This window comes from Lotus japonicus, chromosome 3 (genome assembly GCF_012489685.1).
Source record: "Lotus japonicus ecotype B-129 chromosome 3, LjGifu_v1.2".
Taxonomy (NCBI): Eukaryota; Viridiplantae; Streptophyta; class Magnoliopsida; order Fabales; family Fabaceae; genus Lotus; species Lotus japonicus.
The window spans coordinates 64,504,795-64,647,758 of NC_080043.1; the positions used below are offsets into that span (position 1 = coordinate 64,504,795).

General features: G+C 40.7%; 2 protein-coding genes across 3 annotated transcripts; both read left to right on the forward strand.

The window, feature by feature from the left end:
• Positions 1–52,679: 52,679 nt before the first annotated feature.
• Positions 52,680–119,565, forward strand: LOC130745277 (uncharacterized). The gene is made up of 12 exons (XM_057597447.1): positions 52,680–52,686; positions 57,695–57,779; positions 63,747–63,831; positions 94,439–94,744; positions 104,277–104,345; positions 104,529–104,834; positions 104,960–105,028; positions 118,124–118,429; positions 118,555–118,623; positions 118,807–119,112; positions 119,221–119,260; positions 119,355–119,565. Exons 4-11 carry the CDS (start codon positions 94,681–94,683, stop codon positions 119,250–119,252), a joined length of 1,221 nt encoding a protein of 406 aa, XP_057453430.1. The 5' UTR covers positions 52,680–52,686; positions 57,695–57,779; positions 63,747–63,831; positions 94,439–94,680; the 3' UTR covers positions 119,253–119,260; positions 119,355–119,565.
• LOC130745278 (uncharacterized) lies at positions 91,641–94,249 on the forward strand. 2 transcript variants are annotated; one of them, XM_057597449.1, is made up of 4 exons: positions 91,641–93,430; positions 93,526–93,612; positions 93,782–94,061; positions 94,187–94,249. In XM_057597449.1, exons 1-4 carry the CDS (start codon positions 93,367–93,369, stop codon positions 94,188–94,190), a joined length of 435 nt encoding a protein of 144 aa, XP_057453432.1. In that variant the 5' UTR covers positions 91,641–93,366; the 3' UTR covers positions 94,191–94,249. The 2 variants fall into 2 exon arrangements, with proteins under 2 accessions (XP_057453432.1, XP_057453431.1); XM_057597448.1 differs by having other exon boundaries at positions 91,668–93,430; positions 93,779–94,061.
• Positions 119,566–142,964: the final 23,399 nt, after the last annotated feature.

The following is a 142,964-nucleotide window of genomic DNA, read 5'->3' on the forward strand; positions in this document are numbered from 1 at the left end:
ATTGTTTCATAACTTATGATATTGATGATGTGTTGAATTGAGCGTTTTGACGCAACTTCGGAGTGGAGGTTCATTGATCCGGTGATCTTTGACATTTCGGGTTGGATGAACAAACCTAGGCAAGTCCAAATGTGGGGTTTGAGACTTAGCCATTTGTTGGGATTCGTTGGAATTCCTAGACTTTCCCCGGGAAATGTATTTTGGGTGGTTGATTTTTGGAAACTTAGAATGATAGAGCTTTCGAAAAATAAAGACTTGGGAAACTTAGACTTTGAGAAATAAACTCATAATTTGACTAATTTGAATTGAAATCATTTTTATTAACGTTTAAGCATAGGAGAACTGAAGGGGAAAAATATTTACGAAAGGCGGGGGAAAAGTCGACCTTTGTTGTGGGTTTGGAGAGTTATCGGAATTGGGAAAGCCACTAAGGTGAGCTATAGTGATGATTGAAAGTCACCGAGTACGTTAGTACTCTTGGGGAAGTGTTATGGAGTTGTGTTGTATTGACCGACACTAACTCTTGGGTTGTTTTGAGTTTGGGTCGGAGCAGTTTGTTGTTTGGCTATCTAAAGGATAAGCCGGGGGAACTATAAGTTTCCAAGTACATTGGTACTCCTTCGCTCGTTGAGTAGTTTATTTAGCCATCCAAAGGATGAGCCGGGAAGCTTCACTGAGGCGTGAGACTTCGTGAAAGCATGGAACTTCACTGAAGCGTGAGACTTCGTGAAAGCAGAAACTTCACTGAGGCGGGAGACCTCGTGGAGACGGGAGACTTTGCGGAGGCGTACACCTTTGCTGAAGCGGGAGACTTTGCGGAGGCGTGCAACTTCACTGAAGCGTGAGACTTCGTGAAGGAGCGAAACTTCACTGAAGCGTGAGACTTCGTGAATGTGTGAGATTTCACTGAAGCGTGAGACTTCGTGAAAGCGTAAGACCCCATTGAAGCGTGAGACTTCATGGAAGCGTGAGATTTCATCGTCGTTTACCCTAGGGCAACGACAGGGAACATTGGTTTAGTTGGATACGTGTGTGTTGGGAGGACGATACATTGTTTGACTAACCTTATCACCTGACTTCATATGTTGAGATTATGATGATTTGATGTTGATGAACATCGTTAGGTACTAATGATTGAACTGTGTAGGAGATTCGAGAACATGCTATGTATATACCTTAGAGTAGGCAATACATAACTTATATGTATATATATACAACATATGTATATATCCCCTTTATCACAAGTTGATTGTATATCTATTGTATTCTGTAAGTTGACCCTAGCGCCTTGGCTTTGTTTGTATGTTTGTGTTTGGGCGGTCGGCCTGCTGCCAGGCGTCTGTCAGCCGGTTCGTGATGATTCGTTGTGCGGGAAAGACCTGGAGCGGAACGACTATTACTGAAGCTTTCGACGAGGACCCGGACTTCATGCCTGATCGAGGGAGGGTCGATGATAGTAGTGTGGGGTATGGGTGGTTAGAGTCTTTTGGAGTTGGTTGTTACTGTAATAGCTCTGATTCGTTTTGCTTTTGGGACAGGGTAGGTTCCCGATGCATGGCTTTTTGTGTGGTTCTCTTACGGAGGGATCACAGTGAGTCAGTCGGACCATAGGGGTCTTTGCTTAGGCCATTTTGAGGCCGACTTTCTCCTAGTGGTTTGTAATTATACTTTTTCTCACTCACACTTCTGGATCTGTAAATATTTGCCTACGGGCACACTACTTTGGAGTCACTGCGAGTGTGTGTGACGTGGAAGTGCAGCTGAGGCTGTACATGTTTATATTTGATGTATATTGGTTAGTTTAGTGGTTGGGTTATGTCTTTATCTCCTTATCGCTTTATTTACAAAGGAATCAATCAAAAAAAAATTTATTACCTGTTTTTCCGCGAAGGTTTATTTTTGGTTACTAAAGTGACACCTGGAAATCGGGGTGTTACATTGTGGTATCAGAGCTTAGTCGAGTCTTTTGGGAGTCTTTGGGGAATAGGTCTTCTGTGCTAGGTTGTGTGACTCTGTAAAGAGTGAAAATTGATTGTCTGCAGAGCGATTTCCGCTCTAATTGTTTGCACTACTACTTAATCGGATTGAGTGGTTTGTCTAGTGCTACCGTATGGTTAGTACTAATCGGACGTTCGATGGGATATAGGATGGAGGATCTTAACCGGATGGCGGAGGCTACACGTGAGCATCATCAACGACTGATGGCGACAGCAATGTATCAACAAAGAGGAATGAACCGAACAGAAGTGGGGACCGTATCAGCGTCCCGAGGGAAGACATCTTATCTCGAGAGCGTACAAACCAACGACTGCTGATACTGGGGGGAAGCCAGTGGGTGACAAAGGTGTGACATGTTTTCGTTGCAGAAAGTTTGGGCATTTTGCTAACAAGTGCTCAGTGATTGGACGGAGATGCTTCAAGTGTAACCGAGAGGGGCATCTAGCTGTGAACTGCAAGACCAAAGAGAGTCTATGCTTCAATTGCAACCAACCGGGACATTTCTTCAGAGATTGTAAGGCACCCAAGGGCGAATCATTAGGGAATGTTGGGAAAGGAAAACAACTTGCTCCAGAGGAAAGGATTCATGCCAAGGAGGGCAAGAGCTGAGGAGTTGAACGAGGAAGAACGTGGGAACGATGTAGGACCTTATTCGAAGTTGCTCGTGTTTTAACTATAGAAGTTACACGAGGTTTAGAATGACACACTAAGTCTAGAAAGTAGTCTTCCACCAATGCGATTATGAGGAAGCTAGTAGCTGAAGAACGAATCTTAGGGATATTCCGTATGGGCAGTATACGTGTTATGTTGAGGGTGTGTAGTTCCGTAGCGGGATCATTAGAAGATTTAGTATCGGGATATTTGTGGTTACTGGATGTTAGGAACTCATTGACTGTTCCAGTGGGTTTTTCTAAATTTCGACCTTCGATGTATTAGGCTTGATCAACCTAATATTGAGGGGGTGATATTCGGAATCACAGCTGGTAATGGACCTTGATAGAAGGATGTGTAAGATGAATTTGAATTGATTAAGGATTAGTCGGATTTGGGAGGAAAGATTTAAATCTGTGGAAGTCGATGAGTGTCGTATAGACATTAATTGGTTAGTTCGTGTGATTACTCCAAGTAGAGGTAGACCAAGTCAAGAGATTTAATGCTGGAAAAGTATTAAGTAGTTTCTCGGAAGTTATGAAGTCATAGGTTATATGATTTCTGACGTGGGATTGTTAGAGATTAGATAGGTTGGATTTAATATCAGGTTATAGATGATTGCTTGATGGTAGCAAGATTGAGAAGAATTAACTCTGAACTAGATAGTTGTAGTCGAGTTCGAGGAATAAGTTTTTCTAAGCGCTTGATTTCTGTGTGGAGATGTTATAGTCTTAAGAGATGAACTTTCACTTGAAAAGTGTTGAAGTGTTAAAGGAATTATCGGTGCAAACTAGGTAAAGGTTTAGATTTAAGCCTATGAATTTTATCTTGAATGTGTAAGACCTGGAGAATTGCCAGGTGTTTGCTTGAGTGACTACTGACTAAGCGTTGAATTGATTTGGGAATGATTAAGTTAGAGAAAGAAAGTTTGAGCATAAGTTGAATACTTGAGATTGTTGATATGGACTTCAGACAATTGTGCTTAGATTACTAAGTGAGATTCACTAAGCTAGATTAAAACCTTGAGGTTAAGATTGACCTTGAGAGTTGAGAATCACATACGAGTAAGAGATCTTACGGTTGTAGCTATGACAATAGGAGTTGAATCTTAGAAGAATGAAGACCTGAAGATGAGTTTCGAGTTAAGAACATTGAGGTATAATATAAGAGTGATCTTGAAGTAAAGGAATTCTGGGTTGTGTAGGGTGTTAAGGTTGGTCATAAGTTGGTGATCGATTGATGTTGATTAGGAGGTTGCGGACATAATGACCATGTGATAAAATTTGAATGATGTTAGCATAATAAGTTATGATTATGGATAGCAGGATCAAGTGGTGAGTGTGGAAGCATGACGACATTTATCAGGTCGTTTGGGTAAGTGAAGGAGTTATAGTTTTAAGGAACGGATATTCATTTAAGAGGTATTGAAGGATTAAAGGTCGTTAGAGGACCAAACTTGGTGAAGGTTTAGGTTTTAAATCTATGAATGTCTGTCTAAGGTCTGTAAGACTCGAAGGTTGTCAGAATTTGATTGAGAGATTAAGAAGTTGAGTGACGAGATGGTGATTGAGTCACAAAAAGGAAGGTGTTAGTATTAAGATGAATACCTGAGGTTGTTATATTTTGACGAGTTTCGTAGAGTATAAGAGTCAACGGGACTTTGTTATGGATTTTGATGATGCATATTACGGGTAACAAGTGAATTTTACTAAAGTTGAATGAGAATCCTAGGGCTAAGGTTGACCTAGTGAGCTGAGATTCATGTACACATAAGAGATTTAGTGGTGTTAGCGGTTACGATAATAGTTAAATCTCAGAATGTTGAAGGATCGGATGATAAAATGGCTAGTTAAGTCTCTTGAGATATAGTTATGATTTAATCTTCTAGAGGATAAGTCTCGATTTGTGCGAAGTGTTAGGAATTTCAGTAAGTGTAAATAGGTTTGAGTGAGGGAAGTTTTGAGGAAGAAGACGATAATAATGGATTGTTAGATATTAAGAGGATTATTATCTTATAAGTTGTTGATAGATTGATGTTGAAGGGGATAAGATTATTGAAGGACAAGAAATAAGGACATAGGTCGAGGTTTAATTCAAGTAGTGATTAAGTAGAAGTTTGATTTCTGGGTGTTTGTAAAGATAGTTACGAAGTTGGAGGTATGTTAATGGACTAGCGGTTTCCAAGGGGATGTTTCGTCTAAGAGTTATCGAACGGACAAGTGGAGTTTTGGACTGTAGATGAAGATCACGAGGACAAGTTGAGTATCTACTTTGAGATGACAGAGAGGCACTGAGTTTAAGAAGAATTCCGGACGACCGAAAGTAAAGAAGTAAGTGGCTAAGGTTGTGCGACTGCACGGAGTGCCAACCGGTATCATTTCAAGAAGAGATCCGACGCAAGTGATCGAGCCAGACGACATGAAGTTGAATGATGGTTTGTCTTTTGAGACACCGACAGTTAGCAGTGGGGATAGAAGAGTGAAACAGTTAAGGGGAAAACAACTTGCTTAAGTAAAGGTTATGAGGAACAATGACACGGGCAATACTACAGGGGAATTGGAAGACCAGATCAAGGAACTGTATTCCGGACTTTTCTCAGAACTCTGAGTTTCGAGGACGAAACTTTCTTTTTGGAGGGGAGTACCCGGATTTTCGGAACAAGTTAATTTCCGACTCACGCGTGGAATCAGTGTAAGCGTGACAGGAGTTTGATATTTGAGAAAGATTAATGAAGAAGAAAGTTCAGGAATTGCTCGAGGAATGTGGCGTTGTTTCTTTCGGAGCTAGTGCGAGTCGTCTGCACATCTGCCTTATGGCGAGCATGTCCAGAATAGGCTATTTCGCTCTTAAAGCAACGTTTTAAGTGAGATTTCGAACTCTTGGAAAATTTAAAGTTTCTCTTTATTTTTCCATCGACCAGCGTTTCATTTCGGAACTCTGGACTGTACGCACGATGGGTTTAACTTTTCGGATGTCCGCCGACGCTAATTTCTTTGCTTCGAAACCTTAGTTTTGAGCGAAGGATGAAGACTTTTTCTATTCGGGACATCTAACGAAGATTCCGTCCACGTTGCCAGACTTGTTTCGACATTTCCAATCTTTCTTCTGTTGGAAGTTTTGTCGTCTGAGCATCACAGCAAAAAGTAGTTTTTCGGGACAGACTAACTTACACCGCTTTTGGCGTTTTGGATATCGTTTTTCCCAAATCTTAGATATTTGTTTTGAGTTCTAGAATTCTGACGCCAGAATCTCTCTTAGAATTCCACGGTGATCGTGCTGCAAAAATCGGAATCGCGAAATTTTCATTTTCCCGCGATTTCGCCTGCCTATAAATAGCTCAAAAAGCAAAAATTCCTTCATTTTCTTCCTTTTGTGGCTGAATTTCGTGGAGAGCAAGGGGGGAGGAGATTTTCACGAAAACTTGACCAATCTTCGTGCAGTTCGTCCCTACTTCTAGGTATCGAGGTAACTAACACGATTCCTACCTCTGATTGTTGTTTCTGTTGCGTTTCTGAAGTCGTTTCTGTGCTCACAGTTTTGAGCTTTTTCTAAAATGGTCCGATTTCTTCGATTTCTTGGTTGGGTTATGTTCCTTACGTTCCCCTGAGTCTAAAACCTCTGTCAGTAAACGCTGATTGTGATCCAGTTGTCCAGGATCTGAAAAACTGTTTCAAAACCCTTTTTGTCTCACATTTCGAAACTTTATTGTCGAAAAGACTTAATCTGACTTCGTGCCTTTAGGATTTGTTGTCACGGATGTCATGAGGATCATTGCTGTCAAATTTGTTTTCAGAACTGATAACTTTGAAGTTTTGAGCCTTTATTTTGGACCAAAATGCCCCTGGATAGTCGTATTTCGGCCCGATTGTCCGAAAATTGTTCTGACAGTTTCTTTGCCTTAGTTTTACCCTAAAACTACCTTGTGAATTGATTTGGTCAAAGAAAAAGAGCCGAAGCCCTTTTTCCTTTGTGGCCGTGACCTTGTAGTGTTGGGGAGGGAGTTTTCGTTTTCGAAAACTTGTCTTTTCGTACCCGATTGTCGTCTTCTGAAGCTTTAATGCTTTGTCTATCGTTTATGTGTTGTTTTGTGATCGAACTAATCGATATTGTTCGGATTCTGCTTTGTTTTCTCCGAGGTTCAGTTGAAGGAACTTTGGAAGGTTCGGAGCACTTGAGTGAAGGAGCTTGTGATTTCGAAGCTGGATCAGCTCGAGGTTAGGGCAACTTGCTATATTTAGCTATGATTGCATGATAGGCGTCGATAAACTCGACCTATGCTTTATCTGATGTTGTATATGATGATGATTTCTTGTTATGATTGTTTCATAACTTATGATATTGATGATGTGTTGAATTGAGCGTTTTGACGCAACTTCGGAGTGGAGGTTCATTGATCCGGTGATCTTTGACATTTCGGGTTGGATGAACAAACCTAGGCAAGTCCAAATGTGGGGTTTGAGACTTAGCCATTTGTTGGGATTCGTTGGAATTCCTAGACTTTCCCCGGGAAATGTATTTTGGGTGGTTGATTTTTGGAAACTTAGAATGATAGAGCTTTCGAAAAATAAAGACTTGGGAAACTTAGACTTTGAGAAATAAACTCATAATTTGACTAATTTGAATTGAAATCATTTTTATTAACGTTTAAGCATAGGAGAACTGAAGGGGAAAAATATTTACGAAAGGCGGGGGAAAAGTCGACCTTTGTTGTGGGTTTGGAGAGTTATCGGAATTGGGAAAGCCACTAAGGTGAGCTATGGTGATGATTGAAAGTCACCGAGTACGTTAGTACTCTTGGGGAAGTGTTATGGAGTTGTGTTGTATTGACCGACACTAACTCTTGGGTTGTTTTGAGTTTGGGTCGGAGCAGTTTGTTGTTTGGCTATCTAAAGGATAAGCCGGGGGAACTATAAGTTTCCAAGTACATTGGTACTCCTTCGCTCGTTGAGCAGTTTATTTAGCCATCCAAAGGATGAGCCGGGATGTAACACCCCGATTTCCAGGTGTCACTTTAGTAACCAAAAATAATCTTTACGCGGAAAACAGGTAATTTTTTTTTTCGTTTTCTTTCCTTTAAATCAAAACGATAAGGAAGTAAAGACAAAACCCGACTACTAAACTAACTGATATACAACATATACAAAGGTACAGCCTCTGCTGCACTATCCCGTCACGCGCACACGCAGTGACTCCAAGGTAACATGCTCGTAGGCGAATATATACAGACCCAGAAGTGTAAGTGAGAAAATTATAATTACAAACCACTAGGAGAAAGTCGGCCTCAAAATGGCCTAAGCAAAGACCCCTATGGTCCGACTGACTCACTGTGATCCCTCCGTAAGAGAATCACACAAAAGCCATGCATCGGGAACCTACCCTGTCCCAAAAGCAAAACGAATCAGAGCTATTACAGTAACAACCAACTCCAAAAGACTCTAACCACCCATACCCCACACTACTATCATCGACCCTCCCTCGATCAGGCATGAAGTCCGGGTCCTCGTCGAAAGCGTCAGTAATAGTCGTTCCGCTCCGGGTCTTTCCCGCACAACGAATCATCACGAACCGGCTGACAGACGCCTGGCAGCAGGCCGACCGCCCAAACACAAACATACAAACAAAGCCAAGGCGCTAGGGTCAACTTACAGAATACAATAGATATACAATCAACTTGTGATAAAGGGGATATATACATATGTTGTATATATATACATATAAGTTATGTATTGCCTACTCTAAGGTATATACATAGCATGTTCTCGAATCTCCTACACAGTTCAATCATTAATACCTAACGATGTTCATCAACATCAAATCATCATAATCTCAACATATGAAGTTAGGTGATAAGGTTAGTCAAACAATGTATCGTCCTCCCAACACACACGTATCCAACTAAACCAATGTTCCCTGTCGTTGTCCTAGGGTAAACGACGATGAAATCTCACGCTTCCATGAAGTCTCACGCTTCAATGGGGTCTTACGCTTTCACGAAGTCTCACGCTTCAGTGAAACCTCACACATTCACGAAGTCTCACGCTTCAGTGAAGTTTCGCGCCTTCACGAAGTCTCACGCTTCAGTGAAGTTGCACGCCTCCGCAAAGTCTCCCGCTTCAGCGAAGGTTCCCGTCTCCACGAGGTCTCCCGCCTCAGTGAAGTTTCTGCTTTCACGAAGTCTCACGCTTCAGTGAAGCTCCGAAGGTATATACTGTACCCGAAGGTATATAGATATACTGTACCCGAAGGTATATACTGTACCCGAAGGTATATAGATATACTGTACCCGAAGGTATATACTGTACCCGAAGGTATATAGATATACTGTACCCGAAGGTATATACTGTACCCGAAGGTATATAGATATACTGTACCCGAAGGTATATACTGTACCCGAAGGTATATGTCGATTCGGCGACAAAAGATAATTAATTATGAAAGGAGTGCGATCACCCTTGATGACTTCTTGAGTCATCTGACTCATCAAATCTCGATGGTCAAAAACTGCTCCGACCCAAACTCAAAACAACCCAAGAGTTAGTGTCGGTCAATACAACACAACTCCACCAACAAGAATACACGAGGGTCTAGTGTCGGTCAATACAACACAGCCCAAACAAAACCCAGAGTCTGTGCCGGTCAATACAACACGACTCGAACAACACTACCAGGAGTACTAGAGTACTCGGTGACTTTCAATCATCACCATAGCCCACCTTGATGGCTTTCCCAACTCCAAACTCTCCAAACCCACAACATAAGTCGACTTTTCCCCGCCTTTCATAGATATTTTTCCCCTTCAGTTCTCCTATGCTTAAACGTTAATAAAAAATGATTTCAATTCAAATTATTCAAATTATGAGTTTATTTCTCAAAGTCTAAGTTTCCCAAGTCTTTATTTTTCGAAAGCTCTATCATTCTAAGTTTCCAAAAAATCAACCACCCAAAATACATTTCCCGGGGAAAGTCTAGGAATTCCAACGAATCCCAACAAATGGCTAAGTCTCAAACCCCACATTCGGACTTGCCTAGGGTTGTTCATCCAACCCGAAATGTCAAAGATCACCAGATCAATGAACCTCCACTCCGAAGTTGCGTCGAAACGCTCAATTCAACACATCATCAATATCATAAGTTATGAAAACAATCATAACAACAAATCATCATCATAAACAACATCAGATAAAGCATAAGTCGAATTTATCGACGCCTATCATGCAATCATAGCTAAATATAGCAAGTTGCCCTAACCTCGAGCTGTTCCAGCTTCGCAAACAAAGTTCTCCTCAAACAATTGCTCTGAGTCTTCCAAAGTTCCCTCAACTGAACCTCGGAGAAAAACAAAGCAGAAACCAAACAAAATCGATTAGTTCGATCGCAAAACAATACATAAACGATAGACAAAGCATTAAAGCTTCAGAATAGGACAATCAGGTACGAAAAGACAAGTTTTCGAAACCGAAAAACTCCCCCCTAAAGGAAATAGTCCACGGCCTCAAAGGAAAAAGGGCTTCGGCTCTTTTTCTTTGATCAAATCAATTCACAAGGTAGTTTTAGGGTAAAACTAATGCAAAGAAACTGTCAGAACAATTTTCGGACAATCGGGCCGAAATACGACTACGCAGGGGCATTTTGGTCCAAAATAAAGGCTCAAAATTTCAAAGTTATCAGTTCTGAAAACAAATTTGACAGCAATGATCCTCATGACATCCGTGACAACAAATCCTAAAGGCACGAAGTCAGATTAAGTCTTTTTGACAATAAAGTTTCGAAATGTGAGACAAAAAGAGTTTTGAGTCAATTTTTCAGATCCTGGACAACTGAATCGCAATCAGAGTTTACTGACAGAGGTTTTAGACTCAGGGGAACATAAGGAACATAACCCAAGCGAGAAATCAGAGAAATCGGACAATTTTAGAAAAAGCTCAAAACTTAGAGCACAGAAACGACTTCAGAAACTCCGCAGAAACAGAAATCAGAGGCAGGATTCATGATAGTTACCTCAATACCTAGAAGTAGGGACGAACTGCACGAAGATTGGTCAAGTTTTCGCGGAAATCCCCTCCCCCTTGCTCTCCACGAAATCAGCCACAAATGGAGGAAAAATGGAAGATATTTTGCTTTTTCGCCTATTTATAGGCGGGCGAAATCGCGGGAAAATGAAAATTTCGCGATTCCGATTTTTGCAGCACGTTCACCGAGGAATTCTAAGAGAGATTCTAGCGTCAGAATTCCAGAACTCAAAACAAATATCTATGATATGGGAAAAACGATATCGAAAATCTCAAAAGCGGTGTAAGTTAAATCTGTCCCGAAAAACTACTTTTTGCTGTGATCGCCGGACGACAAAACTTCCTTCTGAAGAAAGATTGGAAACGTCGAAACAAATCTGGCAACGCGGACGGAATCTTCGTTAGAAGTCCCGAATAGAAAAAGTCTTCATCCATTGCTCGAAAATAGGGTTTCGAAGCAAAGAAATTAGCGTCGGCGGACATCCGAAAAGTGAAACCTATCGTGCGTACAGTCCAGAGTTCCGAAATGAAACGCTGGTCGATGGAAAAATAAAGAGAAACTTTAAATTTTCCGAGAGTTCGAAATCTCACTCAAAACGTTGCTTTAAGAGCGAAATAGCCTATTCTGGACACGCTCGCCCTAAGGCAAGTGTGCAGACGACTCGCACTAACTCCGAAAACAACTACGCAACATTCCTCAAGCAATTCCTGAACTTTCTTCTTCATTAATCTTTCTCAAATACCAAACTCCTGTCACGCTTACACTGATTCAACGCGTGAGTCGGAAACTTAACTTGTTCTGAAAATCCAGGTCTTACAATACTCCCCTCCAAAAAGAAAGTTTCGTCCTCGAAACTCAGAGTTCAGCAAAAAGTCCGGAGTATAGTTCCTTGATCTTATCTTCCAATTCCCATGTAGTATTGCCTGTGTCATTGTTCCTCATAACCTTTACTTAAGCAATCTGTTCTCCCCTTAATTGTTTCACTCTTCTATCCCCACTGCTAACTGTCGGCGTCTCAAAAGACAAAACATCATTCAACCTCATGTCGTCTGACTCGATTACTTGCGTCGGATCTCTGCTTGAAATGATATCGGTTGGCACTCCGTGCAGTCGCTCAATCTTAGCCACTTACTTCTTTACTTTCGGTCGTCCGAAATTCCTCTTAAACTCGGTGCCTCTCTGTCATCTTAAGGTAAATACTCAACTTATCCTCGTGATCTTCATCTACAGTCCAAAACTCCACTTGTTCGTTCGATAACTTCTAGACGAAATATTGCGTTGGAATCTAATAGTCCATTAAATCACCTCCAACTTCGTAACTATCTTTACAAACACCAAGTAATCAAACTTCTACTTAGTCACTATTCGAATTAAAACTCGACTTATGTCCTTATTCCTTGTCCTTCACTAATCTTATCCCCCTTCAACATCAATCTATCAACAACTTATAAGATAATCCTCCTCTTAATATCTAACAATCCATTATTATCGTCTTCTTCCTCAAAACTTCCCTCACTCAAACCTATTTACACTTACTGAAATTCCTAACACTTCGCACAAATCGAGACTTATCCTCTAGAAGATTAAATCATAACTATACCTCAAGGGACTTAACTAGCCATTTTATCATCCGATCCTTCAACATTCTGAGATTTAACTGTTATCGTAGCCGCTAACACCACTAAATCTCTTATGTGTACATGAATCTCAGCTCACTAGGTCAACCTTAGCCCTAGGATTCTCATTCAACTTTAGTAAAATTCACTTGTTACCCGTAATATGCATCATCAAAATCCATAACAAAGTCCCATTGACTCTTATACTCTACGAAACTCGTCAAAATATAACAACCTCAGGTATTCATCTTAATACTAACACCTTCCTTTTTGTGACTCAATCACCATCTCGTCAATCAACTTCTTAATCTCTCAATCAAATTCTGACAACCTTCGAGTCTTACACACCTTAGACAGACATTCATAGATTTAAAACCTAAACCTTCACCAAGTTTGGTCCTCTAGTGACCTTTAATCCTTCAATACTTCTTAAATGAATATCCGTTTCTTAAAAACTATAACTCCTTCACTTACCCAAACGACCTGACCAGTGTCGTCATGCTTTCACATTCACAACTTATTATGCCAACATCATTCAAATCTTATCACATGGTCATTATGTCCGCAACCTCATAATCAACATCAATCGATCACCAACCTTAACACTCCACACAACCCAGAATTCCTTTACTTCAAGATCTCTCTTATATTATACCTCAATGGTCTTAACCCGAAACTCATCTTCAGGTCTTCATCTTCTAAGATTCAACTCCTATTGTCACACCTACAACCATAAGATCTCCTACTCGTATGTGATTCTCAACTCTCAAGATTCAATCTTAACCCTAAGATTTCAATCCAACTTAGTAAGTCTCACTTAGTAATCTTAGCATATTTCCTTGGAATCCATATCACCAACCTCAAGTATTCAACTTATGCTAAAACTTTCTTTCTCCAACTTAATCATTAATTCAACACTTTTCAAATGAAAATTCATCTCTTAAGACTATAATGTCTCCACATATTAATCAAACGCTTAGCGAAACTTATTGCTCGAACTCGACTATAACAATCTAGTTCAGAGCTAATTCTTCTCAATCTCGCTACCATCAAGGTATCATCTAAAACATGATTAAATCCAACTTATTTAGTCTCTAACAACTCCCCTCAGCAATCACATAACCTATGACTTCATAACTTCCGAGAAACTACTTAATACTTTTCCAGCACTAAATCTCTTGACTTGGTCTACCTCTACTTGGAGTAATCACACGAACTAACCAACCAATGTCTATACGACACTCATCGACTTCCACAGCTTAATCTTTTACAATCAAATGCTTAACACGAACTTTCCTCCCAAATCCGACTAATCCTCATTCAATTCAAATTCATCTTACCCGTCCTTCTATCAAAGTCCATAACCAGCTGTGATTCCGAATATCACCCCCTCAATATTAGGTTGATCAGGCCTAATACATCGAAGGTGGAAATTTAGAAAAACCCACTGGAACAGTCAATGAGTTCCTATCCTCCAGTAGTCACAAATATCCTGATACTAAATCCTTTAATGATCCCGCTACGGAACTACACACCCTCAACATGACACGTATACTACCCATACGGAATCTCCCTAAGATTCGTTCTTCAACTACTAGCTTCCTCATAATCGCATCGGTGGAAGACTACTTTCTAGACTTAGTGTGCTATTCCCAACCTCGTGTAACTTCTATAGTTAAAACACGAGCAACTTCGAATAAGGTCCTACATCGTTCCCACGTTTTTCCTCGTTCAACTCCTCAGCTCTTGCCCTCCTTGGCATGAATCCTTTCCTCTGGAGCAAGTTGTTTTCCTTTCCCAACATTCCCTGATGATTCGCCCCTGAGTGCCTTGCAATCTTGGGAGAAATGTCCCGGCTGGTTGCAATTGAAGCATAGACTTTCTTTGGTCTTGCAGTTCACAGCTAGATGCCCCTCTCGGTTACACTTGAAGCATCTCCGTCCAATCACTGAGCATTTGTTAGCAAAATGCCCAAACTTTCTGCAACGAAAACATGTCACTCCTTTGTCACCAACTGGCTTCCCCCCCAGTATTAGCAGTCGTCGGTTTGTACTCTCTTGAGATAAGATTTCTTCCCTCGGAACGCTGATATGGTCCCCACTTATGGTAGCTCTTCCTTCCGTTGTAGCCTTGGGAACCTGACCTCATTGGTCCCCCAGCTCCAGTTCGGTTCATTCCTCTTTGTTGATACATTGCTGTCGCCATCAGTCGTTGATGATGCTCACGTGTAGCCTCCGCCATCCGGTTAAGATCCACCATCCTCTATCCCATCGAACGTCCGATTAGTACTAACCATACGGTAGCACTAGACAAACCACTCAATCCGATTGAGTAGTAACGCAAGCAATTAGAGCGAAAATCGCTCCGCAGACAATCAATTTTCACTCTTTGCAGAGTCACACAACCTAGCACAGAAGACCTATTCCCCAAAGACTCCCAAAAGACTCGACTAAGCTCTGATACCACAATGTAACACCCCGATTTCCAGGTGTCACTTTAGTAACCAAAAATAATCTTTACGCGGAAAACAGGTAATTTTTTTTTTCGTTTTCTTTCCTTTAAATCAAAACGATAAGGAAGTAAAGACAAAACCCGACTACTAAACTAACTGATATACAACATATACAAAGGTACAGCCTCTGCTGCACTATCCCGTCACGCGCACACGCAGTGACTCCAAGGTAACATGCTCGTAGGCGAATATATACAGACCCAGAAGTGTAAGTGAGAAAATTATAATTACAAACCACTAGGAGAAAGTCGGCCTCAAAATGGCCTAAGCAAAGACCCCTATGGTCCGACTGACTCACTGTGATCCCTCCGTAAGAGAATCACACAAAAGCCATGCATCGGGAACCTACCCTGTCCCAAAAGCAAAACGAATCAGAGCTATTACAGTAACAACCAACTCCAAAAGACTCTAACCACCCATACCCCACACTACTATCATCGACCCTCCCTCGATCAGGCATGAAGTCCGGGTCCTCGTCGAAAGCGTCAGTAATAGTCGTTCCGCTCCGGGTCTTTCCCGCACAACGAATCATCACGAACCGGCTGACAGACGCCTGGCAGCAGGCCGACCGCCCAAACACAAACATACAAACAAAGCCAAGGCGCTAGGGTCAACTTACAGAATACAATAGATATACAATCAACTTGTGATAAAGGGGATATATACATATGTTGTATATATATACATATAAGTTATGTATTGCCTACTCTAAGGTATATACATAGCATGTTCTCGAATCTCCTACACAGTTCAATCATTAATACCTAACGATGTTCATCAACATCAAATCATCATAATCTCAACATATGAAGTTAGGTGATAAGGTTAGTCAAACAATGTATCGTCCTCCCAACACACACGTATCCAACTAAACCAATGTTCCCTGTCGTTGTCCTAGGGTAAACGACGATGAAATCTCACGCTTCCATGAAGTCTCACGCTTCAATGGGGTCTTACGCTTTCACGAAGTCTCACGCTTCAGTGAAACCTCACACATTCACGAAGTCTCACGCTTCAGTGAAGTTTCGCGCCTTCACGAAGTCTCACGCTTCAGTGAAGTTGCACGCCTCCGCAAAGTCTCCCGCTTCAGCGAAGGTTCCCGTCTCCACGAGGTCTCCCGCCTCAGTGAAGTTTCTGCTTTCACGAAGTCTCACGCTTCAGTGAAGCTCCGAAGGTATATACTGTACCCGAAGGTATATAGATATACTGTACCCGAAGGTATATACTGTACCCGAAGGTATATAGATATACTGTACCCGAAGGTATATACTGTACCCGAAGGTATATAGATATACTGTACCCGAAGGTATATACTGTACCCGAAGGTATATAGATATACTGTACCCGAAGGTATATACTGTACCCGAAGGTATATGTCGATTCGGCGACAAAAGATAATTAATTATGAAAGGAGTGCGATCACCCTTGATGACTTCTTGAGTCATCTGACTCATCAAATCTCGATGGTCAAAAACTGCTCCGACCCAAACTCAAAACAACCCAAGAGTTAGTGTCGGTCAATACAACACAACTCCACCAACAAGAATACACGAGGGTCTAGTGTCGGTCAATACAACACAGCCCAAACAAAACCCAGAGTCTGTGCCGGTCAATACAACACGACTCGAACAACACTACCAGGAGTACTAGAGTACTCGGTGACTTTCAATCATCACCATAGCCCACCTTGATGGCTTTCCCAACTCCAAACTCTCCAAACCCACAACATAAGTCGACTTTTCCCCGCCTTTCATAGATATTTTTCCCCTTCAGTTCTCCTATGCTTAAACGTTAATAAAAAATGATTTCAATTCAAATTATTCAAATTATGAGTTTATTTCTCAAAGTCTAAGTTTCCCAAGTCTTTATTTTTCGAAAGCTCTATCATTCTAAGTTTCCAAAAAATCAACCACCCAAAATACATTTCCCGGGGAAAGTCTAGGAATTCCAACGAATCCCAACAAATGGCTAAGTCTCAAACCCCACATTCGGACTTGCCTAGGGTTGTTCATCCAACCCGAAATGTCAAAGATCACCAGATCAATGAACCTCCACTCCGAAGTTGCGTCGAAACGCTCAATTCAACACATCATCAATATCATAAGTTATGAAAACAATCATAACAACAAATCATCATCATAAACAACATCAGATAAAGCATAAGTCGAATTTATCGACGCCTATCATGCAATCATAGCTAAATATAGCAAGTTGCCCTAACCTCGAGCTGTTCCAGCTTCGCAAACAAAGTTCTCCTCAAACAATTGCTCTGAGTCTTCCAAAGTTCCCTCAACTGAACCTCGGAGAAAAACAAAGCAGAAACCAAACAAAATCGATTAGTTCGATCGCAAAACAATACATAAACGATAGACAAAGCATTAAAGCTTCAGAATAGGACAATCAGGTACGAAAAGACAAGTTTTCGAAACCGAAAAACTCCCCCCTAAAGGAAATAGTCCACGGCCTCAAAGGAAAAAGGGCTTCGGCTCTTTTTCTTTGATCAAATCAATTCACAAGGTAGTTTTAGGGTAAAACTAATGCAAAGAAACTGTCAGAACAATTTTCGGACAATCGGGCCGAAATACGACTACGCAGGGGCATTTTGGTCCAAAATAAAGGCTCAAAATTTCAAAGTTATCAGTTCTGAAAACAAATTTGACAGCAATGATCCTCATGACATCCGTGACAACAAATCCTAAAGGCACGAAGTCAGATTAAGTCTTTTTGACAATAAAGTTTCGAAATGTGAGACAAAAAGAGTTTTGAGTCAATTTTTCAGATCCTGGACAACTGAATCGCAATCAGAGTTTACTGACAGAGGTTTTAGACTCAGGGGAACATAAGGAACATAACCCAAGCGAGAAATCAGAGAAATCGGACAATTTTAGAAAAAGCTCAAAACTTAGAGCACAGAAACGACTTCAGAAACTCCGCAGAAACAGAAATCAGAGGCAGGATTCATGATAGTTACCTCAATACCTAGAAGTAGGGACGAACTGCACGAAGATTGGTCAAGTTTTCGCGGAAATCCCCTCCCCCTTGCTCTCCACGAAATCAGCCACAAATGGAGGAAAAATGGAAGATATTTTGCTTTTTCGCCTATTTATAGGCGGGCGAAATCGCGGGAAAATGAAAATTTCGCGATTCCGATTTTTGCAGCACGTTCACCGAGGAATTCTAAGAGAGATTCTAGCGTCAGAATTCCAGAACTCAAAACAAATATCTATGATATGGGAAAAACGATATCGAAAATCTCAAAAGCGGTGTAAGTTAAATCTGTCCCGAAAAACTACTTTTTGCTGTGATCGCCGGACGACAAAACTTCCTTCTGAAGAAAGATTGGAAACGTCGAAACAAATCTGGCAACGCGGACGGAATCTTCGTTAGAAGTCCCGAATAGAAAAAGTCTTCATCCATTGCTCGAAAATAGGGTTTCGAAGCAAAGAAATTAGCGTCGGCGGACATCCGAAAAGTGAAACCTATCGTGCGTACAGTCCAGAGTTCCGAAATGAAACGCTGGTCGATGGAAAAATAAAGAGAAACTTTAAATTTTCCGAGAGTTCGAAATCTCACTCAAAACGTTGCTTTAAGAGCGAAATAGCCTATTCTGGACACGCTCGCCCTAAGGCAAGTGTGCAGACGACTCGCACTAACTCCGAAAACAACTACGCAACATTCCTCAAGCAATTCCTGAACTTTCTTCTTCATTAATCTTTCTCAAATACCAAACTCCTGTCACGCTTACACTGATTCAACGCGTGAGTCGGAAACTTAACTTGTTCTGAAAATCCAGGTCTTACACGGGAAGCTTCACTGAGGCGTGAGACTTCGTGAAAGCATGGAACTTCACTGAAGCGTGAGACTTCGTGAAAGCAGAAACTTCACTGAGGCGGGAGACCTCGTGGAGACGGGAACCTTCGCTGAAACGGGAGACTTTGCGGAGGCGTACACCTTTGCTGAAGCGGGAGACTTTGCGGAGGCGTGCAACTTCACTTAAGCGTGAGACTTCGTGAAGGCGCGAAACTTCACTGAAGCGTGAGACTTCGTGAATGTGTGAGATTTCACTGAAGCGTGAGACTTCGTGAAAGCGTAAGACCCCATTGAAGCGTGAGACTTCATGGAAGCGTGAGATTTCATCGTCGTTTACCCTAGGGCAACGACAGGGAACATTGGTTTAGTTGGATACGTGTGTGTTGGGAGGACGATACATTGTTTGACTAACCTTATCACCTGACTTCATATGTTGAGATTATGATGATTTGATGTTGATGAACATCGTTAGGTATTAATGATTGAACTGTGTAGGAGATTCGAGAACATGTTATGTATATACCTTAGAGTAGGCAATACATAACTTATATGTATATATCCCCTTTATCACAAGTTGATTGTATATCTATTGTATTCTGTAAGTTGACCCTAGCGCCTTGGCTTTGTTTGTATGTTTGTGTTTGGGCGGTCGGCCTGCTGCCAGGCGTCTGTCAGCCGGTTCGTGATGATTTGTTGTGCGGGAAAGACCCGGAGCGGAACGACTAATACTGAAGCTTTCGACGAGGACCCGGACTTCATGCCTGATCGAGGGAGGGTCGATGATAGTAGTGTGGGGTATGGGTGGTTAGAGTCTTTTGGAGTTGGTTGTTACTGTAATAGCTCTGATTCGTTTTGCTTTTGGGACAGGGTAGGTTCCCGATGCATGGCTTTTTGTGTGGTTCTCTTACGGAGGGATCACAGTGAGTCAGTCAGACCATAGGGGTCTTTGCTTAGGCCATTTTGAGGCCGACTTTCTCCTAGTGGTTTGTAATTATACTTTTTCTCACTCACACTTCTGGATCTGTAAATATTTGCCTACGGGCACACTACTTTGGAGTCACTGCGAGTGTGTGTGACGTGGAAGTGTAGCTGAGGCTGTACATGTTTATATTTGATGTATATTGGTTAGTTTAGTGGTTGGGTTATGTCTTTATCTCCTTATCGCTTTATTTACAAAGGAATCAATCAAAAAAAATTTATTACCTGTTTTTCCGCGAAGGTTTATTTTTGGTTACTAAAGTGACACCTGGAAATCGGGGTGTTACAAGTGACGTTCCGAAGTTGACAGGCTCTGTGTAGCCAATGAGCCCAGCATACATATGTGATGTGTATTGGATGTTGCCGGGGCATGCATTGTATAATTGCATCTAATTTGTGATTGATTATATGTTGACTGATTGAATGATGATTTTTGTGTGATCGTGGAATAACTAATAGGCTAGTAGTCCAAATGGGACTCATGGTATAAGCCTATTTATCACCCATGTTGGTAGCTCACTCTCTCCCGCTTATTTTTTCAGATACAGGCTAGGATTGGGAAGAGTCAAGTTCAAGTCATGCCAAAGCTATTAAGCCATGGTAGTTGTCGGTGAGTAGAAAAGCACGGAGTGAAGACATTAGAGATTAGTGTATGGTATAATCATGTGATCCATATAATGTAAAGTAGATTGACAAACAAAAGGTGAATGTTTGTAATGTGAAAGGAAGCAGAACTGAGTGTATAGAAGTGCACGAGAGAGAGAGACTTGATGTATGTAAGCGTTGAAAAGAAAAAGTTTTAAAAAGTTGGCTTAAATATAGTTGAGGTCCCTAGCATTGTAAGAGGAATCAGTCTAGGTCCCTAGAAAAATTTTCTTTTAAATGTCATCCCTCCAAAAAAATTTTGCATCACATTGAGTCTAGAGTGTTTTTAAGTCTTATGTGACACAAATTTTGTCTGCCATTTTGCTTAAGAAAATTTTGAGGTTATGCGTGGTGCCTTGGTTTTTTGGTTGATTATGTAAACATTTAATTATTGATGTTCGTGCTGTTTGATTATAGGATTTATGCTTACTTGCTCATGTTGTATGTTCTTCTATACTAATTTGATTCGTACACAAAAACCACATCTTTCCTTCTCTGTTTTTATTTGTATTTTTTTACAGCTTCTTTTTCTTTTCCACTCCGTCTTTACCTCAATCTGGCTCTCATTGTCATCCATCTTCCACTTACTCATCATCCTTTTTACTCATCCATTACTGAGTTTTTATCTCAGTTAGAAGCAGAAAAATAAATCATTAATAATTATTAAGTAATTAAAATAAATAGGAATGTCATGTGGTAATGATGAGTGAGCAAAATCGTGCCACATAAGGCTTAAAAACACTATGGACCCAATTTGATGCAAATTTTTTTTGGAGGGATGACATGTAAGATCAAGATTTGGTCATGTGGTACAACTCTATGTTTTGATGATAACAAGTATTTATTTGTGGATGAACAACTATGATACTCTAATGTTTGTCTTGAGTGTTTTGACAAACAGGTTCTGATTCTGACACCAGAAGATATATTCGTCAGAAGATCTGAAGATCAGAGGATCTGAAGATCAGAGGATCTGAAGATCAGAGGATCAGAGGATCAGAAGATCTGAAGACCAGAAGCTCTGAGGGACCAGAGGCTCTGAAGGTTCAGAAGCTCTGAAGGTCCAGAAGCAGAAGTTACGAAGGTCAGAGGATCCAAGCATCCCTCTGACTCTGATCACCAAGCTTCACAAGTTTCAACACGAAGCATAACTCTGATCAGAAGTCTCCTAGGTTAAAAGGTCAAGTCGCTATCCAAGTACAAAAGCAAGTGTACCTTCCTGACGACCTACCTAACGTTCTCAGCCACAGCAGATTCTGGAAGTTCCAGAAATGCCCTCCAACGGTCATATTCTCTCAACAGAAATATCCTTTGCACCTTGGACTATAAAAGGCTGAAGAAAAGAAGAAAGACTAAGAGTGAGAGAAATCAAGAGCTGCAATACAAGAAAAGATTCAAGCCTCTACTTTCTTCATCTATTCTTATTTGGTTTACACTCAGCTTATTTAGAAGCAAACCTTTGTAAACACCAACCTCAAACAGTTGTTTGATTTTCCTTAAGGGACCGGGTAGGTCAGTATCCTTAAGAAGACTAAGAGAGTGAATCTTAGTGGTGATTCCTTTAGGAGATCAAGGTTGATCGGATCCTAGAGAAGACTAAGAGAGTGAATCTTAGTGATAGCTAAGTCAGTGTATTGTTAGTCACTTGTAGGTTTCAAGTGCAGTTGTAACAATTATCTGATTAGTGGATTGCCTTCATTCTAAGAAGGAAGAAATCACCTTAACGGGTGGACTGGATTAGCTTGAGGGATTTATCAAGTGAACCAGGATAAAATACTTGTGTGCTTTTCTCTCTCTATCTTTATCCGCTGCACCATCTATCTTAGAGAAACCGAAAAGATTTACTTTAAATCTTAAGGGGAAAGTTTTTATATTGAAAACGCTATTCAACCCCCCCCCCCTTTTAGTCGTTTTTCACACCTTCAATTGGTATCAGAGCGCAAGTTCTGATTACCACACTTAACAGTGTTCAGTAGATCCGGGCCAGTGTGAAAAACTCATGGATTCCACCACTACTACAAGCAAATATCAATACAGTGCAAGACCACCTATCTTTGATGGTCAGAGATTTGATTTTTGGAAAGATAGAATCAAAAGCTTCTTTCTTGGCTTTGATCCTGATCTTTGGGATTTTGTTGTTTATGGCTACACCCCTCCTGTTGATGAACATGGTGTAAAAATCCCAAGGGAGAAGATGAGTGAAGATCAAAAGAAGGAGTTCAGAGATCATCACCGATCAAGAGCTATTCTACAAAGTGCCATTTCATATGAAGAATATGAGAAAATTACTGATCGTGATTCCGCCAAGGGCATATTTGATTCCTTAAAGATGACACATGAAGGAAACAAAAAGGTGAAAGAGACAAAGGCGTTGTCTCTAATCAAGCAGTATGAATCCTTCCAAATGGAACCTGACGAATCCATTGAGGATATGTTTTCCAGACTTCAGTTGCTCGTAGCTGGAATAAGACCTCTTAACAAAAGCTACACTACAAAAGATCATGTCATAAGGGTCATCAGAAGTCTTCCTGAAAGCTGGATGCCTTTAGTGACTTCAATAGAGCTTACAAGAGATGTTGAGCATATGAGTTTAGAAGAACTCATCAGCATACTGAAGTGTCATGAACTAAAGCGTGCTGAACATCAAGATCACAAGAAGAAGTCTATTGCCTTGAAATCCAAATCTGAAAAGGCTAAGGTTGAGAAGTCAAAGACTCTTCAAGCTGAAGAAGAAGAATCTGAAGAAGCATCAGAAGATTCTGATGAAGATGAGCTGACTCTGATCTCCAAGAGACTCAACCGCATCTGGAAGCACAGGCAAAGCAAGTTCAAAGGCTCTGGAAAGGCAAGAGGAAAGTCTGAATCCTCAGGTCAGAAGAAGTCATCAATCAAGGAAGTCACTTGCTTTGAGTGCAAAGAATCAGGGCACTACAAAAGTGACTGTCCAAAATTGAAGAAGGACAAGAAGCCAAAGAAGCACTTCAAGACCAAGAAGAGTCTGATGGTGACATTCGATGAATCAGAGTCAGAGGATGTTGACTCTGATGGTGAAGTCCAAGGACTCATGGCTATTGTCAAAGACAAAGGAACAGAGTCAAAGGAAGCTGTTGACTCTGACTCAGAATCAGAAGGAGATCCAGACTCTGACGATGAAAATGAGGTATTTGATTCTTTCTCAACTTCTGAACTTAAAGATGCTTTGTCTGAAATTATGGATAAATATAACTCTCTCTTGACTAAGCATAAAAGGTTGAAAAAGAATTTCTCTGCTGCCTCTGAAACTTCTGTTGAACATGAGAAAATTATTTCTGATTTAAAAAATGATAATCATGCTTTGATTAATTCTAACTCTGTGCTTAAGAATCAAATTGCAAAGTTAGAAGAAGTTATTGCCTGCGATGCCTCTGATAGTAAGCATGAATCTAAGTATGAAAAATCTTTTCAAAGATTCCTGGCTAAAAGCGTAGATAGAAGCTTGATGGCTTCATTGATCTATGGCGTGAGCAGAAATGGAATGCATGGCATTGGCTATTCTAAACCAATTAGAAATGAGCCCTCTGTGCCTAAAGCTAAATCTTTGTATGAATGCTTTGTTCCCTCTGGTACCATATTGCCTGACCCTGTACCTGCTGAAGCTGCTAAACCTCCTCTTATAAAGGGATCTTTCTCCATGTCTAAATATCATGCAAAAATTCCTGTATATTATCCTGTTGAAAGACCCAAAGTTGTCAGAACTTCTGGGCTAACTAACAAGAAAGGACCCAGAAAGTGGGTACCTAGGGATAAGATTATATATGTTGCAGATATCTTCAATAGGTCCATCGAAACTCCAACCATGGAACCTGGACAGTGGATGCAAGCAACACATGACGGGAGAAAGGCATATGTCCCAAGATCCAAAACTTGAACCTGAAGGTGAAGTTGATCTTGGAGGCATCAGTAGAGTAAGATTTGGTCAAGTCAAAGCTAGCTGAAAAAGCTTGCAGAGATGAGCATGACTGTTTCAGATAGAAACAAAGACTCAGAACTTGACGAACCAGAAGCAACAACATCAGAAGATGCTACTACAACTTCTGACTTGCGTCATCAGAAGAAGAGTAGGTTCCTAGCTTCTCATTCTGAAGTATCTGAAGATGAAATTTTTGTCCAGAACGGAGATGTCACCAGAACCACACTTCTGCTCTCATCAGAAGATACACTAATCAGAAGCCAAGTATCCCTTGGTATTACTTCTGAGGGGGAGTATTTCGTCTTTTGCTCTTACTTTTTTTTCCACCTTCATTCTTTTTGCTTATGACAAAAAGGGGGAGAACTTATAGTATCTTGACAACTCCTATATTATTTAGCTCAGAATCTAGATATTACTAACGTTGATATTAAGTACTAGATTCAGGGGGAGCTTAGCTCAGAATCAAGCACGAGTCTTGGATTCAGAAGGAGCAAGATAAACTATACACATCAGGATAAGTTTTAACTCTGATACCTTATACTCTGAGTGTATTCAGTTTATTTGTTTAGAGTTGTTCATCAAAATACATGGTTTTGTCATCATCAAAAAGGGGGAGATTGTAAGATCAAGATTTGGTCATGTGGTACAACTCTATGTTTTGATGATAACAAGTATTTATTTGTGGATGAACAACTATGATACTCTAATGTTTGTCTTGAGTGTTTTGACAAACAGGTTCTGATTCTGACACCAGAAGATATATTCGTCAGAAGATCTGAAGATCAGAGGATCTGAAGATCAGAGGATCTGAAGATCAGAGGATCAGAGGATCAGAAGATCTGAAGACCAGAAGCTCTGAGGGACCAGAGGCTCTGAAGGTTCAGAAGCTCTGAAGGTCCAGAAGCAGAAGTTACGAAGGTCAGAGGATCCAAGCATCCCTCTGACTCTGATCACCAAGCTTCACAAGTTTCAACACGAAGCATAACTCTGATCAGAAGTCTCCTAGGTTAAAAGGTCAAGTCGCTATCCAAGTACAAAAGCAAGTGTACCTTCCTGACGACCTACCTAACGTTCTCAGCCACAGCAGATTCTGGAAGTTCCAGAAATGCCCTCCAACGGTCATATTCTCTCAACAGAAATATCCTTTGCACCTTGGACTATAAAAGGCTGAAGAAAAGAAGAAAGACTAAGAGTGAGAGAAATCAAGAGCTGCAATACAAGAAAAGATTCAAGCCTCTACTTTCTTCATCTATTCTTATTTGGTTTACACTCAGCTTATTTAGAAGCAAACCTTTGTAAACACCAACCTCAAACAGTTGTTTGATTTTCCTTAAGGGACCGGGTAGGTCAGTATCCTTAAGAAGACTAAGAGAGTGAATCTTAGTGGTGATTCCTTTAGGAGATCAAGGTTGATCGGATCCTAGAGAAGACTAAGAGAGTGAATCTTAGTGATAGCTAAGTCAGTGTATTGTTAGTCACTTGTAGGTTTCAAGTGCAGTTGTAACAATTATCTGATTAGTGGATTGCCTTCATTCTAAGAAGGAAGAAATCACCTTAACGGGTGGACTGGATTAGCTTGAGGGATTTATCAAGTGAACCAGGATAAAATACTTGTGTGCTTTTCTCTCTCTATCTTTATCCGCTGCACCATCTATCTTAGAGAAACCGAAAAGATTTACTTTAAATCTTAAGGGGAAAGTTTTTATATTGAAAACGCTATTCAACCCCCCCCCCCTTTTAGTCGTTTTTCACACCTTCATGACATTTAAAAGAAAAAATTTCCAAGGACCAAGACTGATTCCTCTTATAATGTTAGGGACCTCAACCATATTTAAGCCTAAAAAGTTTGTGTTTGAAGTGGTCACCACACTTCTCAATGAAAAATTATCATGAAAATAGGAAATGAAAATTAAAGTTACAAATGAAGGTGTTTTTTTAAGTAATTTGTTGATCTTCTAAATCTGTCATAGAGATAATGTGAAACACATTAAAATAAAGGTGTTGAAGGATTTTTAAATCTACATGTTCCTGATATAAACCCTAAGATCTAAATAGATGACCAAAAGACTTAGAGTGTTATTCCAGTGTGTAAAAGATAATCTACATAGAAGGGGGGAAGTCTTCCTTTTATAGCAGGTCGACCTCTGAACCCTAATCGACGTACTTATTACAATTGACCAATCATGCCCGTTAATGGGGCGTAATCACTACCGTGTCGGTTGACTTGCGGATCAATCCCGTCCATCAAGGAAGCCCTTCATCACCTGGTCGACTGACTTTGTGCCAGGATGTGTTGGTCAGCAACAGTCATGACCTTTGACCAAGCGCGTGATCAACGGTCGATTTGCTTCCTCATCAACGGTTGGATGTTTTCGTAGTGGAGTGAACTTTTACATTAGTCTTCTAGCATGTAAGCCCAGACTGCACCTATCCAGCCCAAACTTCGGAGAGCAGCCTGGGCTTCTAGTAGGGACCTGACCATCCAGTACAAATTCCATGGCAGTACACAGCCCCCCAAGGCTTGTGGCTAAATGCTTTAGCCGTAAAAGCCTTAAGAGAGCTTCTGTGTGCCACAGTTAAATGTCTTGTGACCTCTTCCGTTGCGTCCTCTTACGGTGTAGCTTCTCGTGGTCATCCTTACTGTCTGCTTTAGCGGTCAGCTACCTCCCTTCACAGTCAGTCTTTTATCTCCTAGTGTATGCATAGTGTGAGACCCAGAATTTCAGACTTGGATTAAATAATTATTTTTCCAATTCACGCATAGGAACAGTGTGCGCGTGAAAGGACCCTGTGCAGGATTTTTGGGATAACTTATTGAAGAAGAAAGTTGAGGATAAGACTAAGAATAGTACTAAAGTCTCTATAGGTTATAGTGCGAGCCCTATTCACTTCTGCCTTAGAGCGAAAGCGTTAGTAAAGGGTTAATCTGCTCTTAAAGCATTGTAGAAACGAAATTCAAAAATCTTCAGAGGAATATAAGAATTTCTCTTATTCCTTTCCATGACAAGTGTTTCGACACGAAACCCTGGAATGTACGAACGATCGATTCCAATTCTCGGAAGTTTCCCGATAGCTCAAGAACCTTAAAATAAACTGTCGATGAAGAATTTTTCTATTCGGAGCTTCAAACGAAGATTCCACATGTGCGTTTCGATTTCTTTCGATGTTTCCAATCTTTCTTCAGAAGGAAGTTTCTCCATCTGACGACAATTGCAAAAAGTAGTTCTGCGGCATTTTTGAAGCACTCTGCGTCCAAGCCATTTTCTCATTTAAAATGAACCCGGAGCAAGTATCAACCTTTTTGTGGAATGATACTTAGCTTAGTTGCATAATATGACAACGTCATATTTGTTCTAATGATCTAACAATTATTCTTTAGCTTAATTCTTACTCATTTCTTGGTTCATGGATTATTTTAATTTGCTTAAAGTGATCAAAATTTATATTTTACTATTTCATTAAACTCCTCATAATTTTTAGGATAATAATATATCACCTTCATATTTTTCTCTTGACTCTTAGAGCTAAAATCTTCAGTGTCTAAATTAATTCATACCCTTTTCAAAAATAATTCGTACCCGGTTTGTAAAATATCTTCTCCAACCTTATCCCTCCATGTCACTCTTACTCACCATCCTTATCCCCCAACCTCGACATCTCTCTCCCAATCTTTTCCTTCACACCTTTTTTTTCCTTCTTCTGCAGCAGAGTCACCACTCACGCTCACTCTTTCATTCTCTATATTTTGTTTTTTTTCGTTTCTTTCTCTCATACATCAGCATCTTCTTCTTTTCATTTCCTGTTCTTTCCCGTTGCTTTCCTTTCTTCTTCAGCACAGTACCTCACCAACATCACCTATGTTTCCTCCTTGTGCAGCACCCACGCACACCACTCTTCTCCCATCATCACCAATATCTTCTTCTTCTTTTCTCCTCCTCCTTATTTCTCCCAAGTTGCAGTACCCACACCAACACCTACACCATGTTCATGCTTCTTCTTCCCTATGAACCATGAAACCACCACCTTCACTTCCTTCTCCCATGAGCAAGCCGTCACCACTCTTCTCTCCATGGACCTGAATCACGAGCTCCTCTCCTTGGCTGCGGCACCATCATGTCTTCTTCTTTCTTCCTCACGAAGCCACCACCGATGGCCACCCACAACACCATCATGGACGCACGACATGAACCACCACCATGGATCATTTTCTCCACCTAAAACAGAGCAGCAGCCATCACCACAAGCTTCTTTCTCCATGGCCACAAACGAGAACGTCGCGACCACCACCTCACCATCACGCAAGCCACACCGCCACGTACCTCCTGATCAGTGCATTTTGGCACATACTTTCTTGCTTTGTAAGATAACATGTTGAAAGCTTTTCTCACCTAAGATTAACTTTTTATCATGTTTCTTAACATTGGTTCATAGTTGAACTTTAAAGTAATTCTTTGCCTACACTACTTGTTCTTGCAGAATAAATTAAGAAGCCAATGGTCTCCATGAATTTTCTGTCTGGAACCAGCCCATAAACCAAGACAAGCCAAACAAGTCCTTCATCAACTAATAGCAAAAACACTTGAAGGGAGTTTGGACAATAAAGAAGGACAAGATGATCATTCAAGCCCGAAATAATAGGAAATGCCACACCTAGGGGCTGCCATGGTGTTTGTTTCATTAAATAAAAATACATAAACAATTCAGATTGCAAAGTTGAGAGTTTGTAATATTATAAGTTTGTGTTGGTGTGTTTTTAAAGTTGTATGGGCGCAGCACTTGATGGGAGTTGTCTTTCCATTATTCTAATTCATGTTGATTGTTTAATTAAGCACTAAAAGGCTGCCAAGAAGATGCTTATGGAAAGCTGACTAGATTTCAGCTAAGAGGCAAGTGACTTGTTAGGTTCTTGTGGCTAAAAGGAAGACAATTGGAATAAAGAAGAATGGGCACAAGTTCATGGTAGGTCCTGGACAATTCAAGCAGTTTTTCCAGCAAACATGGCACAAACTTGGCTGCACTTTTCCACTAAACTTGGCTGGACAATCAATTGAAATTCGGTTGGGACTTAATGGAGACATGGAGTGGAATCCTTGGCTGGAAAAGCACTACACTTGGCTGGATATTCAATGGAAATTCGGTTGGACTTTGGAGTGGATTTTTGGAGCCTATAAATAGCTTATCTTTGTATCAAATAAGCATATCATATTTTCCTTCATTCTGAACCAGCTCCTTTCTCTCTTTGTACCATATTATGTTTATGTTCTTAGAACTCTTAAGAGTTAGGATGGAAGCCATGAAGAACTAAATTTCATAGATTGATCTGCTGTATTCAGGTTCCATCACAACTTTGAAATTGTTAATGTTCAGTTTAAATTCATTTCCTTTGCAATCTTTCGTATGTTTCTCATTTGCTTAATCTGAGTTGTTATAGGAAAGATTGTATTTATTTCAATTGATGCATGTTCTTAATACTTGGATTGCATTTAACTTAGCTTATTTGTTAAATCGCATAAGCTATAATCAGATAAGTTTTGAGCCGCTTAGGTTTTCCAATTCAATACTTATCTGACAAACAAGAACATGAATCAGTTAGTGTTGAGCCACTTAGGTTGTTAAAATCAATGCTAGAGTTGAAAAGGGATTGAACCTGCTTAGGGAATTGTCATGTTAACAATCAATGATAAGTTGGAACCGAATCAGTAGATTGATCTATTTTCCATAACTGTTTATAATCTGTTATACTGTTTTCTGTTTTATATTTTATGCTCTCTGAACAAATCATAAACCCCCCCCCCCCCAAATTTGTTGTAACTCTTGATTCTAATAATAGTAAACATTGATAAGAGTCCTTGTGATACGATAACTGAGTGTCGCTTCCCTGAACTACAGTTTTTACTCGTTTTGACCCGTGTGCGACAGCGGATCAAATTGGCGCCGTTGCCGGGGACTCTTGTGATTGTTAACTAAGTAGAGTCATAGGTTTAATGTCCCTAGCTTAGGCCATAGTTTCCTTCTGCAAGTCAGTTTGCTGTCAGATTTTTGCTATTTTTAGGTTAGCCGGTTTTTGAAAAAAATTGTGTCCGATTGGAGATCTGTCTTAACCATCTCATGTGAATAACTACGGGATTTTGATCCCCATTTTCCAAATTCCATCGTTTACTATTTTTAAAGAATTTTTTACTGTTTTCATGGTCTCCAAAAACCTTCAAAAAATTCTCAAAAATCACATTTCCTCTCATTAGATCAAAATTTGGGTTTTTAGATTTTTCTGATTTTTTTTTTGAACCGTTTTCCCTCATTGTGTTTGTCTCTGCGTTGTTACTGATTGTTTCTGTATTATTGTTGTAGTGCTGCTGAATTGTTGCTATACTTCTGTACATTAATCCTGGCTACTAGGTCTTCTTGTTCTAGACTCTTTGATTTTGATCCTGAGATAGAAAGAACATTGCACAAACAACATACAACAGTCCAGGGTAGCAATAGTTCACCACACTTAATTGATTCTGATTCTGAAAATTTGATTGATATGGCTGAGCAAACTTTAAGGCAACTTGCATCCCCTGATGTGGACTATAATGGCTTATGCATTGAATATCCTGGTACTGAGGCACCTTTTGAACTAAAATCTGGGTTGATACACTTGTTGCCAAAGTTTAATGGTCTTGCAGGAGAGGATCCTCATAAGCATCTGAAGGAATTCCAGGTCGTGTGCTCTACACCATCAAGGCCTGAAGGAATCACTGAAGACCACATCAAGCTCAGAGCCTTTCCATTCTCATTACAAGGTGCAGCAAAAGACTGGATATATTACCTTGAGCCAAACTCCATCACAAGCTGGAATGCCCTCAAAAAAGTGTTCCTTGAAAGATATTTCCCTGCCTCCAGAGTATCCTCAATCAGAAAAGATATATGTGGTATTAGGCAGGAAAATGAGTCATTAGCTGAATACTGGGAGAGATTTAAGAGGCTAGTTACAAGCTGCCCTCAACACCAGATCAGTGAACAATTACTCATCCAGTACTTTTATGAGGGATTGTTACCAATGGATAGAAACATTCTTGATGCTTCTAGTGGTGGAGCACTTGTTGATAAAACCCCAGCTGCTGCCAGGGCCTTGATTGAAACACTGTCTCTAAACTCCCAGCAGTTCACCACTCGACGCACTCCTGTCCAAACCAAGGGTGTGAATGAAATTCAGGTTTCTTCCAACAAAGCTGTAGAAACCAGAATTGATGAGCTTACCTCTCTGGTGAAAAAACTGATAGCAGGCACATCTCAGCCAGCTAGAACAGCTCAGACAAAACAGGTGTGTGGTATTTGTACTTCTCACGAGCATCCAACTGACATTTGTCCTGTCCTGCAAGATGAATCAGGTGCTGAGGTGCCCCAGGCCTATGCAGCAAACCTTTACAACAATCCTGACCTCTCATAAAAAAAATACCATCCCAGTTGGAGAAACCATTCAAACCTGAGATATGGAAACCAACAGTCCAACCAACAACAGAATCCACAACAAGTGGCTGCTCCTGTACCCTCTAGACCTTCCTTACAGGACATTGTCAAACAAATGGCTGTCAACAATCTCCAGTTCCAACAGAGAATTGACTCTAGCATCCAGATCATCAATACACAGATTGGACAGCTTGCTACTCAAATAAATACCATGCAGTCCCGAGGATCAAGCCAACTTCCTGCACAAACAGTTGTCAATCCAACTGGTCCTGCTAATGTGAGTGCAATTACCCTGAGATCAGGTAAAGTTGCAGAAACAACCACCAAAAAAATTCCTGAGGTAACATCTGAACCTTTTTCATCCGTGGTAGAAACTGAAAATGTTCCTGAAAAATATGCACCACCAGTTCCCTTTCCAAACAGAATTCAGAAAAATAAAAGGTTTGATGAAGGGGATAAAGAAAAAGAAATTCTAGATGTATTCAATAAAGTTGCAGTTAACATTCCGCTTCTTGATATCATTAAGCAGATTCCAAAGTATGCAAAGTTCCTGAAGGATTTGTGTACAAACAAGAGGAAATTGAAGGGAAGTGATAGAGTAAGTTTGGGAAGAAATATCTCTGCCTTTATTCAGCCCAAACCTTCATCTGAAAAGGTTACAGGCGAGCAGAATGTTTCATCCCTCACTCAGGTCCTGCCACAGAAACAGAAAGATCCAGGAACTTTTGCTATCCCTTGTACCATCGGGGATAATAAATATGAGAACTGCATGCTTGATTTAGGAGCTGGCATTAATGTTATGCCTACTTCTATTTATAACATCCTTAATCCTGGCCCTTTGCAGCATACAGGTTTAATTGTCCAGCTGGCAAACAGGAGTAATGCTCGGCCTAAAGGAGTGGTGGAAGATGTTCTTGTTCAAGTTAATGAATTAATCTTTCCTGCAGATTTTTACATTCTGGACATGGAAGGAGAAACTAAATCCAGCAGGGCTCCCATCATTTTAGGCAGACCATTCATGAAAACAGCAAAAACAAAAATTGATGTTGACAATGGAACCATGTCCATGGAGTTTGGTGACATTATTGCAAAATTCAACATTGAAGATGCCATGAAACATCCCTTGGAAGATCATTCTGTATTTCATATTGGAGTGATCTCTGAGTTGGTTGATGACACTTTTTCTGAATTATTTTCACCTGAATGGCCATCCTTATCTGGTTTTGATGATACTTACTCATGTATTCATTGTACTGACACTAACCTTTGTGTTGTTTGTGCTGAGATTGATACTGCTTTGCAGGGTGATATGTTAGCTACAGGTGAAGTTCTTGTTAGTGAAGATGTTTATGCAGCTGAAGCTCTTGACATCCCAGCTTCCCCAAACACTCCCTCCATCGAGCAGCCCCCATCCTTAGAGCTGAAGCAGCTCCCGGATAATCTGAAATATGCTTATTTGGAGAGTGATGAGAAACTCCCTGTTATTATTTCTTCTAACCTTGATTTAGAGCAGGAAAATAAACTTTTGCAGGTTTTGAAGAAACACAGAAAGGCAATTGGTTGGACATTAGCTGACATCCCAGGAATTAGCCCTTCCATGTGCATGCATCGGATTTTACTTGAAGATGGTGCGAAAACAGTGAGGCAGCCCCAAAGGAGGCTTAATCCTTTGATTCTTGATGTTGTGAAGAAAGAGGTAACCAAACTGTTGCAAGCAGGTATCATTTACCCTATCTCTGACAGCAAATGGGTAAGCCCAATACAGGTTGTACCTAAGAAATCTGGACTCACAGTGGTGAAAAATGAAAATAATGAACTTGTTCCCACTAGAGTTCAGAACAGTTGGAGAGTTTGTATTGATTACAGGAGATTGAACCAGGCTACTAGAAAGGATCACTTTCCTTTACCATTCATTGACCAAATGCTTGAAAGACTTGCAGGGAAATCACATTACTGTTTTCTTGACGGTTTCTCAGGTTACTTTCAGATTCATATTGCACCGGAAGATCAAGAGAAGACCACTTTTACTTGTCCATTTGGTACTTTTGCTTACAGGAGGATGCCGTTTGGTCTCTGCAATGCTCCTGGCACCTTCCAGAGGTGCATGATTAGCATTTTTGCTGATTTTATTGAAAAGTGCATGGAAGTTTTTATGGATGATTTCACTGTTTATGGTTCTTCTTTTGATGATTGTTTGAAGAGTCTGAGCTTGGTTTTACAGAGATGCATCGAAACTGACCTTGTTTTAAATTATGAAAAATGCCATTTTATGGTTGAGCAGGGAATTGTTCTTGGTCACATTATTTCAGAAAAAGGAATTTCTGTTGATCCTGCTAAGCTTGATGTGATTTCTACACTACCTTACCCTTCTTGCATTCGCGAGATTCGTTCTTTTCTTGGTCATGCAGGTTTTTACAGGCGTTTCATTAAGGATTTCAGCAAGATAGCCCTTCCGCTGTCAAACTTGTTGAAAAATGACGTCCCCTTCAACTTTGATGACAAATGCAAGCAAGCGTTTGACTTCTTAAAGAAAGCATTGACCTCCACTCCCATCATCCAGCCCCCTGACTGGACCCTACCCTTTGAGCTCATGTGCGATGCTTCTAATTATGCTGTTGGGGCTATCCTTGCACAAAGAATTGACAAATCTGCCCATGTTATTTCCTATGCTTCTAGGACTTTGGATTCTGCACAGTCAAATTACACCACCACTGAAAAGGAACTTCTAGCCATTGTTTTTGCTCTTGATAAATTCAGATCATATTTGCTAGGTTCCAAGGTTGTTGTTTTTACTGACCATGCAGCATTAAAATACTTGTTGAAGAAGCCTGATGCTAAACCGAGATTGATTCGGTGGATGTTGTTGCTCCAAGAGTTCAATGTCGAGATTAAAGACAAAAGTGGAACTGAGAACTTAGTAGCTGATCATTTAAGCAGGATAGAGAAAGATGAAGATCATTTTCCTATTCAGGATGACTTTCCTGATGAACAGCTTTTACTTGTGCATGGAATTACTCCCTGGTTTGCTGACATTGTTAATTATCTTGTTGCTGGTGTTTTTCCCACAGGTGCATCTAGGTCACAGATTAACAAACTCAAGAGTGACTCCAAGTACTATGTTTGGGATGATCCATATCTTTGGAAATTTGGTAGTGATCAGGTGATAAGGAGATGTGTCCCTGACTATGAGATTGGATCTATTTTGAATTTTTCTCATGCATCTGAAGTGGGGGGACACTTTGGTCCTCAAAGGACTGCCAGGAAAGTCCTAGATTCTGGTTTCTATTGGCCTACTGTTTTTAAAGATGCTTATGAGACCTACCGCACTTGTAAAGAGTGCCAAATAGCAGGTACAGCCATCACTCGTAAGAGTGAAATGCCTCAGCAACCTATGCTCTTTTGTGAGGTCTTTGATGTATGGGGAATTGACTTCATGGGTCCCTTTCCTGTGTCCTTTGGGTTTCTCTACATTTTACTTGCTGTTGATTATGTGTCAAAGTGGGTGGAAGCTATTCCCACTAGGACTAATGATTCTAGAGTTGTTGCAGATTTTGTCCGGTCTAATATCTTTTGCAGGTTTGGAATACCGCGAGCTATCATAAGTGACCAAGGCACTCATTTCTGTAACCGCACCATGGAATCTTTGCTCCGGAAGTATGGAGTTGTGCACCGAATCTCTACTGCATATCACCCCCAAAGTAATGGGCAAGCTGAGATCTCAAATAGAGAGATCAAACAGGTGTTAGAGAAAATGGTGCAACCAAACAGGAAGGACTGGAGTCGCCGTCTAGAAGATGCACTTTGGGCTCAAAGAACAGCTTTCAAGACACCCATTGGGATGTCTCCTTATCGACTTGTTTTTGGTAAAGCTTGTCACCTTCCTGTAGAGATAGAACACCGTGCTTATTGGGCGGTGAAAAGTTGTAATTTGGAGATGCAACAAGCAGGTATTGAAAGAAAACTCCAATTACAGCAGCTTGAAGAATTGAGACTAGAGGCTTATGAAAGCTCTAGGATTTATAAAGAGAAAACTAAGCACTTCCATGATAAAATGATTTCTAGGAAGGAATTCTCTGTGGGCCAACAAGTTTTACTGTTTAATTCCCGCCTTAAGCTTATGGCGGGGAAACTTCGATCCAAATGGATTGGCCCTTTTGTTGTTACTAATGTTTTCCCTCATGGTGCAGTAGAAATTAAAAGTGCAGGTACTGACAAAGTTTTTAAGGTCAATGGACAGCGGCTGAAGCTGTTTCATGCAAATCTACCACCAGAAGTGGAAACTGTTGAAGAGCTCTCCCTGGAAGAGCCTTCCTATCATCAAGCTGCTACGCCTTGTGTAACACCCCGATTTCGGTGGCGTCACTTTAGTAACCAAAAGTAAACTTAATGCGGAAATACGTGAATATTTTTTTTTTCGATATAATAACTAAGACAAGACTGAATTAAATAAAACCCAAATGCGAAAAGCAATAAAACTATTATACAATATATATATTTACAACCCCCGCTGTAAGTACCCAACCTCGTCACGAGTAACCTCCAGTGACGGAAAGTAGTAGAAAAGAACGCCCGTAGGCAAAAGGTATAATCCAAAAGAAAGGTCAGGTGTCTGCAACACTGTCCCTCAAAATAAGAATAAGTCAGCCCAGATGGCCTAAAACAAGACCTCTTAAGTCCAACCAACTCTCTGTGATTCCCGTAAAGGAACCACACAAAAAGCTATAGGTGGGAAACTACCCTGTCCCCAAAGAAAACAAATGATGTTCAGAGCTAAGACTCTACTCCTACACTAATCCCATCTCGAGGAGCTCACACCAGCACTAAAACCTACATGCTAGCATGATCGTCGTCCGAATTCGAAATCCAGAACGACCTAGTCTATGTACACCATCCGTCCTCCGCTCGCTATCGCGATGCGCTCCTGTTCCAGCATCCCAACTCTAGTTTCCCCCGAAGGGTGAACCGTCGTGAACCAGTCCGCCAAAGACATCTGACAAAGGGCGTTTGTCCGCCAAAGCACACACAGAAGACGCGAGGGTCAACTCCAAAGAATTACATAAATAATAGCACCAATAGATATAGATAAGAGAATAGCCACTTAGGCTTATAGCTAGGGATAACATCCTAGGGTTGCATATTCCATAATGAACTTAACAGCAATAATAACAATTAACATGTTCCAAATAGGATTAACAAATAACAATCACACTCGACAACTAAATCAGTATGCATGAATGCAGGATGATTAGTCAAACAACGTCTCCGACTCTCACTCGACACGTCGCCACGTGTTCTAGGTAAATTAAAGTCTCTAAAAGCTTACCCTAAGGTAAAGTCGATTCTGCGACAAAAGACACTTCTTCACATCAACATAGTAACTCATGATGATCTCCGGATCATCCGACTCATCTCAATCCGATGGTCACAACTGCTCAACAAGCAAAGAGTATCACATACTCGGAAACTACCGGTTTCCCGGACTTATCCCCAGGATAGCCCAACAATTAGGCATGTCAAGTCGATCCAACCCCTTGGGTTGAACATACGGACTCGCACACACAACTCCCACAATTAGGCATGTCGAGTCGATCCAACCCATCGGGATGGACATACGGACTCGCACACGCAACAAATGACAACGCCAAGTTGATTCACTCAAAGGAGTCGAACATACAGACGTTGCGCGTGTCCAATGACTATCGCCGAATCGATCCAATCCATCGGATTGAACATACGGATCCGCGCGTGTCGAAAAGTTGTCGCTGAATCGATCCAATCCCTCGGATTGAACATACGGATTCACGCGAGGTAAAATGGCAATCGCTGAATCGATCCAATCCCTCTGATTGAACATACGGACTCACGCGTGCCTGAGTGACTACCGCCGAATCGATCCAATCCATCGGATTGAATATACGGATTCGCGCGTGTCAACAATTATTGCCGAATCGGCCCAACCCGTCGGGTTTGGACATACGGATTCGCGCCGCAAAGTCGAAGATACACCCAACAACATAGCTACTCCAACAGCACAACAACAATAGCTGCTCCAACAGCACAACAACAAACGCTGCTCCAACAGCACCACAACATCTACATACTCGAAGCCTCTCAACTTTCTCAATGCTGGGATCCGACGACACTTCTCGTTTTCCAAAACTATGATTTGCATCCAAAGCTTCCTTCCGAGATTATTACCATTACTTAAAGATTTAGAGGTTGTTAATGTCTTATGAGTTTTCTTTACAAAATAATTATCCTTTTAGTCTTATCGCAAATCCTATAAGTTCTCGGGATCTCCTAATCCCCAAATGACTCCAGAGAATGTCTCGATCCATAAACATCATAACAAGGCCCGAATCTCATTCGTCCTTTCAAGCTTCCTCAAAACTCTCAAAATAAAATCGGCATGACCTGCCCGCTTTTCTCACCGTTCAGAAACTCAGATTCCAGTACAGAGCATATTCAATTCATCACAATCAACAACATGTCATATATCGATAAATCGCATCATAAACACTTAGCACTTAGCATATAAAGCATGCACCACACATCCTAGATTACCCACATAACACATAGCATGTAAGTCAATCTCAAAAACATTCAGTAGATGAATCATCTACATTGTCAGCCGAAGCCTCAGAAAACATTTTCCAATCACACACAATTCCAGTGCATAAACAGTAAACAATGTCGAAACATCGACCCTAAGCATTAACTAGAGATTCAGTGAGAAGCCCTCACCTGAAAGTTCTCCAGTATGAGCGTCAAACGCTTCCTCACACTCAAAGTGTTGCTCCTCAGGAAATTCCTCAAAAGTTCCTTTAAAACAAAATCACAGAAATACTATCAGAATCTATCGAAAACTAAGTTATCGATACTTACTAAGGTTACTCGAAGTAATCTATACTCTAAGGTACGATAATCTAGCGCGAAAGACAAGTTTTCGGAAAAATGAAATTTCCTCCTCCCCCCCTAATAGGGCTCGGCCACTTTTCACAATTATGGGGCTCGATTTTTCTTCGATCAAACTTGGTTCCTATGCTATTATAAGCCGTAACTAAGGGTATTCTGAACTCAGAAAAATTATCGGATCAAAAACTGTCGCAGGGGTATTTTGGTCATGATTTTTAACTTAGAATTTTCAAAACTGAAATCCCAAAAATAAAATTTTGCAGGGACGTCACCAACGAAGTTTATGACAACTAATCCTACTAGCACTAAGCTAAGGCGATAGTTTTCAGCCTAAAGGTTGAAGCTTTACACCAAAAACTCCAAAAATGGGTATTTTAGGTTCAAATTGGTTCCGGCGGAATTCCGGCGACATAACGGAAAATCTAACCCGGCAGAAGTGATCTTGGGCGCATAAGGAAGAGGTTTAGAATCAGAAATGAAAGATTCAGGATAGTTTTGCAAAAACCCATAAACTATCCGCTCAGAAAACTCGACAGAAAAGCTATGGAAAAAGCGATCAGAGGTAAGGATTAGCGACTATACCTCGAAGCCTTGAAGTAGCAACTAACGGATCAACGATCAAGCAAACGATGAAGAAAAACTCTTCTTCCTTCTTCCTTGTTCTTGGCCGCGGTTTTGGGAGAGAAAATGGAGGAGAATTTGTGTTTTTCTTCCTTTCTTTGCTATATATAAAGGTTGGAAATTCGCGGGAAAATGAAAGTTTCGCGAATCTGATTTTTCCGGCTTCATTCTCCATGAATTAATAGATATGTTTTGGCCAAAGAATTCCAAAACTATAAAGAGGTCTCCTTGTATTTTTGGCAACTAAAGCATAGTCGGTATAAAACTATTTTACCCGATAAGTTGCTTTTTGCATCGAATGTCGGAATAGAAAACTTCCTTCTGAAGAAAGATTTAAATCATCAAGAGAAATGGGTGTACGCGGGTAGAATATTCATTTGAAGCTCTGAATAGAAAAAGTCTTCATTGTCGAGAAATTCTAGGGTTTTGAAATACCAGGGATTCGGTTTCGGCAAACTTCCGATGATTGGAATCGGACGTTCGTAGATTCTAGAGTTTCGCCTCGAAACAATTGTGATATATGGAAAAAGAGAAGTTCTAACATTTCTCTGAAGATTTTTGGAATTAACTTCCGTCGTGCCTAAAAGTGAAAATTAGCTATATACTAGGGTTTCTGACCTAGGTTTAAGCGTAAAACGATCGTGCTATAACTTTTATCGATCATAATGCAATCCTTGAACTTTCTCCTTCATAAATATATTTCATTTAATAAACTTTCGTTCAGGTTTCCCTTCACATTACATCAACCCTAATCGTGAATAGGAAGTTTATTCACTTAGCATAAGCTTAAAAACTTGGGCCTTACACCTTGAACCCTCGGGTGTGCTCCTTCCTTATTCTCACTTTATGCTTATTGATCCATTGCGGACAATGTCTGATTTAAGTGTGGGGGGGAGAACATGCTGACCTTGTTTGTTTTGATTTATTTTGTTGTTTGTTTTTGTTTTGGTATGCATGCAACTGTTATGAGTAGTTTTTTTTTTTTTGTGTTCTAAGTCTAGAGATGTATGGCATATTTTTGACAACTTGTTGTTCCTTTTTAAAGAGTATTGTGATAAGTTGGCTTGATACTGGATGGATTGTGCATCTTTATGATTGAACATGAAACCCTGTGAGCTTTTGAACCTTCAACAAATTCATTGTTTCTTGTGTGATTCACTCATCTTGTTGGTTACTTCTAGAACTTGACTTGACTCTTGAAGCACTTGTTCACATGCATGTACATGAAATGATCTAGGCATTTGTTTTTTTTAAGCTACTTTTAGCCAAATGAGCCTACCATGATGATTTAACCTTTGATAAGCCCCTTTGAGCCTATTTACCCCATTCTTTGTTTATAAACTCATTACAAGCCTACTAAGCCTTTGTTTTATCCAGCCTTTGAATGAGCTTGAATTATAAATTTTGGATAAGTGTGGGGGTGCTCAATTGAATGATCTGTGAAAGGGAATTTCTGGTTATGTTACTATTTCCAAAAAAAAAAAAAAAAAAAAAAAAAGAAAAAGAAAAAAAATGAAGAGAACAAAAAAAAAGAAAAAAAAAATGTTGTTCTGTGTGAAGATTTGTTGAGCAAATTTAACCCTCATGCTTATCTTAACATGAATTTCATGCTTCCTTCCCTCTCTCTTTTTTTTTAGCCTAGTACCCTTAGGATCATCCCACCTACACCTTGGCCCCATCACAACCTTAATAAAGACCTTTTGATCTGTGCGTGCATGTGCTTCGTTGTGTTGAATTCCTCTATCTTTGTGGATGTTAGAGTCTTGTCAAGCCTATGGCAGTGCTAATTTGATGATGTGCTTTGAGTGCAAACACAAACCCTCATGAGTGATTGAGTGTACCTTATATATATATTTTCCGTGAGGTTCTGTCACTTTTGATGCACTTTTCAGTCGGATTACCATCTTGTCCATTACAATTTTTATTAGATGTTGTCCATAATTGCTATACTCCTTGAATCTTAGAATATGTAAAAATTGCTTGTGACTTTGCATCATGCTTTGTTTCCTTATATCAATCTTTGATTCTGGGTTTTGCTCGGAGTGCAAAAGTTCAAGTGTGGGGGAATTTGATCAGTGCATTTTGGCACATACTTTCTTGCTTTGTAAGATAACATGTTGAAAGCTTTTCTCACCTAAGATTAACTTTTTATCATGTTTCTTAACATTGGTTCATAGTTGAGCTTTAAAGTAATTCTTTGCCTACACTACTTGTTCTTGCAGAATAAATTAAGAAGCCAATGGTCTCCATGAATTTTCTGTCTGGAACCAGCCCATAAACCAAGACAAGCCAAACAAGTCCTTCATCAACTAATAGCAAAAACACTTGAAGGGAGTTTGGACAATAAAGAAGGACAAGATGATCATTCAAGCCCGAAATAATAGGAAATGCCACACCTAGGGGCTGCCATGTTGTTTGTTTCATTAAATAAAAATACATAAACAATTCAGATTGCAAAGTTGAGAGTTTGTAATATTATAAGTTTGTGTTGGTGTGTTTTTAAAGTTGTATGGGCGCAGCACTTGATGGGAGTTGTCTTTCCATTATTCTAATTCATGTTGATTGTTTAATTAAGCACTAAAAGGCTGCCAAGAAGATGCTTATGGAAAGCTGACTAGATTTCAGCTAAGAGGCAAGTGACTTGTTAGGTTCTTGTGGCTAAAAGGAAGACAATTGGAATAAAGAAGAATGGGCACAAGTTCATGGTAGGTCCTGGACAATTCAAGCAGTTTTTCCAGCAAACATGGCACAAACTTGGCTGCACTTTTCCACTAAACTTGGCTGGACAATCAATTGAAATTCGGTTGGGACTTAATGGAGACATGGAGTGGAATCCTTGGCTGGAAAAGCACTACACTTGGCTGGATATTCAATGGAAATTCGGTTGGACTTTGGAGTGGATTTTTGGAGCCTATAAATAGCTTATCTTTGTATCAAATAAGCATATCATATTTTCCTTCATTCTGAACCAGCTCCTTTCTCTCTTTGTACCATATTATGTTTATGTTCTTAGAACTCTTAAGAGTTAGGATGGAAGCCATGAAGAACTAAATTTCATAGATTGATCTGCTGTATTCAGGTTCCATCACAACTTTGAGATTGTTAATGTTCAGTTTAAATTCATTTCCTTTGCAATCTTTCGTATGTTTCTCATTTGCTTAATCTGAGTTGTTATAGGAAAGATTGTATTTATTTCAATTGATGCATGTTCTTAATACTTGGATTGCATTTAACTTAGCTTATTTGTTAAATCGCATAAGCTATAATCAGATAAGTTTTGAGCCGCTTAGGTTTTCCAATTCAATACTTATCTGACAAACAAGAACATGAATCAGTTAGTGTTGAGCCACTTAGGTTGTTAAAATCAATGCTAGAGTTGAAAAGGGATTGAACCTGCTTAGGGAATTGTCATGTTAACAATCAATGATAAGTTGGAACCGAATCAGTAGATTGATCTATTTTCCATAACTGTTTATAATCTGTTATACTGTTTTCTGTTTTATATTTTATGCTCTCTGAACAAATCATAAACCCCCCCCCCCAAATTTGTTGTAACTCTTGATTCTAATAATAGTAAACATTGATAAGAGTCCTTGTGATACGATAACCGAGTGTCGCTTCCCTGAACTACAGTTTTTACTCGTTTTGACCCGTGTGCGACAGCGGATCACCTCCTTCCACGCGAGCCACCACCTCTTCTAGTTCAAGGTCGCAAGCAACAGCCACCAACCGAGAGCACCATGGCGAGCTCCATGAATAAGAACAGAGGAAGCAAGACGTGAAAACAGAGTATAATGACGCGCCGACGTCGCCGATGTCGCAAACTTCGACATTCGATTCTGGTGTCCTCATGCCTCCGTTCACAGCGAGCTTAGTACCGTTGGAACCCTTGCGCAGCCCCACAACAGAACCCATATTCCGGATCATCGTTCCGTCGCCGTCGACCGCCGCCGCTACCGCCTTCGGGAGCTTTTTCCGGTCAACTCCGTCGACCAATGACCCCGACGACCACCGTCGACCTTCGGCTGAACTTTCTGGGCAAACCGTCAACTCTTTGGTGAAACAGACAGCGTCGTTGAGTTCCTGGCCGCGAAAGGATGAAGGAACACCCTTCCTTTGTGTCTCCGGTGATAGTTCCTCTGTCGACCCCCGTCAGCCACGACTTTCTCCGGCGACTCTTCGCCGACAAGTTTCTTAAACTGGATTTTCGGTATGAATAACGGAAGCACTATGCACTGAAGCTACAAAATGGAAGGAAGCGAGCTGATCAAGATGTGATTGATTTGGAGGTGCAACCTAGGAAAGAAAACGCCGAAGGCGATGGCAACTTACTTACTAGCTATTGCTTTGTAGGCGTCGATAACTTCGACTTGTTTATTGTTTATGCTTATGATTGTTTGAGCTGAACTGTAAAATGTTTTCTGGAGGCTTCGGCCGAGTGAATTGATTGAGACGTGTGTTTCCGTTTTCTGGGGCTTCGGCCGACATTGGTGATTGAGTTTATTTATCGCATTGATTGCTATTGATTGATTCATATGTTATACTTGCTAAATGGATAATCATAGGCTATGTGCATACTTGTGCACATGATTTGTTGGATTATATTGATTATATTGTGCAATTATACGAATATTTGAGGAACGTTAGAGTGTGGGGAAACGGGTAGTCATGCCATACTCATGATGAGATTTTGGAAAGTTTGACGGGACGAACCAAAGTTCGAACCCTTATTATTGTTTACTGGATCGAGACCTTCTCTGGGAATTATTTGGTATTATGGGATCTTTTGAAACTTATAAGGTTAGAGACAAACTTAAATGGAAACTATTTTACAAGGAAAATTCATAATATACTAAACAACCTCTAAACCTCTTAAATAATGATAAAAGTCTCAGACGAAAGCTTAGGGCTTGGACATTAGTTTTGGAAAATGAGAAGTGTTGCGGAATCCAAGTTTTGGGGAAATTCCTTGTGCTCTGCACTTTGCTCAATGAGCAGTTTTATTTGTTTGGCTATCTCAAAGATAAGTCGGGGAACTATAAGTTTCTCAGTACATTGGTACTTCTTCGCTCTCTGAGCAACTTTTGACTATCGATTTTAGATAGTCTGATGATTCAATAAATCATCAAGGGTGATTGCACTCTTTTTATATAAATTATCTTTTCTCGTAAAATTGACATTTACCTTCGGGTATTCTTGGAGTTAATATTCTAATTGGACACGTGTGAGTCCGTAAATTCGACCATGCAAGGTTGAATCGACTCGACGATGTATTGTAGAGATAATGGGTTCTAGTTAGGCACGAATCTGGGCAAGGACGAATCGTTGTCTGACTAACCATATTGCATCATGCATTCATACTTTTGTCACGCGCGAATCCGTGTGTTCAACCCGATGGGTTGGACCGATTCAGCAATAGTTGTTTTGACACGCGCCAGTCCGTATATTCAATCCGATTGATTGGATCGATTCGGCGGTAGTGACTCAGGCACGTGTGAGTCCGTATGTTCAATCTGATGGATTGGATTGATTCAGCAATAGCCATTTAAACCCGCATGAATCCGTATGTTCAATCCGATGGATTGGATCGATTCAGCGATATTCTTTTGACTCGCGTGAATCCGTATGTTCAATCCGATGGATTGGATCGATTCAGCGATAAGCTTTCGACACGCGCGGATCCGTATGTTCAATCCAATGGATTGGATCGATTCGGCGATAGTCATTGAACACGCGCAATGTTCGTATATTTGACTCTAATGAGTCGAATCGACTTGGCGTTGTCATTTGTTACGTGTGCGAGTCTGTATATTCCACCCAATGGGTTGGGTCGACTTGACATGCCTATTCGTTGGGATCATCTTTTGAATTGACATTGCATTCATATATGCACCCTAACTTGAATTGTTGAGATATTGCTTATTGAATTGTTGAGATATTGTTTATTGAAATGTTGTTAGAGGTTCGATAACCTGCTATGTATATACCTTAGGGTAGGCAATTCTGAACTTATATGTATATATACAACATATATATATATCTATATACCCCCTTATTCTTCACATGTTGCTTGTATTATCTATTGATACTGTGAGTTGACCCTCACGCCTTGGCTTTGTGTGTATGTTTGTGTTTGGGCGGTCGGCCTGCTGCCAGACGTCCAACAGATGATTCGAGTTGATCCACCGCTCGGGGAGGATCCTGAGCGAAATGTCTACTACTGAGCCTTCGACGCGGACCCGAACTTCATGCTGGATCATATGAGGGTCGATGTTAGGGGTGTAGTATATGGGGTGTTGTTGTCATAGCTCTGATTGTTATTTCTCTTTTAGGGCAGGGTAGATCCCCGACCATTAGCTTTTTGTGTGATTCTCTTCCAAGAGGATCACAGGGAGTTTGTCGGACGTAGGAGGTCTTTTGGAGGACTCTATTTATAAAACTTTGACTCGTACTTTGGGTTTGTACTTATTTGCCTTCGGGCACCAATTTCAGATATTTTCTGCTACTTTTCCGTCACTGGAGGTTACTCGTGACGTGGTTTTTCCTTACAACGGGGGCTGTAAATATATTTTACATTAGTTATGTTTATTGATGTTGGGTTGAGTCTTTATTTTGACAGATATTTTGTGAGACCCAAGGTTTTAAGCTTAGAATAAATTAATTAAATTCATATTCACGATTAGGTTTCGATGTATCGTGAAGGAAACCTGAACAAGTGTTTACCAAATGGAATAAATTTATGAAGGAGAAAGTTCAGGAAAAGACTAAGAATAGTATTGAAGTCGATATAAGTTATAACGCGAGTCTTATTCGCTTACGCCTAGGGCAAGAGCGTTAGTAAACGATTAATTTACCCTGAAGAGCACTATAGAAACTAATTCCAAAAATTAGAATTTCTCTTAATCCTTTCCATGACAAGCGTTTCGATCCGAAACCCTGGAAGGTACGAACGTCCGATTCCAATTCTCGAAAGTTTGCCGAAACTGAATCCCTGATAGCTCAAGAACCTTAAAATAAACTGTCGATGAAGACTTTTTCTATTCGGAACTTCAAACGAAGATTCCACACGCGTACACCCATTTCTTTCAATGATTCCAACCTTTCTTCAGAAGGAAGTTTCTCCATCCGACGTTAATTGCAAAAAGTAGTTTTGCGGCATATTTTGAAGCAGACTGCGTTCAAGCCATTTTCTCATTTAAAAATATTCCAGAGTAAGTATCGACCTTTTATGGAATGATACTTAGCTTAATTGTATAATATGACAACGTCATATTTGTTCTAATTATCTAACGATTATTCTTTAGCTTAATTTCTACTCATTTCTTGGTTCATGGATCATTTTAATTTGCTCAAAGTGATCATAATTTATATTTTACTATTTCATAAAGTTCCTCACAATTTTTAATATAGTTATATATCCATTATATATTTTTCTCTTAACTCTGTGAGCTAAATTCTTCAGTGTCTAAATCAATTCATACCAATTTTAAAAATATCTTTTCAAAATATCAATCCAACCTTCTCACTCCACGTCCCTCCAGCTTTGCCCCACCACATGTTAATATATTTTCCAAGCCCCTGAACACCATCCGACAAGGCAATGTACAAAGCCACAAACATATATATAAGGAAACTCAATTCCTTTCCTTTTCACGCACAAGCATCTGATATTTCTTTCTTGTTTTCTTTTTTTCTTTTTCTTCTTCTTGCTGCAGCAACAACACGCACACCATGCCTTCTAATTCTTCTCATTACCAATTTCTTCTTCATTTTTCCTTGTTGCAACAAACGACCCACGCACCATAGTCATTCATCACCATGACAAATTTCTCATCACCCTTCAAGCACCAAACCCGCGAGCACAAAGGGAGAGAGGGAGAAGAAGTTTTTTCGCCGTTTCTTGCCTGATCGTTGCACCGTTCGTTGCTACGCGTAGACCTCGAGGTATAGATGCTATTCCATACTTCTGATCGTTAATTCTGTCTCTTTTCTCTATGTCTTTCTGTGCTCTTAGTTTTGAGGTTTTTGCAAAACTATCCAGATAACGTCATCTTTCTATCTAAACATCTTCCCTACGTGCCCAAGATCATGTTTAGCGAATTATATTGCGCCGATTCTCGAAAAACTACCGTCGAGTTTCAATTCTGCTCCAAATACCCATTTTTGGACAAAGTTCCGTCCTTTAGGCTTAAAACTCTCGACTGAGCTTAGTGTTAGTAGGATTAGTTGTCATAAACGTCATTGGTGACGTCCCCATCCAATTTGTTTTTCGAATTTCCAATTTTGAAATTCTGAGCTAAAAATATTGACCAAAATACCCCTGCGACAGTTTTCGATCCGATAATTTTTCCGAGTTTAGATTCGCCTTAGTTACGACTAATGATAGCCTATGAACCAAGTTTGATCGAAGAAAAGTCGGCGCACACAATTAATGTGTGTGGCCGTGAGCACCCTAAGGGGAGGAAGAAAATTCTCTTTTTCGAAAACATGTCCGATCGCGTTAGATTATCGTACTTCAGAGTTTATTATGCTCCATGTAACCTTAGTAATTATTGTTTGCTGAGTGCTGACTGTTTGAGATTGAATTCTGTGGTTTTCGCTCAAAGGTTCAACTGTGGAAACTTTGGGGTTGACTGAACAAGCTTGTGAGGGAGACCTACACCGCGAGATTGGAACAACTCGAGGTTAGGGAAACTTACTTACTAGCTATTATACTGTAGGCGTCGATAAATTCGACTTGAATATTGCTTGATATTGAAGATTGCTTGGATATTGTTTATCGCTTGAAACTGTGAATTATTTTCTGGAGGCTTCGGCGTAGTAAAACTTATATGAGACGTGTGTCTCCGTTTTCTGAGAGGCTTCGGCCGTTTACTGGTTTCTGTCTTATGATTCCCGCACCGTATTATTGTTTCATCGCTTATTGGAGCATGATATTGTTGAATTGATGTTGAATTGTGCGTGTTGACGCGATTGCGGAGCGTAGGACATTTGAGTTGATTTTGTTGATTTTTCGGGTTGAAAGAATAACCCTAGGCGGGCTCTGACGGAGGTCTGAGACCTAGCCCTTCTTTTGAAAAACTTAGACTTTTCCCGGGGATTATATTTGGGAGATTTGGGGAACTTTGAATAGTTAGAATATGGAACTTGGATTTCGATAATAAACCTCATAACTTGATTAACTCAACTTGAAATGCTTTGATTAATTAACAAAACCTTTAGGGATACTTAAGAGTTGGAAATGATTGTGAAAAACGGGAAATAGTCGAAAAGCCTTGAACCTTAGATGATTTGATGGTCGCCACGGGGGTGAACCATAGTGACAAGGGAAATGGCACTGAGTGCAATATGTACTCCGGCTTATCACAGCCTAGTCGCAAAGACGACTTTGACCTTCTGCTGTTACATTTAAGTTGAGATTTGTAGTTAAACACGTACGAGCGAGGGTGACTCGATGTTTAGCTAACCGTATTGCATCATGCATATACTCGGGGTTAGGACGGTCGAAAGACTGAGCCTTCACGAAGAACACTGAGAGTGTATCTTCGACTTTGCGACGCGAATCCGTATGTCCGAACCCGATGGGTGGACCGATTCGGCAATAATCGTTTGACACGCGCGAGTCCGTATATTCAATCCGATGGATTGGATCGATTCGGCGGTAGTCACTCAGGCACGCGTGAGTCCGTATGTTCAATCCGAGGGATTGGATCGATTTAGCGATTGCCATTTTAACTCGCGTGAATCTGTATGTTCAATCTGAGGGATTGGATCGATTAAGCGATAACCTTCTAACTCGCGTGAATCTGTATGTTCAATCCGATAGATTGGATCGATTCAGCGACGACCTTTCGACACGCGCGGATCCGTATGTTCAATCGATGGATTGGATCGATTCGGCGATAGACATTGGATGCGCGCAACATCCGTATGTTCGACTCTATTGAGCGAACCGACTTGGCGTTGTCATTTGTTGCATGTGTGAGTCTGTATGTTCAACCCGATGGGTTGGATCGACTTGACATGCCTAATTGTTGGGATCACCTGTTGACTTGACATTGCATGCATACATGCACCCTTATTGAATTGTTGAGCCACTATTTATTGAACTGTTGAGATAGCAGATATCGAATTGTTTATTAGAGCCTTGATGACATGCTAAGTATATACCTTAGGGTAGGCAATACATAGGTTATACGTCTATATACAACATATATATATATATATCCCCTTATTCTTCAAATGTTGGTTGTATATCAATTGTATACTGTAAGTTGACCCTAGCGCCTTGGGTTTGGTTGCATGTTTGTGTTTGAGCGGTCGGCCTGCTGCCAGACGTTCAACGGCTGATTCGTGATGGTTCGCCGTTCGGGGAGGACCCGGAGCGAAATGATCTCTACTGAGCCTTCGACGTGGACCCGGACCGAATGCATGACCAGATGAGGGTCGATGATGGAAGTATAGGGTATGGGTGTTTAGAGCCTATTAAGGTTGGGTGTTAGTGTCATAGCTCTGACTGTCATTTCTCATATTGGGGCAGGATAGGTTCCCGACTATTAGCTTTTCGTGTGGTTCTCTTCCATGGGGATCACAGGGAGTTGTCGGACGTAGGAAGTCTTTTGGAGGCCGTTTTGGGCTGACTTACTTTCTTGGAGGAATGTATTCATAAAACTTATGACTTTGCCTATGAGTCGCACTTGTTTGCCGTTGGGCAACACTTTTAGTTACTTGTTGTTACTTTCCGTCACTCGAGGACACTCGTGACGATGTTTTTAGTTGCAGCGAGGGCTGTGCTTATATTGTATATTAATCGCTGTTAATCACGATTGGGTTGAGTCTTTATTTCGACAAGTCTTTTATTTAAACAAAATGAAAAAAAATACCTACTTTTCCGCTTTACTTGAATTTGGTTACTAAAGTGACGCCACCGAAATCGGGGTGTTACATCTTTTATCTGGAAAGAAAAACGAAAAAAAAATATACATGATTTTCCGCTTTATTTTGATTTTGGTCTACTAAAGTGACCCCCAGAAATCGGGTGTTACACATAGTAATGTTGGTCTTGGTTGACCTTCTCTCTCCTAGTTTTCACGCTTCAACAGTCGGCTTTCTCCCTTCATGGTCAGTCTTCTCTCTCTCTCCTGGTTTGTGTACTTCACCGATCGACCTCCTCCTTCCACACCGGTCGACCTCCTCCTCTACCGCACCGGTCGACCTCCTCCTATACCACACCAGTCAACCTCCTTCTTCCCTGGTCGGCGTTCTCTCTCTTGGTTCGTGCGCTTCACCGGTCGAACTCCTCCTCTACTGCACCGGTCGACCTCCTCCTCTACCGCACCAGTTGACCTCCTTCTTCCCTGGTCGGCGTTCTCTCTCCTGGTTCGTGCGCTTCACCGGTCGACATCCTCCTCTTCCACACCGGTCGACCTCCACTTTCTACAACCAGCCTTCTCTCTCCTTACTCATGTGCTTCATCCCTTCTTTCCTTACTTGGTCTTCTCTCTCCTCTTTCATGTGCTTCGCCGGTCGACTTCCTCCTTCTACGGTCGGCACCAGTCCACTTCATCTCTCCTTTTTTCATCCTTTTTTCCTTCTTCTTTTTTATGCTTATCAGTTGTCTTCATTTATTTATTTGAAGTTTTCCCTTAAGCAAGTGTTGAAATCTCCGCTTGCGCATTTGGCAACGGCGTGGCAGGCTTGGTTACTCGACCCAGCATGCGTGACATGCTTATTTGAGTAAAAAGGTGATGTAATTTCGGCGGATAAGTGATGCACTTGGTAAAGTAACCAAGTGGTGTGACCTCGATGCCAAACATGGAGTTGGCGGAGAAGCGACGTACTTGGTCGAGAAATCAAGTGGTGGGACCTCGTCGCCGAACATGAAGTTAGCGGAGAAGCGACCGCTTGGTTGAGGGAAACCTGAATAAAATGGACAAGACCCAAGTTTTTAGTTTACACCAAAGTGAATAAAATTCTTATTCGCGATTAGGTTTGATGTATCGTGAAGGGAAACCTGAACAAGAGTTTATCGAATGGAATATATTTATGAAGGAGAAACTTCAGGAAAAGTATAAGGATTGCATCAAAATCGATAAAAGGTATAGCACGATCGATATACGCTTAAATCTAGGGCAAAAACACTAGTGAATAGCTAGTTTTCACTAAAAGGCACGATGGAAACTAATTCCAAAAATCTTCAGAGAAATGTTAAAACTTCTCTTGATCGTCTATAAACAACCGTTTCGTTACGAAACCTTTGAATGTACGAACGTCCGATTCCAATCCTCGGAAGTTTGCCGAAACGAAAACCCTGATAGTTCAAGAAACCTAGAATCAACCGACGATGAAGACTTTTTCTATTCGGAGCTTCAAATGAAGATTCCACACGCGTACACCCATTTCTCTTGATGATCTCAATCTTTCTTCAGAAGGAAGTTTTCTCTTCCGACAATCACTGCAAAAAGTAACTTATCGGGTAAAATAGATTTACACCGACTTTGCATTATTCACTTTAATTCCAAGAAAACCTCTGTTGAGTTTTGGAATTCTGTAGCCAAAACCTATCTTAGAATTCACGGAGAATGAAGCCGGAAAAATCGGAATCGCGAAACTTTCATTTTCCCGCGTTTTGCCAACCTCTATATATAGCAAGAAAATGAGAAAAAATGGCAAAACTTCACCATTTTCTCTCCCAAAACCCGCGAGCTTCACCAAGAGGAGGAGGAGAAGACATTTTCGCCATTTCTTGCTTGATCGTTGATTCAACAGTTGCTACTTGAAGGTATCGAGGTATAGTCGCTAATCCTTACCTCTGATCGTCGTTTCCGTAGTTTTTCACTATGTCTTTCTGTGCTCTTAGTTTTGAGGTTTTTGCAAAACTATCCAGATAACTTCATCTTTCTATGTAAACATCTTCCCTACGTTCCCAAGAGCATGTTTAGCGAATAATATTGCGCCGATTCTCGAAAAACTACCGTCGAGTTTCAATTCTGCTTCAAATACCCATTTTGGGACAAAGTTTCGTCCTGTGGGCTGAAAACTATCACCTTAGCTTAGTGCTAGTAGGATTAGTTGTCATAAACGTCGTTGGTGACGTCCCCATCCAATTTGCTTTTCGAAATTCCAATTTTGAAATTTTGAGCTAAAAATATTGACCAAAATACCCCTGCGACAGTTTTCGATCCGATAATTTTTCTGAGCTTAGATTCGTCTTAGTTACGACTAATAATAACCTAGGAACCAAGTTTGATCGAAGAAAAATCGACCCACCTAATTGTGCATAGTGGCCATGAGCTACCCTAGGGGAGGGGGAAAATTCCTTTTTCGAAAACTTGTCCTTTCGCGCTAGATTATCGTACTTCAGAGTATATGCTACTTCGAGTAACCCTAGTATCTATTGTTTGCTGAGTTTCTGACTCATTGTGATTGATTTCTGTGGTTTTGCTCTAAAGGTTCTTTTGAGGAATTTTCCGAAGATCAAGGAGCTGAGTGTGAAGGAGCATTTGAAGGGAACCCTGGAGAATCTACAGGTGAGGGCTTCTCACTGAACTACTAGTTAATGCTTAGGGTCGATGCATTCGACTTGATTTACTGTTTATGCACTTGTTTGTGTTTGATTGGGAAAAGTTTTCTGAGGCTTCGGCTGACAATGTAGATGATTCATCTACTGATTGTTTTTGAGATTGAATTACATGGTACGTGCTAAATGGTTAATCTAGGATGTGTGATATATGCTTTAAATGCTAAGTGCTACGTGGTTATTCTAGGATGTGTTGATATATGACATGTTTGTTGATTGTGCTGATTTAACTGTGCCATTTCACATTTATTTGTGGTACTGAGGAGTGAGAATAACGGGCAGGTCATGCCGATTTTATTTTGAGATTTTGGGGAAAGTTTGATAGGACGAACGAAGATTCGGGCCTTGTTATGGTTGTAGTGGATCGAGACATTCTCTGGTAATTACTTGGGAATATAGAATCTTCGAAAAACTCATAAGAAATACGATAAGACTAAATGGAAGCTATTTTTACAATGAAAACTCATAAGATATTAAACAACCTCTAAACCCTTAAATAATGATAACACTCTTGGATGCAAGCTTTGGAATTGAATGTCAGTTTTAGAAAATGAGAATTTTCGTCGAGTCCAAGCTTTAGGAAAACTGTAAGTTCTGAGTATGTTGATACTCCTTCGGTCTTTGAGCAGTTTGTTTAGCCATCCAAGGGATGTGCCGAGAATCTTCACTGAGGCGTGAGACCTCGTGAAAAGCATGGATCTTCACTGAGGCGTGAGACCTCGTGAACAGCATGAAACTTCATTGAAGCGTGAGACTTCGTGCAAGTGTGTAAATTCACTGAGGCGTGAGACCCTGTGAAAGCATAAAACTTCACTGAAGCGTGAGACTTCGTGATGGTATAAGACTTCACTGAAGAGTGAGACTTCGTGAGAGCATTGATGACTCGAAGAGTTATCGTGAGTGATTGTACTCTTTTTATGATTAATTGTATTTTGTCGCAGAATCGACTTTTACCTTAGGGTATGCTTTTAGAGACAATAAGTTAGCTAGAACACGTGGCGACGTGTCGAGTGAGGTCGGAGACGTTGTTTGGCTAATCATTTTTGCATTCATGCACTCATTTTGAGGTATTAACACGGGAATGGTCATAAGACCCGGATTTCCGCGTAAGAGCGCTATTAGGCGACTCTTAGTAGCAGACCGAAATGGCAGGCCTTCGGGTTTTATGCTGATCTGGCTACCTTTGTGTGGTGTAAGAGGTACGCGGGCCGAAATGGTCCCACCGTGGCTGGTGCTGGGGCTGATCCGTTGATGTCCATCCTTTCCGGAATGCATTTTGGTTAACTGGGTTAACCGACATTTGCATTTCATGCAACATGCATACTGACTTAGTTGTTGAGTTGTTGAGTGTGTTTGATACTTGTTAATCCTATTTGATGCATGCTATTTGCTATTACTGCCGTTTTATATTCATTGTGAAATATACAACCCTAGGATGCTATCTTTAACTTATAAGCCTAAGTGGCTATCTCTTATCTTTACCTATTGGATTTATTATTTACGTAATTCTTTGGAGTTGACCCTCGCATCTTCTGTGTGTGCTTTGGCGGACTACGCCCCTTTGTCAGATGTCCATGGCGGACTGGTTCACGATGGTTCACCCTTCGAGGGAAACTAGGTTGGATTGCTTGATCAGGAGGACTACGGCTCATGGGTGGTCGACCCCGCAGGCCACCGAGCGACTTACTCGAGAGAGGATTAGTGTAGGAGTAGAGTCTTAGCTCTGACCGTCATTGTTTTCTTTGGGGACAGGGTAGTTTCCCACCGATAGCGTTTTGTGTGGTTTCTCTACGGGGATCACAGAGAGTTGGTTGGGCTAAGATGTCTTGTTTTAGGCCGATTGGGCTAACTCATTCTCATTTTTGAGGTTTGTGTTGTGGACACTTAACCTTTACTTTTGGACTGTACATTTGCCTACGGGCGTTCCTTTCTACTACTTTCCGTCACTGGAGGTTACTCGTGACGTCGTTTGCTACTTACAGCGGGGGCTGTAATTATTATTGTATATTAGTTCTGTTATCTTTTGTTGTTGAGTTTCATTTCTTTCAGTTTCTAATTCTTTTATGGAAAAAAAAATTCACGTTTTTCCGCATTAAGTTTCTTTTGGTTACTAAAGTGACGCCACCGAAAATCGGGGTGTTACAACACGCTTGGTTGAGAAACCAAGTGGTGCAGTGTCGACACCGAACATGGAGTTGGCGGAGAAGCGACACACTTGGTTGAGCAACCAAGTAGTGCGGTATCGACGCCGAACATGGAGTTGGCGGAGAAGCAACGCACTTGGTTGAGTAACCGAGTGGTTTTGGACCTCGACGCCGAACGTGGAGTTGGCGGAGAAGCGACGCGCTTGGTTGAGTAAGCAAGTGGTGCGGTGTCGACGCCGAATATGAAGTTGGCGGAGAAGCGACGCGCTTGGTTGCTCAACCAAGTGGTGCGGTGTCGACGCCGAACATAGAGTTGGCGGAGATTGAACACACCTGGTCGAGGACCGGGCGGTACGACCGGAGTCGGCGGAGGTTCAATGCACCAGTCGGGGACTAGGTGATTAGGCTCGACGCCTGACCGTAGTCGGCGGAGATCCTGAATGCATGATTGTTTTACTTCTTAGTATCCTTCAAAATTGCATGTTCCTCGTTTGTTTTCTGGGCGTTTATTATACTCAAACCAACGGTTGGACATGGATTTGGTCGAAATATGAAGGTCCTTCGAAGGATCACAACGTTGCTCTGTTCCTGTGCTCAAATGAAAACACTATCTTACCAAGTTAGTTTACCTTGTAGGCGGATGGAAGATCTTCATTGTCGGTTATCGTCTCCGGCATACCCTCATTCTTTTCCTGCTCTTAAACCGAAGTGCGAGCATGCTCTGAAATTCCTCCACGGTTGTGTATCGGGATCAATCGGTCGGCATCCACCCGGTGGACTTCCTTCGTCCTTATAGGTCGTGATCGTAGCGACATACCTTCTCGACATCGACATACCTATTGTCGACGAAAGTCTTACTGCAAAACAAAGTAAATATTTTGACGGTAAGAAGTTTGGTGTTATACTTACATAGTGTTTGCATATCTTCCCTCTAGATTTACGGATAGCCTTCAGTTCCAGACTTGCTGAGATGAGCGATGTCCCAGACAGCACCCTTCGTAGCCTTGGGCGGCTAGGCTGCGGTGGTAAGGCAGGGGATGGAGAAACTCTTGTAGAAGCCGGAATTTTTTACCAGGCCCCACGGTGGGCGCCAATGTTCCTAATATAAACCCTAAGATCTAGATAGATGACCAAAAGACTTAGAGTGTTATTCCACTGTGTAAAAGCTAATCTACATAGAAGGCGAAAGTCTTCCTTTTATAGCAGGTCGACCTCTGAACCCTTATCGACGTATTTATTACAATTGACCAATCATGCCCGTTAATGGGGCGTAATCACTACCGTGTCGGTTGTAAGACCCTAACCTTGCTTAAGTGATTTATTGAATAAAAGTGAAATTTCTAGTGAAGTTTGATTTAATTGCTAATCTGTCCGTGACCTTTTGTGAATTTTTGAGAGGTCTTAAAGACCTAATCTTGAAAAGCTTCCTTCATGAGATTGTATCTCTCTGAGTTAGCTAAATTCTCTCGTAGGTTTCAGGTCATTCCGACCTCTGTAGCCCGAGATAGTCATGTTTTAGTGACGGAAGGTCAGGCTGTATTGTACTAGCAATTTTGCTAGAAGAAAGTCTCTTAATTCCGAATTTATTTCTTTAATATCAAGGGAAGGAGTTTGCCTTGATTTATTTTATCCTCTTAATCAGTAGTTAGGAGAGTAATTAGTTGGACTTGGGCCAAGTTATGAGGGGAGAAGAGAAAAGGAAAACCTAGCCCATGATGTATGCTAGCCGAATTCCATGAGGAAGGAAGGAAGGGAGACCTTTGGTTGACTTGTTATGCTAGAATCAAGGGGCTGATGGGGGTTATGTTTCCTTGATTAATAAAAATCAGTTTTCATTGAGAGGATTAAGAGCTAATGATGAGCATTGAAAACCTTGTCTCCATTTGAATTTGAAGTTTTTGTGAATGCTTTGAGGGAGGGTGTTGGGCCAGGAATTGGAGGGCAAAATGGGAGGTTTGCTGCAGCTTTGTGAGACCTAATAAGGCTAAGTTAGAAACCTAACCACATACTCTCATTTTCCCACACAAATTCAGAAGAGAAAAGAAAAGAAAACAAGAGAGATAGAGTGAGAGAGGGTGGCGGCTAGAGAGAAAGAAGGAAGAAGAAGGAGAGAAACCAAGAGAAGATCAAGAGAGAAAGAAGGAGAGCAAGCAAGGACTGTGAGGAGCAGCAAGGAGAGGGCTTCTTCATTCATCCTTTTCATCATCTCTTTCATTCCAATCAGCCAAGATAAGGGTAGAGCCTAGGATTCTTTATGTTGGAGGCTTTCTAGATTAGCTTGTCCTTGATCTGAATCTGGTTAGTTTGATGATGTATGAGGGCTGAGGGTAGAGAACATGCTTAGGGTATTTGATATGTGCAGCCATGAGATTGATCAAAGCTTGATGCCATGCTTATGTGTCCTAGTTGCAAAACTTGTCCAATTTGCTATGAGTTTTGCTTAGATCCGATTCATGATGATTCATATGCCTAAGATTGATTAAATTCTTAATGATTATGATGAGATGTTGCTACTGGAATTTAGAGGAGGAATATGTTCTGTATGTTTGCTGGAACATGGCCTAGAAACCTTGGACTCAAATGGTTAGAAATTAATTTGAGGGTAAACGTATCACTGCCAGTTTTCTGTACTGGACAGCGAGCTTCAGAGCCTAATATGACCTAATTCTGTGTCTCAGATGAAACAGTGATAAACTAAAAAGTTGTAGATTTTTAAAATAGCTTTCCAAGCATGTATAGTATGTCAATTTCGGCTGAGAAATGAATTCTGGAGACCAGTTTTAATGCACACTGTTCCTTCTGTCTAAATGCTAGGGTTCGAGTAGAAGAGGAACTTGGACAGCAAGGAGCAGATTATCCAAGCTTCATTCTTCCATTCTTTTCAGATCAAGAAATCAAGGTAAGGGCTGATCTCTAGGACATGGGTAGGGTTTAGGGATTTCTATGTGAAAAGCTATGATTTCATGTGTACAAAAATGCGGTTTTGGTGGATTTTTCTTTAGCTTTTTGATGTATTGATTGTTGCTGAATGCTTCTGGAATTTTTACCATATTTGTGAGGCTTGTGTGATGCCATGATCAGTAGGTTAATGTTTGGCAAATGACCCTAGGTTTTATGTATGAAAACCATGATTTTATGCTAAAGTTGTCTAGGTTTTCACATGATTTTAACATGCAATTTGTAACATGATCAATTCTGGATTTTTGGAGGGTATATGCTTATTGTTGTTGGCTGGACAATTACTTGTGAAGTTGAGATGGAAGGAAGGAAGAGTTTTAGAAAACCTTGGACCCTTTAGGGTTTGGCTAAGCCACTTTTGTGGTTGTTGGCAAGTTTGCTTCCTTCCGATTCGTGCACAAGTTTATGTGATGGCTTGATTGATGAAGTTGCCATGCCTTAAGTGTTGATGTGCATGAGAATATGACTATGTGCTTGATATTGCTTATTTGATGCCTGATTTGAATATTGCCAAAAGGTCGCTCATCCAGCTGTAATTCCTTTTGGTGTTGTGGTTATTATTGTGATTATGATGTATAAGTTTTGTGAAAATGTTAAGACTCTAGGTTGACTCAATAGAGCCTTTAACAAAGATAAATGAGAACTTAATCGCTTGCAAGTAAATGTGAATAATTGGAAATAGGTGTAGTGAAGACTATGGGCCATGAGAACGATGGTACCGTTAGAGACAAATGGTTACTTGCACGCGAGGGTGTTTTGTGGGTTGTACGGTGTATCCCCACGTGATTGGTTGACCGCGGTCACCTTGTGATTCTGTGGATGGGCGGTGTGTCCCCCCACATGAATGAGGGTTGTGCGGTGTGTCCCCTCCGAGAATTGTTCATCTGCGGATGATCGTGAATATGGCCATTGGTGTTGAGGTGGTTGTGTGAATGGTGAGGTCGTTAGCCTAACTGAACTTAGGTGACTGACTGTGATATAACGTAAAGATTATGCTTATTATACTTTGTTATTTATGAGAATACATGAACATGTGAATGTTTCTATGAGAACATGTGATCTGACCCTTGCGCTTCTTGTTTATGTGTTTATTTTGGGGGGGGGGGTAGATGGTCGTGAAGATAACGACGACGACCCATTCTTGGGAGCTGATACTTTGCGACGAGCCACTACCGGATGACGACTACACTTCAGATGAAGAGGAAGAACATAAAGAGGAAGAGGCCAAGGATATGGATGGGTTGAGAGACATCCATTTTTCCTTTTGGGTTGAGAGTACCGAGTTGTGGAAGCATTGAACCATTACTTTATTTTAGATGGGATATTTTAACTTGATATAATTTACTTTGAAGTTTTCTTTCGGATATTTATTTCATACTCTTTTCAATGATTAATAAAGCTTGAGGTTTACGTTGATGATTATTTCCGCAAGTTCGAAGTGGTTAAGTTTCAAGAATTTTGTAAAATTGAACTTTTGTCACTAATTGAAGATTAATTAATTAAACGATGAAAATTTACGACGTTTTGGTTACTGTGTGACACTCGAGAAATCGGGGCATTACATTGTGGTATCAGAGCTCCGGTTGAGAAACTAGAGTACTAAGGGTTTTGGGCTTACGAGTTTCCGAACTCGTTGTGTTTTGTTTTTGATAAAGGTGTTTTCAAAGCTTCGCGGTGAGATTTGGGTAGACTTGATTGCTAAGATGTTTGTTTGACTGTGAGATTGTCTGTGATTAGTATCATTGCCGTGATACTTGGGATTAAGTGTTTGACTTTATGTCAAGATATTTTGAGGAAGTTGATCTTGGATGAGGGTCATAAGAGTAGATTGAGTATTCATCCGGAAATGACGAAGATGTATCAAGACTGAAAACTTCGTTTTTGGTGGCATGGGATGAAGAAACGAGTAGTCAAGTATGTATCAACGTGTTTGACGTGTCAAAAGGCGAACGTAGAAGCTAAGGATGAATCTTAGTGGAATGACATATGAATTCCAGAGATGAGATGTCAAGGGTACATAATTTTGAGGTTGAAGTATTGGAAATTGAATCGATTGGATGGGACCTCAATTTATGTGACTACTGGATGATAGGGACTCATTGACCTTTCCAGTGGTTTTTCTAAATTTTCATCATCTACATATTAAGCCTAATCGACTTAATATTGAGGGCTGTGATATTCAGAATTATAGCTGGTGATGGACCATGATAGAAACGTTGATAGGAATTGATAGATGTTGGTCAAATCTGAGAGATGAGTTTTGTTAGGTATTTGATCCCTCTGTGAAGTTGTCGTGGTGCTAAGAAATGAATATTCATCTAAAAAGTGTTGAAGAATTAGAGGACATTATTGTGCAAACTCGGTGCAGGTTTAGATTTTAAGTCCATAAATTCTTGTCCTAATTGTGTAGGCCTTAAAGTTTGTTAGAATTGGATTAAGAGCTTAAGAAGTTGATTGGTGTGATAGTGATCAAGTTAGAGAGAGAAAGTTTTAGCATAAGTTGAATACATGAGAGTGTTGATATGGATTTCAGAGAAATGTGCTAGGATTACTAAGTGAGATTTACTAAGCTGGATTAAAACCTTAGGGGTTAAGATTGTCCTTGAGAGTTGGGAGACAGGTATGAATAAGAGATTTAATGGTTTTAGTTGTGACGATAGCAGTTGAACCTTTGAAGATTAAAATCTAGGGAGCGAAAGTTGGGCTAAGTCCCTAGAGGCACAGTATATGATTTGATCTCGAAGGGAATGAATTATGAGTTATGCAGAGATTTCAGACTTAAAATATTCTATAATTTGACTTGTGGATAAGTGAAAGATTGATTTAAGGTCTGAGTGAGGATAGTTCTGAAACAAGAGATGACGTATGGATTGTTAGGTATTGAGATGATGATTAGCTTATAAACGGTTGATCAATTGGACTTGGATTTGGCGCCTAGTGCCCTAGTACGAGCGTGATATCTAGGTCTATCTGAAGATGATTGCTAGATATCTAAGGGTTGATGTTGCCTTGTATGTCACCCTTGAGGTGAACTTGCATGACGTCTCCCAGGTTTTTGGATGCATGCTGACACTACTTGTAAGATCGAAGAAAAGTGAGGGATTGAAAGGATGTTTTAATTAAGGGTTGTTACTTACCCAAGGATTGAGATTGGAATGGACGCTCCAAGTAGGACACGCCTGACCACATCGAGACTTTGTGTCAGAGTTGGTAAAATAAATAATAATTGGTATTATCTCATTTTGTGAATGGTTTGTGATTTATGTGTGTGATATGATTTGGTGTGCTGAATGCTCATTATTGAGTCATAGAGTCGGGGAAGAACACTGACCGAGTCAATGTCTTCCTTACGTTTTGTGGTGTTTTGTGTGACTGTGTTACACTCTCGATTTTGTTTTTCCTTACTTAGCAAAGGTGGTGAATGGAACCATCGGCTAAGAAAGGATGGCGGATGGAGCCAGTGAACGGAGTGCGTCGATCAAGATGGTGGATGGAACCATCAAGGTCGATGAGATGGCAGATGGAGCCAGTGAACGGAGTGCGTCGATTGAGATGGTGGATGGAACCATCAAGGTCGATGAGATGGTGGATGGAACCATCGGTGAAGCAGGAATGGTGGATGGAACCATTGGTCAGACCGAGATGGTTGATGGAACCATCAGGAAATACGGGATTGGTGGATGGAACCAACGATCGTATATGGTGGATGGAACCATAGATCGGACAAACCAGATGGTGGATGGAACCGTCGAATGGACTAAGTGGTGGATGGAACTACTGAACGAGTGAATTAGTGGATGGAACCTTTGAGCTCGGTGTCCGGAAAGTTTGTTTTCCCGTGTCTGAGTTGTTGATGTTGCATCCGGATCACCTGGGCGGGACGCCGACCAACGTGTACCGGCATGAGCATAACACCTGTTTGACTTAAACTTTTGTTGTTTTGTGTGACTGCAGTGAGGCAGTTTGAGTCGTGTTCTAACAGAAGATTTCTGTGAGGTTCTACGACGGGTGTCTAGGTTATAGACAGTGAAATGAGAGTGACTTGAACATCCTTACCAAATATTTTTCCTGATTGCCATCTTTTGGATATTGAGCCTGATCAACTTGATATTGGAAAATGGTGATCGGAATGATAGTTGGTGTTGGACTATGAAGGGAACGTTAAGGAGAGACGGATTCCCTTTGTGAGAATGATGTGGAGCTAGACCATTAGAGATGTCACGTGAAGACCAGAAAGATGAGACTAAGGACAATAACCTATGCGTCGAGACGACTGGGAAATTTGTAGGGAATATCAAAGTGCGCAGTGGAAGCGTGGTATGTTTTCCTATAGTAGTTTCGAGGACGAAACTATTTTTAAGGAGGGTGGTATTGTAAGACCCTAACCTTGCTTATGTATTGCTTAAGTGATTTTTTGAATAAAAGTGAAATTTCTAGTGAAGTTTGCTTTAATTGCTAAGCTGTCCGTGACCTTGTGTGAATTTTTAAGAGGTCTTAAAGACCTAATCTTGAAAAGACTCATTCATGAGAGTTGTAGCTCTCTGAGTTAGCTAAATTCTCTCGTTGGTTTCAGGTCATTCCGACCTCTATAGCCCGAGATAGTCATGATTTAGTGACGGAAGGTCAGGCTGTATTGTACTAGCAATTTTGCTAGAAGAAAGTCTCTTAATTCCGAATTTATTTCTTTAATATCAAGGGAAGGAGTTTTCCTTGATTTATTTTATCCTCTTAATCAGTAGTTAGGAGAGTAATTAGTTGGACTTGGGCCAAGTTATGAGGGGAGAAGAGAAAAGGAAAACCTAGCCCATGATGTATGCTAGCCGAATTCCATGAGGAAGGAAGGAAGGGAGACCTTTGGTTGACTTGTTATGCTAGAATCAAGGGGCTGATGGGGGTTATGTTTCCTTGATTAATAAAAATCAGTTTTCATGTAGAGGATTAAGAGCTAATGATGCGCATTGAAAACCTTGTCTCCATTTGAATTTGAAGTTTTTGTGAATGCTTTGAGGGAGGGTGTTGGGCCACGAATTGGAGGGCAAAATGGGAGGTTTGCTGCAGCTTTGTGTGACCTAATAAGGCTAAGTTAGAAACCTAACCACATACTCTAATTTTCCCACACAAATTCAGAAGAGAAAAGAAAAGAAAACAAGAGAGATAGAGTGAGAGAGGGTGGCGGCTAGAGAGAAAGAAGGAAGAAGAAGGAGAGAAACCAAGAGAAGATCAAGAGAGAAAGAAGGAGAGCAAGCAAGGACTGTGAGGAGCATCAAGGATAGGGCTTCTTCATTCATCCTTTTCATCATCTCTCTCATTCCAATCAGCCAAGGTAAGGGTAGAGCCTAGGATTCTTTATGTTGGAGGCTTTCTTGATTAGCTTGTCCTTGATCTGAATCTGGTTAGTTTGATGATGTATGAGGGCTGAGGGTAGAGAACATGCTTAGGGTATTTGATATGTGCAGCCATGAGATTGATCAAAGCTTGATGCCATGCTTATGTGTCCTAGTTGCAAAACTTGTCCAATTTGCTATGAGTTTTGCTTAGATCCGATTCATGATGATTCATATGCCTAAGATTGATTAAATTCTTAATGATTATGATGAGATGTTGCTACTGGAATTTAGAGGAGGAATATGTGCTGTATGTTTGCTGGAACATGGCCTAGAAACCTTGGACTCAAATGGTTAGAAATTAATTTGAAGGTAAAAGTATCACTGCCAGTTTTCTGTACTGGACAGCGAGCCTCAGAGCCTAATATCACCTAATTATGGGTCTCAGATGAAACAGTGATAAACTAAAAAGTTGTAGACTTTCAAAATAGCTTTCCAAGCATGTATAGTATGTCAATTGCTGCTGAGAAATGAATTCTGGAGACCAGTTTTAATGCACACTGTCCATGCTGTCTAAATGCTAGGGTTCGAGTAGAAGAGGAACTTGGACAGCAAGGAGCAGATTATCCAAGCTTCATTCTTCCATTCTTTTCAGATCAAGAAATCAAGGTAAGGGCTGATCTCTAGGACATGGGTAGGGTTTAGGGATTTCTATGTGAAAAGCTATGATTTCATGTGTACAAAAATGCGGTTTTGGTGGATTTTTCTTTAGCTTTTTGATGTATTGATTGTTGCTGAATGCTTCTGGAATTTTTACCATATTTGTGAGGCTTGTGTGATGCCATGATCAGTAGGTTAATGTTTGGCAAATGACCCTAGGTTTTATGTATGAAAACCATGATTTTATGCTAAAGTTGTCTAGGTTTTCACACGATTTTAACATGCAATTTGTAACATGATCAATTCTGGATTTTTGACAATTACTTGTGAAGTTGAGATGGAAGGAAGGAAGAGTTTTAGAAAACCTTGGACCCTTTAGGGTTCGGCTAAGCAACTTTTGTGGTTGTTGGCAAGTTTGCTTCCTTCCGATTCATGCACAAGTTTATGTGATGGCTTGATTGATGAAGTTTCTTATTGCGCAAGTAAAGATAGAAATCAATCTTTTAACAAAGATTGTTTCAACAAATAACAACCCAACAATTAAAACCCTTCTGGAATAGCTACTTGCTCCTCAAGTAACTCAAAAACATAACTTCGGTAAATCTTCAAAGGGCCCACAACATAAACACAAGCTGAGGACTGATGCCCTAGCTTCACGGAATCAGATGCCACGACATCTACTTCGACAATCAGTTGTTTTGACAAAATGCATGGCAAGATGTTCCAACAATCTCCCCCTTTCTCAAATTTTGTCTAAAACAACTCACAACCAGAGAGGATAAAAAAATAGAGAATCAATTCTCCCCCTCAAGCATTACTCCCCCTCACATGATGCATCCATACCAACAACTTAGCATAGTTGGAACAAAACACTTAGCAACAAAAGCACAAACAGAAGTACTATCAATTCTTAGCATATGATGACTTCACAGTTGATCAGCTTGAATCAAACCAGAAAACACTATCAGAAGTTACTTGCACATAAGCTAACCACATAAAATGAGACTAGCTACATAAACCAGAAAAAGCAACAACACCATGACAAACCGGCTATTAGGCATGAGCCTAAGTCCAGAAATGGAAAACATCCTCAGATGCTTCCTCAGATTCATGGAAGAAATGCAATTTTTCTTCCAGAAGGAATTGGAGCTGTCTAAGGAAATCAGAGCAACAGAGGCGGCTCTGGAGACGGTGGCGGAGGATCCTAAGAGGCAAGAGCTGCACCAGAGCTTAGTCCTCTTAGAGCATAGGCAGCATCGTCTGGAGCTTGAGAAAGCAGCGATGCGTAGGCAATGTATAGAATTGAGGAAAAATCCTCCCTTTTAAGTGTATCAACCATTGTATGAAGTTTCTTATTAATGAATAAAAAAGTGTGTTTGTTGGTTTGTGTGTAGAGCGAAAATTAACTGTATGATAAGCTAGTATTGTGCAACACATAATGAAAACGATAATTAAATATACAGAAAATAGATAAGGGAACATAGTTCAAAGAGAAAACACATAAGCATAGATAAAGAAACATAGTTCAAAAAGAAAATAAATAAGCATAGATAAAGACAGAAGAGAAGAGAGTTCCTAAAACTATGGTTTAGGTGTCCTTCTTAGAAGCTCGGTGCACATTTCTTTCAAACTCTGAAGAAGAACTTCATGAGAATCAAGCCTTTGTTCAATGATATCAATCCTTGAATCTGACTGATGTTGAGCAGACGTTGTAGCTTGATCAGAGTGAGGAACTTGAGCAGATGTGGAGGCAACATCAGTAACTGGAACAATTCTAAGTGCTTGTGTAAGACCTGGATTTACAGAACAAGTTTAATTTCCGACTCAAATCAATGTAAGCGTGACAGGAGTTTGATGTTTGGGAAAGATTAATGAAGACGAAAGTTCAGAAATTGCTTGAGGAATGTTTCATAGTCGTTTAGGAATTAGTGCGAGTCGTCTGCACACCTGCCTTATGGCGAGAGTGTCCAGAATAGGCTAATTTCGCTCTTAAAGCAACGTTTAAGTGAGATTTCAAATCCTTGGGAAAATAAGAAGTTCTCTTTATTTTTCCTTCGACCAGTGTTTCATTTCGGAACCCTGGACTGTATGCATGATGGTATTCACTTCTCGGAAGTCCGACGACGCTAATTTCTTTGCTTCAAAACCCTAAATACAATCACTGAATGAAGACTTTTTCTATTCGGAGCTTTTAACGAAGTTTCCGTCTGCGTTGCCAGATTGGTTTTGATGTTTACAATCTTTATTCAGAAGGAAGTTTTGTCGTCTGACCTTCACAGCAAAAAGTAGTTTTTCGGGACAGATTAACTTACACCGCTTTTGGGGTTTTAGAGATCGTTTTTCCCAAATGTTAGAGATTTGTTTTGAGTTCTGGAATTCTGTCGCCATAATCTCTCTTAGAATTCATCGGTGAATGTGCTGCAAAAATCGGAATCGCGAAATTTTCATTTTCCCGCGATTTCACCTTCCTATAAATAGTAAAAAAATCAAAATATCTCCCATAACTTCCATTAGTGGCCGCGGGTTTGAAGAAGAGGAGAGGAGAGGAGAATTTCGCCGAAACTCGACCGATCTTCGAGCAGTTTGTCACTACTTCAAGGTATCAAGGTAGCTAGCTTGATTCTTACCTCTGATCATTCTTTTCGTCGTGTTTCTTTAGCTATTTCTGTGCTCAAAGTTTCGAGCTTTTCATAAAACTATCCGTTTTTCTTGATTTTTCGCTTGGGATATCTTCTGTACTTGCCCAAGAGCCTAGAACACTCGCCGATATTCGCCGATTTTGATTGAGTTGTCAAGGATCTGAAAAACTGATTCAAAACCCTTTTTGCGCACATTTTGAAACTTTAATGTTGAAAAGTCGCAATCCGACTTCGTGCCTTTAGGATTAGTTGCTACAAATGTCGTTAGGAACATCGCTGTCAAATTTGTTTTCCGAAGTTTTAACTTTGAGGTTTTCAGCTTTTATTTTGGACCAAAACGACCCTAAATAGCCGTATTTCGATCCGACCGTCCGAAATTTTTTCCGACAGTTTCTTTGCCTTAGTTTTACCCTAAAACTACCTTGTAATTAATTTAGATTGAAGAAAAATCGGCCCACCTAATTGTGCATAGTGGCCGAGAGCATGTTTGTGTGGGGGAGAGTTTTTCATTTTCGAAAACTTGTCTTTTCGTACCCGATTGTTGTATTCTGAAGCTTCAATGCTTTGTCTATCGTTAATTAGCTGTATTGTGATCGAGCTAATCGATTTTGTTTGGATTTCTGCTTTGTTTTCTCCGAGGTTCAGTTGAAGGAACTTTGGGTTTCTCAGAGAAATTGTGTGAAGGAAACTTAGACCACGAGGCTGGAGCAACTCGAGGATAGGGCAACCTACTATTAGCTAAGACTGCATGATAGGCGTCGATAAATTCGACTTATATTTTACTTTGATATTGATTATGATGATGAATTAATGTTACTACGTTTTTCATGACTTATGATATTGAGATGTTATTGAATTGTGCGTTTTCACGCGACTTCGGAGCGAAGAATCACTAAACTGATTCCTTTTGATCTTTCGGGTTGAATGAACAACCCTAGGCAAGTCCAAACTCAAGGTTTGGGACTTAGCTATCGTTTATATACTTAGACTTTCCCCGGGGGATACATTTGGTGGGATTTTGGCAAACTTAGCATGAATAGAATCTTGGAAACTAAAGACTTTAGGAAACTTAGACTTCAAAAAATAAACTCACAACTTGACTAATCCAATTCGAAATGTTTTCATTAACGAATAAACCATAGGGAATCTCAATGGGAAAAAGATTGCGAAAGACGGGGAAAAGTCGACTTTTGTTGTGGGTTCTGAAGAATTGTTGGACACCAGGGAGGGGGGTGAGCCACGGTGATGATTGAAAGTCACCGAGTACTCTAGTACTCTTGTTGTTGGAGTTTGTGTTGTATTGACCGACACTAACTCTTGGGTTTTGGAATTGGGTTTTAAGCTAAAAACTTGTGTTGTGAGGACGATTCGATGTTTGGCTAACCATATTGCATCATGCATCATTCGGGGTTTGTACAATCGAAAGATTAGGCTCCGGTGAAGAACGGGAATGCTTCACGAATGGTGAAGAACGGGAATGCTTCACTAGTGAAGAACGGGAATGCTTCACGAAGGTTGGGGAATTGCCTTCATCGAAGAACACAAAGATGTATCTTCGGCATAGCGGGCTGATCCGACTATGCATGGGTTTGTAAGCGACACCCGAGCGGAAATGGTTAAACACTAGGCCGGTGATAGGACTGACTCGATGGTGCCCATCCCAAACAACTATCCGGATCATATTGAATTGCATTTCACGCATACATTTACTCTGACTGGAATTGTATGCTGTTTGAATTATTGAAGCATTGTTAGAGCCAATAACATGCTAGGAATATAATTATATATATATATATTCCCCAATCACATGTTGTATGTATATTTACTTTATTCCGTGAGTTGACCCTAGCGCCTTGGCTTTGGTTTCATGTTTGTGTTTGGACGGTCGGCCTGCTGCCAGACGTCGACGGCGGATTGGGTTTCGATGGTCTCTCCCTCGGGGGGGATCAGGTTTGAGCTGGTTGACCGACATGCCCCCACCGCTTGGGTGATCTATCTTGTGGGTCATCGGGCGACGTACCGGGGAAGGGTCATGGAGGACCGGACTGACGAGCATGGACGTCTGACGAAGGGAGTTTTACGACGCATGGAGTTGAGCTTTAACTTGCCAACTTCAGTTCGCTGTGGACTCGGTACTGGGAGGGTAGGTTAGGCAGGCGTCATATAATGTGTAGAGCTCTGATTCGTTTTGCTTTTGGGACAGGGTAGGTTCCCGACGCATGACTTTTGGTGTGGTTCTCTTACTGAGGGATCACAGTGAGTCAGTCGGACCATAGGGGTCCTTGCCTAGGCCATTTTGAGGCCGACTTTCTCCTAGTGAATTGTAATTATAACTTTCACACTCACACTTCTGGATCTGTATATATTTGCCTACGGGCACACTACTTTGGAGTCACTGCGAGTGCGCGTGACGTGGGAGTGCAGCTGAGGCTGTACATGTAAATATGTTTGTACGTCGGTTAGTTTAGTTGCTGGGTTATGTCTTTATTTTCTTTCACTTTAATTAAAAGGAATCAAACGAAAAAAAAATTACCTGTTTTCCGCGTAAAGTTTATTTTTAGTTACTAAAGTGACACCTGGAAATCGGGGTGTTACATTGTGGTATCAGAGCTTAGTCGAGTCTTTTGGGAGTCTTTGGGGAATAGGTCTTCTATGCTAGGTTGTGTGACTCTGCAAAGAGTGAAAATTGATTGTCTGCAGAGCGATTTTCGCTCTAATTGTTTGCGTTACTACTTAAATCATATTGAATGGTTTGTCTGGTACTACCTTATGGTTAGTACTAATTGGACGTTTGATGAGATATAGGATGGTGGACCCTAACCGGATGGCGGAGGCAATAGCTACACTGATCGAGGTAATGATGAACCAGGCTGCGGAAGACGCTTACATGCGCGCTGAAGAGGCTGCACGTGAGCATCACCAACGACTGATGGCGACGGCAATGTATCAACAAAGAGGAATGAACCGAACAGGAGCTGGGGGACCAATGAGGTCAGGTTCCCAAGGCTACAACGGAAAGGAGAGCTACCATCAGTGGGGACCGTATCAGCGTCCCGAGGGAAGAGATCTTATCTCAAGAGTGTACAAACCAATGACTGCTGATACTGGAGGGAAGCCAGTTGGTGACAAAGGTGTGACGTGTTTTCGTTGCGGAAAGTTTGGGCATTTTGCTAACAAGTGCTCAGCGATTGGACGGATTTGCTTCAAGTGTAACCGAGAGGGGCATCTAGCTGTGAACTGCAAGACACTCCAGGGCGGAACGTCTGATGTAACACCCCGATTTCGGTGGCGTCACTTTAGTAACCAAAATAAACTTAATGCGGAAAAACGTGAATATTTTTTTTTCGATAATATAAACAAGACTGAAATAAATAAAACCCAACAATAACGATAAGAAGAAACTAATGTACAATATATATAACAGCCCCCGCTGTAGTAGCAACCTCGTCACGAGTAACCTCCAGTGACGGAAAGAAGAAAAGTGTAGCGCCCGTAGGCAATATATACAAACCAAATATAAAGGTGAAGTGTCTGCAACACCATCCCTCAAAACTTAGAATAAGCTGGCCCATCGGCCTGAAACAAGACCTCCTAAGTCCAACCAACTCTCTTTGATTCCCGTAAAGAAACCACACAAAAAGCTATAGGTGGGAAACTACCCTGTCCCCAAAGAAACAAATGAAGCAATGACTGTCAGAGCTAAGACTCTACTCCTACACTAATCCTATCTCGAGGAGCTCACACTAACACTCAAACTATGTGTCAGCATGATCGTCGTCTGAATCAGAATCCAGAACAACTAAGTCTACCAACCCTATCCGTCCTCCCCTCGCAACCGAAATGCGCTCCGATGCTGGACTCACGGGCTTAGGGCCCGAACCCTGATCATCAATGATCGCAACGGTGGGTGTGCTGGACTCTGATGAATGCACTCCCACAGGCTCCTCCTCGGAGGGGTCCTCCTCATCCGAAGACGAAGGTGGCGGTGGTGCTCCTCCTGCTCCGGGTCCGCAATGCACTCCTGGCGGCAGGTTGAAACTGACAGAGCATCTCCTCATCACTCCTGACGTCAAGACTCCTACCCTATCTACATGGTCCTCCATAATCCGCCCCGAGTACGTCGCTCGATGGCTGGCGGGGTCAACCACCCACGAACCGGGGTCGTCCTAGTCAATCATCTCGTAATCGATTCCCCCCGAAGGGTGGACCATTGTGAACCAGTCCGCAAGGAACATCTGACAAAAGGCGTTGTCCGCCAAAACACACACAGAAGACGCGAAGGTCAACTCCAAAGAACTATGTAGATAATAAACCCAATAGGTACAAATAAGAGATAGCCACTTAGGCTTATAGCTAGAGATATCATTCTTAGGGTTGCATGTTCCACAATAACATAAACGCAATAATAACAGATAGCCTGTTCCAAATAGTATTAACAATTACCAATCACACTCAACAACTAAATTAGTATGCATGTTGCATGATATGCAAATGACGGTTAACCCAGTTAACCACATGCATTCCGGAACGGATGGACATCAAACGGATCAGCCCTAACACCAGCCACGGTGGGACCATTTCGGCCCGCGTGCCTCTTACTCCAACAACAGCTGTAGTCAGATCAGAAGTAAACCCGTAGGTCTGCCATTTCGGTCTGCTACAAGAGTCGTCTACAAACGCTCTTACACGGCATTCCGGGTCTTATGACCATTTTGGAAACCGACGAGGTCCAGAGTACGTCCTGTGTTAATACCTCATTAATGTTGCATGAATGTAGGATGATTAGTCAAACAACGTCTCCGAATCTCACTCGACACGTCGCCACGTGTTCTAGGTAAATTAAAGTCTCTAAAAGCTTACCCTAAGGTAAAGTCGATTCTGCGACAAAAGACACTTCTTCACAACAACACATAACTCGCAATGATCTCCAAATCATCCGACTCATCTCAATCCGATGGTCACAACTGCTCAACGAGCACAGAGTATTACACTCTCAGAAACTAACGGTTTCCCGGACTTATCCCCAGGATAGCCCAACAACACAGCTGCTCCAACAGCACAAGAGCATCAACATACTCAAAACTTATCAACTCCCCAACACTTGGATCCGACGACACTTCTCGTTTTCCAAAACAAAGATTTGCATCCTAAGCTTCCTTTCGAGTTTACTATCATTATTTAAGAATTTAGAGGTTGTTTAGTGTCTTATGAGTTTTCTTTACAAAATAATATTCTTTTAGTCTTATCGCAAAATCTTATAAGTTCTCGGGATCTCCTAATCCCCAACTGACTCCAGAGAATGTCTCGATCCATAAAACACCATAACAAGGCCCGAATCTCATTCGTCCTATCAAACTTTCTCAAAACTCTCAAAATAAAATCGGCATGACCTGCCCGCTATTCTCACTATCAGAAACTCAGATTTCATTGCAAGAGCATAATTAACTCAGCACAATCAATCAACATGTCATATATCAACATATTAAGCAATAACCACGTAGCAGTTAGCATATAAGGCATACCTCACACATCCTAAATTACCCAATTAGCACTTAGCATGTAATTCACTCTCAAAAGCATTCAGTAGATGAATCATCTACATTGTCAGCCGAAGCCTCAGAAAACATTTTTTCAATCAACCACAAACAAGTGCATAAACAGTAAACAATGTCGAAAGCATCGACCCTAAGCATTATCTAGAGATTCAGTGAGAAGCCCTCACCTGAAGATTCTCCAGGGTGATCTTCGAACTCTTCCTCACAAGCAAAGCGTTGCTCCTCAGGAAATTCTTCAAAAGCACCTTTTAAGTAAAACCACAGAATACTATCAGAATATATCGGAAACTAAGCTATCGATACACACTAAGGTTACACGAAGTAGTATATACTCCGAGGTACGATAATCTAGCGCGAAAGGACAAGTTTTCGGAAAAGGAAATTTTCCTCCTCCCCCCCTAAAGGGCTCGGCCACTTTTGGTAATTGTGGGGCTCGATTTTTCTTCGATCAAACTTGTTTCCTATGCTATCATTAGCCGTAACTAAGGGTATTCTAAACTCGGAAAAATTATCGGATCGAAAACTGTCGTAGGGGTATTTTGGTCATGATTTTTGACAGGGACGTCACCAACGACGTTTATGACAACTAATCCTACTAGCACTAAGCTAAGGCGATAGTTTTCAGCCCAAAGGTTGAAGCTTTACTCCAAAAATGGGTATTTGAGGCCTAAATTGATTCCGGCGGAAATCCGGCGACATTACGGAAAATCTAATCCGGCAGAAGTGATCTTGGTCACGTAAGGAAGATGTTTAGAATCAAAAATGAAGTATTCAGGATAGTTTTGCAAAAACCTCAAAACTATGAGCACATAAAAGTCTAGAGAAAAGCTATGGAAAAAGCGATCAGAGGTAAGAATTAGCGACTATACCTCGACACCTTGAAGTAGCAACTGATTGATCGACGATCAAGCAAGGATTGAACAAAAACTCTTCTTCCTCTTCCTTCTATGGAGCTCGCGGGTTTGGAGAGAAAATGGGTAAGATATTTGCCATTTTTTCTCCTTTCTTGCTATATATAGAGGTTGGAAAAACGCGGTAAAATGAAAGTTTCGCGAATCTGATTTTTCTGGCTTCATTCTCCATGAATTCTAAGATAGGTTTTGGCGACATAATACCAAAACTCAATAGAGGTTTCCTTGTATTTTAAGTGACTAATGCAAAGTCGGTGTAAAAACTATTTTACCCGATAAGTTACTTTTTGCATCGGATGTCGGAATAGAAAACTTCCTTCTGAAGAAAAATTGGAATCATCGAGAGAAATGGGCGTACGCGTGTAGAATCTTCATTTGAAGCTCTGAATAGAAAAAGTCTTCATTGTCGGGTGATTCTAGGGTTTTGAAATACCAGGGTTTCAGTTTCGGCAAACTTCCGATGATTGGAATCGGACGTTCGTAGATCCTAGAGTTTCGCCTTGAAACGATTGTCATATATGGAAAAAGAGAAGTTCTAACACTTCTCTGAAGATTTTTGGAATAAAATCCTACAGTGTTCCAAGGGTGGAAGATTATTGGAAATTTTATTCCTATAGTGTTCCAAGGGTGGAACATAGTCTTTTCCTGAACTTTCTCCTTCACAAATTTATTTCATTAAATAAACTCTTGTTCAGGTTTCCCTTCACCATACATCAACCCTAATCGTGAATAAGAAGTTTATTCACTTAGCATAAGCTTAAAAAAACTTGGGTCTTACATTACTACCCTCCAAAAAGAAAGTTTCGACCTCGAAACTTAAGTTCTGGATACTGTTCTTGAATCATCTCCTTCAGCTCCCATGTCGCATCACCGGTGTCTTTGCTCCATATGACCTTCACTAACTCGATCTCTTTTCCTCGTAACTGTTTTATCCTGGTGTCACCAATGCTAATTGGCGGTGTCTCGAAAGAAAAATCATCCTTCAACTCAATGTCATCCAGCTCGATAACATGTGTCGGATCCGCAATATATTTCCTCAGTTGTGACACATGGAATACATCATGAATGTTTGATAGAAATGGAGGTAGTGCAATCTGATAAGCGACTGGTCCTATTCGACGAGTGATCTGATAAGGTCCAATAAACTTCGGCGTAAGCTTCTTTGACTTAATTGCTCGACCAACTCCCGTTGTTTGAGTAACTCTCAAAAATACATGATCTCCTTCTTCGAATTCCAGAGTTCTGCGCCTTTGATCTGCATAGCTCTTCTGTCTACTCTGAGAGGTCTTCATTTTCTCTCTGATCTGTTTGATCTTCTCGGTTGTCTGTTGCAGAAGTTCCGGTCCTACTAACAGATTTTCTCCGTTTTGGTACCAACACAAAGGTGTTCTACACTTGCGGCCATACAAAGCCTCATATGGTGCCATACCTATGCTGGTATGAAAACTGTTGTTGTATGTGAACTCAATCAAAGGCAATAAGTTATCCCAACTGCCCTTGTTGTCTAATACGCAAGCGCGTAGCAAATCCTCCAACGACTGAATAGTTCTCTCAGTCTGTCCATCAGTCTGTGGATGATAAGCAGAACTTAGTCTCAGCCTCGTTCCCAAAGCCTCTTGTAAAGTTCCCCAAAAATGTGATGTAAACTTCGGGTCTCGATCGGAAACAATACTTGTTGGCACTCCATGAAGTCGTACAATCTCGGCTATATAAATCTCTGATAGTTTCTCCACATTGTACGTAGTCCTCACAGGTACGAAATGAGCCGACTTAGTCAATCGATCCACTATTACCCATATGGAATCATATCCCTTTTGAGTTCTCGGCAAAGCCACGACGAAATCCATTGATATGCTATCCCATTTCCATTCTGGTACATCCAAGCTTTGTAGCATACCTGAAGACTTCTGATGCTCCACCTTTGCCTTCTGACATGTCAGACATGCAGCTACATACTCAGCCTCTTGTCTTTTCATTCCTGGCCACCAAAAATTCATCTTCAAGTCTTGGTACATCTTTTTCATTCCTGGATGAATGCTCAACTTGCTCTTGTGACCTTCATCCATAATCAGTCTTCTCAAGTCAGGGTTGTTAGGCACACAAACCCTATCCTTGCACCGTAGGATATTGTCACTTCCTACCTTGAATTCTGGGTCTTTACCTTGACTTACCAAATTCCTTTTCCCGAGCAGAAACTCATCTTGTAACTGTTGGTCTCGGATTTCTTCCATCAGTCCATTGGTAATTCTGACCATTCCGAACTTCAGTTCTCCTTCGGACAATCTCACATCTAAGCTCAAATCTCTAAATTGTTCCAGCAATTGCAGCTCTTTCACCATCATCGACGAGATGTGCATCTTCCTGCTCAAGGCATCAGCAACAACGTTCGCCTTTCCAGGATGATATTGCAGGGTGAACTCGTAATCTTTGAGAAATTCCATCCACCGACGCTGTCTCATGTTCAGCTCCTTCTGCTCAAACAAGTACTTCAAGCTCTTATGATCACTGAATATGGTAAAGTTGCATCCATATAAGTGATGTCTCCAAATCTTCAGCGCAAATATGATGGCAGCTAGCTCTATGTCATGAGTTGGATAATTCTTGTAACACCCCGATTTCGGTGGCGTCACTTTAGTAACAATAATAAACTTAATGCGGAAAAACGTGAATATTTTTTTTTCGATAATAACTAAACAAGACTGAAATAAATAAAACCCAACAATAACGATAAACAGAACTAATATACAATATATAAACAGCCCCCGCTGTAGTAGCAACCTCGTCACGAGTAACCTCCAGTGACGGAAAGAGAAAGATGTAACGCCCGTAGGCAATATGTACAAACCGAATATAAAGGTGAAGTGTCCGCAACACCATCCCTCAAAATTGAGAATAAGCTGACCCAATGGCCTGAAAATAAGACCTCCTAAGTCCAACCAACTCTCTGTGATTCCCGTAAAGAAACCACACAAAAAGCTATCGGTGGGAAACTACCCTGTCCCAAAAGAAGCAATGACTGTCAGAGCTAGACTCTACTCCTACACTAATCCTAACTCGAGGAGCTCACACTAACACTCAAACTATGTGTCAGCGTGATCGTCGTCCGAATCTGAATCCAGAACGACCAAGTCTATGTACACCATCCGTCCTCTTCTCGCTACCGCGATGCGCTCCTGTTCCAGCATCTCAACCCTAGTTTCCCCCGAAGGGTGAACCGTCGTGAACCAGCCCGCCAAAGACATCTGACAAAGGGCGTTTTTCAGCCAAAGCACACACAGAAGACGCGAGGGTCAACTCCAAAGAATTATGTAAATAATAGCACCAATAGATACACATAAGAGATAGCCACCTAGGCTTATAGCTAGGGATAACATTCCTAGGGTTGCACGTTCCACAATAACATAAACGCAATAATAACAGGTAGCATGTTCCAACTAGGATTAACAATTACCAATCACACTCAACAACTAAATTAATATGCATGTTGCATGATATGCAAATGACGGTTAACCCAGTTAACCACATGCATTCCGGAACGGATGGACATCAAACGGATCAGCCCTAGCACCAACCACGGTGGGACCATTTCGGCCCGCGTGCCTCTTACACCACACAAAGGTAGTCAGATCAGCCGTAACCCGTAGGTCTGCCATTTCGGTCTGCTACAAGAGTCGTCTACAAACGCTCTTACACGGCATTCCGGGTCTTATGACCATTTTGGAAACCGACGAGGCCCAGAGTACGTCCTGTGTTAATACCTCATTAATGTTGCATGAATGCAGGATGATTAGTCAAACAACGTCTCCGAATCTCACTCGACACGTCGCCACGTGTTCTAGCTAAATCAATGTCTCTAAAAACTTACCCTAAGGTAACAGTCGATTCTGCGACAAAAGACACTTCTTCACAACAACACATAACTCATGATGATCTCCAAATCATCCGACTCATCTCAATCCGATGGTCCAAACTGCTCAACGAGCAAGAGTATCAACATACTCGGAAACTATCAATTTCCCGGACTTATCCCCAGGATAGTCCAACAACACAGCTGCTCCAACAGCACAAGAGTATCCCGCATTCACAAGGTCTCACGCCTCAGTGAAGCTTCATGCTGTTCACGAGGTCTCACGCCTCAGTGAAGATCCATGCTTTCCACAAGGTCTCACACCTCAGTGGAGTATCACGCATTCACAAGGTCTCACGCCTCAGTGAAGCTTCTCGGCACATCCCTTGGATGGCTAAACAAACTGCTCCCAGAGCGAATGAGTATCAACATACTCAGAACTCACAATCTTTCTCAACACTTGGATCCGACGACACTTCTCGTTTTCCAAAACTGATATTTGCATCCTAAGCTTCCTTTCGAGTTTATTCTCATTATTTGAAGATTTAGAGGTTGTTTAATGTCTTATGAGTTTTCTTTACAAAATAATATCCTTTTAGTCTTATCGCAAATCCTATAAGTTCTCGGGATCTCCTAATCCCCAACTCACACCAGAGAATGTCTCGATCCATAAAACACCATAACAAGGCCCGAATCTCATTCGTCCTATCAAACTTTCTCAAAACTCTCAAAATAAAATCGGCATGACCTGCCCGCTATTCTCACTACTCAGAATCTCAGATTTCATTGCAAGAGCATAATTAACTCAGCACAATCAATCAACATGTCATATATCAACATATTAAGCAATAACCACGTAGCAGTTAGCATATAAGGCATACCTCACACATCCTAAATTACCCAATTAGCACTTAGCATGTAAGTGCATTCAGTAGATGAATCATCTACATTGTCAGCCGAAGCCTCAGAAAACATTTTTTCAATCAACCACAAACAAGTGCATAAACAGTAAACAATGTCGAAAGCATCGACCCTAAGCATTATCTAGAGATTCAGTGAGAAGCCCTCACCTGAAGATTCTCCAGGGTGATCTTCGAACTCTTCCTCACAAGCAAAGCGTTGCTCCTCAGGAAATTCTTCAAAAGCACCTTTTAAGGTAAAACCACAGAATACTATCAGAATCTATCGGAAACTAAGCTATCAATACGCACTAAGGTTACATGAAGCAGTATATACTTCGAGGTACGATAATCTAGCGCGAAAGGACAAGTTTTCGGAAAAGGAAATTTTCCTCCTCCCCCCTAATAGGTTCGGCCACTTTTGGTAATTGTAAGGTTCGATTTTTCTTCGATCAAACTTGGTTCCTATGCTATCATTAGCCGTAACTAAGGGTATTCTGAACTCGGAAAAATTATCGGATCGAAAACTGTCGCAGGGGTATTTTGGTCATGATTTTCGAAAACTGAAATCCCGAAAAGCAAATTTTGCAGGGACGTCACCAACGACGTTTATGACAACTGATCCTACTAGCACTAAGCTAAGGCGATAGTTTTCAGCCTAAAGGTTGAAGCTTTACTCCAAAAATGGGTATTTAAGGCATAAATTGATTCCGGCGGAATTCCGGCGACATTACGGAAAATCTAATCCGGCAGAAGTGATCTTGGGCACGTAAGGAAGATGTTTAGACAGAGAAATCAAACTATTTGGACAATTTTCCAAAAACCTCAAAACTAAGAGCACAGAAAGACATAGGAAAAAGCTATGGAAAAAGCGATCAGAGGTAAGGATTAGCGACTATACCTCGAAGCCTTGAAGTAGCAACTGATTGATCGACGATCAAGCAAGGAATGAACAAAATCTCTTCTCCTCCTCTCCTATGCAAACTCGCGACCTTGAGTGGGTTTTTGGGTGAGTTTTTGTGTTTTTTCTTCCTTTCTTGGCTATATACAGGGGTTGGCAAAACGCGGTAAAATGAAAGTTTCGCGAATCTTATTTTTCCGGCTTCATACTCCATGAATTCTAAGATAGGTTTTGGCGACATAATACCAAAACTAAAATGAGGTCTCCTTGTATTTTTGGTAACTAATGCAAAGTCGGTGTAAAACTATTTTACCCGATAAGTTGCTTTTTGCATCGAATGTCGGAATAGAAAACTTCCTTCTGAAGAAAGGTTGAAATCATCAAGAGAAATGGGTGTACGCGTGTGGAATCTTCATTTGATGTTCCGAATAGAAAAAGTCTTCATTGTCGGTTGATTCTAGGGTTTTGAAATACCAGGGATTCGATTTCTGCAAACTTCCGATGATTGGAATCGGACGTTCGTAGATCCTAGAGTTTCGCCTCGAAACGATTGTGATATATGGAAAAAGAGAAGTTCTAATATTTCTCTGAAGATTTTTTTGGAATTAACTTCCATCGTGCCTATACGTGAAAACTAGCTATCTACTAGGGTTTCTGACCTAGGTTTAAGCGTGTAACGATCGTGCTATAACTTTTATCGACTTCGATACATTCCTTAGACTTTTCCTGAACTTTCTCCTTCATAAATATATTCCATTCGATGAACTCTTGTTCAGGTTTTCCTTCACGATATATTAAGCCTAGTCGTAAATGGACATCTCTTCCACTTTTTCTAAGCTTAAAAACTTGGGTCTTACATTACTACCCTCCAAAAAGAAAGTTTCGTCCTCGAAACTTAAGGTTCAGTAAAAATTCCGGATATTATTCCTTGATCTTTTCCTCTAATACCCATATAGTACCGTCCGTGTCTTTGTTCCAAATAACTTTCACTAAAGCACTCTGCTTTCTCCTTGATCATTTCACTATTCCAGCCCCAATGCGGACCGACGGCGTCTCAAAAGACATATCATCTTCCAACTCTATGTTGTCCGGTTCAACCACTTGCATCGGATCTCCGTTGAAAATAATATTTGTTGGCATTCGTGCATTCGCACAGCCTTTACCACTTATTCCTTTGCTTTTGTTCATCCAAAATGTTGATTAGAAGCTCGGTACATCTCTATGCTCCGGAGTGAATGCTCAACTTGAGTCTTAATACCTTGTGCATCACAAGACTCATTCCCTTTAACATTAACTTATCAACAACTTATAAGCTAAACTTCATCTTAATATCTAACAATTCATTATTATCGTCTTCGTCCTCAAAACCTTCCTCACTCAAACTGTAACACCCCGATTTCCAGGTGTCACCTTAGTAACCAAAAATAAACTTTACGCGGAAAACAGGTAATTTTTTTTTCGTTTTCTTTCCTTTAATTAAAGCGATAAAGAAGTAAAGACAACACCCATCAACTAACTAACCGATATACATCATATACAAAGGTACAGCCTCAGCTGCACTATCCCGTCACGCGTACACGCAGTGACTCCAAGGTAGCATGCCCGTAGGCGAATATACACAAACCATCACTGTAACCAAGAGGTATCAAAATACAGTTATCCAGAGCAAGTCGGCACTCAAAAATGGTCTGAAAGAAAGACCCCTATACTCCGACAGACTCTCTGTGATCCTCCTCAAAAGAACCACACAAAAAGCCACAAGTCGGAACCTACCCTGTCCCAACAAAAGACTGACGATCAGAGCTCTACACAAAAAATGTCGCTAATCCTAACCTACCCTCCCAGCTCAGCTCACCAATCCTCCTCCTCCTCATCGCTGCTCGGCGAGTAGCTCTCCCCACTGCTCTCGGAGTCAGAGTCGGAATCCACCGTAATCATCTCGGTGTCCAAATCCATAACCTCCTTCCTCACTGTCCTGCGCACCGCCCTAGTCGAGCCGGTCTCCACGTCTACCTCTCCTGCAAGAACATCCTCCTCCACCACCCTCATCAAGGGGTCCACACGGTAGCCGTGCGGTGAAGAGAAAGACAAAAGACGTGAGGCAGATGGGACGACAGACTCCCTCCTCGGCTGTACGAGCCTAGAGGACGACGCCACGTCGGTAGAAGCGATGGCAGTAGCCGGAGGTGGCACAACAGGTGTAACAGCAGCAGCAGCAGGCTCGATCTCCTCTGGGTCCTCCTCAACAGAAGGTGAAGTCGGAGGTGGTGCATGTCCAGTGCCTGGTCCACAATGAACTGAGGGCGGCAAGTCAAAACTCAGCTCCATACGCCGTAGAACTCCGCTCGTCAGGCGTCCTCGCTCATCCGTCCGGTCCTCCATGACCCTTCCCCTATAAGTCGCCCGGTGATCAGCTACGTCGATCACCCAAGCGGTGGGGGCATCCCTATCCAGCAGCTCATATCTGATCCCCCCCGAGGGAGAGACCGTCGAGAACCAGTCGGCCATCGACATCTGGCAGCAGGCCGACCGCCCAAACGCAAACATACAAACAAAGCCAAGGCGCCAGGGTCAACTCACAGCAATAAGTACATATACACTCAACATGTGACAGGGTATATTTATAAGCTGTTATATAAGCATATAAGTAATCCTAGCATGTTATGGCTCTAACATTGCTTCAATAAACAAACAGCACACAATCTCAGTCAGCATGAATGTATGCGTGAAATGCAATTATGAATCCGGATGTGTGACGCGTTCCCGTTCGCCACAAGTGAAGCATTCCCGTTCTTCACTATGGATGGACCATTCCCGTTATCCATCCTGGATGAAATCCATCCTGGATGAACCATTCCCGTTATTCATCCTTGGTGAACCATTCCCGTTATTCACCATATGATGAACCATTCCCGTTATTCATCATTTATGCAAGGTGAACCATTCTCGTTATTCACCATGATATGCACAGGTGAACCATTCCCGTTATTCACCCGATTGAATGCAACGTGATTAGCCAAACAACGAATCGTCCTTACCACGAGAGTGTCTAGCTCACAACACAATCTCAAACAACTCAATGAGTTAGTGTCGGTCAATACAACACAACTCGGAGTAAGTGTCGGTCAATACAACACCACTCCCTCAACAAGAATACACAAGGGTCTAGTGTCGGTCAATACAACACAGCCCAAACAACGAGAGCACTAGGTGTCGGTCAATACAACACGGCTCCACAACATTCCCCAAGAGTACTAAAGTACTCAGTGACTTTCACTCATCACCCTAGCTCACCTTAGTGGCTTTCCCCAATTCCGATAGCTCTCCAAACCCACAACAAAGTCGACTTTCCCCGTCTTTCGTAAATATTTTCCCCATTAATTCTCCTATACTTAAACATTAATAAAAATGATTACAATTCAGATTAGTCAAGTTATGAGTTTATTTCTCAAAATCTAGGTTTCCCAAGTCTTTAGTTTTCGAAATTCTAATCCTTCTAAGTTTTCCGAAACTAACCACCCAAAGAAGTTTCCCGGGGAAAGTCTAAGTTTTTCAACGATTCCCAACAAATGGCTAAGTCTCAAAACCCTCATTTGGACTTGCCTAGGGTTGCTCCTCCAACCCGAAATATCAAAGATCACCAGATCAATGAATCTCCACTCCGAAGTTGCGTCAAAACGCTCAATTCAACACATCATCAATATCATAAGTTATGAAAACATTCATAGCAATAAACCATTATCATAATCAATATCATAGCAAAACATAAGTCGAATTTATCGACGCCTATCATGCAATCATAGCTAATATATATGTAAGTTGCCCTAACCTCGAGCTGTTCCAGCTTCGCAATCAAAGTTTTCCTCAAACACTTGCTCTGAGTATTCCAAAGTTCCTTCAACTGAACCTCGGAGAAAAACAAAGCAGAATCCAAACAAAATCGATTAGTTCGATCACAAAACAACACATAAACGATAGACAAAGCATTAAAGCTTCAGAATAAGACAATCGGGTATGAAAAGACAAGTTTTCGAAACCGAAAAACTCCCCCCCCCTAAGGAATAGCCCACGGCCCTAAAGGAGAAAAGGGCTTCGGCTCTTTTTCTTCGATCAAATCAATTCACAAGGTAGTTTTGGGGTAAAACTAAGGCAAAGAAACTGTCAAAACAATTTTCGGACAAACGGGTCGAAATACGACTACGCAGGGGCATTTTGGTCCAAAATAAGGCTCAAAACTTCAAAGTTATCAGTTCTGAAAACAGATTTGACAGTATTGATCCTCATGACATCCGTGACAACAAATCCTAAAGGCACGAAGTCAGATTATAGCTTTACGACAATAAAGTTTCGAAATGTGAGCAAAAAGAGTTTTGAATCAATTTTTCAGATCCTGGACAACTGAATCACAATCAGAGTTTACTGACAGAGATTTTAGGCTCTTGGGAACCTAGAGAACATAACCCAAGCGAGAAAACAGAGAAATCGGACAATTTTAGAAAAAGCTCAAAACTTAGAGCACAGAAACGGCGTCAGAAACGCAACAGAAACAACAATCAGAGGTAGGAATCGTGTTAGTTACCTTGATACCTAGAAGTAGGGACGAACTGCACGAAGATTGGTCAAGGTTTCGCGAAAATCTCTTCTCCCCCAAGCTCTCCACAATTCTAGGCCAAGAAGAAAGAAATGAAGAGGATTTTTGCTTTTTCGTGCTATTTATAGGCGGGTGAAATCGCGGGAAAATGAAAATTTCGCGATTCCGATTTTTGCAGCACGATCACCAAAGAATTCTAAGAGAGATTCCGGTGTCAGAATTCCAGAACTCAAAACCAATATCTAAGATTTGGGAAAAACGATATCGAAAACGCCAAAAGCGGTATAAATTAGTCTGTCCCGAAAAACTACTTTTTGCTGTGATCGCCGGATGACAAAACTTCTTTCTGAAGAAAGGTTGGAAATGTCGAAAAAAATCTGGCAACACGGACGGAATCTTCGTTAGAAGTCCCGAAAAGAAAAAGTCTTCATCCACCGCTCGAATCTAGGGTTTCGAAGCAAAGAAATTAGCGTTGGCGGACATCCGAAAAGTGAATACTATCGTGCGTACAGTCCAGAGTTCCAAAATGAAACGCTGGTCGATGGAAAAATAAAGAGAATCTTTAAATTTTCCAAGAGTTCGAAATCTCACTTAAAACGTTACTCTAAGAGCGAAAAAGCCTATTCTGTACACGCTCGCCATAAGGCAAGGGTGCAGACAACTCGCACTCGCTCCGAAAACAACGACGCAACATTCCTCAAGCAATTCCTGAACTTTCTTCTTCATTAATCTTTCTCAAATATCAAACTCCTGTCACGCTTACACTGATCCTACGCGTGAGTCGGAAATTAACTTGTTCTGAAAATCCAGGTCTTACAATACTCCCCTCCAAAAAGAAAGTTTCGACCTCGAAACTCAGAGTTCTGCAAACAGTCCGGGGTACAGTTCCTTGATCTTATCTTCCAATTCCCATGTAGCATCCCCCGTATCCTTGTTCCATATCACCTTTACCAACGAAATCTGCTTTCCCCTCAGCTGCTTCACTCTTCGATCCCCAATACTCGCGGTGTCTCAAAAGTCAAATCATCCTTCAGTTCAACATTGTCTGGCTCGATGACATGAGTCGGATCTGGAATGTACTTCCTCAACTGCGATACATGGAACACATCATGAATGTTGGAAAGAAATGGTGGTAGTGCAATCTGATACGCAACTGGTCCAACACGTCGCGTGATTTGATAAGGCCCAATAAACTTTGGCGTGAGCTTCCTTGACTTAATAGCTCGTCCAACCCCCGTAGTTTGAGTAACTTGTAGAAACACATGATCACCTTCCTCAAACTCTAGGGTTCTACGTCTCTGATCAGCATAACTCTTCTGTCTGCTTTGTGAAGCTCTCATCTTTTCTCTGATCTGCTTGACCTTCTCAGTCGTCTGTTGCAGCATTTCCGGCCCAATCAACAAACTCTCCCCATCTTGATACCAACACAACGGTGTCCTACACTTTCGACCATACAAAGCTTCATACGGTGCCATCCCAATGCTCGCATGAAAACTATTGTTGTAGGTGAATTCAATCAATGGTAGAAGATCATCCCAGCTTCCTCTGTTATCCAACACACAAGCCCGTAGCAGATCCTCTAGCGACTGAATAGTTCTCTCTGTTTGTCCATCGGTTTGTGGATGATACGCCGAACTCAATCTCAGCTTGGTTCCTAACGCATCATGAAGAGCTCCCCAAAAGTGCGAAGTAAACTTCGGATCCCGATCAGACACAATGCTTGTCGGAACCCCGTGTAGTCTCACCATCTCCGCCACATAAATCTCAGCCAACTTCTCCACATTGTAGGTAGTTCTCACCGGTAGAAAATGCGCTGACTTGGTCAAACGATCCACAATCACCCAAATCGAATCATGTCGCTTCTGTGTTCTTGGCAAAGCTACCACAAAATCCATGGATATACTATCCCATTTCCACTCTGGCACGTCTAAGCTCTGTAGCATACCAGCAGGTCTTTGATGCTCTACCTTCGCCTTCTGATAAGTCAAACATGCAGCTACATACTCAGCTACTTGCTTCTTCATTCCCGGCCACCAGGAATTCAGTTTCAAATCTTGATACATCTTGGTCATTCCCGGATGAATACTCCATTTGCTCTTGTGTCCTTCATCCATGATCAGCCTTCTCAATTCCGGATTGTTGGGTACACACACTCTGTCCTTGCATCTTAAGACATCATCCGTTCCGATCTTGAATTCCGGGTCTTTCCCTTGAATTACCAAGTTCCTCTTCTCCAGCAGAAACTCATCTTGCAGTTGTTGCTCTCTAATCTCCTCCATCAGTCCACTGGCAATTCTGATCATTCCGAATTTCAGTTTTCCCTCAGACGGTGTCACGCCTAAACTCATATCTCGAAATTGCTCCAGTAACTCCAGCTCCTTAACCATCATTGACGAGACATGCATCTTTCTGCTCAAAGCATCAGCAACTATATTCGCCTTCCCAGGGTGATATTGCAATGTAAACTCATAGTCTTTGATGAACTCCATCCATCTTCGTTGCCTCATGTTCAGCTCCTTTTGATCAAACAAGTATTTAAGGCTCTTGTGATCGCTAAATATTGTGAAAGTACAACCATAGAGATAATGCCTCCAGATTTTCAGCGAAAACACAATGGCAGCTAACTCCAAATCGTGAGTCGGATAGTTCCTCTCGTGAGTCTTCAACTGTCTCGAAGCATAAGCCACCACTTTTCGATGTTGCATCAGCACACATCCCAAGCCTTGATACGAAGCATCACAATAGACCTCATAAGGTTCATCCGGTTGTGGCAAAATAAGCACAGGTGATGTCGTCAACCGTTCCTTCAAAGTCTGAAAACTTGTTTCACACGCCTCTGTCCATGCAAAAGGTTGATCCTTCCTCGTCAATTGAGTCAAAGGTCCAACAATCTTGGCAAATCCCTCAATGAAGCGTCTATAGTATCCGGCCAAACCCAAAAAACTTCTGATCTCTGTCACTGTCTTCGGTTGCTCCCAAGCCAAAACAGTCTCCACTTTCGCTGGATCCACAGTTATGCCTTCCTTTGAAATAACATGGCCTAAGAAATTGACTTCCTCTAGCCAAAATCCACACTTGGAAGGGTTCGCGTACAGCTTCTTCTCTCTCAATACTTGCAAAACTTGGCGCAAATGTCCTTCATGTTCCTTTGCGTCCTTCGAGTAGATCAGTATGTCATCAATAAACACCACCACAAACCGATCTAAGAACTCATGAAAGATGCGGTTCATGTAATCCATGAAAACAGCAGGTGCATTTGTCACTCCAAACGGCATCACTAGGTACTCGTAGTGTCCGTAGCGTGTTCTGAATGCAGTCTTTGGTACATCTTCAGTCTTCACTCTGATCTGATGATAGCCTGACTTCAAGTCTATCTTGGAAAATACAGCAGCCCCTCGTAACTGATCCATCAAATCATCTATCCTCGGCAACGGGTATCGGTTCTTGATCGTCGCCTTGTTCAACTGTCGGTAATCCACGCACAATCTCGACCTTCCGTCCTTCTTCTTGACTAAAAGCACTGGCGCTCCCCACGGTGAAACACTTGGTCGAATGAATCCTTTTGCCGATAGATCCTCCAACTGAGATTTCAACTCCACTAACTCCGCAGGTGCCATACGGTAAGGTGCAATCGAAATCGGTCCAGTTCCGGGTACAATGTCGATCACAAACTCTACATCGCGCACAGGCGGCAGTCCAGGTACATCTCCGGGAAAAACATCCGCAAAATCTCGAACCACCGGAATACCTTGAATATCCGATTCCTTCTTTCCCTCCAGACTTAGCAACGAAAAGTACTTCTGAGTGCCCTCGCTCAACGATGCACTAATGTGGTTAGTAGAAAGATACTCGAAAAGATCCGAGTCTGGGAACACCACTTTCTTTCGACTATAGTCCAAAAGACAATGGTAGTGGGATAACCAATCCATCCCAAGGATTACATCTAGGTTTTTAAGGGGTAGACATACTAAGTTGGCATGAAAAGTTCTATCTTTATATACTACTGAACAGTGCATGCATGCGGCATTAGCAATTAGAGTCCTAGCAGGTGTAGTCACCATAAGATCAAAACTCAAAGTAGTAATGGGCAGATGCAGTCTTGATACGCAATCCTTAGAGACAAAAGAATGAGTTGCACCAGAATCAAAGAGTACAGTTAGAAGATTACCGTCAATTTCACATTCTCCTCTGATCAAACCATCAGCTCCTTCAGCCTCTTCTCCATCCATGGTATACACTCTTCCCTTTGCCACTGGGCGCTTCCCACTAACAGCATTCACAGACGGTTCCACCTTTGGTGCCTTACATTCCGTAGCCAGATGCCCAGATTTATTGCAGTTGTAGCATCTTGGTGGTCTCGTGCAGTTGTTTGCATAGTGCCCGGTTCCTCCACACCGGAAACAAGTCACCTCACGGTTTGGGGTACGGCTTCCCGACCCTCCTGAAGTAGCAGCAGCAGCCATCGGCTTATAAGATCCCGGGGTAAACCCTCTCCCCGCAGGACGTTGATATGGCTTCCTAGCCTGAAACCTTCCCCTTCCTTGATAACTTTGTGGTGTCGACCTCACCGGTCCCCCTGTTCCAACCCTGTTATATCTCCGATTCTTCATCAATTCCACCTCAGTTGCTTTCTCCACCAATGCTTGGAACCTCGTGATCCCCAATGGTCTCACCGAGTCTTCAATATCAGGCCTCAATCCCCTCACAAATCTCTTGCACATGTAGGGCTCATCAACTTGGTCACGGAAAAACCGAAAGTACTTCGCCAGAGACTCTAACTTGGCAGCATACTCCGGAATGGTCATGCTTCCTTGTTTCAGAGTCAGAAACTGTGATTCACGCTCATCACGAGCACTGTCAGGAAAATACTTCTCGAGAAAAGCTGCTCGGAAGGAATTCCAGTTCACTTCCACATGATTGGCTTCCATCATCCCTCTGGCGCCTCTCCACCAGTACTCAGCATCTCCCAACAACAGATAGGTTGCCAGCCCCACTTTGGCTCCCTCAGCAGTCTGTAACACACCAAAGATCTTCTCAATCTCTTCTATCCAAAGATCTGCTTTGTCCGGGTCAGTACCTCCCGAAAACTTAGGCGGATCCTGTCTCCTGAAGTCATTCAACCCTTTATTCTGATCCAGAGTCGCCTCCCTCTGACGCTGGTGTTGATCACGCGCTTCCTCCGCAGCACGTCTCAAAGCATTGTCATTCGCTTGGTTAGTCATTGCCTGGGCCATAGTGGCCATCATCTCCGCTAGCTGATTCGTGTTCACCATCGTCTGTTAGCCCCAAGAAAACTGTTAGTCCTAAACGTAGAATAGCACCAAAACTATTACATATGGTTAAGCAACCATGCAATCAATTAGAACGAAAAATCGTTCTGCAGACAATCAATTTTCACTCTTTGCAGAGTCACACAACCTAGCACAGAAGACCTATTCCCCAAAGACTCCCAAAAGACACGACTAAGCTCTGATACCACAATGTAACACCCCGATTTCCAGGTGTCACTTTAGTAACCAAAAATAAACTTTACGCGGAAAACAGGTAATTTTTTTTTCGTTTTCTTTCCTTTAATCAAAGCGATAAAGAAGAAAAGACCACACCCATCAACTAACTAACCGATATACATCATATACAAAGGTACAGCCTCAGCTGCACTATCCCGTCACGCGTACACGCAGTGACTCCAAGGTAGCATGCCCGTAGGCGAATATACACAAACCATCACTGTAACCAAGAGGTATCAAAATACAGTTATCCAGAGCAAGTCGGCACTCAAAAATGGCCTGAAATAAAGACCCCTATACTCCGACAGACTCTCTGTGATCCTCCTCAAAAGAACCACACAAAAAGCCACAAGTCGGAACCTACCCTGTCCCAACAAAAGACTGACGATCAGAGCTCTACACAAAAACTGTCGCTAATCCTAACCTACCCTCCCAGCTCAGCTCACCAATCCTCCTCCTCCTCATCGCTGCTCGGCGAGTAGCTCTCCCCACTTCTCTCGGAGTCAGAGTCGGAATCCACCGTAATCATCTCGGTGTCCAAATCCATAACCTCCCTCCTCACTGTCCTGCGCACCGCCCTAGTCGAGCCGGTCTCCACGTCTACCTCTCCTGCAAGAACATCGTCCTCCACCACCCTCATCAAGGGGTCCACACGGTAGCCGTGCGGTGAGGAGAAAGACAAAAGACGTGAGGCAGATGGGACGACAGACTCCCTCCTCGGCTGTACGAGCCTAGAGGACGACGCCACGTCGGTAGAAGCGATGGCAGTAGCCGGAGGTGGCACAACAGGTGTAACAGCAGCAGCAGCAGGCTCGATCTCCTCTGGGTCCTCCTCAACAGAAGGTGAAGTCGGAGGTGGTGCATGTCCAGTGCCTGGTCCACAATGAACTGAGGGCGGCAAGTCAAAACTCAGCTCCATACGCCGTAGAACTCCGCTCGTCAGGCGTCCTCGCTCATCCGTCCGGTCCTCCATGACCCTTCCCCTATACGTCGCCCGGTGATCAGCTACGTCGATCACCCAAGCGGTGGGGGCATCCCTATCCAACAGCTCATATCTGATCCCCCCCGAGGGAGAGACCGTCGAGAACCAGTCGGCCATCGACATCTGGCAGCAGGCCGACCGCCCAAACGCAAACATACAAACAAAGCCAAGGCGCCAGGGTCAACTCACAGCAATAAGTACATATACACTCAACATGTGACAGGGTATATTTATAAGCTGTTATATAAGCATATAAGTAATCCTAGCATGTTATGGCTCTAACATTGCTTCAATAAACAAACAGCACACAATCTCAGTCAGCATGAATGTATGCGTGAAATGCAATTATGAATCTGGATGTGTGACGCGTTCCCGTTCGCCACAAGTGAAGCATTCCCGTTCTTCACTATGGATGGACCATTCCCGTTATCCATCCTGGATGAAATCCATCCTGGATGAACCATTCCCGTTATTCATCCTTGGTGAACCATTCCCGTTATCCACCATATGATGAACCATTCCCGTTATTCATCATTTATGCAAGGTGAACCATTCCTGTTATTCACCATGATATGCACAGGTGAACCATTCCCGTTAATCACCCGATTGAATGCAACGTGATTAGCCAAACAACGAATCGTCCTTACCACGAGAGTGTCTAGCTCACAACCCAATCTCAAACAACTCAATGAGTTAGTGTCGGTCAATACAACACAACTCGGAGTAAGTGTCGGTCAATACAACACCACTCCCTCAACAAGAATACACAAGGGTCTAGTGTCGGTCAATACAACACAGCCCAAACAACGAGAGCACTAGATGTCGGTCAATACAACACGGCTCCACAACATTCCCCAAGAGTACTAAAGTACTCGGTGACTTTCACTCATCACCCTAGCTCACCTTAGTGGCTTTCCCCAATTCCGATAGCTCTCCAAACCCACAACAAAGTCGACTTTCCCCGTCTTTCGTAAATATTTTCCCCTTTAATTCTCCTATACTTAAACATTAATAAAAATGATTACAATTCAGATTAGTCAAGTTATGAGTTTATTTCTCAAAATCTAGGTTTCCCAAGTCTTTAGTTTTCGAAATTCTAATCCTTCTGAGTTTTCCGAAACCAACCACCCAAAGAAGTTTCCCGGGGAAAGTCTAAGTTTTTCAACGATTCCCAACAAATGGCTAAGTCTCAAACCCCTCATTTGGACTTGCCTAGGGTTGCTCCTCCAACCCGAAATATCAAAGATCACCAGATCAATGAATCTCCACTCCGAAGTTGCGTCAAAACGCTCAATTCAACACATCATCAATATCATAAGTTATGAAAACATTCATAGCAATAAACCATTATCATAATCAATATCATAGCAAAAATAAGTCGAATTTATCGACGCCTATCATGCAATCATAGCTAATATATATGTAAGTTGCCCTAACCTCGAGCTGTTCCAGCTTCGCAATCAAAGTTTTCCTCAAACACTTGCTCTGAGTATTCCAAAGTTCCTTCAACTGAACCTCGGAGAAAAACAAAGCAGAATCCAAACAAAATCGATTAGTTCGATCACAAAACAACACATAAACGATAGACAAAGCATTAAAGCTTCAGAATAATACAATCGGGTATGAAAAGACAAGTTTTCGAAACCGAAAAACTCCCCCCCTAAGGAATAGCCCACGGCCCTAAAGGAGAAAAGGGCTTCGGCTCTTTTTCTTCGATCAAATCAATTCACAAGGTAGTTTTGGGGTAAAACTAAGGCAAAGAAACTGTCAGAACAATTTTCGGACAAACGGGTCGAAATACGACTACGCCGGGGCATTTTGGTCCAAAATAAAGGCTCAAAACTTCAAAGTTATCAGTTCTGAAAACAGATTTGACAGTATCGATCCTCATGACATCCGTGACAACAAATCCTAAAGGCACGAAGTCAGATTATAGCTTTACGACAATAAAGTTTCGTCGTGGTTTTATTTTGTTAAGTGTTCATATTTATTTAGTCTCTTAATTTTAAAAGATAAAAAAATTGGAAATTTTCAAGTATATCAACTTTTTTTTTGGTATTTGCATCCGGTAACCGGTAACCCTTTGGATGCCGCCAAATTCGGGATTTAGTCACAGTTAAGGCTCCTCATCCCTTCCCCAAAGTGTATTGTGTGGGGATCGAACCCGATAGTTCTTCACACTGAGCTACCATATGAATATACATATCTAAATAATAAGAACAAAATTCGCCGTGCAAAGCACGGGTAAGAAACACTAGTATGACCAGTGTTATCAGACTCGACCCGGAGATCGACTCGGTCAGGGCACTGGGTCAATGGGTCACTGGTCTAACCATTGGGTCACTGGTTGAACCGTTTGACTCGGTTGACACTAAAAAAAATGAAAAAATTCATAATCCAAAGACAAGCTTTTAGCATCTCTATATGTCTCAAATCCAAAGTTTCAGAAAAATGAATTTCAAAAGTTTAATTGAAAGTTAGAGCTACAATTTTTTTTTCGTTCATATGTGTTTGACGTGAGCCCACACACAATGCAGCATATATATTATTTTTAATAACTACAAATGGGCCATGATGGAAACTTTTGGCCCAACTTTTTTTTTACCCAACTTATACTAACCCTAATATTTTCCTTTACCCTCATTTACACTTCTCCAATATCTAACATAAGAAGCTGCAGCCGCACAACAGATATGAGACATTGATGTTGCAGGGTGAGAAAGGGGCAAGATAGAGGAAATGGAAAAGAGACAAGGCCAAAACCGATTCATGAAATCCAAAGAAGAATCAACACACTCCGCTTTGCTTCTGTAACCATTCAACAGTTTCAACAACTTAGTAGTCTTATCCTTGGTACTCTCCCCACAACCCACCTGAAGAAGAACGAGTAGCTTCTGAAAGACCCCAACTTGAAGCGCCTCAATCAACACCCATTCTTCAGTTTTAGAATTTTGAGCAGCACCCCTTCGATCTGTTCTTCGTTTTGGATCATTTTGGAGTTATATTTTTTTTTTAAAAAGAATACCGGTCCAACCATAGCTCCGGGTCACCGGTTTTTATACTGACCCGGCCGGTTCAATCCGGTTCAAGGCGAGTCGATTGCATCCCCGATCCGTTGCTCGACTCAAACCGGTCAGGGGTCCGGTTTCCGGTTCAACCGATCAAACCGGCCGGTTCGAGCCGAGTCTGATAACACTGAGTATGACTCTAAATCCAAACACATAGTGTTCATTAAGAAGCACAAAAATTCTCCATGAAAAAAAAAGGAGCTTCAAATAGAACAATTATTAAAAGTTAAAAAACAAAAAAAAATTCAGTTTACTAAAAGCAAAAAAAATTTCAGTTTACTTAAAACAACCAAGCGTGGTCGTTCTGCCATTCCGTTCCATTCTTCCTCTCCTCTCTCAACCCTACCCTCTGGGAGTTGGGTTTGGAGCCCCACCCCTTAGGCTTTGCACCCCACTAAAACAGATACGGAATTTAAATTTCCGTATCAATACGGAAAATAAAATTCCGTATCTGTTTTAGTATATAATGAGTGGTTGAAAATGTGACACGCATGCTTAAATACAGTACGGAATTTTAAGTTCCGTATTCAATATGGAGAATACGGAACTTTAAATTCCGTATTTGATAAAGTGGGGTGCCAAGCCCCATAGGTGGGGTGCCAAACCCAACTCCCCTACCCTCTCCTCTCTCAACCGCCGCAACGATGACGACGCCTCGCGCCTCCATTTTCAGCCCCTCCGCGTCTGTAATTCCAGACCACGATTCAGGTACACACCACCGTAAACCAAAGCACGATACGCAGCACAACCTATAATTTTTTACAAAATTAATTACAATGGATTTATTGTTTTCTTTTGATTAGTCGAGAATGAGAAGGATTTTGCTTCACCGTTAAAGAAATTCAAAGTTGACAAGGATTTAGTAGGAGAAGAGCACACCACTGATTCCGGTACAAACCCTAAATCATATTTTCATGTTTTCTTTCTTTCTTATATATCTTGCCTGGTTTTGTTTTGTTTCTACATTCTTGTTTGGTGTAGATTCCGATCCTAAAGTAAACCCTAAATCATCTTGAATGGCTGATTTGTCTGTTTTTGTTGCTGTAATTGTTGAAGAAGCTGCTGCCAATGAACTTATCTCCTTGGAGGCTTTCAAAATCTGGTGCAAAGTGTATGGAAAAGAATACGCTGACGAGAAGGAGAAACAATCGAGCTTCCAAATTTTCAAGAGGTCTCTTGAGACCGAGACCCCCTTCATCCCAGGTGCTCTGACTTTTCCGAGTTTGGCTGATCAAACCGAAAAAGAATTTCAGGAGTTTTGTGAAAAACATGACCTGCAGAAATATGACCAGCCGATGAATAATAGTATATCCATCAAACACATCATATATCTCAGAAGGTACAAACCTGAATCATATTTTGAGTTTAATTAATTAATTAATTTCATGTTTTCTTTCTTTCTTTCTTATATATCTTCGCTGGTTTCCGTTCCAATGGTTTTCTTGTTTGTTTTCTGTTGATCAGTTGAGAATGAGAAGGAAGATTAAGTAGGAGAAGAAGACAACACTCCCGTTCCAATGTCACTAGGTTCCAGTACAATCCCTAAATCATATTTTAATTAATTTCATGTTTTCTTTCTTATATATCTTGCCTGGTTTTGTTTCTACATTCTTGTTTGGTGTAGATTCCGATCCAGTAAACCCTTAATCATCTTGAGTTAATTAATTTCATATATCTGGGCTGATTTGTCTGTTTTTGTTGCTGTAATTGTTGAAGAAGCTGCTGCTGCCAAGGAACTTGACTTCTTCGAGGCTTTCAAAATCTGGTGCAAAGTGTATGGAAAAGAATACGCTGACGAGAAGGAGAAACAATCGAGGTTCCAAATTTTCAAGAGGTCTCTTGAGACCGAGACCCCCTTCATCCCAGGTGCTCTGACTTTTCCGAGTTTGGCTGATCAAACCGAAAAAGAATTTCAGGAGTTTTGTGAAAAACATGACCTGCAGAAATATGATCAGCCGATGAATAATAGTATATCCATCAAACACATCATATATCTCAGAAACAAGTATCTAATCTCAGAAGGTACAAACCTGAATCATATTTTGAGTTTAATTAATTAATTAATTTCATGTTTTCTTTCTTTCTTTCTTATATATCTTCGCTGGTTTTGTTTCTTCTATGCTGATGAAGACAACACTCCCTTTCCAACCCATCTCTATTGATCCTGAAGTTAAACCTAAATCATATTGAGTTAAATTAATTATTTAATTTCATGTTTTCTTTCTTTCTTATATATCTTGGCTGGTTTGTCTGGTTTTGTGAAGTTCAATTCGTTGAAGAAAGCTCTTTTGAGGACCACCCGCAAGTCGTGCTAGGAGTTTTTCGGGTTTGGCTGATCGCACTGGAAAAGAATTTAATGAGTTTAGAGAATTTCATGCGTGTTGAGATTATGTCTAAGTAGCTGTTTGAATTTCAATTTTAAGTTGTAAGTTTGACCCTTTTTAATTAAGGTTGAATAAGTCCTTTTAATGTGAATCCAGCTGACACCCCAGAGCACAAATGGATCACCCTTTTTAGCTTGCCTCACTTAGTGTGATAAGAAGACTTTTGTGGTTGTTCTTAATAGTCATCGAACAAGTTATGATTTTAATTTTATTTTACATGTTGTGAGACCACCTATATACCTTTTACAGTTTGGTAGAATTGGAAAACAATGATTAGATTTGAGTGTGATTTTGTTTTATCATATATAACTAGCATACATTGGCTGAGTAAAAGAGCACTTGTAATATTTGCTCTGTTGATTGTTGCGACCAATCAATCATTTATAGAGCTGTACGTGTGGGTAGGAGGATCAATTTGACATGCATGACTGTCCATGTAAAACCGGTGGACTGAAATTTACATATAAGTTTTAGGCTTATAGAGGTTTTTTTATTGTATTTTTCATTTTTGAAACCATTGTTCATATCTGGAGATTAGTGTTGTGTTTCTTTTCAGTTCGGTCATCTAAAAGTACTTTCGGGTCTTATGTAACTTTGTGTTACTATGTTTGGCAAATTAAAAACTACATTTACCCAACCTATTTTTAGCCCCAAACCAATTTCCATCTCAACTCTCCAAATTGTCACTTTTACATTCATCCAACATACTTTCAACCCCAAACTCTATTTTGAAATCAAAGTATCTAAACATAAATCACATTACAACCAACCCACTTTGGTCCAAACTTTGTTTTGCAAATCTATATTCACTCGAACTCTGTTTTGCAAACACAACTTGAGCTTTTTTATGATGCATCTAGCAACCATGGAGGTTTTAACAACCAGGATTATGTTATTGATCTTTGGCGTAATACTATCAAATAGAGGATTATGTTATTGATCTTTGGCGTAATACTATCAAATAGAGTTGAAAGAAATTCTGTAACCTGTTGTTTTTAGAGTTAACACTCAACACTTATATTATTAATATTTTTTTCAATTGTCTAACATCTGAATGTATTCTTAGAAGAAATCCTTGTATCCTGTGTCAGTTATTATTTCCATCATTATATTTTGTTACATTATTGACGGTCATGGTAATCATAGTAAAATATTTTTTTTTTTGAACTTAATCATAGTAAAATATATTAGTCTAATTGAAATTTATAGTAACTATTAGGGGATTGTTATTCGGACTCCTCGATGGCTATTTAGACCCTGTTAAATTCGTAAAATCTGAAAAAGTCCTTTATAAAAAAAATTCCGCTCGCACTTTTAATGTGCGACCAAAACGCATTTGTAAATTGCGTCCATCACGCACTTCCAAGGTGCGCCCATCACGCACTTTCAACGTGCGTTTTGGTCGAACTTTCACTGTGCGAGCGGAACGCACATATTTTTATTTTTTCCTATTTAGTTTCTGGAAAGAATTTGGGACTGACACATCTTGGTTAAGGTAACATGACCATTATGAGCTCAAATATGTAGTCAGAATCTTCAAATTCTTACTCCTAGTAGTTGCTTCACAATCAGGTGGGGTGCGGTTTGGAAAAGTAGACAGTTTTTTATGTCGGATGCTCAGGCGACGAACTGCAAAGTTGAAGAGAAAAATCAAATGACCGTAACTTAGCACCTTCTTCGAAGGTCCTAAGATTTGTGTAATTTAACCAAATTCCTTCATCTGATATTTTATTTTGAATTTTGAATTTTTTTTATTCCACCATAAATCTTCAAATATTCTGACTTGATTTACTGTGGAGTCTCATAATTTTTAAAAATCATCTGACATCAGTTCTGTACAATGTTGCAGCAATTCGCCATTTAAAAGTGTGTTTCCTTCGCACTTTAAAAGTGCGTTAACAACACACTTTTTAAGTGCGTGCACTTTAGAAGTGCGTGACGCACTTTAGAAGTGTAGGAGTAGTGTCGTAGCTCTGACCGTCATGCTTTCAGATTTGGGACAGGGTAGTTTCCTGCCGGTAGCTTTTTGTGTGGTTTCCTATGGTGATCACAGAGAGCTGGTTGGATTTAGGAGGTCTTTTCTTAGGCCGCTGGGCCAACTTGTTCTCAGTTTTTGAGGGATAGTGTTGCGGACACCGAACTTTACCTTGGTTTGTACATATTGCCTTCGGGCGTTACTTTCTTCCTGTCACCCGTCACTGGAGGTTACTCATGACGTGGTTTGTATTAGCGGGGCATGTATATATAGTTGTATATTAGTTTCTTTTATCTTTTGTTGAGGAGTTTATTGTTTTCTGTCTTTAGTTATATTGTCGAAAAAAAATTATTCACGTTTTTCCGCTTAAGTATTTCTTTTGGTTACTAAAGTGACGCCACCGAAATCGGGGTGTCACAAGGATTTAGGTTGTTTACTTCTTGATTTTATCTTAATTTATTTTTAGAGTATTAATTAATTTTTATGGTATTTTTATTGAATTTCCGGATTTTTAATTAATTCAGGATTTTATGAGTTTTTATTGTGATTTGCTTGATTTTGATAGTTTTTATCTATATTTATTTAGTACATTTTTAAATTTTAGATTTGATTAGTATTTAGGTTGTTTATTTCCTGATTTTATCTTAATTTATCTTATTATTTATTTTTAGAGTATTAATCAATTTTTATGATATTTTTATTGAATTTTCAGATTTTTTATTAATTCAGGATTTTATGAGTTTTTATTGTGATTTGCTAGATTTTGATAGTTTTATCTATATTTATTTAGTACTTTTTTATATTTTAGATTTGATTAGGATTTAGGTTGTTTATTTCATGATTTTATTTTAGTTTATCTTATTATTTATTTTTAGTTTATTAATTAATTTTTATGGTATTTTTATTGAATTTTCGGATTTTTAATTAATTTAGGATTTTATGAGTTTTTATTGTGATTTTCTAGATTTTGATAGTTTTTATCTATATTTATTTAGTACCTTTTTATATTTTAGATTTGATTAGGATTTAGGTTGTTTATTTCCTGATTTTATCCTAATTTATCTTATTATTTATTTTTAGAGTATTAATCAATTTTTATGATATTTTTATTGAATTTTCGGATTTTTAATTAATTCAGGATTTTATGAGTTTTTATTGTGATTTGCTAGATTTTGATAGTTTTTATCTTTATTTATTTAGTACATTTTTATATTTTAGATTTGATTAGGATTTAGGTTGTTTATTTCATGATTTTATCTTAGTTTATCTTATTATTTATTTTTAAAAGTATTAATTAATTTTTATGGTATTTTTATTGAATTTTCGGATTTTTAATTAATTCAGGATTTTATGAGTTTTTATTGTGATTTGCTAGATTTTGATAGTTTTTATCTACATTTATTTAGTACCTTTTTATATTTTAGATTTGATTAGGATTTAGGTTGTTTATTTCATGATTTTATCTTAGTTTATCTTATTATTTATTTTTAGAGTATTAATTAATTTTTATGGTATTTTTATTGAATTTTCGGATTTTTAATTAATTCAGGATTTTATGAGTTTTTATTGTGATTTGCTAGATTTTGATAGTTTTTATCTATATTTATTTAGTACCTTTTTATATTTTAGATTTGATTAGGATTTAGGTTGTTTATTTCATGATTTTATCTTAATTTATCTTATTATTTATTTTTGGAGTATTAATTAATTTTTATGGTATTTTTATTGAATTTTCGGATTTTTAATTAATTCTGAATTTTATGAGTTTTTATTGTGATTTGCTCGATTTTTGTAGTTTTTATCGATCTTTATTTATTACCTTGCTTCTCTCATGTGTGAGTTCTTTACATTTTTCGATTTCCTGCGCCTATTGGTTGATTTCTCTATCTTGATTTCTCTTCCATCGGTGGTTCTCCTTCCTCACTTGACTTCTCTCTTCCATATCTTTCTTCTCCATAAACTCCATCCCTCCAATCTTTTTCATTTTTTTCAAAAAAGATTGGTTCTTCGTCCTCATTCCCAAGTATAACTTCTGATTTCTATTTTACTTTATTTTATTTTACTTTACTTTACCTTTAACTTTCATTCACTCATGTTTGACTTCAAAGTCAATTTCGTTCATCACTTGCAGTGCCAATTTCAAATTCTTTTCTTCAGTTTTTTTTATAGATATTCCACCAAAAGAGATTCCAAAGGAAGCCATGGATGGTGAGTCCATTTTATATTCTATATGAAATTTTGCAATATTTTGATTTGTTTTTTATGTTTTCTGATTCTCCTTTGTATGTGTTTCTATTCTATATGTTCATTTTTCTTAATTTGCATCTAAAATCAGTGTCCTATGTTATAGGAGGTGAAACATTGATATGTGTTTTGTTTTGACTAACCTAATCATTGCCAATGAAGTGGATTGAGGGAGTGAAAGAATTGAGGGGAGAGAAAGGAGAAGCTGAAGATTTTTTTCCTTGGAACTTTTTTATTTGGTAATTTTTTCTTTTTTCCTGCTTCTTGCACTGAGAAAATTAATTATTATTGTTGGTGCTTGCTGTTACAACTACAGAACTACATATCATGGATGAGATTTTACATCTTATCTTTGTTCGCTCAAGCTATACTATTGAGGTTAGGCTATTATAACTGTTGTTATCCTTTCTCATATGCTAAACGCCTAAACGAATGTTCCAACAATAAATTGATTTCCTTGGCTTCCATGGATTTTCGTACAAAAGCTGGTAGTCGGCAATCAGAAGCATGGTCATTACCACTCATATTAGAATCTAGAGACATGCTTAAAATGGTGGTGCGAGTGAGGGTGTTCCAGATGAAGTGGTTGAGAGGTGGTTGCTCTTTGACGGCGCTAAAGTGGATGAGCTTGCTCTGAGCGAAGACAGTGTTGTGGATACCGGTTTTGATGAAGAGGGAGTGGATTTTCTTTGTGCGACTTGAGCGAAAATAACTGGAACAAACCTTCACGCCAACGGTGGAGCAAGAGCGACAGCAAGTTCAACGGAGCAAGAGCTGTGGCGACGGTGGAGTAGGAGCAACGGCGGCGATGAGAGTGTGAGAGGAAATTTCAGAGAAAACTGAGACTTAGGGTTTTTGAGTGTGAATGGATTCAGAAGGAAGAGCATAGGTTTAGCTGTAAGGAGAAATCAGGGCACATGTGGCAAGTAGGGCCAAGGAGGAAGAGGTTAGGTTTGACACGTGTAAAATATCAAGTGAGAAATAATCTCAGAGTGACACGTCATTAACAAGGTCTTATCTTGCTCTCATTTCAAGTAAGCCACAAAACATGTGAGACCAGTACTCATGGAGGTTTTTCTCAGTCCATTATATGTATATATTCACCAGATAAGAGATAGAGATTGTGTGTTTGGTGTTGCACTGCTGTGATGCATATATAGTTTTACTGACTTAGTTCATCAATTCTATATCTATCTATCATCATTACATATATTAAAAGTCACTTTTCGAATGCAATATTAGATTTTATAATTAATCATTGTTCTACTATGGTTCAATCAATCAAACTTTAATGTGATTGGAAGTCTTGCTTCATGAGTGTGTAATTATCACATTATGATTTAGTATCAGCATATGTTTTTGATTTGGTTATTGTACTTTCAACAAAAGTGCTGCATAAATCAAAGAGCACTCTAACATGTCTATCAATCTCATTTCATGAGTTCTTGATTTTCTGTGACTTAGAATGCAGAGACTGCTGGAAGCTTCTGATTTGGAAGCAAGTTTCATTTTAATTAGAATGAGTTCATATTAATTCATGTTAAAGCTGGACAACAATCAGGAATAGCACCTAGGATTGCTGCTGATTTGGAAGCAAGTTTCATTTGATGTTTTAATTAGAAATAAATATTTTAATGATTTAAATTTTGAATGTGACACCTTCTTACTTCATGAAGTGCTTTTTCATATGATGCAGGTGAAAGGCACAGAGCCAAAGAACAGACTCTGATTGGAGTGAAAACATAATTTTCATATGATGTTAGGTACTGTGTGGAATTTGTGAGTGTGTTTGTGGATAATTTATAAGAAAAGCGGTGGTGATGCTGAGGTAGAGAAATCTGAGAGAGATTTTGATGTAAATGGAGATTTTTCTTTCTTATGGGATTGGACTTTTAATCCTTATCCACGCAATTCGAAATTTCCATTATTAATACTATTATTTATGACACTTATGTCACTGACAAATAATAATTAGAATATGATGCAAAGTATATTCTTCATAATTGAGAATTAAGTAGTTGTTTTTAAGAGTCTTTTATGTATAACTCAGATGCAAACAGTATGCACTCAGCTATCACTTGAGCACTAGAGAAAGTAAAGGGTGCATTACTATTCTGAATTTTTCTATTTGTGACAACGTGTTACTTCTTGAGGCTTGGCAAGATTGGTATTTCAATGTCCGGGGGTAACCGTTCATGAGTTTAGTTTTTTTTTCTGTTGGTGGCTAAATGTATTAGAAAGAGCCGTTGGTGCCTTGCTTTAGGAAGGTGTTGATAATGTAATTGGTGATTGACAATCATAAGGCTAAAAGCTTTTATAGAAGGAACATTTTAAATGAAAATACTTCTACATAAAAATAAATGTTAATAAGACTTCACTGGAATATTTTTTTGGTTAAAAAAAACATAATATAATATAGTTTGAAGTTAATTTTGTACTACATAATAATATAGTCCACTTTAACTTTTTTGTACAAATTATTATAGGAGTTAAATTCTCCTACGGGAAGGAATATTTTAACAACAAAGTACATTTATTGTTAAACCTAATAAAATATACATTTTATATAACTTATGTATTTTTTTTCGTAACTTTTAAAATAATTTTAGGGGAAAATTTAGTAAAAGTTTTGTGAAAGTTTGAAGATTGTGTGATATTCGTCGTGGTTTTATTTTGTTAAGTGTTCATATTTATTTAGTCTCTTAATTTTAAAAGATAAAAAAATTGGAAATTTTCAAGTATATCAACTTTTTTTTTGGTATTTGCATCCGGTAACCGGTAACCCTTTGGATGCCGCCAAATTCGGGATTTAGTCACAGTTAAGGCTCCTCATCCCTTCCCCAAAGTGTATTGTGTGGGGATCGAACCCGATAGTTCTTCACACTGAGCTACCATATGAATATACATATCTAAATAATAAGAACAAAATTCGCCGTGCAAAGCACGGGTAAGAAACACTAGTATGACCAGTGTTATCAGACTCGACCCGGAGATCGACTCGGTCAGGGCACTGGGTCAATGGGTCACTGGTCTAACCATTGGGTCACTGGTTGAACCGTTTGACTCGGTTGACACTAAAAAAAATGAAAAAATTCATAATCCAAAGACAAGCTTTTAGCATCTCTATATGTCTCAAATCCAAAGTTTCAGAAAAATGAATTTCAAAAGTTTAATTGAAAGTTAGAGCTACAATTTTTTTTTCGTTCATATGTGTTTGACGTGAGCCCACACACAATGCAGCATATATATTATTTTTAATAACTACAAATGGGCCATGATGGAAACTTTTGGCCCAACTTTTTTTTTACCCAACTTATACTAACCCTAATATTTTCCTTTACCCTCATTTACACTTCTCCAATATCTAACATAAGAAGCTGCAGCCGCACAACAGATATGAGACATTGATGTTGCAGGGTGAGAAAGGGGCAAGATAGAGGAAATGGAAAAGAGACAAGGCCAAAACCGATTCATGAAATCCAAAGAAGAATCAACACACTCCGCTTTGCTTCTGTAACCATTCAACAGTTTCAACAACTTAGTAGTCTTATCCTTGGTACTCTCCCCACAACCCACCTGAAGAAGAACGAGTAGCTTCTGAAAGACCCCAACTTGAAGCGCCTCAATCAACACCCATTCTTCAGTTTTAGAATTTTGAGCAACACCCCTTCGATCTGTTCTTCGTTTTGGATCATTTTGGAGTTATATTTTTTTTTTAAAAAGAATACCGGTCCAACCATAGCTCCGGGTCACCGGTTTTTATACTGACCCGGTCGGTTCAATCCGGTTCAAGGCGAGTCGATTGCATCCCCGATCCGTTGCTCGACTCGAACCGGTCAGGGGTCCAGTTTCAGGTTCAACCGATCAAACCGGCCGGTTCGAGCCGAGTCTGATAACACTGAGTATGACTCTAAATCCAAACACATAGTGTTCATTAAGAAGCACAAAAATTCTCCATGAAAAAAAAAGGAGCTTCAAATAGAACAATTATTAAAAGTTAAAAAACAAAAAAAAAATTCAGTTTACTAAAAGCAAAAAAAATTTCAGTTTACTTAAAACAACCAAGCGTGGTCGTTCTGCCATTCCGTTCCATTCTTCCTCTCCTCTCTCAACCCTACCCTCTCCTCTCTCAACCGCCGCAACGATGACGACGCCTCGCGCCTCCATTTTCAGCCCCTTCGCGTCTGTAATTCCAGACCACGATTCAGGTACACACCACCGTAAACCAAAGCACGATACGCAGCACAACCTATAATTTTTTACAAAATTAATTACAATGGAAGGATTTTGCTTCACCGTTAAAGAAATTCAAAGTTGACAAGGATTTAGTAGGAGAAGAGCACACCACTGATTCCGGTACAAACCCTAAATCATATTTTCATGTTTTCTTTCTTTCTTATATATCTTGCCTGGTTTTGTTTTGTTTCTACATTCTTGTTTGGTGTAGATTCCGATCCTAAAGTAAACCCTAAATCATCTTGAGTGGCTGATTTGTCTGTTTTTGTTGCTGTAATTGTTGAAGAAGCTACTGCCAATGAACTTATCTCCTTGGAGGCTTTCAAAATCTGGTGCAAAGTGTATGGAAAAGAATACCGTGACGAGAAGGAGAAACAATCGAGCTTCCAAAATTTCAAGAGGTCTCTTGAGACCGAGACCCCCTTCATCCCAGGTGCTCTGACTTTTCCGAGTTTGGCTGATCAAACCAAAAAAGAATTTCAGGAGTTTTGTGAAAAACATGACCTGCAGAAATATGACCAGCCGATGAATAATAGTATATCCATCAAACAAATCATATATCTCAGAAACAAGTATCTAATCTCAGAAGGTACAAACCCTAAATCATATTTTGAGTTTAATTAATTAATTAATTTCATGTTTTCTTTCTTTCTTTCTTATATATCTTCGCTGGTTTCCGTTCCAATGGTTTTCTTGTTTGTTTTCTGTTGATCAGTTGAGAATGAGAAGGAAGATTTAGTAGGAGAAGAAGACAACACTCCCGTTCCAATGTCACTAGGTTCCGGTACAATCCCTAAATCATATTTTAATTAATTTCATGTTTTCTTTCTTATATATCTTGCCTGGTTTTGTTTCTACATTCTTGTTTGGTGTAGATTCCGATCCAGTAAACCCTTAATCATCTTGAGTTAATTAATTTCATATATCTGGGCTGATTTGTCTGTTTTTGTTGCTGTAATTGTTGAAGAAGCTGCTGCTGCCAAGGAACTTGACTCCTTCGAGGCTTTCAAAATCTGGTGCAAAGTGTATGGAAAAGAATACGCTGACGAGAAGGAGAAACAATCGAGGTTCCAAATTTTCAAGAGGTCTCTTGAGACCGAGACCCCCTTCATCCCAGGTGCTCTGATTTTTCCAAGTTTGGCTGATCAAACCGAAAAAGAATTTCAGGAGTTTTGTGAAAAACATGACCTGCAGAAATATGACCAGCCGATGAATAATAGTATATCCATCAAACAAATCATATACCTCAGAAACCAGTATCTAATCTCAGAAGGTACAAACCTGAATCATATTTTGAGTTTAATTAATTAATTAATTTCATGTTTTCTTTCTTTCTTTCTTATATATCTTCGCTGGTTTCCGTTCCAATGGTTTTCTTGTTTGTTTTCTGTTGATCAGTTGAGAATGAGAAGGAAGATTTAGTAGGAGAAGAAGACAACACTCCCGTTCCAATGTCACTAGGTTCCGGTACAATCCCTAAATCATATTTTAATTAATTTCATGTTTTCTTTCTTATATATCTTGCCTGGTTTTGTTTCTACATTCTTGTTTGGTGTAGATTTCGATCCAGTAAACCCTTAATCAACTTGAGTTAATTAATTTCATATATCTGGGCTGATTTGTCTGTTTTTGTTGCTGTAATTGTTGAAGAATGTAAGGCCCAAGTTTTAACGCTTTGGATAAGTGAATAAAATAAATAAGTTATTTGATTAAGATAAATTTGGGAAGGAAAGAGGTTCAGGAAAAGTCCAAGAATGTATCGAAAAACCGAAAGAGTTATAGCACGACTAACATACGCTTAATCCTAGGTCGAAGGTATTAGTGAATAGTTAATTTACGCTTTAGGACACGATGGAAACTAATTCCAAAAATCCTCAGAGAAATGTTAGAACTTCTCTTTTCCGTCCTTAAACAACCATTTCGATGCGAAATCCTGGAATGTACGAACGTCAAATTCCAATTCTCGGAAGTTTGCCGAAACGGAATCCCTGATAGTTCGGAAAACCTAAGATCGACAGACGATGAAGACTTTTTCTATCCGGAAACTCAAACGAAGATTCCACCCGCGTTCTCCTACATCTCTCATCATTCCTAATCTTTCTTCAGAAGGAAGTTTTCTCATCCGACGATCACTGCAAAAAGTAGTTTTTCGGGATAAACCGACTTACACCGACTTATGCCGATTTTGGATCTTTTGGTTTAATTCCAAGAATTCTATTTTGAGTTCTGGAATTCTGTCGCCAGAACCTATCTTAGAATGCGCAAAGGAACGCGCAGGAAAAATCGGAATCGCAAAAAAATCATTTTTCCGTTTTTTTCCAAAACCTATAAATAGTTGAAAAATTAGATTTTTTTCACAAAACCCATTTTCCCCACCCCCCAAAGCCGCGAGTTTCTAGAGAGAGAGAGAGATCCGGATCTTCGTCGATTCTTGCCCGTTTGCTTCACCGTTCGTCACTAATCGAAGACCTCGAGGTAGGTAATCTATACTCTCCTTCGAATCGTCGTTTCTGTCCATTTCTCCTGCGACTTTCTGAGTTCAAAATTTTGAGGTTTTTGAAAAACTGTTCAAATCAGTTGATTTCAGCGTCTAAACTTCTTCCCTGCATGCTCCTGAGCGTGTTCTGCGGATTAGATTTTGTCAAATGTCGACGAAATACCGCCGGGATCAATTTCTACCCTAAATACCCATTTTTCGCCAAAGTCGCAACCTTTACGCTCTAATCTATCGACTTGGCTTAGTGCTAGTAGGATTTGTCGTCATAAACGTCGTTGTGGACGTCCCCATCCAATTTGTTTTTCAAAAATCCAATTTTGAAATTCTGAGCTAAAAATAATGACCAAACTACCCCTATATCAGTTTTCGATCCGAAAATTTTTCCGAGCCTAGAACCGTCTTAGTTACGGCTTATGTTAACCTAGGAACCAAGTTTGATCGAAGAAAAATCGACCCTCCCAATTAAGGAAAGTGGCCGAGAGCTATATCAAGGGGGGAGGAGAATCCGATTTTTCGAAAACTTGTCTTAACGCGTTAGATTGTCGTACCACGGAGGTAGTAGTGTACTGTGTAACCCTAGGACTCTTTGATTGCTGAGTTTCTGACTCTTGGTGTTGATTTCTGTGATTTTTGCTTAAGGTTCGTTTGAGGAGATTTCAAGAAACCAAGGAGAAGAGCTTGAAGAACATTTGGAGGAGGAAGCTGGAAGACCCACCGGTGAGGGCTACTCTCTGAATTACTAGATAATGCTTTAGGTGTCGATGAAATTCGACTTGATTTATGTGTTATGCACCTAATTGCTAAATGTCTGAAATGATTTCTGAGGCTTCGGCCGAACTTGTTGAGTACTTGATGCCATGATATTGTGTGCTAAATGATTCACATGCTATGTGCTACATGGTTAACTTAGGATGTGTTGGAATATGCTGTTTATGTCTTTTGGTTGAGCTGTTTCAATGATGCTATTCCACTTGTACCTGAGATTCTGAAAAGTGAGGATTACGGGCAGGTCATGCCGAATTTTTATGAGATTTTGAGAGAGTTTTAAAAGGACGAACGGAGTTCGGACCTTGTCATGCTCCAATGGATCGAGACCTTCTCAGGGAATTACTTGGGTTTATGGGAACTTTGAACTCATAGGGAATACGATAAGACTAAAAAGAGCTATTTTTATAAAGAAATTCATAAGATATTAAACAACCTCTAAACCTTTAAATAAAGATAACAATCTCGGATGCAAGCTTTGGATTGAAGTTTAGTTTTGGAAAATGAGAAGTGTCGTCGGATCCAAGTGTTGGGAAGATTTTGAGTTTTGGGTATGTTGATACTCATTCGCTCTGGGAGCAGTTTGTTTAGCCATCCAAGGGATGAGCCGAGAAGCTTCACGGAGGTGTGAGACCTTGTGAATGCGTGATACTCCACTGAGGCGTGAGACCTTGTGGAAAGCATGGATCTTCACTGAGGCGTGAGACCTCGTGAACAGCATGATACTTCATTGAAGCGTGAGACTTCGTGCAAGTGTGTAAATTCACTGAGGCGTGAGACCTTGTGAAAGCATAAAACTTCACTGAAGCGTGAGACTTTGTGAATGTGTGAGACTCCACAGAAGCGTGAGACTTCGTGAGAGCATTGATGACTCGAAGAGTTGTCGTGAGTGGTTGCACTCTTTTGTTTATGATTAATTGTATTTTGTCGCAGAATCGACATTTACCTTAGGGTATTCTTTTAGAGACTTTAAGTTAATCTAGAACACGTGGCGACGTGTCGGGTGAGGTCGGAGACGTTGTTTGGCTAATCACTTGCATTCATGCACTCATTTTGAGGTTAATACACGGCGTGATACCGGACCTCGGTGGATTCCAAAATGGTCATAAGACCCGGATTTCCATATTTAGGACACTACGGTGGTCCTCAGTAGCAGACGGAATGGCAGACCTACGGGTTCACTGCTGATCTGACTACTTTTGTGTGGTGTAAGAGACACGCGAGCAGGAAGGTACCCACCGTGGCTGGTGTTAGGGCCGTCTCGTTGATGTCCATCCTTCTTCCGGAATGCATTTTGTTACCCAGCATTGCATTTCATGCAACATACATGCTAACTTAGTTGCTGAGTGTGATTGGTAACTGTTTATCCTATTTTTGAGGCATGCTACTTGTTTTTATGGCTCTTTATATTTATTGTGATACATGCAACCCTAGGAAGCTATCCCAAAACTTATAAGCCTGAGAGGCTAGTATTTATTATCCTATAATTATATCTGGTTTTATTAATTATATAATTCTTTGGAGTTGACCCTCGCGTCTGCTGTGTGTGTTTGGGCGGACTACGCCATTTGTCAGATGAGTATGGGGGATTGGTTTACCATGGTCAGCCCGTCAGGGGGGACCAGGTACGAGATGCTTGACCAAGACGACCCAGGTGCATGGGTGGTCGATCCCGAGGGCCACCGTGCGACCTACACCGGTCGGATCATGGAGGACCGTGTCGATCGATTCGGACGCTTGACGGAGGGAGTGATGAGGAGGCACATAGTGAGCTTCAACCTGCCTCCAGGAGTACACTGTGGACCCGGCTTGGGAGTACCTCCACCGCCACCATCTCCTTCAGATGATGAGGACCCTTCTGAGGAGTTGCCAGTAGGTGGGGCTTCGACGGAGTCTAGTCCGTCTACTGCTGCTGCTGTCGTTGCGGATCTCGTTCCGGGCCCCGAGCCCGAGAGTCCAGTGCGGGAGCGCATTAGGGTGGACAGAGAGGGCAGTGTTGAGTACGTCGACCTAGTCGTCCTGGATGCAGATTCGGATGACGACCGCGCTAGCATGTAGGATCGAGTGCTAGTGTGGGCTCCTCGGGTAGGGATAGTGTAGGAGTTGTGTCGATGCTCTGACCGTCATGCTTCCGTTTTGGGGACAGGGTAGTTTTCCTACCGGTAGCTTTTGTGTGGTTTCCTATGGAGATCACAGAGAGCTGGTTGGATTTAGGGGGTCTTTTCTTAGGCCGCTGGGCCAACTTGCTCTCAGTTTTTGTAGGTTAGTGTTGCGGACACAGTATCTTCATCTTGGACTGTACATATTGCCTTCGGGCGTTACTCTTTTCTGTCACCCGACACGAGGCATGTATATATAGTTGTATAGTAGTTTCCTTTTATCTTTTGTTGGGGAGTTTTATTGCTTTTTGTCTTTAGTTATATTGTCGAAAAAAAATAATTCACGTTTTTCCGCTTAAAGTATTTTCTTTTGGTTACTAAAGTGACGCCACCGAAATCGGGGTGTTACATTTGTGGTATCAGAGCTTAGTCGAGTCTTTCGGGAGTCTTTGGGGAATAGGTCTTCTGTGCTAGGTTGTGTGACTCTGCAAAGAGTAAGAATTGATTGTCTGCCAAGCGATTTTTCGCTTAGAATTGTTTGAAGTTATTGCTTAATCATATTGTATAGTGATTTTGGATGCTATCTTATGATGAGCACTAACTGTTTGTTAATTTAGCAGAACATGGTGAACGCTAACCAACTAGCTGAGATGATGGCCACTATGGCCCAAGCTGTGACTGCACAGGCAAACGATAATGCTATGAGGCGTGCTGCTGAGGAGGCACGTGATCAGCACCAACGCCAGAGGGAAGTGACAATGGATCAGAACAGAGGCCTGAATGATTTTAGGAGACAGGATCCACCTAAGTTCTCGGGGGGTACGGACCCGGACAAAGCGGATCTCTGGATCCAGGAGATTGAAAAGATCTTCGGTGTATTGCAGACTGCTGAGGGGGCCAAGGTGGGAATGGCAACCTTTCTACTGTTGGGTGATGCTGAGTACTGGTGGAGAGGCGCCAGAGGAATGATGGAAGCAAACAACCTGGAAGTGAACTGGACTTCGTTTCGTGCTGCTTTTCTGGAAAAGTATTTTCCAGATAGTGCGCGGGACGAGCGTGAGTCGCAATTCCTGACACTTCGTCAGGGTAGCATGTCCATCCCGGAATATGCTGCCAAGCTGGAATCGTTGGCCAAGCACTTTCGATTCTTCCGCAATGGGGTCGATGAACCCTACATGTGCAAGCGCTTTGTGAATGGGCTGAGGCCCGATATTGAAGACTCGGTGAAACCGTTGGGGATCACTCGTTTTCAGACTTTGGTTGAGAAAGCCACTGAGGTGGAGATAATGAAGAACAGGAGACTGAACCGTGTTGGGACAGGAGGGCCGATGAGGTCGGGCTCTCAAAATTTTCAAGGCAGAGGGAGATTTCAGAGTAGGAAGCCGTATCAACGTCCTGCAGGTAGAGGAATTGCTTCAGGATCTTATAGGCCCATGGTGGGTACTGCTGGAGGTTCTGGAGGTCAGACTGTGAACAGGGAGATGACCTGTTACAGATGTGGGCAGCCTGGGCACTATGCCAATGCTTGTACTGACATGAGGCCCAAATGCTTTAACTGTAACAAGTTGGGGCATACTGCTGCTCAATGCAGAGCACCTAAGACAGAACCAGCTGTAAACACTGCTCGTGGGAAGCGTCCTGCTGCCAAGGCAAGAGTCTACACCATGGATGGTGAAGAAGCTGAAGATGTTGATGGTCTGATCAGGGGAGATTGCGAGATTGACGGTAATCTCCTAACTGTACTTTTTGATTCCGGAGCAACGCACTCTTTTATCTCTAGGGAATGTGCTACTAGATTAAAACTTCCCGTTACTGCTTTGAGTTTCGATCTTATAGTTACCACACCTGCCAAAACTCTGCTTGCCAATACTGCATGCATGTATTGCCCAGTAACCTATAGGGATAAAGTTTACCATGCTAACCTAGTGTGCCTAACTCTCAAGAACCTAGATGTTATCCTAGGGATGGACTGGTTGTCTCACTACCATTGTCTTCTGGACTGTAGCCGAAAGAGAGTGGTATTTCCTGACTCGGACCTTTCCGAGTATCTATCCGCCAATCATATTAATGTCTCTCTGAATGAAGGATCTCAAGAGTATTCAGTTTTGTTGAGCTTGGAGAGTAAAGGAAATTCGGAAGTGAGTAATATTCCAGTTGTGAGGGACTTCGCGGATGTTTTTCCTGTCGATGTACCTGGTTTGCCGCCTGTACGCGACATTGAGTTTGCTATTGACATCGTACCGGGAACAGGACCGATTTCGATTGCACCATATCGGATGGCACCTGCGGAATTGGTGGAGTTGAAGTCTCAACTTGAGGATCTTCTGTCGAAAGGATTCATCCGACCAAGCGTTTCACCTTGGGGAGCACCCGTCTTATTGGTGAAGAAGAAGGATGGGAAATCTAGACTTTGTGTCGACTATCGACAACTGAACAAAGTAACCGTCAAGAATAGGTATCCGCTACCCAGAATTGATGATTTGATGGATCAACTACGAGGAGCTGCGATATTCTCAAAGATAGACCTGAAGTCGGGTTACCATCAAATTAGAGTAAAGACTGAGGATATCCAGAAGACGGCATTCCGGACTCGTTATGGACACTATGAGTATCTAGTGATGCCATTTGGGGTGACAAACGCACCTGCTATCTTCATGGATTACATGAACAGGACATTCCATCCGTTCTTGGATCGATTCGTCGTGGTGTTTATCGACGACATTCTGATCTACTCAAAGAACGCTGAAGATCATGAAGGGCACTTGCGTCAGGTTTTACAAGTGTTGAGAGAGACAAAGTTGTACGCCAACCCTTCTAAGTGTGAATTTTGGCTCGAAGAGGTAAAATTCTTGGGCCATGTGATTTCTAAAGAAGGTATAGCTGTGGATCCAGCAAAGGTAGAGACGGTGTTGTCATGGGAACGGCCAAAGACCGTGACTGAGATCAGGAGTTTTGTCGGTTTGGCGGGATACTATCGTCGCTTCATTGAGAATTTCGCCAAGATCGTTGGACCCTTGACTCAACTCACGAGAAAGGATCAACCTTTTGCATGGACCGAAGCGTGCGAAACTAGTTTTCAGACAATGAAGGAACGTTTGACGACGTCACCTGTACTCGTCTTACCGCAACCAGAGGAACCGTATGAAGTGTACTGTGATGCTTCGCATCAAGGTTTGGGATGTGTGCTGATGCAGCATCGGAAAGTGGTGGCTTATGCTTCACGACAACTGAAGACTCATGAGAAGAACTATCCGACTCATGACTTAGAACTTGCTGCCATTGTGTTTTCGTTGAAGATCTGGAGACATCACTTATATGGATGCAATTTCACCATATTTAGCGATCACAAGAGCTTGAAGTACTTGTTTGACCAGAAGGAGTTGAACATGAGACAACGACGTTGGATGGAGTTTCTCAAGGATTACGATTTTACCTTACAATACCATCCTGGAAAAGCTAATGTTGTTGCTGATGCATTGAGCAGGAAAATGCATATCTCGTCAATGATGGTGAAGGAGCTACAACTGCTGGAACAATTCCGAGATTTGAGTTTGGACGTAAGATTATCCGAGGGAGAACTGAGGTTCGGGATGATCAGGATTACCAATGGATTGATGGAAGAAATCCGAGACCAACAGTTACAAGATGAATTTTTACTCGGAAAAAGGAATTTGGTAATTCAGGGTAAGGACCCGGAATTCAAGGTAGGAAGTGACAATATCCTACGGTGTAAGGGTAGAGTTTGCGTACCCAACAACCCTGACCTAAGGAGGTTGATACTGGACGAAGGTCACAAAAGTAAGCTGAGCATTCACCCTGGAATGAAAAAGATGCACCAGGACTTGAAGGTGAATTTTTGGTGGCCAGGAATGAAAAGACAAGTGGCAGAATATGTAGCTGCATGTTTGACCTGTCAAAAGGCGAAGGTGGAACATCAGAAATCTGCGGGTATGCTACAAAGCTTGGATGTACCTCAATGGAAATGGGATAGCATATCGATGGATTTTGTCGTGGCATTACCAAGAACTCAAAGAGGATATGACTCGATTTGGGTAATCGTGGATCGACTGACTAAGTCGGCTCATTTCATACCGGTGAGAACTACGTACAACGTGGATAAGCTATCAGAGATTTATATAGCTGAGATTGTGCGACTTCATGGAGTGCCAACAAGTATCGTTTCCGATAGAGACCCGAAGTTTACTTCACATCTGTGGGGAGCTCTTCATGAGGCTTTGGGAACGAGGCTGAGATTAAGCTCTGCTTATCATCCACAGACTGATGGGCAAACTGAGAGAACTATCCAATCATTGGAGGATTTGCTACGAGCTTGCGTGTTAGACAATAAGGGCAGTTGGGACACCCTATTGCCACTGATTGAATTCACATATAACAACAGTTTTCATACGACCATAGGTATGGCACCGTATGAGGCATTGTATGGCCGCAAGTGTAGAACACCTTTATGTTGGTATCAAGATGGAGAGAATTTGTTAGTAGGACCGGAACTTCTGCAACAGACAACTGAGAAGATTAAACAGATCAGGGAAAAGATGAAGGCTTCTCAGAGTAGACAGAAGAGCTATGCAGATCAAAGGCGCAGAACCCTGGAATTTGAAGAAGGGGATCATGTGTTTTTGCGAGTTACCCAGACTACAGGAGTTGGTCGAGCAATCAAGTCAAGAAAGCTGACGCCAAAGTTCATTGGACCTTATCAGATTACTCGTCGTGTAGGACCGGTAGCTTATCAGATCGCACTACCGCCTTTTCTATCAAACGTTCACGATGTATTCCATGTGTCACAACTGCGGAAGTATATTGCTGATCCGATGCACGTCATCGAGCTGGATGACATTGAGTTGAAGGATAACTTGTCTTTCGAGACACCGCCAATCAGCATTGGTGACACAAGGGTAAAGCAGTTGAGGGGTAAAGAGATCGAGTTAGTGAAGGTTATTTGGAACAAGGACACCGGTGATGCAACGTGGGAGCTGAAGGAAAAGATCAAGGAACAGTATCCAGAACTTTTTACTGACCCTTAAGTTTCGAGGTCGAAACTTTCTTTTTGGAGGGTAGTAATGTAAGGCCCAAGTTTTAACGCTTTGGATAAGTGAATAAAATAAATAAGTTATTTGATTAAGATAAATTTGGGAAGGAAAGAGGTTCAGGAAAAGTCCAAGAATGTATCGAAAAACCGAAAGAGTTATAGCACGACTAACATACGCTTAATCCTAGGTCGAAGGTATTAGTGAATAGTTAATTTACGCTTTAGGACACGATGGAAACTAATTCCAAAAATCCTCAGAGAAATGTTAGAACTTCTCTTTTCCGTCCTTAAACAACCATTTCGATGCGAAATCCTGGAATGTACGAACGTCAAATTCCAATTCTCGGAAGTTTGCCGAAACGGAATCCCTGATAGTTCGGAAAACCTAAGATCGACAGACGATGAAGACTTTTTCTATCCGGAAACTCAAACGAAGATTCCACCCGCGTTCTCCTACATCTCTCATCATTCCTAATCTTTCTTCAGAAGGAAGTTTTCTCATCCGACGATCACTGCAAAAAGTAGTTTTTCGGGATAAACCGACTTACACCGACTTATGCCGATTTTGGATCTTTTGGTTTAATTCCAAGAATTCTATTTTGAGTTCTGGAATTCTGTCGCCAGAACCTATCTTAGAATGCGCAAAGGAACGCGCAGGAAAAATCGGAATCGCAAAAAAATCATTTTTCCGTTTTTTTCCAAAACCTATAAATAGTTGAAAAATTAGATTTTTTTCACAAAACCCATTTTCCCCACCCCCCAAAGCCGCGAGTTTCTAGAGAGAGAGAGAGATCCGGATCTTCGTCGATTCTTGCCCGTTTGCTTCACCGTTCGTCACTAATCGAAGACCTCGAGGTAGGTAATCTATACTCTCCTTCGAATCGTCGTTTCTGTCCATTTCTCCTGCGACTTTCTGAGTTCAAAATTTTGAGGTTTTTGAAAAACTGTTCAAATCAGTTGATTTCAGCGTCTAAACTTCTTCCCTGCATGCTCCTGAGCGTGTTCTGCGGATTAGATTTTGTCAAATGTCGACGAAATGCCGCCGGGATCAATTTCTACCCTAAATACCCATTTTTCGCCAAAGTCGCAACCTTTACGCTCTAATCTATCGACTTGGCTTAGTGCTAGTAGGATTTGTCGTCATAAACGTCGTTGTGGACGTCCCCATCCAATTTGTTTTTCAAAAATCCAATTTTGAAATTCTGAGCTAAAAATAATGACCAAACTACCCCTATATCAGTTTTCGATCCGAAAATTTTTCCGAGCCTAGAACCGTCTTAGTTACGGCTTATGTTAACCTAGGAACCAAGTTTGATCGAAGAAAAATCGACCCTCCCAATTAAGGAAAGTGGCCGAGACCTATATCAAGGGGGGAGGAGAATCCGATTTTTCGAAAACTTGTCTTAACGCGTTAGATTGTCGTACCACGGAGGTAGTAGTGTACTGTGTAACCCTAGGACTCTTTGATTGCTGAGTTTCTGACTCTTGGTGTTGATTTCTGTGATTTTTGCTTAAGGTTCGTTTGAGGAGATTTCAAGAAACCAAGGAGAAGAGCTTGAAGAACATTTGGAGGAGGAAGCTGGAAGACCCACCGGTGAGGGCTACTCTCTGAATTACTAGATAATGCTTTAGGTGTCGATGAAATTCGACTTGATTTATGTGTTATGCACCTAATTGCTAAATGTCTGAAATGATTTCTGAGGCTTCGGCCGAACTTGTTGAGTACTTGATGCCATGATATTGTGTGCTAAATGATTCACATGCTATGTGCTACATGGTTAACTTAGGATGTGTTGGAATATGCTGTTTATGTCTTTTGGTTGAGCTGTTTCAATGATGCTATTCCACTTGTACCTGAGATTCTGAAAAGTGAGGATTACGGGCAGGTCATGCCGAATTTTTATGAGATTTTGAGAGAGTTTTAAAAGGACGAACGGAGTTCGGACCTTGTCATGCTCCAATGGATCGAGACCTTCTCAGGGAATTACTTGGGTTTATGGGAACTTTGAACTCATAGGGAATACGATAAGACTAAAAAGAGCTATTTTTATAAAGAAATTCATAAGATATTAAACAACCTCTAAACCTTTAAATAAAGATAACAATCTCGGATGCAAGCTTTGGATTGAAGTTTAGTTTTGGAAAATGAGAAGTGTCGTCGGATCCAAGTGTTGGGAAGATTTTGAGTTTTGGGTATGTTGATACTCATTCGCTCTGGGAGCAGTTTGTTTAGCCATCCAAGGGATGAGCCGAGAAGCTTCACGGAGGTGTGAGACCTTGTGAATGCGTGATACTCCACTGAGGCGTGAGACCTTGTGGAAAGCATGGATCTTCACTGAGGCGTGAGACCTCGTGAACAGCATGATACTTCATTGAAGCGTGAGACTTCGTGCAAGTGTGTAAATTCACTGAGGCGTGAGACCTTGTGAAAGCATAAAACTTCACTGAAGCGTGAGACTTTGTGAATGTGTGAGACTCCACAGAAGCGTGAGACTTCGTGAGAGCATTGATGACTCGAAGAGTTGTCGTGAGTGGTTGCACTCTTTTGTTTATGATTAATTGTATTTTGTCGCAGAATCGACATTTACCTTAGGGTATTCTTTTAGAGACTTTAAGTTAATCTAGAACACGTGGCGACGTGTCGGGTGAGGTCGGAGACGTTGTTTGGCTAATCACTTGCATTCATGCACTCATTTTGAGGTTAATACACGGCGTGATACCGGACCTCGGTGGATTCCAAAATGGTCATAAGACCCGGATTTCCATATTTAGGACACTACGGTGGTCCTCAGTAGCAGACGGAATGGCAGACCTACGGGTTCACTGCTGATCTGACTACTTTTGTGTGGTGTAAGAGACACGCGAGCAGGAAGGTACCCACCGTGGCTGGTGTTAGGGCCGTCTCGTTGATGTCCATCCTTCTTCCGGAATGCATTTTGTTACCCAGCATTGCATTTCATGCAACATACATGCTAACTTAGTTGCTGAGTGTGATTGGTAACTGTTTATCCTATTTTTGAGGCATGCTACTTGTTTTTATGGCTCTTTATATTTATTGTGATACATGCAACCCTAGGAAGCTATCCCAAAACTTATAAGCCTGAGAGGCTAGTATTTATTATCCTATAATTATATCTGGTTTTATTAATTATATAATTCTTTGGAGTTGACCCTCGCGTCTGCTGTGTGTGTTTGGGCGGACTACGCCATTTGTCAGATGAGTATGGGGGATTGGTTTACCATGGTCAGCCCGTCAGGGGGGACCAGGTACGAGATGCTTGACCAAGACGACCCAGGTGCATGGGTGGTCGATCCCGAGGGCCACCGTGCGACCTACACCGGTCGGATCATGGAGGACCGTGTCGATCGATTCGGACGCTTGACGGAGGGAGTGATGAGGAGGCACATAGTGAGCTTCAACCTGCCTCCAGGAGTACACTGTGGACCCGGCTTGGGAGTACCTCCACCGCCACCATCTCCTTCAGATGATGAGGACCCTTCTGAGGAGTTGCCAGTAGGTGGGGCTTCGACGGAGTCTAGTCCGTCTACTGCTGCTGCTGTCGTTGCGGATCTCGTTCCGGGCCCCGAGCCCGAGAGTCCAGTGCGGGAGCGCATTAGGGTGGACAGAGAGGGCAGTGTTGAGTACGTCGACCTAGTCGTCCTGGATGCAGATTCGGATGACGACCGCGCTAGCATGTAGGATCGAGTGCTAGTGTGGGCTCCTCGGGTAGGGATAGTGTAGGAGTTGTGTCGATGCTCTGACCGTCATGCTTCCGTTTTGGGGACAGGGTAGTTTTCCTACCGGTAGCTTTTGTGTGGTTTCCTATGGAGATCACAGAGAGCTGGTTGGATTTAGGGGGTCTTTTCTTAGGCCGCTGGGCCAACTTGCTCTCAGTTTTTGTAGGTTAGTGTTGCGGACACAGTATCTTCATCTTGGACTGTACATATTGCCTTCGGGCGTTACTCTTTTCTGTCACCCGACACGAGGCATGTATATATAGTTGTATAGTAGTTTCCTTTTATCTTTTGTTGGGGAGTTTTATTGCTTTTTGTCTTTAGTTATATTGTCGAAAAAAAATAATTCACGTTTTTCCGCTTAAAGTATTTTCTTTTGGTTACTAAAGTGACGCCACCGAAATCGGGGTGTTACAAAGAAGCTGCTGCTGCCAAGGAACTTGACTTCTTCGAGGCTTTCAAAATCTGGTGTAAAGTGTATGGAAAAGAATACGCTGACGAGAAGGAGAAACAATCGAGGTTCCAAATTTTCAAGAGGTCTCTTGAGACCGAGACCCCCTTCATCCCAGGTGCTCTGACTTTTCCGAGTTTGGCTGATCAAACCGAAAAAGAATTTCAGGAGTTTTGTGAAAAACATGACCTGCAGAAATATGACCAGCCGATGAATAATAGTATATCCATCAAACACATCATATATCTCAGAAATAAGTATCTAATCTCAGAAGGTACAAACCTGAATCATATTTTGAGTTTAATTAATTAATTAATTTCATGTTTTCTTTCTTTCTTTCTTATATATCTTCGCTGGTTTCCGTTCCAATGGTTTTCTTGTTTGTTTTCTGTTGATCAGTTGAGAATGAGAAGGAAGATTTAGTAGGAGAAGAAGACAACACTCCAGTTCCAATGTCACTAGGTTCCGGTACAATCCCTAAATCATATTTTAATTAATTTCATGTTTTCTTTCTTATATATCTTGCCTGGTTTTGTTTCTACATTCTTGTTTGGTGTAGATTCCGATCCAGTAAACCCTTAATCATCTTGAGTTAATTAATTTCATATATCTGGGCTGATTTGTCTGTTTTTGTTGCTGTAATTGTTGAAGAAGCTGCTGCTGCCAAGGAACTTGACTTCTTCGAGGCTTTCAAAATCTGGTGCAAAGTGTATGGAAAAGAATACGCTGACGAGAAGGAGAAACAATCGAGGTTCCAAATTTTCAAGAGGTCTCTTGAGACCGAGACCCCCTTCATCCCAGGTGCTCTGACTTTTCCGAGTTTGGCTGATCAAACCGAAAAAGAATTTCAGGAGTTTTGTGAAAAACATGACCTGCAGAAATATGACCAGCCGATGAATAATAGTATATCCATCAAACACATCATATATCTCAGAAACAAGTATCTAATCTCAGAATGTACAAACCTGAATCATATTTTGAGTTTAATTAATTAATTAATTTCATGTTTTCTTTCTTTCTTTCTTATATATCTTCGCTGGTTTTGTTTCTTCTATGCTGATGAAGACAACACTCCCTTTGCAACCCATCTCTATTGATCCTGAAGGTAAACCTAAATCATATTGAGTTAAATTAATTATTTAATTTCATGTTTTCTTTCTTTCTTATATATCTTGGCTGGTTTGTCTGGTTTTGTGAAGTTCAATTCGTTGAAGAAAGCTCTTTTGAGGACCACCCGCAAGTCGTGCTAGGAGTTTTTCGGGTTTGGCTGATCGAACTGGAAAAGAATTTAATGAGTTTAGAGAATTTCATGCGTGTTGAGATTATGTCTAAGTAGCTGTTTGAATTTCAATTTTAAGTTGTAAGTTTGACCCTTTTTAATTAAGGTTGAATAAGTCCTTTTAATGTGAATCCAGCTGACACCCAGAGCACAAATGGATCACCCTTTTTAGCTTGCCTCACTTAGTGTGATAAGAAGACTTTTGTGGTTGTTCTCAATAGTCATCGAACAAGTTATGATTTTAATTTTATTTTACATGTTGTGAGACCACCTATATACCTTTTACAGTTTGGTAGAATTGGAAAACAATGATTAGATTTGAGTGTGATTTTGTTTTATCATATATAACTAGCATACATTGGCTGTGTAAAAGAGCACTTGTAATATTTGCTCTGTTGATTGTTGCGACCAATCAATCATTTATAGAGCTGTACGTGTGGGTAGGAGGATCAATTTGACATGCATGACTGTCCATGTAAAACCGGTGGACTGAAATTTACATATAAGTTTTAGGGTTATAGAGGTTTTTTTTATTGTATTTTTCATTTTTGAAACCATTGTTCATATCTGGAGATTAGTGTTGTGTTTCTTTTCAGTTCGGTCATCTAAAAGTACTTTCGGGTCTTATGTAACTTTGTGTTACTATGTTTGGCAAATTAAAAACCACATTTACCCAACCTATTTTTAGCCCCAAACCAATTTCCATCTCAACTCTCCAAATTGTCACTTTTACATTCATCCAACATACTTTCAACCCCAAACTCTATTTTGAAATCAAAGTATCTAAACATAAATCACATTACAACCAACCCACTTTGGTCCAAACTTTGTTTTGCAAATCTATATTCACTCGAACTCTGTTTTGCAAACACAACTTGAGCTTTTTTATGATGCATCTAGCAACCATGGAGGTTTTAACAACCAGGATTATGTTATTGATCTTTGGCGTAATACTATCAAATAGAGTTGAAAGAAATTCTGTAACCTGTTGTTTTTAGAGTTAACACTCAACACTTATATTATTAATATTTTTTTCAATTGTCTAACATCTGAATGTATTCTTAGAAGAAATCCTTGTATCCTGTGTCAGTTATTATTTCCATCATTATATTTTGTTACATTATTGACGGTCATGGTAATCATAGTAAAATATTTTTTTTTTTTGAACTTAATCATAGTAAAATATATTAGTCTAATTGAAATTTATAGTAACTATTAGGGGATTGTTATTCGGACTCCTCGATGGCTATTTAGACCCTGTTAAATTCGTAAAATCTGAAAAAGTCCTTTATAAAAAAAATTCCGCTCGCACTTTTAATGTGCGACCAAAACGCATTTGTAAATTGCGTCCATCACGCACATCCAAGGTGCGCCCATCACGCACTTTCAACGTGCGTTTTGGTCGCACTTTCACTCTGCGAGCGGAACGCACATATTTTTATTTTTTCCTATTTAGTTTCTGGAAAGAATTTGGGACTGACACATCTTGGTTAAGGTAACAAGACCATTATGAGCTCAAATATGTAGTCAGAATCTTCAAATTCTTACTCCTAGTAGTTGCTGCTTCACAATCAGGTGGGGTGCGGTTTGGAAAAGTAGACAGTTTTTTATGTCGGATGCTCAGGCGACCAACTGCAAAGTTGAAGAGAAAAATCAAATGACCGTAACTTAGCACCTTCTTCGAAGGTCCTAAGATTTGTGTAATTTAACCAAATTCCTTCATCTGATATTTTATTTTGAATTTTGAATTTTTTTTGTTCCACCATAAATCTTCAAATATTCTGACTTGATTTACTGTGGAGTCTCATAATTTTTAAAAATCATCTGACATCAGTTCTGTACAATGTTGCAGCAATTCGCCATTTAAAAGTGTGTTTCCTTCGCACTTTAAAAGTGCGTTAACAACACACTTTTTAAGTGCGTGCACTTTAGAAGTGCGTGACGCACTTTAGAAGTGCGTTTATTTGCAGAAAACAATTAAAAGCGACATAAACAACTCCCTACCGTTAGAAATTTGAAAATCGACAGAAAATCGAGGTTGTGGTGGTGGTGGTGGTGGTGGTGGTGGCGGCAACGGTGGTGGTGGCGGCGGCCGTGGGTGCGGCGGTGGTTGTGCGTGGTGGTGGTGGGTTGAAGAAAGAGGAAAGAGGTAAGGAGAGAGGAGAGAGAACGTGAGGATGAGGGGTGGGTGGGTTTTTTTATATTTTTTTCATTAAGGGTATTTTAGTATTTTTTGCACTTTTTAAAGGGTTTAAATAGCTGGGGGGGAGGGTCTGAATAACAATTCCCTAATTATTAAGCTTCTAGGATAGTTAATTGATTTTATCGTCATGATCAAAATCAGTTTTCTTTAATTAAATTAATAACCAAAACTTTTGATCCATGTAATGAATGTATTTGCAAGAGAATATTCTCGTTTTCAAAGAATGCAGTGGAAATCACAAGGGTGCCACAAGTGGTGAATGTGGATTTCCTTAAGGGATTTTGCCTAGGTTTCTGACCTGGGTTCGATCTCCTTTGAGGTAAAAAATAATACATTTGTGGTCAGGGATATCACTACCGTATCCCGAGCTAGATTAATCATGTGGCCCCCTTTCTCCCGTGGAGACTGGTGGCGCAAGGAAAAAAAAAAAGAATGCAGTGAAACCTAATATTTGTCACGTCACTCTCTTTTTACTAGTGTTTTTTATCCGTGCGTTGCACGGAGAATATATCTATTGTATATAGTACATAAATCAATACCTTGATTATTAAAAATATAATAAAGTAAAATGAAATAGAAGAATCTGAAATGATGAGCAAAGTAGACAAAAAGTCTTAAATTGAAACCCTTGTTGCATATATTGAAATTCGTTCAATTGAATAACTAATAAAAAAACTGTTTAACCAAATCTCAAATTCTGCAAAACATATCAGGAGTTGGTTTAATGATGACTAATAAACAATAACTGATTTAATCTACCATGAGAAAAAGAGAAAAGATTCTTCATGAACGTGATAATGCGAGTTTGTTTTCACACTGTAAGTTAAACTAATCTTGATTCAGATCAACAGGAACTCGTTAGAGAGGATTGCTATTGTATTTTTAAGCAAACTATATTTTTAAGCAATACTTTTAACATGATGTTATTCCTAAAGTAGAGAATTTTATCAAAATTTATTTTTCTATTAATTTTTACATGAAAGTATTTTCATGTTCGTTCTTCCTCGCGATATCTTGTAACCGTGTAGTTTAAACACAAAAATAAATATAGACTATGTAGATATTAGTGTTTTCTAATCTCCCCGCACGACATCATCAAATTATCATACTTTTAAATATATTGCTTCTAATTTTCTATAAAAAATAAAGAAAAAAAATACTAATTTATATTAAAAATTAATTTTTAAATGAGTTTAAAACCACACAGGGATCAAACCTTATATTTATGGAAGTTCATTTTAGCCATTGCTATTCAGTATTCACTATTCACTATGTTTGCTATTTATCACCTTTCTCTATAATAAAGGCGTTTATAATAATAAAAGAAAAAGATAAATTAGTCGAGGCAAGCCTTGTATGACCAAACAATAATCTCTTACACTGCCTTTCATTTTGCTATGTGGCAGCCACATAAACATAACTTTCACTCATTTTATGTTTTCGATTTTTACTATCACCATGATACAAATAATGAGAAGGGAGGGGAGAGATTTTAATGGAGGGGAGGGAGGGGAGGGGAGGGGAGGGGAGGGGAGAGATTTTAATACTTATTACGTTTGGTTCATAGGAGGGGAGGGGAGGAAAAATAACTTATTTTTATTTGATTCATGAGGAGAGGGAAGAGATTTTATGATTGAAATTACTTTTATACCTTTTATATATTTACTTGAATTTAACAAAACAATATGTGGTCTAAAAAAAACAACACAATATAACATCTTCATCATCAACAATTATTCTTCCCAAAGATAGTATAGCAGCAGCCAGGATGGAATATATAATATTGGTATGGTGGAACAGAAGAAGCAAGAAGAATACCCGAATAATGAGAAAGCAAGAGCAAGTGGGGGGAGGCGTTGGCTGATAAATGAATCTCCTAATTTTTTAAACACCAAAATGGAATTCAGCGATGACATAAAAGACAAGCATAAGAAGAAGGTCCCTTTTTTCAATCTTGTAGAAGAATGAAAAGCAAAGCCTTATCCTCATACTCATGCCCCTGTTCCTCCCGCACAGTTCTGTCAATACTCACCACAATCTTTCTCATTTTCATACCAATTGTCTCGCTAAGCGCCACCAACAACCATGCCCAGTGCCCACCATCTTCATGCGGAAAAATCCACAACATATCGCACCCGTTTCAACTCAGAAGGAGGTGGTGGAGAGAGACCGGAGAGGGGGCAGCGGCGGTGGTGGAGAGAGACCAGAGAGGGTGACAGCGGCGGTTGGTATGAAGAAGGAAGGAAATAAAAGAAGTGAAATAAGAAAGGGAAACCCGAGGACAAAAAATTGAAATTTTTAGATTTGTGCAAGGTTAATTTTGTCCAAAATTTATTTCCCCTCCTAATTCCCCCACTTTTGGGGGGAACAAAAAATTGAGGTTGGAGGGATTTTGCTCCCCTCCATTTCCCTCCTCTCCCCTCCTAAAGTTTGAACCAAACAAAATAAGATTTTAAAAATCCCTCCCCTCCCCTCCATTCTCCTCCAACCAAACAATGCGTTTCAAACAATGTGTTTCCCCTCTCTAACACGATATTTGCTTCATCCTATTATTTATATCCTATCATGATCATCCCTCACTAAATTTCAAACTATATTTTAGATGATGTTACCAAATAATAATACTCACAGAAGTTACATTTTATTCTCAAAATTATAATTTATAACATTGCTTCATAATATTTGATGATAACGTTCAATTTGCCCCCGTCATTGTAGTTGCTTTTCGTCAAATTGAATCATTTTCCTGTTTCTTTCTTCGCCGATCGAGAAATCAAGATTCCGGCGTGGAAACCGGCGATTGATCCGTTCGTTTTTGGCACTTTCAGCAAGGGTTTCTTGATTCCTTCTTCAATTTCTGCATCGACGCTGGATTTATCACCGTCGCATTTGCACACTGATTCTTGTCCTGCGCTTCAGACTTTTGCCATCGCTGTTCAACCTGTTGCCGTCGCCATGCCAGAAGAAATTCTTGAAGCTTCGCCTTCATCAATTTCTGTCATGGAAGAAGCTGTGTTTGATTTGTCTTCTCCAGAAGTTTCTGAGATTTCACCTCCCTTATGTTTCGAAGCCATTGCTTCAGATTCTCCAACCAGCGATCCTGCCGTAGCATCCTCCTTTGTTTCGCATCTTTCGTTCTTTGCCGATCGGGATGTTCAATTACCGGCGTGGAAACCAGCCACCAATGCTTATGTTTTTGGAGATTTCAGTGAGGGTGTGATCAATCTTGGAGCATATTCGAGTCTCATGAAGAATTCTATCACAGAGGTAATTCAAATCCTTCTTTCAATCAAAGAATCTCAATTGTATTGGCTAGGATTAAGGAATTTTTCTTTTGGTTGGAAGAATGATTTGAACCTATTGCTTGAGATTGATGGTCTTTGGATTTGCACACCAAGTGTTTGTGGAAATTACTCTGAGATAGTAAATCTCCCTAAGAAACTTCCATTTGATCCTGGAGGATTTAGGGATTGTTCACGAGCTGTTTGTGAAAATGACACAATGATAGGATATTCTTTTGAGTCAATTTTACATTTTTACTTGACTCCGGTGGATCCAGGAGCTGCACACAAGGTGTTTGCGTAAATGCTCCAATGATTGATAGATGCTCATTAAGCAGTTTGTAGCAGGTTCAGTTCGAGTTGTTTGGTAAACGAATAGGTGGAGCTTCAAATTTGAGCATATATCGGGATGCATTGGTGCTTGTCTGTTGTAACAGTTGCAGTGAAGAACTTGGGCTCTTGAGATTGTTGATTGTGAATGTGGGAGATATGTTTTTATGCGTTGAAGATGTCAAGTTTTCATTAGAAGTGCCTATTTCTCCTTATTTCCGAACTGATTTATTTTACTCCATTGCTACCACTGCTGAGATAGTGATAGAGTTGTTGATTGCTGAATTTTGTGCTGGATATGTTTCATTATGTCCTTGTGAGATGTTCAAGGGAATAAAATGGAAGGAAATCACTGTCAAGATAACATCCATATTTCTTGCTATTGCCCTTGAAGGCTTGAATGGTGAAGTTTGTTGTGCTGCCACATCATTTCTCAGAGTATTTGCATGATGCGTACTTGGAAGCAATAAAGAAAATTCAGCAAGTAGTGCAGCAATGTCTTAATACTGCAGACTTCCCAGAATTAATTTTTCCTCCCTGGAACCAAGGTTCAAGATGGATCAAGCACTATGTTGGTTATACTGATTGGATTCTGTTTAGAGGATAAGAGAAGGCTGTCATTTTATGAGTACATGAAGTGGAGATTCTACAAATTCAGAAATTCATGCATACCATTAAGAGTTGCAGACTCTAAAGATTGCTATTGCTTATATACTGGATTTGATTTTCATCATTACATTTTGGGTAGTTCTATTCTCAAGCTGGATGTGCTATTGCATACCACATTCAGCTTGCGGGGGGATATTAGAAATATAAGAATCACATTTAGTGATTAGGAATAGTTAGTTGATAGTTTGTTAGTAGTGAAATAGTTAGTTAGGAAGTTGTGCTATAAATAGTATACTCATTGTATTTTTCCATTATCAATTTTAATAATGAATGAATATTGGAATCAATTTTCCTATTCTCCCTTTTGCTATTTTTGGGATCCCATTGAAGAAATCCATGTGATTTCTAACAATAAATAGGAATTGGTATAATTTATGAGATAAGAGAACTGCAGAGTATCCATAAAGCCACAAAGCTAAAGCTCCCCAACTACTTTTAGAGTTCAAATCACTTCAAAGTTAATTTGGCACCAATTCCATGTTTTGGGCTGCCAACATGAAATCTTGATTGATCTCATTAAGCATTTCCAGTTCAAATTTTCTTTTGTTACAGGCGACAACATTGTCCAACCATCTTATTGAAGAATTCACCAAACCTTCAAGACATGCATGTAAAGCTAGTAAGAACTCTGCATAATGTAAAAGTATATTATAAATGTCTCTTATTATTTTCTAATTCACTCATTGTATAATCTTTAAAAATCACTAAAGCTCTCATCGGAGAACAGTGTGAAGAAAGGGAATGCAAGAAATAGGGTCGGCCCAACACTAAATGAGGCCTAAAACGAACTTTAAAGTAAAATATTTTTATCTAATTTTTCTTAAGGGTTAATCATCATATTGGTCCCTGTCTTTGTCCCGCTGTCTGAAGTAAATCCCTCATCAAAAATTTTACAAATCTGGGTCCTCTCGTTTGCAATTTGTGTGGAGCAGGTCCTCGCCGGAGCCCGGAGCTCCGGCGAATGATGACTTGGATCTCTAACTGAGATAAAAATGCTTACGTGGATAGCTGGATCAACCCTGATTTATGTGATCAGTGATAAAAGTACAATGAATATAAGAAATGAGATTGAAACTTGTAAGAAAGAAAAGGACAACGCGAAGATCTCACCGCGAAGCAGCGATGCCATGGCGTTGAAAGCGGAAAGAAGAGCAAGGTGGGTGACGTGAAGTTCTTATTTCTTAAAAATAAGAACCAGTTTATATAAGCAACTTTGCTTTATGAGTTCTTAGCATAAAAAAATATTTTTTCTCTTTCATCCAAATAGCTTTATTACTTTATAAGTTTTGTTTTATTGCTTTATGAAAATAAAAATTATAAATAAGGCTTAAATGCACTTTTGGACCCCCAAGTTTACATTTTTTGCGATTGTTGACCCTGATCTTATTTTTCTACAAAACAAGACCCTCTGTAGTAAAATTGCATGCAGAAGATGGCTGATCTTTTTGCCTCTCAGGGGAGCTTGTTAAGGAGATATAGGGGAAGCCCAAAGTATGAGACCACGTACCGATGAGCCAACACCGAAAACTACCAAGACATTTTGACACTACATCTTTTACCAAAAACCTTAAATCATTCAGTTTATGGTCACATCTTTTATAAAGTCTTCACCTCACTCATATTTCACCAATGTGAGAGTCCAACTCGCACTTGAATTTTTAACATTTTCCGTCCAAGTGCGAGTCACCACCACATTACCATGCTCCTCCTCTATCGAAGCTATCCACACTTGCACCGGTGTTCGCTTCATCGCGTCAGCGAGGCATTCCACGTAATCTTACTTCCAGGAAGACTTTCTATACAAGGAGTTGTCACTATGGCTACACCAATCATCGACTATGAAATCACTTGTTCGGGAGATAGGAGGAGCCCAAAGCATGAGACCAGGCACCAATGGACCAACACTGAAGGCCACCAAAAGATTTGGACTATACATCTTTACCCAAAACCTTAAGGCCATAGGTTTATGAGTCACATCTCTTATAAAATCTTCACCTACCCATATTTTACCAATGTGAGACTCCAACTCACACTTGTATTCTCAACATTATTCCCTTCAAGTGCGAGTCACCACCACATCACCTTGCTCCCTTTTTGCGGAAGCTATTCACACTTGCACCATCGTTCGCTTCGCTGCGTCAACGGAACACGTAACCTGAACTCACCTTTAGGAAGGCTTACGATACAAGGAGTTGTCAATATGACTACACCAACCATTGGCTTTGATACCACTTGTTGGGTAGACAGGGGAGGCCAAAGTATGAAACCATGCACCAATGGGCCAACACCGAAGACCACAAGAGACTTGGACACCACATATTTACCCAAAAATCTAAGGCGTTGGTTTTATGGGTCACATTTCTTATAAATTGTTCACTTCACCCATTTTTAAACAATGTGGGACTTTAAGTCACACTTTAGTTCTCAATCAGAAAAGAGCATCTCATCAACAAAGCTGGACATGCCAAATTGTGGGGGGGGGGGGGGATTATGTTCTGGTTGGCTTCTCAACCACAGGCTTGAGGCATCTAGCGGATAAAAAGGCATGCACCGAAGCATCCGCCATAAGGTCGGGCTGAATGGCTCCGGAAGAAACATTCGGGCAGTGTTTTCTCGGCTACAAAAGGACCAAGACCAACAAGTCAAGGTAGGGAGGCTAAAGACACACTCTCCAACAAAATTGGCAAATAGACATAGTCTCTAACAAAATGGAATCACGCATCAACTACTTGCAAGAAAAAAACATAACTGGCACTAGTAAGAAAACCGATTTGCTTACCACAAGTGACCAAACAAATGAAAGCTCTCGAATCAAGAGACATGCAAGATGAAAGTAAAAAAAAGAAAATAGCATCCCGTCAACAAATCATGACATGTCAATTCATGACACACCGAGCTGGGGGACTCCCGTTCCGTCCGACTTCTCAGCCACCAACCTAAGGACGTCTTAGCCGGCCAAAAGGCATGCACTGAAGAATCCACCACAAGGTCGAGCTGAATGGCATAAAAAGAAAAATTCCGCCCGATAGAATGTAACGCCCCGATTTCTCGAGGGTCACACAGTAACCAAACATCACTATTTTCACAATAAATTTTCGCCGTTCATTTATTAATCTTGATTTAATGACAAAATCCAATTATTTCGAAACTTAACCTTCACGAGTAAATTTGCGGAATAAATACGGCAAACGTTTATGAATAAAATAACTCTTTAAATAAAAGATAACCTTAAAGCCAATAGTACAATAAACGAATCCTTGGGCGAAAGCCCTACAATAAATAAAATCCCAAAAACAAGAAAAATAAATGATAGTCCGATACGGTCTCTCAAACCCACAGAAAGGAAAGTCCTAGTCCAGATCCCGTTCAGGATCAGCAGCTTCTACTTCTCGCGCCCTCTTCTTGGCCCGCTCTAGCTTGATCACACTCTTCCGAGGTCCCACCCTAAAGCAACTTGGACGCCCAGGAATGCGCTGCGCCTGGACTTCCGGCTTGGCCTCAGGTGGTGGAGACTCCACTGCCTCCTCCTCTTCTTGCAAGCGTGACTCCACTTTCGTATCCTCCGAAAGATCTTCCTCCGTGTCCTCCGAAGGGTCTTCTTCTTCTTTGTCCTTCTGAAACCTAGCTGGAGGATGCAGACACATCACTGACCCATCCTTGAGAATCTGACTTCTTATGAGCGTTCCAGTCCTGTTTCTTTCCAAGAGTACCGCACCGCCGACATAGATCCTCCGAACTCCGGAATTGTCGGTCTCCCAGAGCCGGTCTTCCTCTGGATTATCCAGAACGATCTCCCACCTCGTGATAGTCTCCACTATCGTAGAGGCCGGAATCTTACCCCCCCCCCAAATAAACATATAACAAACAACAGGGTCAGGTCTAACAAAAAAAAAACATGATAATAATAAGATCAACAGCAACATAATATAAGTACATTATATGTCTTTTATGAGAAAAAGTCAGTTAGTCAGTTACTAACGAAACCTCACATCACACAACCCACCAAACCTGCCTTGGCCAATCACATACATCCGTAGATGTACAATCACGTGAAGCTGCAATACTTCACAAAAATCTCATGGTGACCGCAGTCGACCAAATCACGAGGATCCACTGATCCACAAATCTCCCTCGCGTGCAAGCCCATCGTTCTCATGGACCATAGTCTACACCGACCTATGTTCCATTAATTAAGTTCACTTGCAAGCGAGTTACATCACACAAATCTCATTTACTTGGTTTTCTTGGCTCTATTGTCAAGCCTAGAGTCTTATTTTTCTCTTATACAACAACATTCATAATACAACATCCAAAGTCACAAGGGGATTACGGCTAGGTGAGCGACCCTTGAACAACTATTCAATAAACAATACAATCCGCTTAAGGTATAACATAGGCATACACATATGCATGGCACATCATGACCAATTACCAAGTAAAGTATCATAGGACTTGTACAAGAAAGCGAAAGAAAAGAATTCTCCGAACCCTCAAAAATAGGGTTCGGCCGAACCACCTTTGTGGCCCTTAGGGTTTGAAAATTTTCCATTTTTTTTTTCTTTCCTTTCATGCACACAAGCCCTAGTACAGTCCTAACCATCAATCAATATCAAAATTTTCAGAATTAGAATCATCACCAACAATCATCACTCAACATGTAAAAAACAAGGGATTTCACGTAGCCAAGTTTCAAGCATGCATATGGATTTTCTCATGTCATCATAACCAATATCAACAAAGCATGAATAGCATCACATAACCCAGCATCATCTGAGAAATTTACAGCAAGCATACCATGCCCAAACCTCATGGAAAACCTTCAAAACACACCATCACATAACGCAAATCATGGCAAAACCTCCTAGATAACCTACACTTCCTAGGACCAGCCCTTACCTTGTTTTAGAGCTTGAAAATAGAAAGAAAGAAGATGGTTCTCCTGCTGTCCAAACCTCCTTGCCTTGCTCTCGGTCTCTCCCTCTTCCACTCGCGATCTCTCTCCCTCTCGCAAGCTCTCTCTCGCGCGCGCGCAGTGAGTGGTGGTGGCGGCTTGGGCGGCGGCGCTCCTCTTCTCTCTCAAGCTCTCTCTTCTCTCTTTTCCTCTGGTTTCTAACGTGAAAGAGTGTGGGTGCAACTTGTGTTTTCTGATTCTTAGAAAACAGGGTTTTCCCCCCCTTAACTAAAACCCCATGCAAACCAACATGTGGGCTAGGGTTTGCTTTTCCCTTTTTAAGCCCAAAACAAGTCAAACCCATTGACCCATCACTTAAGCACTTAATCAGACCTGAATCTAATTAAAAACCTAAGCCCTCTTAAGTAATTTCATAATCAAACTCGGAATCAAAAGAAAGTAATTCAATTAATTCGCTGGTACTGTACAGCCAGAACCAGCGTCGCTAAAACGCGAATATCTCGAGCTACAGACGTCGGAATGACCGGATTCCACTTTGAGAATTTTCTACACTTAAAGGGATACAACTCTCATGAAGGAAGTTTTCCCAAATGAGGTTGTTAAGACCCTCTAAAAATTCACACAAGTTGACAGTTTTAATCTGTCAATTTCTCAAACTTGGACAAAACCCTCATTTTATTCAATTTTTCTCAAAACAATACAAAATGAAATAGGGCTTTACGTAGAACATCTCGTCAAATGAAAGGTCTCGAATCAAGAGATGTAAGACCCTAATGTGATCATTATGTTATTTATGTGAAATAAATGATAAATGTGATGATTTGGTGATGATTGTACTGTCTATGAATCTGTCCGTGACTTTGCATGAAATTTTTGAGGGGTCTTAACGACCTAGTTTGGAAAAAATTACTTCATGGGAATTGTAGCTCTTTCAGTTAGCTAAATTCTCCTGCTGGTTTCATGTCATTCCGATCTCTGTAGCTCGAGATATTCAAATTTTAGTGAGCAGAGGTCTGGCTGTACAGTACCAGCGATTTTGTTAGAAGAATTTCTTTTAATTTCGAATTTATTTCTTTAAATTAAGGGGAAAGGGCTTTGCCTTGATTTATTTTATTCTCTTAATCAGTAATTAGGAGGGTAATTAGTGGGTTTGGGCTTGGATCATTAAAAAGAAAAAAAAAAAAACCCTAGGCCTAGTTGTTGAGAGCCGCCGGCGACTTAAGGGGTAAAGGGGGGATTTTCCTTGTTTTTCTTTTCTCCTAAACCCTAGACCTGATTCAAAGGCTCACACACTCAGTAGTTACGTGAAACACACAGAGAGAAAGAAGAGAAAAAGCAAACCGAGAGAGAGGGAGAGAGAACGCGAGAGAGATCGAGAGAGAGGAAGAGAGAGCGTGAGCGAGAGGGAGAGATCGAGTGGGAGAGGAAGAAGGGGCTTGGACAGCAGCTGTTGGGATCTCTTTTGCATCAAGAATCCTCTCTTTTTCATCAAGTTTGGCCAAGGTAAGGGCTGGTTTAGGAAAATGGTAGAAGTTAGGAACTTTGCCATTAAAATCCTTGAGAAAAGTTGTATTCTTGCATGCTTTCGTATGAGCTTTTGTGAACATAATGGTTGCTGTACTTTTTGCCATGAAAGTTATGATTTCTAATCCTTATTTGATGTACCTTGCATGGCCTATGTTAATATGTATAAATTCCATGACTAGTTGCTAAATTTGGCTTAGTTCTCATATGTTTTGACATGTAAGTTGATGAATGTTTGGATCTGGAATTTTGATGATGAATATATGATGTATGTTACTGGAAAGTGGCATAGGAACCCTGAACTTGAGTTTTCGAAATTTAAATTTGAAGCAGAAGTGACTCTGCCAGTTTTCTGTACTGGACAGCGAACTTCGTGGCCCAATATCACCTAGTTCTTATTTTCAAACTGTAAGACCTAGATTTACAGAGCAAGTTAATTTCCGACTCACGTGTAGAATCAGTGCAAGCGTGACAGGAGTTTGCTATTTGAGAAAGATTAATGAAGAAGAAAGTGCAGGAATTGCTTGAGGAATGTCGCGTAGTTGTTTTAGGAGTTAGTGCGAGTCGTCTGCACACCTGCCTTATGGCGAGAGTGTCCAAAATAGGCTAATTTCGCTTTTAGAGCAACGTTTCAAGCGAGATTTCAAATCCTTGGGAAAATAAGAAGTTCACTTTATTTTTCCTTCGACCAGCGTTTCATTTCGGAACCCTGGACTGTACGCACGATAGTATTCACTTTTCGGAAGTCCGACGACGCTAATTTCTTTGCTTCGAAACCCTAAATTCAATCACTGGATGAAGGTTTTTTCTATTCGGGACTTCTAAGGAAGTTTCCGTCCGCGTTGCCAGATTTTTTTTCGACGTTTCCAATCTTTCTCCCGAACAAAGTTTTGTCGTTCGACATTCACAGCAAAAAGTAGTTTTTCGGGACAGATTAACTTACACCGCTTTTGGGATTTTAGATATCGTTTTCCCCAAATGTCAGAGATTTGTTTTGAGTTCTGGAATTCTGTCGCCAGAATCTCTCTTAGAATTCATCGGTGAATGTGCTGCAAAAATCGGAATCGCGAAATTTTCATTTTCCCGCGATTTCACTTTCCTATAAATAGCCAAAAATTCAAAATATCTTCTCATTTCTTTCTCTTGGAGCCTCGAGTTGAGGAGAGCAAAGGGAGAAGATATTTTCGCCGAAACTCGAATGATCTTCGCGCAGTTCGTTCCTACTTCAAGGTACTGAGGTAACTAGCTTGATTCTTACATCTGATTACTGTTTCTACTGCGATTCTTTAGTCGTTTCTGTGCTCAAAGTTTTGAGCTTTTTGTAAAACTGTCCGTTTTTCCTGATTTCTCTGTTGGGGTTTGTTCTCTACGTGCCCAAGAGCCTAAAACCTCCGTCAGTATTCGCCGATTGTGATCGAGTTGTCAAGGATCTGAAAAACTGATTCAAAACCCTTTTTGTCGCACATTTCGAAACTTTATTGTCGAAAAGTCGTAATCTGACTTCGTGCCTTTAGGATTAGTTGTTACAAATGTCGTTAGGATCATTGCTGTCAAATTTGTTTTCCGAAATGATAACTTTGAGGTTTTGAGCTTTTATTTTGGACCAAAACGCCCATGAACAGCCGTATTTTGATCCGATTGTCCGAAATTTTTTCCGACAGTTTCTTTGCCTTAGTTTTACCCTAAAACTACCTTGTAAACTGATTTGATCGAAGAAAAAGAGTCGGAGCCCTTTTTCCCTTATGGCCGAGAGCTATATCAATGGGGGGGGGTTTTCGTTTTCGAAAACTTGTCTTTTCGTACCCGATTGTCGTATTCTGAAGCTTTGATGCTTTGTCTATCGTTTATGTGTTGTATTGTGATCGAACTAATCGATTTTGTTTGGATTCTGCTTTGTTTTCTCCGAGGTTCAGTTGAAGGAACTTTGGGAGTTTCAAAACATTTGTGTGAAGGAAGCTTTAACCACGAGACTGGAGCAGCTCGAGGTTAGGGCAACTTACTATTAGTTATGACTGCATGATAGGCGTCGAGGAATTTGACTTATGCTTTACTTTGATGTTGATTATGTTGATGAACTGATGTTATGATGTTTTCCATAACTTGTGTTGTTGAGATATTATTGAATGGTGCGTTTTGACGCGACTTCGGAGTAGGGATTCATTGATCTGGTGATCTTTGATATTTCGGGTTGGATGAACAACCCTAGGCAAGTTCAAATGTGGGGTTTGAGACTTAGCCATTCGTTGGTATTCGTTGAAATACTTAGACTTTCCCCGGGAAACTTCTTTTGGAGGGTTTTTGGAAAAATTAGAATGATTAGAATTTCGAAAACTAGAGACTTTGGGACACTTAGACTTCGAGAAATAAACTCATAACTTGACTAATTCAATTCGAAACTATTTTTATTAACGAATAAGCATAGGAGAACAAAAGGGGGAAAATAATTGCGAAAGACGGGGAAAAGTCGACTTTTGTTGTGGGTTTTGGGATTGGGGAAAACCACTGAGGTGAGTTACGGTGATGATTGAAAGTCACCGAGTACTTTAGTACTCTTGTTGTTGGAGTTGTGTTGTATTGACCGACACTAACTCTAGGTTTTGGTTGTTGGAGTTGTGTTGTATTGACCGACACTAACTCTTGGGTCTTGTTATTCGAGTTGTGTTGTATTGACCGACACTAACTCTTGGGTCTTGTTATTCGAGTTGTGTTGTATTGATCGACACTAACTCTTGGGTTTTGTTGTTCGAGTTGTGTTGTATTGACCGACACTAACTCCGAGTCGTGTTGTATTGACCGACACTGACTCTGGGCTTTGATTTTGGATTTTTTTATTGGAGTTGTGTTGTATTGACAGACACTAACTCCGAGTTGTGTTGTATTGACCGACACTAACTCTTGGGTTTTCGAGATTGGGTTTTGAGCTAAACACTTGTGTTGTGAGGACGATTCGATGTTTGGCTAACCATATTGCATCATGCATCATTTGGTGAATAACGGGAATGGTTCACCAATGCATCATTTGGTGAATAACGGGAATGGTTCACCGATGCATATTCGATGAGGAACGAGAATGCTTCATCGATGGTGAATAACGGGAATGGTTCATCAATGCATCATTCAACAAGGAACGGGAATGCTTTGTCGAGGATGAAGAACGGGAATGCTTCATCCATAGTGAAGAACGGGAATGCTTCACTTGTGGGGAACGGGAACGCGTCACAATATCCGGATCATATTGATTGCATTTCACGCATACATTCACTCTGACTGGAACTGTGTGCTGTTGATTTATTGAAGCATTGTTAGAGCCAATAACATGCTAGGATTGCTTATATATATATATATCAACATATATATCTATACCCCATATCACATGTTGAGTGTATATCTACTTATTTCCGTGAGTTGACCCTAGCGCCTTGGATTTGGTTGCATGTTTGTGTTTGGGCGGTCGGCCTGCTGCCAGATGTCGACGGCCGACTGGTTTTCGATGGTCTCTCCCTCGGGGGGATCAGGTATGAGTTGGTGGATCGTGATGCCCCCACCGCTTGGGTGATCGATGTTGCTGGTCACCGAGTGACGTACCGGGGAAGGGTCATGGAGGACCGGACAGATGAGCGAGGACGTCTGACGAGAGGAGTGCTACGACGTATGGAGCTGAGCTTTGACTTGCCGCCCTCAGTTCAATGTGGACCAGGTACAGGTCGAGGACCACCTGCACCACCTCCTGCTTTATCTTCTGATGACGAGGACCCAGCGGAGATAGAGCCTGAGGTTGCTGCACTTGTTGCACCACCTCCTGCTACTGCCATTGATCCTACCGACGTGGCGTCGTCCTCTAGGCTTGTGCGGCCGAAGAGGAAGTCTGTTGTCCCATCCGCCTCACGTCTCTTTTCTTTCTCTTCACCGCACGGCTACCGTGTGGACCCCTTGCTTAGGGTGGTGGAGGAGGATGTTCTTACAGGAGAGGTGGATGTTGAGACCGGCTTGACTAGGACGGTGCGCAGGACAGATAGATTAAGCGTTTAATTAAATAAATTACTTATCGGCTTAGGAGCGATAAGCGCTATTAAGCTTAAGTTGATGTGTTCCTTATACCTTGTGTGTTATATAAATGAGTATGCTTTTAATAATATTATTATTATTTACCTCCTAAAACAAATTTAAAAGAAAAAGAAGTTGCAGAAAGAAAATAGTCAATCACGTGACTAGTCAGTGAAGAATGAATAGGTATATATAAAAGAGTAAACAAAAATTTAACAACGCACAAGACATGAAAGGAATGTAAGTATATATACATATATATATTTTGTCACACACCTTGTTTCTTGATCACTTAAACTTGCTCAAAGTGATCATAGATTATATCATAGAGTCCCTAATAATTTTTAGATAATGACACATCTTCCTAATATTTTTTTCTATTGCTTTATGAGTTAAATCCTACACTACCAAAATCATCTCATACCACAAATATATTATATAACTTCAGCTTTTTCATTTCCCTAGCGTGGCAGAGAACCACGTCCACTAAGTGTCCTAGAGCATGACTCTTCAATTCAAATGGTGAATCATCTACCTATTCAAGCATGACACATGAATCAAATTGCTGAATCATTTTCCATTCTCTTGACAACACATACTCTACTATCTATCACCATTTGACACCTCCAACTCTAGCTTTCATGATCCACACAGCTCAATTTCTGTTTCCCTCACATGCATTCCCGTTTCAGATTCCTTCACCATGAAGTACCATTATTTTTCTATTTTTTTGAAGCCTATAAAAGGCAAGAGAAGTAGTGAGTTTTGATGGCAATTCATCATCTATGCAACACACGCACTAGGCTGTACTCTCACACAATATTCAATAGAATTAGCTTTTGAGTAAATGCTACTTGAGTGAGTTAGATTTTGGTGAAGATTCTTGAGTTTTTATCTTGAGTGTGAGGAGATTCTTGAGTTTCGGAGCGGGAGCTAGGGTCTTGAAGCTTAACATTTACAAAGCAATTAATTTCTAAGGTAAGGGCACTTCGGTCTCGGCTTAGATATTATTTATGATTATGTATGCCTTGCTATGGAATGTTATAATGAAGATGATAATAGGATTATCAATGATTATATATGCTAGAGATGATATATGATTGTTGGTGTAATAAATGCTAGTAGTTGTTATTATGCCTATGTGATTAGGATGTTAGCTTTATTTATGGATATGCGTTCAAGTTATATTTCTATATGAGATGATGTTCATGGAATGAATATGAAAGGCTTAAGGCCTAGAGATGATAACTGACTTGCATAGCATGAATCTGTGACCAAGTGACCTGGACTGGGCTTGGTGGCCTTGACTAGTGACTTGGATTGGGCTAGTCAGTGGCGATGTTGAGGGGATGGACCTGAACGAGGACAAACGTGAAACGACAGTGCGTTAGCGAGCAGCTAATCCCGATCGTGGAGCTGTGGGACAGCGATTCGTTGGCTGAGAGTCGACCCCGATCGTGGAGTCGTGTTTATCCTTCCTTTCCATGAGGGATTGGTTGAATGGATATCTAAAGTGTTTGTAAGTATATACACGAGAACCGACTAACTATAACTTAGAACTATGATTTAGTTCCCCACACTTGTGAAATCTAGAGCTAAATATAGTTCCCCTATTTGTGAATATTAGTTTAGGGAAGAACTTGTGATTGGTAGGGCAATATACCCTACTTATGATATGTCTGTGTTAGAAGTTGACCCTTGGTTGTTTGGGGCGCTTAACGCCTAGACAACGAGCATGCTTGTGATCAGTCGAGATGCGGCCCTACACCTTCTTGATGTGGACAACGACAAGGCTTGGGACATCGACCGCGTGACTGATGGTTCAGCACTAGGATCGGGGAGAGCAGAAGATGCGAGACAATGTGATGCAAGCATGGGATAAGGCCTTGGGGGCACGTGGATTATGAGTCAGGTATTGGGTGTGATAATTGAGTCTGTTCTTGGGTGTGAGCCGAGTTTGTTTATATGGTTCGAACCAAACCTAAGGCCTTGTTGTGTTGGCTCGGGGGCGGTCGAACACTAGTTAATAAAAATGTTTTAATTTGAAAGAAACATTGTACGCTTCTAAAGCTTTTATTAATAGAATGAAATTATTCAGTCCATTTTCTCATGTTATCACTTCCTTATTGTTAAGCTATATATCAAATAGGTTTTCATTTTGGCTAAAATTCACCCACAGTTTTTTTAAAAGTTACTAAAGTGACCCTCGAGAAATCGGGGTGTTACATTGTGGTATCAGAGCTTGTCGAGTCTTCGGGAGTCTTTGGGAAATAGGTCTTTTGTGCTAAGTTGTGTGACTCTGCAAAGAGTAAAACCTTGATTGTCTGCAAAGCGATCTTCGCTTTAATTGTTTGCGTTAGTACTTAATCATATGGAATAGTTATGTATAATGCTATCTTATGATTAGTACTAACTGTTTGCTTGGAGGAACGGAGGATGGTGAACACTAACCAGCTGGCGGAGATGATGGCCACTATGGCCCAAGCAATGACCGCACAAGCGAATGACAACGCACAAAGGCGTGCTGCAGAGGATGCACGCGCACTACATCAGCGTCAGAGGGAAGTGGCCCTGGATCAGAACAGGGGATTGAACGATTTCAGGAGACAGGATCCACCCAAGTTCACGGGTGGGACTGACCCGGACAAGGCGGATCTCTGGATCCAGGAGATTGAGAAGATTTTCGGAGTTTTGCAGACTGCTGAGGGAGCCAAGGTGAGCTTGGCTACCTATCTGCTGTTGGGGGATGCTGAGTACTGGTGGAGGGGCGCCAGAGGAATGATGGAAGCAAACCATGAAGAGGTAAACTGGAATTCTTTTCGTGCTGCGTTTCTTGAGAAGTACTTCCCCATTAGTGCTCGGGATGAGCGGGAAGCACAGTTTGTGACTCTCTGTCAGGGAAGCATGTCCATACCGGAATATGCTTCCAAGTTGGAGTCCCTGGCCAAGCACTTCCAGTTTTTCAACAACCAGGTTGACGAACGCTACATGTGTAAGCGATTTTTGAACGGACTGAGAGCAGACATAGAGGATTCAGTGAGGCCATTGGGGATTATAAGGTTTCAAGCTTTAGTTGAGAAGGCCACAGAGGTGGAGCTCATGAAGAATCACCGAAGGAGTAGACAAGAATGTCGGGGGCTGATCAGGCCGAGCTATCAAGATTATGACGGGCGTAGTAAGGGGAAACAACCTCAGAAGAAGCCTTATGACTACCAGCAAAGCAACGGTCGAGTTTTAGGTCAAAATATACCCGATGCTGCAACATATGGAGGTCAAGAGAACCAAGCTCAAGGGAAGGACGTGACTTGCTTTAAGTGCGGGAAAGTGGGTCACTATGCCAACGTCTGCAAGGAAGACCACAAAGTGTGCTTTAAATGCAATAAGTCAGGACATGTGGCAAGGGACTGCAAGGCGCCAAAGGTTGAAGCAGGAGCAACCTTGAACGCTGCAAGAGGAAAGTGTCCAGTAACAGTAGGGCGAGTGTACACCTTGAACGTTGACAAAGCTGAGAGCTCAAAGGAGCTAGCTCACGAATAGGCTAGTGTCGTTAGTGACCTTGTCACCATTTTGTTTTGAGCTTGATGCTTTGTTTGCTTTCGGTGGAATTGTATTTACACCTATCTATGTCGTAGCAGTCGCTACCCTTGTTTTTTTTTATTCCTAAATCAAGGATGTAACCTCTTGATGATATTCGATAAGAGATTTCCTTGCAACCCAAGTCTTTGTTTGAGCTTAGCTTAGCTATATGTGTGTGCTATGTGATTGGATGTTCTGAAAGCTCATTATAGAGTCATAAGGACGGGAAGCACGCTGACTGAGTCAATGTCTTCCCTTGATTTTGTGGTGTTGTGTTTCACTCTTGATTATCTTCACTTAGCAAAGATGGTGGGAGGAACCATAGGCTAAGGAAGGATGATGGATTGAACCATCAGTTGAGCAGGAATGGTGGATGGAACCATTGGTCAGACAGAGATGGTGGATGGAACCATCGGGAAAAAACGGGATTGGTGGATGGAACCAACGATCATATATGGTGGATAGAACCATGGTTGGACAAATCAGATGGTGGATGGAACCATCGAATGGACTAGGTGGTGGATGGAACCACTGAACGAGTGAATTGGTGGATGGAACCATTGAGCTCGGTGTCCGGAAAGTTGTTTTCCCGTGTCTGAGCTGTTGATGTTTCATCTGGATCACCTGGACGGGACGCCGACCAATGTGTACCGGCATGAGCATAACGCCTGTTTGACTTAAGTTTTGTGGTGGTCGTGTGGCTGCATGAGGCAGTTTGGGTTGTGTTCTTGCGGAGGGGTTCTGTAAGATTCTAGGACGAGTGTCTTAGTTGTGGGTAACTTAGTGAGGGTAACTTGTCTAGCCCCACCAGTGATTTTTCTAATTGCTGTCTTCTAGATATTAAGCCTGATCAACTTAATATTGGGGAATGGTAATCGGAATTATAGCTGGTATTAGACTATGAAAGGAACGTTAAGGGAAAGCGGATTCCTCTTGTGAAAGTGATATAGAACCAGACCACTAGAGATGTCACGTGGGAGCTGAAAAATAAAATGAGAGAACAATACTGCGAGTTGTTTGTAGAAGCTTAGTCTTAGTTTCGAGGGCGAAACTATTTTAAGGGGGGTAGTAATATAAGACCCAGATAGATTAAGCGTTTAATTAAATAAATTACTTATCGGCTTAAGAGCGATAAGCGCTATTAAGCTTAAGTTGATGTGTTCCTTATACCTTGTGTGTTATATAAATGAGTATGCTTTTAATAATATTATTATTATTTACCTCCTAAAACAAATTTAAAAGAAAAAGAAGTTGCAGAAAGAAAATAGTCAATCACGCGACTAGTTAGTGAAGAATGAATAGGTATATATAAAAGAGTAAACAAAAATTTAACAACTCACAAGACATGAAAGGAATGTAAGTATATATACATATATATATTTTGTCACACACCTAGTTTCTTGATCACTTAAACTTGCTCAAAGTGATCATAGATTATATCATAGAGTCCCTAATAATTTTTAGATAATGAATCATCTTCCTAATATTTTTTTCTATAGCTTTATGAGTTAAATCCTACACTACCAAAATCATCTCATACCACAAATATATTATATAACTTCAGCTTTTTCATTTCCCTAGCGTGGCAGAGAACCACGTCCACTAAGTGTCCTAGAGCATGACTCTTCAATTCAAATGGTGAATCATCTACCTATTCAAGCATGACACATGAATCAAATTGCTGAATCATTTTCCATTCTCTTGACAACACATACTCTACTATCTATCACCATTTGACACCTCCAACTCTAGCTTTCATGATCCACACAGCTCAATTTCTGTTTCCCTCACATGCATTCCCGTTTCAGATTCCTTCACCATGAAGTACCATTATTTTACTATTTTTTTGAAGCCTATAAAAGGCAAGAGAAGTAGTGAGTTTTGATGGCAATTCATCATCTATGCAACACACGCACTAGGCTGTACTCTCACACAATATTCAATAGAATTAGCTTTTGAGTAAATGCTACTTGAGTGAGTTAGATTTTGGTGAAGATTCTTGAGTTTTTATCTTAAGTGTGAGGAGATTCTTGAGTTTCGGAGCGGGAGCTAGGGTCTTGAAGCTTAGCATTTACAAAGCAATTAATTTCTAAGGTAAGGGCACTTCGGTCTCGGCTTAGATATTATTTATGATTATGTATGCCTTGCTATGGAATGTTATAATGAAGAAGATAATAGGATTATCAATGATTATATATGCTAGAGATGATATATGATTGTTGGTGTAATAAATGCTAGTAGTTGTTATTATGCCTATGTGATTAGGATGTTAGCTTTATTTAAGGATATGCGTTCAAGTTATATTTCTATATGAGATGATGTTTATGGAATGAATATAAAAGGCTTAAGGCCTAGAGATGATAGCTGACTTGCATAGCATGAATCTGTGACCAAGTGACCTGGACTGAGCTTGGTGGCCTTGACTAGTGACTTGGATTGGGCTAGTCAGTGGCGATGTTTAGGGGATGGACCTGAACGAGGACAAACGTGAAACGACAGTGCGTTAGCGAGCAGCTAACCCCGATCGTGGAGCTGTGGGACAGCGATTCGTTGGCTGAGAGTCGACCCCGATCGTGGAGTCGTGTTTATCCTTCCTTTCCATGAGGGATTGGTTGAATGGATATCTAAAGTGTTTGTAAGTATATACACGAGAACCGACAAACTATAACTTAGAACTATGATTTAGTTCCCCACACTTGTGAAATCTAGAGCTAAATATAGTTCCCCTATTTGTGAATATTAGTTTAGGGAAGAACTTGTGCTTGGTAGGGCAATATACCCTACTTATGATATGTCTGTGTTAGAAGTTGACCCTTGCTTGTTTGTTGTTTGTTGTTTGGGGCGCTTAACGCCTAGACAACGAGCATGCTTGTGATCAGTCGAGATGCGGCCCTACACCTGCTTGATGTGGACAACGACAAGGCTTGGGACATCGACCGCGTGACTGATGGTTCAGCACTAGGATCGGGGAGAGCAGAAGATGCGAGACAA

What these genes read in the sequence shown, in the direction of transcription:
- LOC130745278 (XM_057597448.1), top strand. Translation starts at nt 93,367, where the DNA reads ATGACGACGCCTCGCGCCTCCATTTTCAGCCCCTCCGCGTCTGTAATT. An exon ending in AATTCCAGACCACGATTCAG is followed by an intron (nt 93,431 to 93,525) that starts GTACACACCACC and finishes TCTTTTGATTAG; the next exon opens with TCGAGAATGAGAAGGATTTT. An exon ending in AGAGCACACCACTGATTCCG is followed by an intron (nt 93,613 to 93,778) that starts GTACAAACCCTA and finishes TAATTGTTGAAG; the next exon opens with AAGCTGCTGCCAATGAACTT.
- LOC130745277 (XM_057597447.1), top strand. Translation starts at nt 94,681, where the DNA reads ATGAATAATAGTATATCCATCAAACACATCATATATCTCAGAAACAAG. An exon ending in CAAGTATCTAATCTCAGAAG is followed by an intron (nt 94,745 to 104,276) that starts GTACAAACCTGA and finishes TCTGTTGATCAG; the next exon opens with TTGAGAATGAGAAGGAAGAT. An exon ending in CCAGTATCTAATCTCAGAAG is followed by an intron (nt 104,835 to 104,959) that starts GTACAAACCTGA and finishes TCTGTTGATCAG; the next exon opens with TTGAGAATGAGAAGGAAGAT.